General features: G+C 62.0%; 4 protein-coding genes across 8 annotated transcripts; 3 read left to right on the forward strand and 1 right to left on the reverse strand.

Moving 5' to 3' along the window:
* The first annotated feature begins 1,329 nt into the window (after positions 1 to 1,329).
* Positions 1,330 to 7,131, forward strand: LCN9 (lipocalin 9). The gene is given in 6 exon segments (XM_057549185.1): positions 1,330 to 1,432; positions 1,898 to 2,029; positions 2,274 to 2,347; positions 2,678 to 2,788; positions 3,045 to 3,242; positions 6,986 to 7,131. Coding segments are annotated over 6 exon segments (762 nt in total). The 5' UTR covers positions 1,330 to 1,331.
* Positions 7,132 to 24,749: 17,618 nt separating this feature from the next.
* LOC103001183 (protein FAM193B-like) lies at positions 24,750 to 28,367 on the forward strand. The gene is made up of 7 exons (XM_007194763.2): positions 24,750 to 24,872; positions 24,976 to 25,109; positions 25,368 to 25,879; positions 26,315 to 26,416; positions 27,013 to 27,321; positions 27,548 to 27,629; positions 27,806 to 28,367. The coding sequence occupies exons 1-7, from the start codon at positions 24,777 to 24,779 to the stop codon at positions 28,365 to 28,367; spliced, it is 1,797 nt and encodes a 598-aa protein (XP_007194825.2). The 5' UTR covers positions 24,750 to 24,776.
* Positions 28,368 to 33,642: 5,275 nt separating this feature from the next.
* On the reverse strand, positions 33,643 to 37,524 carry SOHLH1 (spermatogenesis and oogenesis specific basic helix-loop-helix 1). The gene is made up of 7 exons (XM_007194762.2): positions 37,187 to 37,524; positions 36,610 to 36,753; positions 36,017 to 36,142; positions 35,831 to 35,928; positions 35,031 to 35,217; positions 34,482 to 34,552; positions 33,643 to 33,860 (listed from the first exon to the last, which is right to left on the reverse strand). Exons 1-7 carry the CDS (start codon positions 37,522 to 37,524, stop codon positions 33,643 to 33,645), a joined length of 1,182 nt encoding a protein of 393 aa, XP_007194824.2.
* A 4,167-nt stretch (positions 37,525 to 41,691) lies between these two features.
* Positions 41,692 to 108,585, forward strand: KCNT1 (potassium sodium-activated channel subfamily T member 1). 5 transcript variants are annotated; one of them, XM_057548917.1, is made up of 32 exons: positions 41,692 to 41,801; positions 52,729 to 52,887; positions 82,302 to 82,381; positions 82,857 to 82,956; positions 85,388 to 85,444; positions 86,830 to 86,878; positions 86,958 to 87,017; positions 87,150 to 87,224; positions 87,293 to 87,376; positions 88,107 to 88,201; positions 89,139 to 89,319; positions 89,715 to 89,879; positions 90,143 to 90,279; positions 91,178 to 91,241; positions 91,365 to 91,473; positions 91,907 to 92,015; positions 92,810 to 92,959; positions 93,285 to 93,523; positions 93,815 to 94,040; positions 95,150 to 95,255; positions 96,812 to 96,984; positions 97,368 to 97,439; positions 97,544 to 97,678; positions 97,830 to 97,941; positions 101,453 to 101,554; positions 101,956 to 102,039; positions 102,142 to 102,267; positions 102,602 to 102,622; positions 103,391 to 103,718; positions 105,093 to 105,155; positions 107,711 to 107,795; positions 107,900 to 108,585. In XM_057548917.1, the coding sequence occupies exons 1-32, from the start codon at positions 41,692 to 41,694 to the stop codon at positions 108,018 to 108,020; spliced, it is 3,777 nt and encodes a 1,258-aa protein (XP_057404900.1). In that variant the 3' UTR covers positions 108,021 to 108,585. The 5 variants fall into 5 exon arrangements, with proteins under 5 accessions (XP_057404900.1, XP_057404897.1, XP_057404901.1 ...); XM_057548916.1 differs by lacking the exons at positions 41,692 to 41,801; positions 52,729 to 52,887 and adding exons at positions 70,808 to 70,966; positions 76,084 to 76,125; XM_057548914.1 differs by lacking the exon at positions 105,093 to 105,155.
* The last annotated feature ends 3,532 nt before the right edge of the window (positions 108,586 to 112,117 follow it).

Genomic DNA, 112,117 nt, shown 5'->3' on the forward strand with positions numbered 1-112,117 from the left:
AAAGGCACCAGCTCTGTCTTCATACCCTCCTTGTCCTCCCACTGTCCCCTGTCCTCACAGTGGCCGAGGACGGGGAGAAGCTGCCAGTGGCTGATGGTCAGGCCGGGGTGAGTGGTGTGACCAAAGAGAACGGGATGTACAGGGACCGAATGAGCTGAAGGTGGCTGATCTGGGAACCCCACTGAGCAGGAGGGAGGTTTTGGTCAGAGGAAGGTCGGCCCGTCCAAGGCACAGGGAAGGCCAGTGGTGGGGTCAGGAAGTGGGGGAGGAGGGGGCCGTTTGTCATTTTCTGTTTGTCTAATGCCTGAGTCCCCTTTGGAGCACAGCCCTCCTGAGACCAGGTTCTTCACTCTAATCCCAGTGCCTGGACATAGTAGGTGCCCAATAAAAAAATATTCAATCAATACATAAACTGTGTCTGTTATTTAAAATAGGATTTAGTGGGACTTCCCTGGTGGCGCAGTGGTTAAGAATCCGCCTGCCAGTGCAGGGGACATGGGTTTGATCCCTGGTCTGGGAGGATCCCACAGGCCGTGGAGCAGCTAAGCCCGTGCATCACAACTACTGAGCCTGCGTGCCACAACTACTGAGCCCACGTGCCTAAAGCCCGTGCTCCACAACAAGAGAAGCCACCGCAAAGAGAAGCCCGCGCACCGCAATGAAGAGGAGCCCCCGCTCGCCGCAACTAGAGAAAGCACGCGCGCAGCAACGAAGACCCAACGCAGCCAATGAATAAATAAATAAATAAAATTTAAAAAAATAAATTAAAAAGATAAAAAAGGATTTAGTGTCCGATGTCCTGGTTGGTCCAGCTCAGCCCCCACCCCGCACCCCACCCAGCAGCTCACCTTGTGCCCAGATGCAGAAGGGGAGCCGGGACTTGCCCACCTCTGCTCAGGACCCCGACCTGCACGCGTGGCTGCCCGGGCACATCAATGCTCTCAAATAGGAGCACCCAGGCCGGGCCGGGCTGGAAGGGGCAGGAGTGACCCCTCCAAGGGCAGCGTCCTCTGCTGCCCACGTCCTACAGCTCCGAGAGGCCCCAGCGTCACTCGCCTCTGCAGCCGGTGGGGCTTCAGGCCAAGACGCTTCCCTGTCCCCACTTCCCTTTGCAGCTTCAGACCCAGCCGGACTCCCATCCGGGCAGATTCCAGGGCCAGCTGTCGCTGAGGGAGGACACTGTGAGAAGCGGGGGTGGCTGCGGCGGCTTTTGGCCGTGTTCCCAGCAAGCAGCGGCCTGTGCGGAGGACACGGAAGACTGTGGCCAGAAACCACAGCGCAGGAAGGGGGATAGAGGGGGCAGGCCTCAGGGCGGGCACCCACCAGAGGGCATGGCACTGCTCCTGCTGAGCCTGGAGCTGAGCCTGGTCTCCGCCCAGGACTTCAACCTCCAGAGAATCGTGCGGAGAAACCATGACATCTCCAAGGTGGGGCTGAGGTCCTGGGCCTTCCCCGGGGGCTTGGCTGCAGGGCACCTGCCCTGCCTCCACCTGGGGTCTTTGACCTGTGACAGGTTGCTGTTCCTGAGGCTCTCACCCCCAGCTGCAACAGCAGCCTGGAGTGCAGAGGGGTCCCCAGGAGGGCAGAGGGGTCCTTGGGGGGCAGAGGGGTCCTTTGGGGGGCAGAGGGGTCACTGGGAGGGCAGAAGGGTCCATTGGGGGGCAGAGGGGTTCCTTAGGGGGCAGAGGGGTCCCTGGGAGGGCAGAGGGGTCCCTTGGGGGGCAGAGGGGTTCCTTGGGGGACAGAGGGGTTCCTTGGGGGGGCAGAGGGGTCCCTGGCAGGGCAGACGGGTCCCTGGTTGGGAGCCATACGCCCAGAGTCTGGCCCGAGGAGGGAGGCAGAAGTCCAGGATGCCCCATGGGCTCGCACACCCACCGCAGCCTCTGTCTCCAGGTTTGGGGACCTGGTGTTCTATCTCCATGGCCGCAGACGACATGAGGCAGATGGAAGAAGACGGGGATCTGAGGGTCTTCATGTAGAGTATCGAAAGCTTAGAAAATGGTGGCCTGAAGTTCAGCTTCCACTTCATGTGAGTGTGCCCACATTCTCTGGAACTGGGGGGGACGGATGCCCCCATCCACCCGTGTGGATCAGCTTCTGGCCATCTGGGGGTGCTGCATGCGGGGCTGGGGGCATTGGGTGGGGGGCAGCAGAGTGCTGAGGCCGGGGTAGGGGTGCAGAGGGCGTGGGGACGAGGCTGGAGGGATGGAAGGAGCCGGTCACACCACTTTCGGGTGGAGTCCCGCTGCGGGCATCACCCCGTTGGTTTCCAGGTTGCATACCGAGGGCGTGGATGTGGCCATGGTCTGTGATAAAATGGACAAGAGTGGAGAATACACCATCACCTGTACGTGAACGCGGGTTCTGCCTTGTCTGACGGCCCCACTCCTAGTGAGCTCTGATTTAGGGGATTTTGTGAGGCCTCTTGACTGCTGACCCCGTAGTGAGAGGAGTGGGCCTGGCCTGTAAGGGCACGGGCTCCACCCACCTCCCCGCCCAGGCCCCTGGGGAGGCGGGAGAGCCAGCCCAGGGTTCGGGGAGGCGAGCCTGGGTGGGCCCTTGGGGGCGGTGGGGGTCTCCACCCGCCCCTCCACCCACAAGGGTCCGTGCCCATGGCCTCCGGGGGATGCGGGCACTGGCGGGGGCCTGGGCAAGGCTGAGCAGAGCTTCCATGCAGACTTGGGGGAGAACTGGCTGCAGGTCTTGGAGGCCGACTACCTGTGGAACGTGACCTTCCTCCTGTGGAACTTCAGGAACGGGACGGAGACGCAAGTGCTGGCGCTCTACGGTACAGCCGCCGTCCGCGGGACAGGGCAGGGCCGGGCCCCGGGGCCCCTACTCTGAACACAGCCCCATCCCAGGGGGTCTCGACACGCCCCGAGGTCGCCACGGCCAGGCTGCCCACAGCCCATCGTGTCTCGGGGCGGGTGTGGACCGGGCCCAGGTGCCTCCGCCGCCCCACCGGGCACCCGCCACGCTGTCCACTCCCCACACGGTCCCAAATGGCCGGTGAGGGATCCTGACCCCTGCTGTTCTGTCCTCAGGACGGTTCCCAGAGCTGAAACCCAGCTTCCTGGACAGATTTGAAAAAATCTGCAAATCACACGGACTCGGCCCAGAAAATATCGTCAACCTCAGCAACAGCAGTAGGCCTCACTGCCTTCCAGCCAGCAGCCTGGGCAAGCGAGAAGCTCCAGGGGGCGTCCCCTCAGCCCGGCCTCCGCGGGAGCCCAGGACCTGGGGTGGGGCGGGGACCCCCGCGAGACCTCGTCTGAGAGGCCGGCTGTCTCCCCAGATCCTTGTAGAAAGCACAGGAGATAGAGGAGCCCACCCAGGCCTTCCGGAGCATGAGCTCGGCTGGGGGATGGTCGGGCGGCCAGGGTGGCAGAGGAAGCCCGATGGAGGGGGGAGGCCGCTTCTCCAAGCCTATCCCTCACCCTGCCCGCGGGGTTCTCCTGCCACATAACAGGGAGCCTCCTGGGGGGGTGGGGCCTCAGCAAACATGCCCCGTATCCCTGTCCTGAGGCGGCCGTAACACTGGACCCCAAACAGGGGCTCCAGACAACAGAAGTTTATTCTCTTGTTGCAGTTCTGGAGCCCAGAAGTCTGAAATCCAGGTGTGGGCAGGGCTGAGCTCCCTCTGGAGGCTCCGGGGAGGGTCCTTCCTGCTGCGTCCAGCTCCTCGGGCTCGTGGCCGCATCACCCCAGTCTCAGCTCCGTGGTCACACGGCTTCTGCTCTGTGGCCGTGTCTCTCGTCTTCTGTCTCTTGTGAGGACACCAGCCATTGGTGGAGGGCCCACCGGGTTTATCCAGGATGACCTCGTCTCAATAGCCTCACCCTAATCCCATCTGCAAAGGATCTTTTTCCAGATAAGGTCCTGTTCACCGGTTCCAGACGCTGAGATCTGAACGTGGACGTATTTAGGTGGGGGGGGGGGGTGGTGGGCGGGCACCATCCACCCCACACAGGCTCCTTCTCCAGCTGGCCTCCCTCCTCAGGAACCAGCCCCCCCCCAAATAAGACCACCTCTCCTTCCCCAGGGACTGCCCCTCTGGAGCACCTCATCTGAGAAGCGGGGGCCCTCGGGCACCTCTGATGAGCATCTGTGAGGTTTGGGGGGCGGGTCCTAAGGTAGCCAACCAGGTCCTGCCTCTCCCCGCTCCCCGCTCAGCTGTCCCTCGGAGACACGTGATCCCTGCCCTCACCCCACGTCTTGGTGAATACATGGGGGGTCCCAACAGCCCACGGTTATTTCGTGGGTTAAAAGTGATCGTCCACTGGGCATCCACCCACGAGACGTGAAAACGGGTCCACACAAAAGCCTCTGCACACCTGTGCGTCCTGCCCCAGCTGCGACAGCCCGTGCCCCCCAGCAGGCGAGCGGCTGAACAAAGTGTGGTCCAGCCACGCAGCGGACACAGCTCCACGGGAAAGGGGCAGGACGATGGGTTTCAAGGCTGCCCTGTGGGATTCCGTTCACACAACAATCTCCAGGTGGCAAAACTGCAGTGATTTCAGGGGCTAGGGGCGGGAGGGGCCAGAGGAGAAGGGTGTTCTCGTGGGGATGGAAGGTTCTGTATCTGGGCTGCGGCAGACGCGGGAGCCCGGCACGAAATACACACTCACACCCGCAGCGCCCGTGTCGAGGGATCTGCATGAGCGCGGGTGGTACCAACGCCAGCGTCCAGGTGGGGTGCTGCCCCACAGCCACGCAGGAGGTCAGCAGGGGGGAGAGTGGACAAAGGGACCCGGGAGCTGTCTGTATTCGTTCTCACACCTGCATGTGAGTCCTCAGTTCTCTCAAAAAAAAGGTTAAAAAGAGAGAGAATGAGGCTTCCCTGCTGGCGCAGTGGTTAGGAATCCGCCTGCTAATGCAGGGGACACGGGTTCGAGCCCTGGTTCAGGAAGATCCCACATGCTGCAGAGCAGCTAGGCCCGTGCGCCACAACTACTGAGCCTGCACTCTAGAGCCCATGCACCTAGAGCCGGTGCTCCAAGACGAGAGAGGCCGCCACAATGAGAAGCCCACGCACGGCAGTGAAGAGTAGCCCCTGCTCACTGCAACTAAAAAGAAAGCCCACGCACAGCAACGAAGACCCAACACAGCCAAAAATAAATAATAATAAAAAAAGAAATGTATTTCCAATAAAATATAAAAAAAATAATAATAAAGAGAGAGAGAGTTTGTCCTTCCTTCCGAGTCAACCGGGAAAATGTTACCAGGCTCCTCCCCTGACCCACTGGACGGGGCAGCTCCACCACCCCAGTGCCCCTGCCTCCCAGACCCTCTGCCCCCCTCCCAGGGTTACCCCGCCTCCCCCCTCCCCTCTGAACAGGAGCCAAACTACCCACACACGCTCCATAAACGCCTACCCGCCTGCAGTGCAGCTCGAGTGGGAGCCCCCGGGCCGGGCGAGGGGGCGCCCCAGGCTGAGGAGCGGCTGGTGCCCACCCCGCCCTCCGCAGGCGAGCACCGCCGGAGACCCTCCCCACGGCCGGCTGCGCCCGAAACCCCAGGATGGGGCAAAGGCTGACGGCCACGGCTGGGGGCAGCAGGAGAGGACCGAGGGCCGGCCCCAAACCCCAAGGGCTCTTCCCTCAGGGACCAGCCCCGCCCAGCACCGGTGTCTGCTCATGATCGCTGAGTCGGGCTGCACGAGGACCAGGGCTCCAGGCTGTGGGGACGGAGAGTTTTGTGTCCCTTCCAGAGGAACCAGATGCTGGGACAAAGAGGCTCCATCCGGATGGGCAGGGGGCCAGGGGCACCCCGCACGCTCATGGCCAGGCCGGCCTCCTGCTCCCTGTCCGGAAGCTCGGTCCAGCCTGCTGGGCCATGGCCGGGGCCCGCTGGTGCGGAAGGCTGGCGTCTGGGGAGAACAGGGCCGCCCACATTGATGCTTGGGAGGTGCTGACGACCCTGGGCCACAGGGAAGCACCACCCACCCCAGGGGGAGCCTCAGAGGCGAGCTGAGCCCAGAGCGGAGAGTCTCCAGGGCCCTGGCCGTCTGCGCCAGGCTCTGGAGCTCAGCGCGGGGCTGGGGCTGGGGCTGGCCGGCGGGCTACTGCCGACCCAAACCCAGAGACCCCCAGATGGACAAGGTAACAGGTGCAGCGGGCAGGGAAGCTGGGCCCCACCGTCCAGGGGTCAGAGCCCCTGGGCATGTATCCAGAGAAAACTCTAACTCGAAAAGATACATGCACCCCAATGCTCATTGCAGCACTATCTACAGTAGCCAAGACATGGAAGCAACCCAAGTGTCCATCGACAGATGAGTGGGTAAAGAAGATGTGGTAATTATATACAATGGAACACTATCCAGCCATAAAAGAATGAAATAACGCCATTTGCAGCAACATGGATGGACCTGGAAATTATCATACTAAGTGAAGTAAGTCAGACAGAGGAAGACAAAAATTATAAATGATATCACTTATATATGGAATCTAAAGAAATAATACAAATGAACTTATTTATAAAATAGAAATAGACTCACAGACATAGAAAACAAACTTATGGTTACCAAAGAGGATAGTGGGGGAGATAAATCGGCAATTTGGGATTCACAGATACACGCTACTATATATAAAGTAGATAAACAACAAGGACCTACTGTATAACACAGAGGACTATACTCAATACCTTGTAATAACCTATAATGGAAAAATAATCTGAAGAAGAATATATATATATATATATATATAACTGAATCACGTTGCCGTACACCTGAAACATTGTAAATCAACTATACTTCAACTTACAAAAAACTAAGTAAGCTGGCTCGAGGACAGTAGGTAGAAAAGACATGCAGTCGCCCCAGAATGCCAGCGGGTTCTTAAGCAGGAACATTCTCAGCGTCTATATTCATTCCACTTGCTATGATTACAAAAGATTTTGTTTTCAGGAGGAAAGAACATCGGTAACCCCGATAACTGCACACCCCGCCCCACGCGGCCCCTGTCACATCGGTGATCTTTACACCCAGACGCCCACCCGAAGGTGCCTACCGCCAAGGCGGCGGGGGCCCGAGCCACGCACCCAGGGCCATCGCTGGGGACTCCAGCGGCAGTTTTGCAGGCCGGGGCCAGCAGGGGCCGGGGCGTCGACGTCCTGAGTCTCCTGGACCTGTGAGCGGGGGTCCCCAGGACCCACCCCGCAGAGCAGTGTGACTCACCACTGGATGGGACTCTGCCTGTCCAGCGTGGGTGTGGGGAGCCCAGGGGCGGGGGCAGCTCTGGAGTCCAGCTAAGCGGGGAGGGTCAGAGCGCAGGGCCGGCCGGGGGAGGACCTGAAGGAAGGGCGGCCGCCCCCGCCGCACCCAGCCGGGCAAGAGGCGTCCATGCACGTGGCCGTCCTCTTTCACCCCGGATCCCCCGAGATTTCCTCTCCGGAAGGTAGCGTCCTTCTTTCTTGGCCTCAGCTGGCAGAGGGCAGGAGGAGGGATCCCCCTGTGGGTTTTGTCCAGACACGACCCGGGCCCAGCGGAGTCTCCGGGCAGAGCGGCAGCAGGACACAGAGGGCCGGGCCCCGCTTGGGTGGGACCGAGGGGAGAGGAGGTACCCTTGTGCCCTTCCCCTCCAGGCACAAAGCCCTGGGTGTGGAGGTAGAGAGACCAGAAAATAGAGGCCAGTGGTCCCAGTGCGCGCGGGCTGACCTCCTGCTACCACGTCCGAGCTTGGGACGCCTCCCGGCAGGGCCCGCTGCTAGAAAGGGGGCGGAGGAGAAGGGCCTGGCCGCCAACCCCACAGGCAAACATGCACGCAGCCAGGAGAGGCAGGTCCAGGAGCAAGGGGCACCGGGGAGGGGGACGAGACCCCAACCCCGCAGAGCTCGGCAAAGCAGCAGCCAGGTCCTGTCCAGCGATTCAGGTGGGCGGCGTGGGGAGCTCGTGCGGGGGGTGGGAGGGGACTGGGCAAGGTCAGCTCACCCAAAGGTCCCCATCCTGAATCAGCCAGTGTCACTCCCAGGCCTGGCACCGTCCCTGCATGAAGCCGGCAGACCCTCCGCTGGGAAAGGCCAGCTGCACCTCCACCCGGGCACGTTGGCACTGTGTGCCCACCTGGTGTCCGCTTTCAAAGCCCCCCTGAAGCTCAGATTTTTCAGTCATTCCCAAGAAACGTGCCTGGAATCACATCTTCACCCCCCCACCCCCCGCAGTGAGCCGGGGGCACAGAAAGGCCAGGGCCCCTCAGGGCATTTGGGGCTCCTGCAGCCACCAAACTTGGTGCGGCCGCGGGACCAGGGCAGCGTGGGCATGATGTGGTGCATGCGGAGGATGGGCCGAAGGGCCCAGCAGACCTGCTAAACTCATGGCCGGGTCGTCCCTGGAGGTCGGAGGAAACCCACTGACATGGCTGCAGCCAGAGACCATAGAGGACAGCAGGTCCCGCACGTCTGACCTGAAACTGCCCACAGAGGGGCTCTGGGGTGCCCGCCCACCCAGCTCCCCAACCCAAGGAGCTGTTCCCAGTCCCAGGAGCTCGAATCTCTGCCACCTCCCAGCTCTGCCCCTCACCGGGAGGACATAGAGGACCAGGTTGCCGGACACCAGTTAGAGCTGTAAGGAGGACCCAGGGGACTTCCCTGGTGGTCCAGTGGGTGAGACTCTGTGCTCCCAATGCAGGGGGCCTGGGTTCGATCCCTGGTCGGGGAACTAGATCCCACATGCATGCCGCAACTAAGAAGCCCACATGCCGCTACTAAAAAGATCCCGCATGCCACAACCAAGACCCGCACAGCCAAATCAATCAATCAATCAATAAATAGATGATTTGTTTTGTTTTGTTTTGTTTTTAAAAAAGGAGGGCCCAACTTAATTGTAGCTACAGTATAACTAGATCCCCCCTCGTCCCCTCCTCTCGCAGTTCTTGTTGGGGTGGTCTCTGTACTTCTGTGTGTGTCCATCCACGAGCACTGGCGCCTTTGGCCTACTTTTCCACTGGCCCGGAGGCTGGGTGTATGCATCTCACCCCAAGTGGCTCTGCCCTCCACGCCCCAGGTGCCACCTCCCCACAACCAGGTGTGTCTCAGACCTGATCTCCTGGGCGAGAAAATAGCTCATGTTTCGTCGGCCCTGACTCCCAGTAGGTGGAAACACGGAAACTTCAACCCCTTTACCTGCCCTCACCAGTGATGTTTGTGCGCTGGGGCTGCCTTTACCCTCCTGCCCTCTGGCACCTGCAGGATGCTGGAGCAGACTGCCACCTACCAGCTGTGTGATCTTGGCCATGGTTCTGGGCCTCTCTGTGCCTCAGTTTCCACACCCGCAATTGCGGATAATAAGAGCACCTACACCGAAAGGTTGTCATGGCAGGGATTAAGTCAGTGGATACGTGTGGAGCGCCTGGAACACCGCCGACAGACCACGTGACCCCAGCACTGCCTTGGCGTGATTCCTGCTGCTGAGACAGTTGAGCGGGAGCCGTGAGTTACAAGGGTGGGTCTGGGCCTGCTTGGCCATCACTGTATTCTCAGCACCCAGCAAAGAGTCTGACACGCAAATGCCCCAATTAAATAATCAATCTCGGTGTCTGTGCTCTGAGCCAGGAGCCAGGGCAATGGCCTTTCCTCCCTCGCGGTCAGTGGATGGTCAGGGGCTGGATGCTCTGAGGCCGCGTCCTGAGATCTGGCCCTCCGTGCTGCTCTTAAAGACGGGCATTTCAAAGCCAGTGTCCGGTCAGCACTAGGGCCGGGTTTGGCCCATGAGGTGGAGGGGACCTTGGCCATGCCCGGGAAAAAGGTCACCTTCTTGGAGGCAAGGAAGGCCCCGCCAGCCGACCTCATGGGACCCACAGCCCCGGAGCCCCAGGCCCACCCGTCGCCTCTGTGTTGCTTTCTCCCTGAGCTTGAGCTGCACCCCCCAAACTCAGCCTCATAAGAGGTGCCGGGCTCAGAGTTCCAGAATGAACGGGGCATGGAGGGAGCCGGGTATCTGGGGCTCCAGGCCGTGGCAAGGGCCCTGGAGTAGTGACCCTGCACAGTGGCATTGAGGGCGAGGACCGTGACACAGGGAGGCGTTAGCCCTGGCCTGTCCACCCCACCCACGGACCCAGTCCCCAGGGCCATGGACGGCCTCCTCACCGTTTCCCCAGCACCCAGCCCACCGGGGGCCCTGGAAGGTGATGCATGGGGGTTGGTGAATGGGGGTGGGTGGCCCATCTGGGTGCAGACGCCGGCTGAGGCAGGTGGCTCACGCACTACAGCACCGCCCCCTGGAGGGCTAGTGAGGTGGACAGGCCTCTGAGGGTCACCACGCAGCGTTACAGGGCCAGAGACAGGTGGGGGGTGCAGCTAGAGCTGGGACTGGAGGGAGAGACAGACAGACGTGGGGACATTGCAGGGAAGGTCCCCTAGGATGGGGAGCCCACCGACGGCATGTGGGGGGGAGGAGAGAATGGGGTTTAGAGCTCGGGCCCCTGGGATGGGATTGCCAGATTCAGCAAATAAAAATACAGATGCCCGCAATATAGGCCATGCTTGTACTAAAATATTATTCATCATCTGACAGTGGAGCTTAAGCGGGCGCCCGGCATGCTCTCTGGCAGCCCAACCTGCGGAGACCAGGGTAAGGGCGCTGGGGAGGGAGGGGGGCGGCCAGGCTGCTTTCTGTGCCCACCTCCCCATCGCCCTCCCACTGTCTGCCTGTCCGGATGCAGGCTCCGGCCAAGGACACACACGTGACCCGGGAGCTGCCGTGGGGGGACCGGCCAGGGACCCCTCACTCGGAGCCTTTCATTCCAACTGCGGAGGAGCAAACGGAGCTTGGCTCCTGTGAGTGGCCTCTGCAAACTGAATGCTCTGCAGGTGGGGGACTCAGGCCAAGCGCGACCCCACCCATGCCCTCTGTCCTCAGAGGGACTTCGGCCGCTTTCTGCCCCAGGCAGCCAGGCTCCCTGAGGTGCCGGCATTTTCCAAAGTCAGTGTTTTTGCAGCCTCTTTCTGCCCACGTCACCAAGCCTGCGATGGACGGACGCCACCTGGCCTTGCTGGGATAATGTCAGAAAAACACTTGGGGGAGGGGCCTCGGAGGACTGGTCCCCGGCCACACTGCTCGGACCCCCTTGGCCTGAAATGAGGCTGGGGGTCCCCCGAGTGTGCCTGGGTGGTGCAGGGAGCCCTGGCCGCTTCTAAGTGGCACAAGCAGCCCTCTCTGAGATGGGTCATACCAGGTGTTCCCCCACCCCCATGGCTATCCCCAAACAGCCTGAACTTAGGGGCACCAGACCTGGCAGGGGCAGGGCGGTGGGCAGGCTCGGGGGCTCACGGCCCAGCAGCAGATTCCCCGAGCTCCAGGAGTCCGAGGGTCGGGGGGACCCAGTGGGGGGAAAGGCTCGCCCAGGGGCTCACCTCGTGGCCGGAGGGCCAGGGCCAGGGCCTGGCTCTGGCTCAAGCCGCCTGGAAGTGACTTGTCCACTTACACGGTCCTCGGCTGTGCCCAGATCACTCTCACACGTACACTGCCCCATCCCGTTCTTCCTCTCGAAGGCCTTGTGAGACGATGTTTTACTCCAGTTCCTTCCCAGGGTGCCCTGACACTCCGCGCGGCTTGCCCGGGGCCTCCCCGCCAGGAAGTGGCAGCCCTGGACCCCTCACTCCACCCGAGTCTCAGGTGCTTCCGTGCAAAAAGCCCAGGAGTCGTCATGCATCACCTCCTCTCCACGCTCAGCCCCACAGGGACCCTGCACACCTCATGGCTTCAAGCACAGGGCCAGGCAGTGGCTCTGGAACCTACTCTGTGGTGCAGCCTTCCCGCCGTCCCCAGAGCGCCCAGCACCGCCAGCTCTGCACGTCCACTGACGTCCACTCCTGCGTCTAGAGCAGACCCGGCTTCACCCGCGCTCTTGCATCTTCCCAGTCACTCGGGCAGACTTTTTTTTTTTTTAATTATTGGCTGCGTTGGGTCTTCGTTGCTTCACGCGGGCTTTCTCTAGTTGGGTCAAGCTGGGGCTACTCTTCATTGCGGTGCACGGGCTTCTCATTGCGGTGGCTTCTCTTGTTGCAGAGCACGGGCTCTAGGCACACAGGCTTCAGTAGTTGTGGCATGCGGGCTCAATAGTTGTGGCGCGCGGGCTCAGTTGCTCTGCGGCATGTGGGGTCTTCCCGGACCAGGGCTTGAACCCGTGTCCCCTGCATTGGCAGGCGGATTCTTAACCACTGCGCCACCAGGGAAGCCCCCAGAGACATTTCCTAGCTTCCAAATGCGGGAGGAAAAGAGGGTGGAGGCCAGCGCCACACACACGCTTAAGTCCTCAGGCCCGTCTCTCCCATATCCTCATCCAACCCTCAGCACATCCTCGACTCTCTTTTCAAAACAGAATCCGACCCCCTTCACCCGCCCCACTGCTGCCCCCTGGTCCAAGCCGCCACCTCCTCCCACCTGGATTATCGCAGCAGCCTCGTACCGGGTCACGCTGCTCCTGCCCTGCCCGACGACCATCTGTGTCATCCTGACCCATCAGACACACGAGTCCAGGCCCTGCTGCCAGGAACACAGTCGCTGCCATCAGACCATCCCCACCACTCACACAGAGTAACTGAGAAGTCTGCAGAAAATATAAAAACAACTCTCCAAAGGTACTGGAGAGTGACCAACAGACAGCAGAAACTGGAGAGAAGTTGGCCTTGGGGGACGAAAATAGCGCTGGCTGACTTTCCACTTTTTGTTAAGCAGCTTTCTGTCTGAGCACGGGCCCTGTTCGGCTCAGGCTGGGTGGCTACACTCGACAGGAACTCTGGGGCTTCCTGGCCTAAAGAACCAGCTGGGGAGGAAAGGGGACCCTAGGAGGGAGAGTGCCATGGAGGGCAGGCCCTGAGTCCCTGCAGCTCCTGGTTCCCCGTGGGAGGATAGACCTGCAGCCCAGCCAGGCCCGAAAGGATGGACAGACACTTCTGACCCACCACACGGAGGGAACAGAGCCAGACAAGAAACTGACTGCCAAGGACTCTTGGGAGTAGCAAAACAGAATTGAGAATCTAAACCGCACCCTTCACGGTATCCAGATACAACACCAAACCAGCGAACACGTAATGAAAGGAAACACAACCCAGACGCAGGCTACTGCCCTGGTGAGCCAGAATTGGAGTCACCAGACAGATTCCTAAGTATGTATGTTCAGGAATAGGATGGAAAAGTATGCTCAAAGAGAACAAAAACATGGGACACCTCAGAGATATAAAAGCTATAAAAAGAAATGAAGAGAAATCCCAGAACTCAAATATATATATATATATATACATTTCTAATATAAAATATTATATATAAAATATTTTATAATATAAAATTTATATAATATCTAAAATTAAAAACTCACTGGATGGCTTAACAGCAGAGTGGAGATGACAGAAAAGTCAGCAAACTTGAAGATAGGTCTATAGAAATTATCCTATTTATAAAAACAAAGAGAAAAATATTTTTTACAGAAATGAATAGCACGTCAGCAATCTGTGGGACAGGATCCAAAGGCCTGATGTACATTGAATTGGAGTTTCAAGGGGAGAAGGGAGTGACACAAGCAAACACACACACACACACACACACACACACACACACACACATACCCCAAACAAACAACCAGAAAATTTACAGAAATAATGGACAACAGCAAAAAATAACCCCAAACTTGATGAAAGACAATTTTGGATTCTAGACATTTGACAAACCCCAGGCAGAATGAGTACAAAGCAAACCACTCTCAGGCCCATAGGAAAACTGCTGAAACTCAAAGGTAACATCACACACAGGAAACACCTGGCATTGCTTTTCCTCAGAAACAGTGGAGGACAGAGGACAAGAAACAGCCCCTGGAAAGTGCTGAAAGGAAAAATAGACCTCGAGCCAGGATTCTAATCTAGGAAGTGTCCCCCAAGAAAGAAGACCCCTCTTTGGAGGGAGTCAGCTCCGTGCCCCATCCCACCGGGGCCTGAAGCCAGAGTCCTGGAGGGGTCTTCCAGAGGCCTCTCTGAAGACCTTGCTGCCAAATCAATGCAATTAAAAATGAGCGGCAAATGAGAACAGACACTTTGCAAAAGAAGGCACACGAATGGCCGATGAGCCCATGAAAAGGTACTCACCATCATTAGTCATCAGAGAGGTTAATCCAAGCCAAGGTGTCCTGCTGTTTCACACCCATTGGAACAGCTAAAATTAAGGGCTGACTCACCCAACCTTGGCAAGGATGTGAAACGAGAATTCTCAAATGTTGTCGGTGGGAACGCAAAATGGTACAGCCACTTTGGAAACAGTTTTGGTAGTTTTTAATGACATCAGAAGCACATCTGTTCAGGATCCGGCAATTCTACTCCTAAATATTTAATTAAATATTTAGTTATTTCTTTAGTACTGAATATTTGTTTAGTATTAAGTAGTAAATATTTAGTTTTGGGCCCCTAAATAAATAGAATTATAAGTCACCAAAGGACTTCTACAGGCAAGACCCAAAAGCCAGAAGGAAGCCTAATGTCCACTGACAGAAGGATAACTCGAGGGACAGTCACACGAAAGAGTGCTACTCAGCAGTGAGAATGGGCCAACCACAACTCTGTGTGACAAACAGTAACGTGGATGTACCCATGAAAGCCATCCAAACTAGAAAGGAAGAAGTAAAATTATCTCTGTTTACAGATGGCATGATTTTACATGTAGAAAAACCTAAAGATCCCACCAAAAAAAAAAAAAAACCAAAAAACCCTGTTAGTACTAATAAATGAATTCAGCAAAGTTGCAGGACATGAAATCAGCACACAAAAATCTGTTGTGTTTCTGTACACTAACAATGAACAATTCGCAAAGGAAATTATGAAAACAATACCATTTACAATAGCATCAAAAAGAATGAAATACTTAGAAATAAACGTAACCAAGGAGACAAAGACTAGTATACTGAAAACTACAAATCATTGCTAAAAGAAGTTAAATAAGACACAAATAAATGGAGACACATTCCAGGTTTGTGGAATGGAAGAATTAACATTGCGAAAATGTCAATACCACCCAAGCCATCAACAGTTCATTGCAATCCCTATCAAAATCCTAAAGGTGGTTTTTTTTTTTTTTTTTTGCAGAAATAGAAAAACCCATCTTAAAATTCATACGGGTCCCAAGAAATAGAAAAGCCCATTTAAAAATTCTTATGGGATCTCCAGGGACCCCCAAAAAGCTAAAACGATCTTGGAAAAGAGGGGCAGAGGTAGATGACTCACATTTCCTGATTTCAAAACCTACTACAAAGTTACAGTAATCCAAACAGTGTGGTACTGGCATAAAAACAGATGTATAGAACAATGGAATAGAATAGAGGGACCAGAATTAAACCCTCACTTTTACAGTCAAATGATTTTTGACTAGGGTGCCAAGACCATTCAATGGGGGAAGAACAGTCATTTCAACAAACGGTGCACAGTGTTGGGAAAACTGGATCGCCACATGCAAAAGAACAAAGGTGGACCCTTACCTTACATACACACAAAAATTAACTCAAAATGGCACAAACATAAGAGCTAAAGCTATAAAATTCTTACCATCTTAACCATTTTTAACTGCACAGTTCAGGGGCATTAAGCACATTCACGTTGTTGTGCATTGTGTAGTAAAATGTAGGGGAAAGCTTCATAACTTTGGGTTTGGCCATGATTTCTTGCATATGACACCAAAAGCACAGGCAATAAAAGAAAAAATAAACTGGACTACCTTAAAATGAAAAACTTTTGCACATCAAAGGACATTATTAAGAGAATGAAAAGGCAACCCACAGAATGGGAGAAAATCTTTGCAAATTCTATATCTGATAAGGAATTAATATCCAGAATATATAAAGAACTTCTACAACTCAATGACAACAAGAACAAACAATTCAAAAATGGGCAAAGGACTTGAATAGACATTTTCCCAAAGAAGATATACAAATGGCCAATTAGTACTAAAAAAGAAGATCAACATCAATAATCGTTAGGGAAATGGAAATCAAAACCACAATGAGATATCACTACACACCCATTAGGATGGCTATTATAAAAACAAAATAAGTGTTGATGACAATGTGGAGAAAATTAGAACCCTAATTCATCAGTGGGAATGTAAAATAGTGCAGCCACTGTGGAAAACGGCAGTATGGCAGTTTCACAAAAAAATGAAACATAAAATTTTTATTTGATCCAGCTATTACATATCTGGGTATACACCCAAAATAACTGAAAGCAGGGACTCAAGTAGATATTTGTACACCCATGTTCACAGCAGCACTAGTTACAATAACCTAAAGGTTGAAACCACCCAAATGTCCATGGACAGGTAAATAGGTGAACCAAATGTGGCATATAATATTATTCATTCATAAAATATTCACAATGGAATATTATTCAGACATATAAAGGAAGAAAAATCTGACACAGTCTTCAACATGGATGAGCCTAAATACATTATGCTCAGTGAAACGAGCCAGTGACAAAAAGACAAATCCTGGGACGTCCCTGGTGGCGCAGTGGTTAAGAATCCGTCTGCCAATGCAGGGGACACGGGTTCGAGCCCTGGTCCGGGAAGATCCCACATGCCGCGGAGCAACTAAGCCCGTGCGACACAACTACTGAGCCCTGGCACCACAACTACTGAAGCCCGTGCACCTAGAGCCCGTGCTCCGCAACAAGAGAAGCCACTGCAATGAGAGGCCCACGCACTGCAACGAACAGTAGCCCCAGCTGGCCACAACTAGAGGAAGCCCGCGCACAGCAACAAAGACCCAAAGCAGCCAAAAATAAATAAGTAAATAAATAAATTTATTTTTTTAAAAAAGACAAATCCTGTAGGATCCACTTATATGAGGTCCCTAGAGGAGTCAAATCCATAGAGACAGAAATTAGATGCTGGGGTTCAGGGGCTGGGGGAGGAGGAGGGGAGTTAGTGTTTAGTGGGGACAGAGTTTGGGAAGATGAGAAAGTTCTGGAGACGGATGTGGTGATGGTTGCACAACAATGTGAATGTGCTTGATGCCCCTGAGCTGTGCACTTAAAAGTGGTCAAGATGGTAAATGTTATGTTAGGTATGTTGTAGCACAATAAAAAATTAATTAATTTAAAAATAATATGGATGAATCTCACAAACACAATATTTCCTGCATAATAAGCTAGACACAAAAGAATATGCCCTGTGATACTGTTTTTGTGAATTTCAAATACAGCTAAAATGAAAGTATGAGACCCCATCACATACGAGAGCCGTTTCAACGGCTGCACCCGAGGAACCCCAGGAGCCGTCTGCATCTTGGTGGCAGGCGTCCCTACGGAAAAGCCAGGTCTTCGTTTCCTGGTCTAACGTTCACCGCGTCAGTGACTTTGCCGCCTGCAGGCTGGCACACACACGCACACCATCAGAGGACAGAGCGACATCAGGGGTCAGTCAAAGACTTCTGGGAGGACAGCAGCAAGGGCAGGGTAGACCAGCCCCTCCTGAAACGACTCACTAGTGGGGAGAACTACCTGTACACACAGGACCAGCCTCACAGACGGGCGGGGGGTGACACCGGGCAGCCTGGTGTTGGCATGCGGGGCAGGATGCGGTGCAGGACAACTGAATCTCTGCATCCTGCCAACCTGGAAGGTGGAGGGTTGGGGGAGCCCCAGGGACAGATCTCAGGCCACTGGGCTGTGGGGTCTGCAGGGTCACTTTTTTTTTTAAGTAAAGGCAGGTTTATTTGGAGAGCTACACGCTCTATAGACAGAGTGTGGGCCGTCTCAGAAGGCGAGAGGCTTCAGGGTCACTTGAACAACCACCTGCGGAAGGCCCACTGCCAGCCCCAAGATAGGACCGCCTCCTTCTGACCACCTGCCCAGGTGCGGCCCCGCCTCTTTCTGACCACCTGCCCAGGTGCGGCCCCGCCTCCTTCTGACCCCCTGCCCAGGTGCAGCTCCCTTGCTGCTGCGGAGCTGGCCGCGGTGTTAAACAGCTACCAGCTCCTCCTTGTTCTCAGTGTCACCCTGGCATGAGGTCTCCGTGGAGGCTGGAAGGTGGAGGAGGCAAGCTGGTCACACTGACATGAGTGCCTGCAGGTGGCTGAGGTCACCTGGGCCCCAGGACAAGGATGAAGACTTTGGTCTCCACACCTGCCACGCGGGCGGGAACACAGGTGTGCAGCCGCTGGTCCCAGGCCAGAGGCCTCAGACAGGTCTGTTCCAGGAAGCGGCCTCCACAACAACAGCTTTTGTTCCTGAAAATTAGCATCTCAGGAAACTTTTGCGAAAGTGCCAGGGTGCCTGGCGCCCTGGGCCCTGGGTGACGTGATTGCTGCGAAGCTCCTGGCTGAGGAGGGACCCCTTCTGGGTGGAGGGCTCTCATCATGGGGCCCCTGTCGAGGAGGACACCGAGGACAGACTCGGGCGATCGGGCGTGAGGCCCCCGGGTCCGGAAGTCGGCCGTGCCTTCCTCTGAGAAGGGAGATGCCGTGACACAGAGCCATTAGGAACTGACGTTTTGGAAGCATGTTGGCCTTGTCAGGAGACCGGCCTGGAGTGAAGATGGGGACCCCTGGGCGGGGCGGAGGAGAGTTAGGCCAGTGCCGCAAGTAGGGACCATGGCCGGGACCTGACCGGCCACCCTCACTCCAGGCGTGACCTTGAGTGACCCGCCAAGCCTCACCCGACATCCTCCGTGAAAACAGGAAGGGATTCAGTGAGCCCAGCCCCGCACAGCCCCACCCCCCGTGGCCCCTCCACTGCCAGCCTGTTGGCTCCTGGGCCCCTCACACTGCACCACAAACCAGAGCTGCTCCCTGAGGAGACTGGAACGGGCTCATTCCCGACACCCCACGTGTGGACCGTTGACCCAGGTCCCGGGAAAGTCTTCAAACTTTTCCAGCTACCTCCATCAGGTGGCCTCTTTAAGCATCCCTCACTCACGCTGGTCCCCACGGGGACTTTGCAATTCACCCTAAAGGTAAGACAGCACCCCACGACACGGGGCGTGCTGGGCACCCCGCGTTCCCTGGGGCATGGGGTTGGGGGTCCCCTCCTCACGCCAGACGGCTAGTGAGCGGCCTGGCACTCCGAGGGCTCCAGGCCTGTGGCCAGCGGTGGCCGCTCTGTGCTTTGCAGGCTGGACCGTGGCCAGGAGCGTGGGGACCACACAGTCCCTCCTGCTGCCCATCGCCTCTCTGGGAAGGCCGGCCACCACCCCGACCCCAGCTTCAGGGTGCAGAGTGCATTCGACTCAATTCCACCAGTGTCTGTGCCGTCCTGAAGCCGCCGGGGATGCTCGCTGTCACGCCCTCTCCCCCCGCCCAGCACCCGTGCTGGTCCAGGTGGCTTACCTGGACCACCCGACCCTCCCGCCGCCGCACCCCAAGGCCTCTGCCCACAACCCTGGCTGCTCCCTCCAAGACCGAGGTCTCCTGAGCTGGGCCAGGCCGGGCTGGCCCTCTCCCTGCACACAGCCCCACTCAGCAGCCGCTTCCCAGGCGCCGTGAGACCAGCCCCTTCGGGAGGCCCCCAACCAGCCACTGCAGAAAGACGAATGACAAAATCCAGCAGCCCTGGGGACAAGAGCCCTGTCAAGCTGGAGTCGAGGGGCCCGGCAGAGGGCGCGCACCAACTCGAGCGGACGGCGCACCGACGTGGACACCGCTGAAACCCCCTGCAGCCGCGGAACCATGGCGCACGGACGAAATACCAAAGTCTCCGGACACCCACAGCTACTCTGTTCCCAAAGCGCTTCCACTGGCCTGGGGCTCCCAGCTCAGCAAAGCCCCTCCCATCTGGGCTGGTGGAGGGTGTCCCCAACTGTCCAGCCGCCCACGCTGCCAGACCCTCAGGCCCCCAGGTCACCCTCATCCTGGGGCGGGTGGAGACTTGGAGAAAACCTCTGGGGAAACAGTCATCAAATCAACATATTAGGGCTTCCCTGGTGGCGCAGTGGTTGAGAATCTGCCTGCCAATGCAGGGGACACGGGTTTGAGCCCTGGTCTGGGAAGATCCCACATGCCGCGGAGCGACTAGGCCCGTGAGCCACAACTACTGAGCCTGCGCGTCTGGAGCCTGTGCTCCGCAACAAGAGAGGCTGCAACAGTGAGAGGCCCGCGCACCATGATGAAGAGTGGCCCCCGCTCGCCGCAACTGGAGAAAGCCCTCGCACAGAAACAAAGACCCAACACAGCCAAAATAAATAAATTAATTAATTAATTAAAAAAAAATCAGCACATTAATAGCTCCACGGCCTTCTTTCTACTTATTTTGGTACAACGCACAAAAAAGTGCTAAACAGCCGTGTGCAGCTCCGAGAATCATCACCCGGCAAACCCCGTGTATCCACCGCCCAGGAGGCCCCACAGGCACAGCTGTGAGCCCCCATTCCCACGGCTCTAGAGCCACCGTGTGAAGAGCCTACAGCTCCGTCGCCTGGTCTTCTGTCGGTGACCCTGGGGCGGCCTCCAGGCCGGGCTCTGTGCACAGACCTGGGTGGGGAGGCACCCAGGAGAGCAGCAGACGCATCCAGGGGCCTTGACGGCCCGTGCACATGGCTCTGCCGTGTCTTTGAACTGACCAGCATCCCTTCCCCAGAGCAACAGCTCATGCTGCCCCACGTCCTTGTCATCACTGGTGCGATCATGTAACTGAAAGTGGGGTTGGGCTGCTCGCTGCTCTAAAGCCATTAAAGAGACAAGGTTGGTGGATAGGAAAGTTTGCTTTATTTCCAAGGCCAGCAACCGGGTGGGGGGTGGGGATCAGGGAGGGGGGAGGGCAGACTCGTGTCCAAAGGCCGACTGGCCCCCCACTGACAGTCAGGGGGCAAGAGCTTTTATAGACAGAGAGAGGGCTGCATGCAGAAACAGCACAGTCAGCTCTGACACTCATCTTGAAACTGGTCCTGCGGTGCTCTCATCAGCGTCATCTGGATTGTTTTAGGTACAGTTAGTCTTCAGTTCCAGGGTCAGTTTGTTCCCATTTCCTTGAGGCCAGTTCTCAGAATTGTGGCAGCTTATGTCATGGCTACAGCCTGGTCATCATGTAGTTCACTTCTTCCACCCGGTGGGGGTCTCAGTATCTATAAGACGGCTCACAGGATACGGCTCAGAATATTATCCATAGCCCTTGAGGAGGAACTAAAGGTCCTTGACTATGCTTAATGACTAAACTATGATTATTTGGTCTCCTTTGACTGTTTTCCTTTGCTTCTGCATTTTCTCACTTCTCTGATTAAACTTATTCTTTGGCTAAAGTTTTTCCACAGACAAAAGGCAGGCGGAGGACATGGCGGGGAAGGACCAAGGGGTCCTGCTCCATTTCAATCAGGCATTACTCTTAGTCATTTAGGGCATTGGGGGTGGGGGTGGGTGAAATCTCATTATAACGTTCATTTCTTGGATCACTAACGGGGCTAAAACACTCTCTCATGGTTTTGGTGTCTTTGTCAAATGATAACTGAGATCTGTTGCCCATTTTCTACAGTTGTGTCTTTTTCTTGTTGATTAGCAGCTGCTCTTTATATATCGTGGACAGGAGCCCTTGGCTACATGAGTAGTTTACCTCTGCCACCCTGGGGCTGAATTTTTCACCCACTTCATTGTGTCTTGCAGGGAATGGGGCTCTAGTCTCTGACAGTGCAGCAACTGGTGGCTTCCAGCTGGACTCGGCCAAAGGGGGGCCCCCCAGGGAGCAGGATCGAGAGTCTGGGGTACTCACCCCCCACTGCCCCTCCCTTGGGCTGCACCTCAGCCACACTGTGTCCTTCTTGGGGGCCCTGCCTACACCTGCAGCCCAGGGTCCACCACCTGCTCCCCAAGGCCCCTGAGCCCGGGGAGGTAACATCTCCCTTGTGGGTTTCTCCTAACCCTTCCCACCACGTCTTCGGGAGCCCTTTCCCCAAACACTCTTTCATTACCCCTCCGGATGTGCTCACTGCTCCTGCCGGGACCTTGACCACTGTCCTGCTGTAAGTGTGTCCTGCGGCTGCTGCACCAAAGGACCACAGACAGGGCTGAGACGGCAGCCTTATCCTCCTGGTGCCAGAATCCCAAGTCAAGGCGTCCGTGGGGCCGGGCTCCTTCCAAAGGCTCGAGGGGAGGATGGGTCGTAGCTACATCCATCCAACCTCCGCCTCTGTCAGCACATGGTCGTCTTCCGGTCATTCTCCCTCTGCACGACTGTGTCCACACTTGTCATCTTGACACGGACACGAGTCACATTGGGTGGGGCCTACCCTGTGACCTCGTGTTAACCGACTAAATCTGCAAAGACCCCGCCTCTAAGCAGGGTCCCATTCTGAGGTCCCAGGTTAGAACGTCAACCTACCCCCGGGGTGGGGCACACCCAACTCTTAACACTGCTGGAATTTATCTTTGGATTTGATGTAAGGTCAAGGTCAAGGTCCATTCTTGTCCTTATGAGCATCCAGACGACCCAGCACCATGTATGAAAAAGGCTGCCTTTCACCCCATTTCTCTGCAGAGCCATCTTCACCCTCAGAAGTGCCCGTACGTGGACTCGAGGGTCTGTTTCTTGCTCTTTCGGTTCATTTCTTCTTCAGCTTCACACAGATTACAGGCTGGCTTCATCACTAAAGCTTATAATGCGAACAGGAGTCTGGGAGAGCAAATCCTACCAAGTTGACCTTCAGGAGAGCCCCGGCTATTTTTAACTCTCGGCATTTTCATACATCTTGGAATCAGCTGGCGAAGCCCCATGAGACATATACCCTATTGCAATTTTGATTGGGAGCCTATTGTTCTTAGGAAAAGAATTGACTTTTTTTTTTTTTAATAAATTTATTTATTTATTTATTTATGGCTGTGTTGGGTCTTTGTTTCTGTGCGAGGGCTTTCTCTAGTTGTGGCAAGCGGGGGCCACTCTTCATCGCTGTGCGTGGGCCTCTCACTGTCACGGCCTCTCTTGTTGCGGAGCACAGGCTCCAGACACGCAGGCTCAGTAGTTGTGGCTCACGGGCCCAGTTGCTCCGTGGCATGTGCGATCTTCCCAGACCAGGGCTCGAACCCGTGTCCCCTGCATTGGCAGGCAGATTCTCAACCACTGCGCCACCAGGGAAGCCCCAAGAATTGACATTTTTATAGTATTGGGGCTTCTAATCCATGTACACGGTGTATGAACGTATCTAGTTTATCTTAATTTCTCAGTACTAGCTTATAGTTTACTGTGCAGAAGCCTTGCACCATTTTTTCATTGGATTTGTTCCTAGCTAATTGATTTTTTTCACTGAATTGTAAGTAAAGTCTCTCTAAATTTCATTTTCTAAGTATGCAGTGCTCACGTATAGAAACAGTTCATTTTCGTGTATAGATCCTGTGGCCAATCGCCTTTCTAAACTCACTAATGAATCTGAACAAGTTACCTGCAGGTTACCTGGACATCCTCCACACGGGGTCATGTCACCTAGGACCATCTCAGGTTCGTCACTTCCTTGCAAATCCTTCTGCCTTTCCCTTCCTAGAAGCTTCTGATGCTTCACCAAGAGAGAGGTCAGTTGCCCTAGTATTCTGTAAACCCCTTAATCAGATAAGGAAGCTCCCTTTAATTTCTAGAGCGGTATGAGTTTTTGCCACGAATAGTTGTTGACTTTCATCCAGTGCCTTTCCTGCAGCTAATACCATGATCAGAGGATTTTCCCTCCGCTCTATTATGTGATGGAATCCATGGATTGATTCACAATCCCTAAACCAACCTTGCAGTTCTGGAAGGAACCCTACAGGTTGTAACGTACCTTCCTTTCCACAGATGGCTGGATTCGCTGTATGATGTTTACCTGGGCTCCTGAACCTACACTCATGGGTGGGTGTGACGTTCAGTGTTTCCTTTCTCGTAATGTCCTTGCCCAGTATTGACACCAAGGTGTGGCACTGCGATATCAAAGGAGGGACTCTAACTGGGGCACAGTTGGCTGCACAAGGCCACTGCTTCAGTGGGGGACGAGGGAGGGAGATGGGAGACCCCACACGAGCATCTTCAAAGGGTCTTGCACCCAAGAAACGGGCTGGCAGTCAGCAGGCAGGCAGCGTCGTCACCGCCCCTTCAAAGGTGAGGAACCAAGGCTCGGAGAGCTAAGGACACAGCCCTGGGGGGTGGGGGGGGGCCAGTGTCTGCACTCACGCTGCTCTGCTCCGTGCCCCACGGCCCCGGGGGTCCCTGTGCGGCACGAGGGAGTCAAACTCAGTCAGGCTCCAGCAGGGGAGTCGAGATGGAGCACATCTTGGCTCCCGCTCGCAGCCCCCTCATTCCCGCTGTGCCTGGCTCTGCCCAGATGGCCCACTCCAGGGGGAGCGCCCGGCAGCACGGCCCAGGCCGTGTCACGGGGCCACCCCTGTCCCCCAAGCCAGGGTGGTCGGTCAGCCCCCCGGTGAGGCAGGGCATCCGGTGCTGCCACTCCCCCGGGGCCGCCCCCCGAGTCCCAGGGCCCCACGACCAAGCCACACAAACACTTGGGTGGCCGTCAGAAGGGAGACCTCAGGGCTGCCCAGGGCTGCCAGGTCAGCAAGCGGCTCTGTGACTTGATCATCGGTGGGAACACGAGGACCCTGGAAGCCTGCCCAGGCGGACACACCCGCTGTTCTTGGAAACAGCATGACTGCACCACGGACAGGCAGGGGGGCTGCGGACAAGGGCAAAGTGGCCATTGTTGGCTGCAGGCTCAACAAATAGAAGGTAATTGTGGTCAAAGGGAGGCGGCTGGTGACAGTCCGCCACGTGGCCAGGAACCTCTCCCGGCAGGGGACAAAAGGGCCACCACCACGGGCTCTGGACACCTGTCCGAGGTGCCGCCAGCCATCCCTCAGCCCCCCCGACTCGCCATGAACCTCCTGCTGCTGGCTGTGGGGCTGACCCTGCTCCGCTGCCCCCAGGCCCTGCACTGGGGGCCCCAGGACCCCAACTTCAACGAGACTCTGGTAGCCAGCCGCGGGCGTCGGGCGTGGGACGGAGAGGCGGCTGGGGGCAGCGGCCGCACGGACAGGGCCAGCCGGCACCAGCGCCCCCCCCTCTGCTCCCCAGGTCAGCGGCGAATGGTTCTTGGCAGGGCTGGCCTCCAACCAACCCAAACTCCTGAGGGAGGACGAGGACGCACGGCTGCTCATTCACCGCATCCAGGTGACCCCCAGGGCCCTGCAGCTCCACCTGCGCAGGAAGTAAGTCTGGGGCAGGTGCGGGCGGGGCGGAGCCCAGGTGAGTCGCACGACCCTGTCCCCCGCCCCCCTCACAGCCTGCTTCCCGGGCTCAGAGGTGATGTGGGGCGGGGCAAGGGGCTCGCTGCCTGGAGACGGACACGAGAGTCCAAGGTCCAGGGTGGCCAGGCTCCCCCCAGTCCCAGCGAGGGGCTGCACGGAGAAGGCCGAGCCCTGCCTTCCAGACCCCGGGTTCCCAGGCGACCTGTCACCCCCTCCCAGGGTAAATGGTGCATGTGTCCCGATTACGATGACGGCGAATAAAACGAAAAGGAAATTTCAGTACCTGCTGGAGAGTAAGTATAGACCCGCCATCCTCCAGCCCCATCCGCCCGGCCCCGCTCCCCCTCCAGTTCGGGGCCGAGCGTGGCCAGGAGCCCAGCTGCCAGGACGCCCACCTCGAGACGGCGTCCCTGGGCTGGGCGCGGCACCCCCCTGGCACCGGCAGCAGTGGCGGGCACGCGTGGGCGGAGGCTTCCGGGAAGGGCCCGAGGCCCACACCCGGTCCTGCCCAGCCCGGGGCCCGGCCAGTCCTCAGGAGCGAGTCATCAGGCCCTGTGACGGGACCAGAGGGATCCCAGGGTCTGGTTCTTGCCCGCCTCCCACCCTGACCCCCGGGGTCACAGATGCCGCCCAGAACAGGGTCTTCCTGGGAAAAGCGGACCCCAAGAGCTACATCATCCTCTGCAACCACCGCGAGAAACGTGAGGAGGTGGTGGCAGTGAGCCTCCTCAGTAAGTGCCCAGAGACCCCCGCCTGCCCGTGCCCACACATGGACCACCCGCCACCCGCAAGGGCAGAGCAAGCCCCTCCTCCCGCCCCCTCCGGAACACCCAGTGCCCTGCGGGTCCCAGTCCCCAGGGAGGACACTGGGCCACAGCCAGCAAGACACAGGTCGGACCCCGGCCACCTCGAGGCCGTTTGGAGGTGATGTGACACCCTCAGACGTTCCTGGGGCCCCAGCCCTTTAGCACAACGTGGAGTAAACGAAGGACAGGGGACAGAGATGACCAGGACCCAGAGAAGAGGCCTGCCCCCACCCGAACGCTGGTCCTGTCCCCATAGCCACGCCCACACCCCGAGAGGGCAGCCTCCCAGCCCCCAGAACCCCACCACCCGCTATCCCAAATGACCAGCAAGAGAGATGGCCCCTGTCACTCTGCCCCCAGGCCGGACACCTGAGGCAAGCCCGGACGCCCTGCTCATGTTTACCGACTACTGCAGAAACCACGGGATCCACACGACCAAAATCATCAACGTGACCAGAACTGGTGGGTGCCCACCCCTGCCCCAGCCTCGGGGGGCGGAGGGCACAGCCCGGACCTCCACTTAGCTCGCCACACATCGCTGCCTCCGCGCCTGACAACAGGGAGGCTGCTGGGCCCAGGTGGATGACCTCTGACCCTGTGGACACTGTAGCAGGGGGGCCCCTGGGGGTGGGGGTCGGCAGCAGGTGCTGCTCAGCACACGCGGGGCCTTGACGTCTCAGAGACTCAGGATGCAGTGCCGGGGGGCGTGGGAGGGACCCAAGGTGGGGACGCCCATCGGGCTGACCCAGGCTGACACGGGCAGGGCCAGCGGGGGGCAGAGGGGCCTGTGGACACACTCGGGGTGGGCCTGCAGGTGGAGGGCTGTGGGGGGCAGACCTTGGGGGTCCAGGGCCCGGCATGTGGCTGCCTGTGACAAAAGCCCCTCCCCATCGCCTCCTCTGTCCCTCAACAGACGCCCCCAGGCCGTGACCCGGGGGAGGGCCCGGGGCAGTGGGGAGCCAGCTGCCCTGGCTCTCAAAACAGTGCCCCGCCCCTCCCGCAGATCTGCCCCGGCCATCCCACACCCCTGAGCCTGCCGCACCACCTCTTGTTCACAGGGGTGTCTCCCAGGCACCGAAGGACCGGAAGATCTCGGTTAACCCAAGGAGCCCTTCAGCTGCCCCACCCGCTAGGAGCAGCCTCCGCCCTCCTGGAGGCCTGTCCTGCTGCGTCCAATAAACGATTGCCCCGGACCCAGTGTGCTCTGGGGGGCCTCAGCCCGAACACAAGCCTGGCCAGTGCCAGCATGGTGACCGGGAGCTGCCCAGTGACAACGGGGGATGGGGACCCTCCCGGCGACACCAAGCTGGCCTTGGAGAAGCTGCTAGGGGTTCACCGGGACGCCGTTCAGAGCGCAAAGCTGGGAGGTGGCGCAGGGAGGGGGCGAGGCCAGGCCCCACGGCCACCCTGGTCCCCTCAGGATCGGGGCTGCGGGCAGTGGCAGCCCCAGGGCTCACCCCGTGGTGGTGCGTGGGGTGAGACCCCGGCAGTGGGGTCTCCGGGCAGAGAGCACAGCTCCGGTGGGTCGGCCGGCAGAGCGCCTGCAGCTTAGGGGCCCCTTCAGACCACACCCTGGTCTCCCCTAAATGACAGTGGCTGAGGCCCTGGGGGCGGACACGGTGGCTGGGCAGGCAGCAGAGGACGTGTCTTACCCTCCTCGAGCCGCCACAGCCTGGTGGGTACCCCCTGAGGCCCCCTCCGATTCACACAGTGCCCAGCCAGGGCTCCCACCTGGGGCCAGGGCCCAGGAGGCCCACCTGAGTTCCCCATCAGCCAGGCCCCCCTCCACTGGACCCCAGCCTCAGGGAAGCTCCCTGCCCCACAGCCGGTGAGCCCCTTTGCTCCCCCAAGGGCTGTACCCCTGGCCACTGCCGCCCCAGGCCAGGGGGCTCTCTCCGGCGGCCAAGAGTTCCCCGAAGCCATGTCTTGGGCCAGGCTCGGCCGTGTAGCACCAAGGCTTGCATCGGCCCAGGACGAGGGGGAGGGGGCTGCAGGGTCCCTCAGTCAGAGAAAGGGACCGCCCACCTCCACAGCTGGGACCAGGCCACACCCCAGCACCCAGGCAGCGCTGCCCCCGCCCTCTCTGCCTGCCCTCGCCCTGGCTCCCCCAGGCGCCCCGCCCCCTCCACCCGAAGCCCGTGTCCCGACCCACGTCCGCTCCCCTTGCCTCCTGCACGCCCTCATCCTCGGGCAGCACCCACCCCCGGTCCACCCCACGGACGGCCTGGGTCCCAGTGGTCCGGGTCATGGTCTGCGGGTCTCCTCGCTCACTCCCACTTCCCTTCAGCACAAGCCACTCTCACCCCTGAGCCACCGGCCCCCGCCCCCCTACTCTGGGAAAGGCCTAGCACCCCTTGCCTCCAGCTCCGATTCCACCCCCAGCACACTGGGGTGTGGGGGGCATTTAGGATAAGGGAGGAGGGACCCCATCCCATCACCAGAGCTAAGCCGGCTCCGAAGGTGGTTTCAGAAATCCTGGATCCCAGACACAACTGCAGTGGCGGGGGGTTCTTGCTGAGCCCCGGGGTGTCCCGTCTACTCCCCACCCCCCGTCTCCTGCGAAGCAGCAGAAATTACAGGAGTGGCTGAAGCACACCACTCGGCAGCTTCTCATCCAACCCCTGGGGGCACGGCCCACCCGCTTCACGGATGGCCGGGCAGGGGGCTCGGGAGCACCCGCCTTCCCGCCCGGCCCAGCGCTGGAGGGGAGCCCCTCCTTCACTCCGCTGCCAGCGCCCACCACGGCCAGGCCCCCAGCACCCTGGGGCACACGTCACGGTGGGGGGGGGGTATCAGCCGGCCAACCCCCAGCCCCTGGCACAGCTGAGCCCGCCCACCAGGCTTGGGAAAGTCTGGGAAAGTCAAGTGCATTTGGAAAGAGCCCAAGGGGCCATTTGAGCGAAGCCAGGCCTGCCGGGATCCCAAGGGGCTCACCCCGCCATGTGCGCACAAAACACACACGGGCGCGCACACACACACACACACACACACACACACACACGCTCAGACGGGCCAGGCCAAAGGCATCTGGGGCAGAGGTCACAGCCCTGCTTTGGGCATCCCAATTATGAAAGGACATGCTGGTGGCAGGGGTGGGGGACAGCCTTCTAAGCCTGGTCTTTTTCCTTTGAGGCTCCGTGATACTCTGATGGGGACGGAGGGGTGAGTGCTGGGCCCTGACACCACGGAGGAAGAAGCACCCCTCCGGCACCCCCTCCGAGGACAGATCTCCCACACCCTCCCACTCAGGCCCTGAAACCGCACCAGAGACGTGCCTGGGGGCACTGTTAGCCCTGGAATCCCTCCCCCATTTGTAAAGCAAAAGCCGCTAAGGCGCCCGTGGGTTTAAAAGAGAGAAGAAGACTGGGGAATGGGAAGCCGCGTCCTCCAAAGGACCCTGGGGAGTCAGGTTGCGGCTGTGATGTTGCTGGACTCGTCCCCCGGAGCCGCCCTCCACGAGGGGCGGGGACGCTGCAGACCCCAACACTCCTCCCAAGTGTCCTGCGCTGCTTAGAACCCTTTCCACCACCGCACCCCGGGCACCGGGTACAGGAGCCGCCTGCCCCAGCAGAGGCCGTGTGCCCGGTAGGTATCCTGACCCCTGGCCCCTCACAGACTGAGGAGCTGCATTCTGAATAAGCTGCCCCCCGCCCCAATTTCCAAGCCCCCGTGCAGCACAGGCACTGCACCCCTGGGGTTACCGGGGGGCAGCCTGGACAGGGACTTCCCAGCCGCCTGGGATCTGGGCTGCGTGGACCCACCTGGCCGGCTTGGCTGCATGTGACCGCAGGAAGCGCCAGGACAGGACGGCGGCCCAGCTCGGCCCCGCAAAAAGCCCAAGGGCGTTCTCCAGGGTCCAACTCCTCCTTGCTGAAGGGTCTGCATCCTGAGGGCCACCGTGCCATCACCTGGCCTCCGACGTCCATCCCAAACCCAGGAACAGGGCACTTTCGGGACAGTCCCCGAGCCGGCCCAGAGCAGGCTGGGGGGCAAGGGCTCACTGAGGAATGATGCCCTGGGAGGGCCCACCCAGAGAAACCCCAGCACCGAGAAACAAACCCACCACTGGCTGCCCCAGGCAGCTTCGCGGCCACTGAGGTCAGCCTGGGACGAGCCCTGAAGCTTCTGAGCGAGGCGTCCCCTCCACCTGCCACCCCGCACTTCACCAACAGCTTTCCTTTTTGGGTTAGGATCCCAAGCGTTTCAAATGAACTTGAGTGCAACCAACCTCCACGCTTACGAGGATAAAATGCAATTTCTAAGGGGTGTAATGGGATTGTTTTCTGTGCCGAGAAGGCAGCAACAGCACCCATCCGTTCAGCGAAACCTCCTGGCCTGACTCTCCAGAAGGCAAAGGCAGGAACTGGGAACGTCAGCTCGACCCCATCAGCAGAGACGGGGGAAATTCACATTATCCAGAAGCTTCTCTCCCACCGTCCCTCAGAAGCAGAGACAGCCATGTCCCTGGGGCTCGGGGAGGACCCAGAACCCACGTTCCTTAGAACCGGCACCACCAAGGGCAGCCCCTGCAGGAAGGGCTGGCCGGGCCCTGGACAAACCAGACACCAACTCTGGCCTCGCTGGGTGCTCCCTCCCCTGGCACCCAGGCCCCATCCAATGGCAGGGGCTTTGGAGTGCACGGGAGCGCAGGCCCCCCTTGCCATGGCTCTGCACACCCCACCGCCTCCAGCCCCATAAGCAGCACATGGGGCACTGACCCGCTGGCCCATGAGTGGACACTGTGGGCGCCAGGGCCTCCCTGGGCAGCTGCCTCTGCAGGGTCAGCAGCTCCGAGGGCACCAGCTGCCTGCGTCGAGGGGCTGGGGGCCACCTGCAAGTCCCAGAGGGGCAGAGACGGCCGGACAGGGTGGGCGAGGGAAGGGGACCACCTCCGTCTGCACCCCTTCCGACCACCAGCCCCGAAGCCCATTTCTGCCGAGACCCCTTCGGAGGAGAATCAGGATTCACATCCCCGAGACCTCCCTGGACACCATGCCTCCTTCCTGTGGCTCAGCTTCTCTCGCCCTGTCCCCCAGCACTTGGCCAGAACAGTGTCCCCTTCTCCTCTGGAAGAGTCAAAAAGATTCCAGAAGATTCTGGAAAAAGGAGAAGGAGGGACTCATGGTGGGCCCTGGAAGGCGACCAGGTACAGCACCCACAGGTGACACTGGCTCCCGGCCACGGCGTGAGCTGCAGCTCTGACCCCTGCACAGGAGGGCCAGACCAAGGCCCCCGCCCTCCCCAGCGTCAGGTACAACCCTGAAGAAAATGATGAAGCCAGGTGGGCCTGGGCATGGCTGCCCTGGGGGACCTTGTCATGCCATGGGCACCCTGCTGTGCCCAGGTGGCAGGCTGTGGCACCCGCTGGGGGATGACGAGGTGTCCTGGGTTTCAAGAGACCAAAGGCGGGGCTGGAGGAAGACTGAGCCTGTTTCTGGCTCTTTCAGGCCTGTAGAGTCCAGCTTCCAGGGCAGGTGGGGCCTGTCCTTTGCCCAGGTGTCCCCGTGTGCGGGGGAGCACACACGGGGGGGCACAGTGAGGCCAGGCTGGTTGGGTGAGGGTCTCAGGAGGGCTGAGGCCTGAAGCGAGGGCACCATTTCTCTCACTCAGTGGGCACCTGGGTGGCAGACAGACAGGATGGGCCTGGCCTCGCCAAGAGGTGGTCACAGCCTGGCGGTAGGCAAGGCCCTGGGACCGTGCCCTCCAGACCCCTGAGGATGAGCGGTGGCCGGCCCCTCCCGGGTGGGCAGGGAGGCCCTTGGCTGTGCCAGGCTCCAGGTCAGGACCCGTGACCTGAGGCCGTGTGAGGCTCCTGGGCAGCACTGAGCACCTTGGCCACGACAGCGATGGGTAGTGACCCAAGGTGGCCTCGAAGTTCAAGGAGCAAGATGGGCAGCAGGGAGGGCAGGAGGCGGCAGGGTAAGCGGAAGAGAAAGGCAGGGCTCAGGGGTGGGTGGACGGCGGTGCTGGACAGAGCAGCTGGTCACCTCCCAGCTCAGCCGGGTGACAGTCACCAAGGCACAGCCACAGACACTGCCCAGCAACAATGTCCGGGCCTGAGGGGTTGGTGGACCTGGGAGAGGGTGCAGCCTGAGGGTCTGGGGTCCTGCCGAGCCCCATGTCCCCCTCTGTGCAAGCAGCACCCACTGTCCTACTTCCGGGAGCCCCTGGGGGTGGGGGCAGGAGAGCAGATCACCTCGAGAGCTGGGGGTGTTATGCTGAAAACCCCTCACTCCCCAAAACAAGCCTGTAGTCACCACCGTGCTGACTTTCTAGATCCACCCCTGAACACCCAACTGCAGCCAACAGGAGTAATTTGGTTCGAAAAGGGCCAAAGAAGGGGAGGGGTGGAAAGCAAGCTGTTTCCGGGACCCCCAGCTCCTCTTCACTCCAGCAGCCGCGACAGCCCAGCCCCCACCAGGCCCGGGCGGCAGCCCTTTCTTCTCCCCACCTCGGAGGGGGATCAGCTTTCCCTGCACTCCCCCAGGCAGCGAGGGAGGTCTGGCCCCAGACGGCCGTCCGTCCGTGTGGGCGTGTGGGCGTCTGGAGCGGTGCCATCTGATGCAGCTTCGTGTGCGTGGTCCCAGGGCCTGCGGGACCGGACCCAGGACCCTGGCACAGGTGCAGGGTTGAAGGCCTGCTCTCCTCCCATGACGGGGCAGGCGCTGCTCATCCACCCCTGCTCGGGCCCCGCCAGCCTGCCTGGGCCGCTGGACCCTTCTCAACACCAGCTCCAAGCACCCCCCCTTCACGGGCTGGAGGCAGCACAAGCGAGCCCTCCTGCCACCCGGGGTGGGGTCCTGCCCCTCGCCTTCTAAAGGTCTAAGTGGGGAGTTTAAGGGTCAGGGTGGGTCCATCCACCCGCTGGGGGTCTCGGTCAGGCTTCTGAACAAGCTGAGTCCCAGCTCCCAGGCCTCCCTCCCAGGGTGCTGGGGTGAAGACGCCCACGGCTCCAGAAAGGGACAAGCAGGGGTCAGGGTGGGCTGAGCCCCTGACCAGCTTGGGTCACAGACTGGCACTGCCCTCGTTGTGGCTGAAAGGTGATGGGATTCAGGCAGGGTCACTCCTCACAGGAAGCCAGCGCCTCCCCGATCCTTGGGGACGGGAGCAGCCGCGGGTCCAGACGCGAAAGCCAAGCGGCCTCTGCCCCACGCCCCCCAACGGGCCCTGCACGGGGAGCACAAAGACCACCACCTCGAAGGCACAGGTGGTTCCTTTCCCAGGCGCCCCGCCCTGGTCCGGAAAGAGGCCTCCCCAGTGGACCTCTGTGGGGCCCCTCAGACCAGCCTCACAGGCGCAGGGAGTTGGGTCCCACGCCCGCCTCTTGGGGAGCAGACCAAGGACACAATTCTCCGTCTGTGGACCCCTCTCCTCCCTGGCCCCAGGGCCGGGATATTTAGGGATCCCACAGGCCAGGAACAAATCCCCAGGCAGGGGTGCTGCACTTTGAACAGAAGCAGTGCCATCTGCCCAGTGAATCGCGTTAATTACACAAAAGCTGCACAAGTTTTGCTTCCTCCAGAAAAACTGCTTTTCCTCTTTAATATTCAGCCTCTGCTCCTCACAGCCCCACCAGCCTCACTGGAATTAGAGCACAGCTGCAGCCCAAACCCAAAATATAACGCCCAAGCGTGCGGCACGGGCTGCTGCAAAGGCCCCGTGCCCCGTGGCCTGGCACGACCCGGCCCTCAGTAAGCAAAAAAGTCGGGGAAGATGCTGTCTACCTCGTCCCGCAGGGCCGAGCTGGGGCAGCTCACATCTGAGCTCCATGGCTCCAGGGGCCCGTCTGGGGGATCCTGGGAGTCGGGCTCGTGGTCGCCCAGGAAGCTGGGCTCTGCCCTGTCCAGCGGGCTGCTCCTGGCGGGGACCCGAGAAGGGACACTACTGCCTCTGCCCTCCAGGGACCCTAGAAGCAGACGGGACACGTCAGCAGAGCAGGCAGGTACCCCAGGGCACGCAGAGTGGACACAGCGTGCGGAAGGGGCCCCCCCCGCCCATCTGTCCCACCCAACCAGGAAGCCCTCTGCTCATCCTTGAGGTGGGAGCAGAGGACCCCTGACCAGGTGGGTGGGCCCACTCTCGCTGGCCCTGCTCGAGACCCAGGAGCGCCAGAACCAGGAAGGGGCTCCCCCACCCCGTGACGCCAAATCCTGCAGAGACGGGACTCATCGCACATCCAGACGCCTCTGTGGGGACAAGGTCTCGGGAGAAGGCTCTGAAACTGACGCGCAGCCGTACACAAGCAACCCCGTGTTGCTGTGCACTCACGCTCACAGGTAACTCCCCCCCAACACGCACACACACCACTTGTCATTCCCACCGGTGGTCCCCAAAACCACCAGCAGAGAAGGAAATGGGAGCTCAGAGACAGACGCTGGGACCTTAGTGTCACACAGCAAGCTGGACCCCATCCCATCTCCCCAACAGTCCCAGTTGCCCGCCCAGCCCGCAGGAGGACCAACCCAGACCCCAAAGCCCGTCCCGGGTTAGGGGAGAAGGTGGCCCAGGCCGAGCGTCCCCCACTCACCCAGCCACCAGTCGGGACTCGCAGTCAACAGAAAGGACGACCCGTCTTCGGCGTCACATCCCGACACAGACCTGGATCCAACAAGCACACCCTCACCCTGAGTCACCCCACGTGGACCCCAGGCCTTGCACCTCGAGAGAAGAGCGTGGGCCCTGAAAGGCAGCTTTGGGTTCAGAGACAGACGGGGTGCTCCCCGCCCCGGCCGGACCCTGAGCCCACCCTCCTGCCTGCCTGGAGCCAGCCCAGGCCGCTGCTGCTTCCTCTCCAGCCCCAGCAGCTCCCGGCCCACGCCCCAGCTGGTAGAGCTCGCAAAACACAAACTCACTTACTGTCAACCAAAACAGACGACCGTTAAGGAGACAACAGCGTTTCCAGAAACACGTTAGAAAGCCCCATGGCAGCGTCTGGCTGCTCCAGGACTGGGCCATCCAGGCAGACAGCGAGGATGTGGGGGGCAGAAACTTCCCAGGCAGTGGGGTCCAGGCAGAGCTCGGGCAGGGCCGGGAGGAGGCGTGTAGCGGGTCATGCACACACCACTGGGACACCCACCTGGCATCCAGTGTTATGGCCTTGTCAGTCCCTTGAGCTGGGGGCCCAGCCTGGCCCAAGCAGCCCTGAGACTCTTCGCTCACCAGCGGCGAGGGTGGCTGCCGTGAGCGGGGAGACCACAGCGGGGGCGGCCTCAGCGCCTTGGAGGGACTCAGGCCTGGAGACCGGGGGACCAGGCTGGGCGGCTCTGTGAGGGAGGCGAGCCGTGGGTCAGCCTTCCCCACCTGGAGAGCAGCCCTCCCCTGAAGACCTGAGTCCCTGCCCACTCTGTCCTGCATCGGGAACACGTGAGTTTCAGGAGCAAAAAGCCAGCAAGTAATCAGGAGAAGATAGATGCCCGGAGGTGAGGCACCTGACACCTGGGGCCAGGGAGGCTTCCTGGTGGAGATGCCAACTCGGCCTCAGCTCAACCATGGGGAACTCAGACCTGGGGACCCTCGTGCTACTACCTCTCCCTCCATCTCCATGATTCCTGACCAAGGACTCCACCCTCAGACCACCGTGCTGTATGATCCCTGCACCCTCACACCCTGAGCTTGAGTCCCGACCTTCTTTGGGGGGCTCAGCTCTGCTGCCGGCCCTGGCGACAACAAGACCCCTCCCCGCCTTGATGGGCACACCAGGGGAGGGGGAAGGCACAGTCTCGCCTCCCGTGGCACTCGGGGACCGGCAGCCACGGTCCAAGCAGTGACCAACAGCCGTGGCAGGCATCCAGCATGAGAGGAGTGTAGTTGTCATGCTGCCTTGTGGGCCTCGTCGGGGGCGGCACGACGGGAGGACAAGGACCCGCTCACGCTCACCAGGCAGGGCCAACAGCCCACCCAGCACTGCGGCCGCCCCCACCGGGGCCTTACCGTCGTCCACACCCGCAGCGGCACAGCTCGGGGAGGCCCACTGCCTGAACCATGCAAAGACAGAAGGAGAGACCTGTGAACGGTCTGTACACACCATGCCCGGGAGTCCCCTGGCCCCCCAGGGACACTAACATGGTCACGCTGGACGTTCCCACGCCGGGGTCCGGGGCACCTGCTGGGGTCTGACTCGCCAGGGCCAGCTGCAACACGTCCTTCTGCCGCGTGTGCCACGTCTCCTTCGAAGAAGCAAGAATCAAAAAGGGAAATAAACACAAAAAACGCAACAGAGACCATCAACCGGAAAACCCACCAAAAAAAGCAGGCTGTGGTCCATCACTGACCACCCTGCCCAGGGTCCCAGAGGTCCTCCCTGAGTGCAGACCATGTCCTCAAGACTGGGGGGTGGGGCAGGGAGGGAGGCTGAAGGCCATGCCCGCCCGGGGACCTCACAGCAATGGGTCTTTTACCCATACCGGCCTTGGCACCACGGGCAAGAATACAAGGAACGTAAATGGAGACCACAGCTTGTCCCCGGGGCTCCCGGAGGAGGTGCGGTGCACAAATGGAGGTGCGTCTGCCAGAAATGCAGCAGCCCTGGCAGTGCAGGGCAGAGGGCAGAGGGAAGCCAGGCAGCCGGGTGGTCAGAGCTGCCCGGGGGGTGGGGGGGGATGCCCATGGCTCCTCCCCAGAGGGCTGACCGGGCTGCTGCAGGACAACTCACAGCCTGCTTCTCCCAGCCAGGCACCAGGGCGCTGGCGAGCTGGAGGAACTGCACCGACATCTCCAGGACCGAGGCCATGTCCTCCAGCCGGCCGTCGAACTGGGGCAGTAGGGCCCGCAGGCGCTCACAGCTCAAGGAGATCCGCTTCCTGCCTCCAGGAAAGTGACCACCGACCATGGGGCAGTCTGGCCTTGACCGAGAAAAAGCACTGCAGCCACCAGAACCCCCTGAGCCCTTCAGGGATCGTGTCAAGACACACACGGGCCCAGGGCCCTGGACCCCAAGCTGCAGGCTATCCAGGTGTTTGCCGTGGGCTACAGCCAAGCCTGCGCCGTCACTGCCCGGGGGTGTCGGCTGCACATGCACAACCTCGAGATGCCCAGGACTTCAGGTCAAAGAAAGGGCTGCAACGGTGGCCCCGGACCCCCACCCCCAAGAGCATATGTTATATTCACCTCGGGGATGTGTTAAACGTTCCCTTACCAGACAGACGGCACGAGCCTGTCCCAGCCACCTGAAACCAGCTCGCTGGCACAAACCTGACCTCCTCTGACCCCCGCCCCCACTGCGCGGCCCCCCACCTGCGCTCCCTCTCGCTGAGCACGTTCCGCCGGAGGCAGGAGACTGGACCCTTCGCCACCGCAGGGGCCTTGGCCTGGCCTGAACCCTGGCCGAGATCCTCGCAGCATGACTGGGTAGCAAACAGGAAAGGACCGCTGCCGAGAAAAGACAAGAGCGCCGGGCTCTGTGATCCCAAAAAACGCCCCCGGAGCCCCGAGGCGGTGATGGACATCTTGGGAGGCGGGCATAGGACAAGGCCTGGGTCGCCCAGGAACACGGCCCTGGGCCCTACCTCTTGGCACCCCTCCCTCTTTCCCCGCAAGGGCCGGGGGTCGGGGTTCTGCCCCAGGTGGGCCATGCAGGGTGGGGACGGGGACTCGGTGCATATGAATTGGATAGAAGCACCAGGTCTGGACACCCCGAGCACCCCCGGGCAGGGGCGTTCCAGCTGACCCCCTCCGGCGGCCCCCCCCCCAGTTCTCACCTGCACCCCTCGGAGCCGGAGACTCCGGGAAGCCCAGCGTCTGACGCAGGACGCCTGGACGCCATGGGCACGCCGCTCGAGCCGGGGGAGAGAGCAACAACACGCCCGGGCCCCCACGTGCGCCCCGCCCCGCGCATGCCGTCCTGCAGCCCCTCCCCCTCACGTGCACTCTGCCCACCCCCACGTGCTTCCCTCCCAGGCAGCACCTGGCCCGCCCCGCCCCCCCCCCCCCGCCCCGTGCGCGCCCCGCCTCCCGCACATGCGCTCTGCCCCGCCTTTTACCCACGTGCAGTGAAGCTCCTCTCGCCGAGAAGTTGCCAGAAAGCAGCCGCGCCTGGGGTAGGTCCTTAAAGTAGGTGGCCGTCTTCCACCCCTTCCGGGTGGTCGGCCCAGCTCCCGCTCAGTGGGGTCTCCCCTCACCTACCCACCGCGGGCGCCCCCGGGTGCCAGCCCCGAGCTGGGCGCTACCCTCAAGGGTCTCACGACTGGGGGGCCAAGTAGACGACAAATCTGTGGAGGGAGGGGCAGGAGGGTGTCCTCAGGGCGAGGTGGTTTTCAGGACCGAGCTGGGCTGCGTCCCAAGCAGGAAACAACACGAGCCCAGGCAGTTCCCTGGGCTGGCACGTGAGCGAGGTGGGCAGGTAGGATCCCCTCTGTGGCAGGAGGAATTGGTCTTACCTGAGAGCAGAGGGGCCAGGGAGCTACAGGTGTGGGAGGAGAAGGTTTCAGGATTAGTGTGGCCCGCGGGGGACATTGAGGCCCAGGTAGGGGAGCTAAGATGGGAGCGGGGAGGCCGGTCAGCCAAGATCTACGGGACTCCGGCTGGTTAAGGATGGGCAGAGGGGCCCCACCTGCCTCTGAGGGCCTGCAGATCCAAGGTTCACTTGTGCCCGTCCCCCAAATGGCATCCTCTTCCAGGGTATGCTCTGCCTAAGCCAGTGCCACTGCCCACTCAGGAGCCAGGAGGCATGCAGATGCCTCCCAGCCCTGTCTCCGATCCCACGCACCCTCTCTGTGCCTTCCCTAGCACCCGGGCTCACCTGAAGGCTGGCTGGCCTTCCTGCCTCTCCCAGCCCTGCCCTCTGCCTGCCCCCTGCCTGCCCCAGGCCCGGAGGACCTTCATTCTCGGGGCTGAGCCTTCGCTCCTCCTCTGCCTCCCCGCCCCCACTCCAGCTGCAGACTCACTCCGCGAAGCCCCCGTCTCCAGCAGGTTCTGGGCAGGGGGCTCCCAAAAAACCTCACTCTGCCCGCTTTTAGTGCTCAGTGTGAGTGGTTCCAGATCTGTGCTCACCTCGCCGGATTTCCAGGGGCCGTCCCAGTGCTGGACATGAAGCCCACCGGGGCTTTGTTGGAGGAGTGACGGAAGGAAGGGAGGGAGGAAGGGGAAAGTGGAGACTGGTCCTTTTTCAGGGAGGTGGACCTTTAAGGGGAGGGGAGGGTACTAAAGCTCTATTTCAGTCGGGAGAACTTAAGAGCAGTGCTGTGGGCTGCCGTGGGCATGGGGGGCAGTTGCTGGGGGAGTTCACGGGGAGGCGAGGCAAGAGGGAGCTGGGGCAGGTGTCACTGCGGTGGTCGAAGTGCGCCCCAGGTGCAGGGCCTGGGACGGAGCCAGGTGACAGAGCAGAGTCCCTGCCCCTGGGGAAGCAGGAAACCTGTCTCCAACCGAGGAGGGGCTCAGGGCTGTGGGTGGGCGTCCTGGGGTGGGGCTTTGGGCGGCGGGAGCACCCAGAGATGGGCGAAGTGCAGCCGTGGGAGGTCCTGCCATTTGAGGGCTTGGGCCCACATCTCCACTCTGCTCAGCCCCGAGTCCTGAAGGCGGCATGGGGGAGGGGCCGACCAGCCCAGGCTGGGGCCGCAGGTCAGATGCTGGGGGACTGGCGGGGGCCGTAACGTGGGGCACATGGAGTCAGGCCATGCAGGAGAGGCGGCAGGACCCCAGGAGGCCGGGCCTGGAATAAAGGGAGGGCTGGGCAGGGGACAGAAGTCGCGTCGCGAAGCGATCGAGGGTGACGCTGTGAGGATGGGTGGGCCTGAGGTCAGGTTGGGGAGCAGGGAGGCCAGGGCCCGTGTGCCAGGCCAGCACTCCCGACAGAAGGGGGCGCTGCGGGGCCCCTGCTGCCCAGTCCTGCTCAGCCCACAGCCTGGCTTCTGTGTTGAGTCCAAGAAAGGCTGGGGATGGCCGGTTCTGCCAGCACGTACGGCCCGGCATTTACGGGAGGTGTGAGAAGCCCGGCTCCTTGCTCTGGGAGGGTCCCCAGTGCCCAAGAGAGGGCAGTGCCAGAGCAGACCCCGCAGAGCATGTTGGCCCGGGTGTCCAGGGGCACAGTGGGGAGCTTTGGCGGAGCGATCCCATCTGCCGGCTGCCTTGCTGGGGCAGGTGGGCTGGAAGCCTGGGTCTGGGGCTCTCTCTCCTTCCTGCTCCTGGTTGGGGAGGGATGGACACGCCGTTGTTCTGGGCTTGGCTCCTCCGTGGTAGAGAGGGGCCAAGTTTTGGTTTCCCTGAAGCTCTCAGGAATGTTACCGGGCTTGCCAGAGTTTCCCGTCACTGACAGCATGCCAGTCATCTCGTTGACCAGCCAGAGGGCACCTCCAAGGGGTCCGCAAGGTGGACACACCCTGGCAGGAGCCCCGGGGGAGGGCAGAGACCTGCTGGGGGCCAGGGGTGGGTGGCACTCTTGCAGCAGCACCCTTCTCTCAGGAGGAAGTAGGCAAAGTCCCCAAGATGTAAGACTGCTGATGAGCCTGGGGACAAGCTGCACTCCTTCTGGGGACTTGGGGGCAAGCCATGCCTTTGCCAAGTTCCCCCCCACACACACACACACACAAAGTATCTGTGATCAGCTTGCTGTTTTCTGGACGTATACAGGGATGGGACTTGAGACTCGTTGCAGGTGTCAGGACCACGAAGTACATGCCATGCACCCTCCAAATCGGCTGGCCCAGCTCTGCCCTGACAGCCCCCGCACTGACCACCCCGCGGTGGGTGGCTGGATTGGTGCCCCAGGCCGTGAGATGAGCTTCGCGGGTGATGCTGGCTCAGCTCCCCCCCCCCCCCCCGCCCCGCCCCGCCTGATGCCGCAGTCCCTCGCCCTTCTTTGGGAGATGCCTCCCTTCTCTCTCTGTCTATTCCTCTGTGTTTCCGCCACGCTTATGGTTCACTGAGGGTCAGGCCAGCACTGGGGACAGAACAGAGGGTTCTGCCTGCGGGGGCAGGGGGCAGCTGAGCCAGGGTGGCAGTGTGAGCGTGTGGGGCCCTCCAGCGGATCCCCCTGCTTCCTGGATGCGTTCCTTTGGGTCGTGGGGTTGCAGCAGGCTGCGGGCCCTCCTCTGCCTGTTTGCCAGGTGCTCCGTGTGGGGCTGGGGTAAGAGCAGAGCAGGGCGGCCGCGCGCGGCAGAGGTGCCGGCGGCGGCAGGTGGCAGCGTGCAGTCACTCCCACCTCCAGGGGTCCGACCGCCCTTCCCTCTCCGGGCCCAGCGGCCTCCCAGGTGTGCCGCGAGGACGGACAGACGGGGTGTGGGTGCAGGTCTCTGCAGGAGTGACAGGTGCTGTGGGGGGATGGGGGCGGGGCAGGTGCTGATCGGCCGCCCATCCCAGCGGCTCAGAGCGAGGGCAGGATCGAGCAGCGCAGGCGCCATCGCCGATGCTCGCGCTTTAAACAGGAAGCGCCCAGAGGCCCCCAGCCCTCTCGGAGCCCCTCCCACCATGCACCCCTGCCCCCGGGGGCGCTCTTAGGGTTTTCTAGCCTTTAAAGAGCCTCTGTCCTGTTTCCCGGGATTACGGGGGCGCCGAGCGTCGCGATGGAGGCGGGTCCCCGGGGTGGGATGCGGGCGGACCCCCACCCCGTCCCCAGCCTGGTTCCCGACGCGGCCGGCAGGGGGCGCGCCCGCACAGGCGCCGGAACCGACTCTGGAACAGGCTCTTTTTTCCCACCCCCACCGTAGCCAGAGAAAAGTGTTTCAGGGCAAAGCGGGGGAAGAAGTCGCCAATCGCTCCCTGACTCGTTTGTTCCTCGGCTCCAAGTCGCAGCCGCCGCCAGCCCAATGCCGCTCCCGGACGGGGCGCGCAGCCCGGGGGGTGTTTACAGGGGGGCGCGCGGCGGGGGCCACACCAACCGGACCTTCGTGTTCGACGACGGCCGATGCGCAGCCAGGTACGGTCTGCAGTGCCCTCCCCCACGTAGAGGGACCCCGGACGGGGCTCGTGCCACCCCAGGGCCCCTCATCCTCAAATCCCCACTTCCCAGGACTACCTGCCCCCCAGGACCCCGGAGCGTGGGGAGCGTGGGGAACAGGGGTGCCCTTCAGAACCCGGTCGCAGTGAGGGGAGCACTTACTCAGATGACCAGCAGGTGGCCAGAGTGTGGCCATTCTTACATGCGGGGCTGCGAGCATCTCCCAGGCACCACGAGGCGCAGACCCTGCGGGCAGGAAGCTGGAGTGCCCTACGTGCCAGAGGGGCCAGGTGCTGTGCTGGCCTCCCAGCCCGCTCTCTGGTCAAGCCTGGGGGAGGAGCCCGTGGGGGTGGCAGCGCTGTACCCAGTGAGGCACAGGGGCCAGGGTTCCCCAGGTAGAAGTGGGTTTTCAAGGGCAGCTTCTCCTAAGAAGACCCTTGTTTGGGGTGTGGGGTGCAGGTGGGCTGTCAGATGAAGGGCAGGAGTCCTGGGTTCTAGACGCTTGGTGATTTTCGGCTGGTCACTTGTCTTTCAGGGTCCCTGTTTATTCATCTGTGTGAGGAGAGAATTAACTGACAGGGGCTTTCAGGTGGCCTGGGAGCCGACCTTCCCTGTGCCGTGTCCCATGATGCCACGAAGCTCCTGCCTGTCCAGGTGACTGGCACAGAGGGCACCGTGCCGGTGGGCGTCCCAGGAAGGGCAGAGCGGTGACAATCCCGATGGGGGTTTGCCCCAGGGCCCTGTCCTCGGGGCCCTCTCCCCACCCCATCAGCCCCAGAGGACAGGCACACACATCTGCCCCTCACCCTGCGCCAGGAGCCAGACTCCAGGTCACCCACAGCTGCTGCCCTGTGTGACCCTCCCTGGCTGGGCAGAACCTTGGACTCTGGGTCCCGCTCGGTCAGCTGTTCTAAGGCCAGAGAAGGGGTGGATGCTGGGGTTCAAGGCCAGGTGCTACGGCTGTTTCCTTGTGGGACTTGGCTTCCCAGCTTGTCAAGTGAGTGGCGGAGCGAATGGTCTTTAAGGGCCGTTTGTGGTGAGGGACCAGGATCAGGAGGGGGCGCTTCCAGCCACACGTCAAGGCTCAGGGTGGTCCCTCTGCAGGGACAACACCGGCCTGGCACCCGTGGGGTCCTGGGGGCACAGCTTGGGGTGAGAGGCAGGGACCCTGAGAGCAGGCTGTGCAGGTGGTGTCCTTGGGAAGTGGAGTTCACCCCGTGAGGTGGGCACAGCCTGGACCTCCCTCAGGCTGCCCTGAGGGATCAACCAGGTGGCATCTGTCAGGCACAGAATAAGTGACCAGAGAGGGGTCTTGTGACATGATCTGGCTGCCCCTCTGCCCATCTCCCTGCTCGGACAGGTGTCACCCATCTTTCTGGCGACCCATGTCCAGTTCCCCTGCCCCCCTTGACTGCCTGCTGCAGGCGAGGTAGGGGCTTGGTCCCCCAGACTCCTCCGCGTCCGCCGGGACAGTGTTCCTCTCCCCCCGGTCGGAGCTGACCTCTGTCCCTGCAGTGATTTGCTGTCATGCTTCAGACACATCTGGAGTGGCTGCCGGGGCCAAGGGTATGTCAGGCAGGCTGGGTAGAGACCCCCCGACCAGGAAGGTCAGGCAGGGTAGAGATCCACCCCCCCCACCCCCCCCAGAGCAGGGGAGACTGGCTGAGAGGGAAGCCTGGCTGGGGTGGGGTGGGGCAGCGGAGGCCAAGGCTGGCAGCTCAGGGAGGTGGGCTTTAGCTCGGAGAGGGAAGACCCCTTGTAGGCGGGTGAGGATCCGGGTTGGGGGAGCTCGAGGGGCGGGTTCCTGCACCAGGCTTCCCAGCAGGGTCAGCCCTGGAAACCAGAGTCCTAGCTTTGCGCCTTCCCACTGGAACCTCCTGGTCCCCCAACAGCCCTGCCTACCCAGGGCCAGCACGGGACCCTCTGGGCCCCAACGGTGGAAGGTGCAGATCCAGGGCTGGCATCCCGCCAGGGTGCATGTCTGGCTGGAGGTCACGGCCAGCCCTCCCGGCCCATATTAGGGAGCGGTGCCTGCAAGGCAGCAGGAAGTGGCCCAGGCTCCGTGGGAAAAGGTTCACAAGGCCCGAGGTACAGGCCAGTCCTGTCCGGCAGGAGGGACAGCTTCCTGGTCTGGAGGCTGGAGGGAACTTGGGGGTCTGCCTTCGGCCCGGGGTGGCCACGGCCACAGCTCGGGAGGACAGAGGTGAGTGAGCAGGGGACGGGGTGGGGGTACCTGCTCGGAGCTCGGCTTGTGTCCAGCGCGGGTCCGTGGGTATCGTCTGTGCGCTCATGCGGGTTCCGTCCACCGTTCACACAGGTGTCCCAGACTGTCCATGTGTCTGACCGACCCCGAGTTACCTGGCACGACCCTGCTTCGGCAGGGGTCGTGCTTTGTTAGAGGGTTTCGTGACTGAATCATGAACTCTCCCCTTAGGCGTCTCCTTCGGTCCCCGAGGATGTGGGGATTTGCAAGCTGCGCCCGGGTGTGTGGAGCCTCTGGGTGGAGCCCCGAGACGGGTGCTGGCCCAGGAGCAGCGCCTGATGACACGGGCGATTTTAAAGGAGTCGTGGGAACTCTGTGGGCTGTGTGTGCGGATGGGCCACCCACGTTCACCAAAACCTCTTCCTCCTACCGTGCTTGGGGATGGGGAGGCCTGGCCTGTAGCCGAGGCCCATGCTAGATGCTGGCAAGTTTAAACCATTTGCAGAGGACGAGGCAGGGTCAGTAGGCCAGCTCCGGGCTGGGGTTCCTGGAAAGGCCTTTCCCAAGAGGTCTGCTCTGCGGTTTAGACTTCCCACAGCGGATGTGTTCAGGGGTCCCTTGTGCAGTCTCTCTGGCTGTGGCCAGCTTGTCCTGCATGGGGCAGTGAGCCCTGGAGGCCACCCTGCAGTGCCAGCCTTGGGGGCCTGGGGTGCTGCCCTGCACGTTGACGATGACGTGACCAGAAACCCCCCTCCTGCCCATAGGACAGCCCCCCGCCCCTGGGGTGGGCCCCACGCGAGCCTTCAGCGAGCTTCACAGAGACCCTGGATGTCGGGCCAGAGGCCGCTGTTGGATATCTCTCGGCAGGTGTCTGATCTTGGGAAGAGCTCAGAGTCTTAAATCAGGGACAGAGGCCCCAGGTGCCAGGCGAGTGCGGAATTTCACCCCATCTGGCAGACATGGGGCCTCTAGGTTGTTGGGAGAGGTGAGCCTGGAGGTATTGGCAGATGTTACAGGACAGAGGACAGGGAAGCCAGCCAGGGAGTTGGATTCTCCAGGACATGAGGCTCTAAGGAGAGGGATCTGCCGGGTATGAGGCGTGGGCAGGATGTCCCCACCTGGGCCTCAGCTTCCAGACAAGGCCCAGAGCGCCCCTGCAGGCCGTGCCAGCCCTCGGAGCCTGGCAGCTGAGCAGGGACACGGTGGTACCCCAGTCCCACGGCCGTGGGAGTGGGGCGCACAGGGCAGCCTTCCGCCTCAGCCCCCCGCAGCTCGGCCCAGGCCTCCCCCGGCACCTCCCAGTGGTCACCACGCATCCAGCCAGGGGACGGGCACCCGGGGGTGAGTGCTGGGTCTGCGATCTGGACGTGGGCTCGCTGCCCGGCACTCAGGGCCCCAGGCACACTGCGTCCCCCGCGGGGGCATGCAGCAGCGGGCTCTCCCCAGAGGTAGATCCAAGCCCAGGTGGGCAGCCGGGTAGGGTGGGAACTGCAATCCCCGTGGCTTCTGCCTGCCCTGTGTCCGGGGGGTGGGCCCACAGGGCGCCATCACCACCCCTGGCCACGCCCAAGGCCCCGTGTCCACACGGCTACCAGGCCCCTCCTCCCTGTCCTCTGGGCTGGCTTTGCGCCAGGGGGTAGCTGCTATGAAGTGTCTGTTTCAGTAGCTCTCCAGCTTGAATTTGGCTCAACGACGTGTTCTGAGCTTTCCCTTTGGGATTTGATGCAGCTCGGAGACGGCGGTGAGCAGCCGTCCATGGCGTTGACTCAAAGGCTCCTCCCCTAGGGAGAGGGTCGTCCTTCCCCAGAGATGCACACCCACCAGCTCTAGGCAGCTTGAGCAGCTCTGGCTTTTTTATTATGGTGGGAAGGAAGCACTTAGCTTTCCTGTCGCGGTCAGCAGAGAGATTCGGCGGCTTTCTGCTTGCCCGGGCACCCGGCCCAGCGCTCGACTGACTGCTCCCCGACCCTGGTGATGCCGTGACGTCTGCAGGACTCTCCTGCGGGGCACTGGGCAGGGATGTGTGCGCATGTGCGGGCAAACACACGTGTGTGCGCGTGCGTGTGCATTGTGCATACATACATACACGCCTGTGTGCACACAGGCGCACACAGGTCCATGCGTACCCACACATGTGCACACTCGTGCACACATCCCCCATCCCTCTGTCAGTCATAGGTCTCCAGTGTCCTTGGAAATTTTGAACCGAGCGTGAGCTATTGGAGAATTGCATCTTAGGAGAGGGAGCATGTCTTTGAGCCAAAGGGGGTGTCCCTCAGTCCTCCTCCAGGTTGGCTTGAGCATTGCAAGCAATCTGGACTCCTTTATAAAGGAGCCTTGGGGGGAGAAGGGACATTTTCCCAGGATGTCATATGCCCTTCCTCCCCAGAGACCTGCCCGTGGCTGGGCCCAGGACAAGGGCTGGGGCTGCGGCTGCAGCCTGGTGATGCGTGGGGAGAGGCAGGTCGTCCCTGGCGCTTCTCACGTCCAGTAACTCAAGTCTTGCTCAGTACGTCTCCTGGTGTAGCACCAAGGATGAGTCACAGCCCTTAGCCCACCATTCCCCCCCCACCCCCCCACGCCGAACTGTCACCGTGCGGTGGGGACATCCTGCATACCTGGTATGAGCCGGGCAGCCAGAGAAAGCCCCGTCTCACTGGGGTCCTCTCCGAGCAGATTGTGTTTGGTTTCTAACCTAAATGGGATCCTTTGAAAGGGCTGTTCTTTTGTAGAGACGTGTCCACTCAGGTCACTGGGACCTGCATGTTCACAGCGCAGCATGTCCTGCGTAGCGGACGTCCGGGCCGTCTGCAGGGTCATCGTGAGGCTAGGGTCTGTGCCCAGCATCCTAGGCACAGATGAGGGTGTCCCAGCTGGAGGCTCGGGGTCAGAGAGTTCCCCCCACATCGTGGTACTTGCTGGGCTGTCTCCCTAATGGCCAGGGAGGCAGGAGGTCCTTCACGTGTGTGTCGGTTGAATTTTTTGTTTTGTTTTCTCTTCTTTGAGCTGCTGTTCGTCCTTTGCCTCCTTCTGCCTGTCTGTCTTTCCTGCGTGACTTGCAGGCATCCTTGCATTGACCTGATTTCTTTCACTGTTCTTCCCTTTCATCAGCGTGTCTTTAAACAAGAGTGTCTTGTTCCCACATGGAAGCATTTATACGTCTGTCCTGCTAAACAAGAGGCCTTCTCGACCCCAAGCATCTTTGCCCTGCGTTCTCTTCCAGGCTCCTCCTCATTTTGGGGTTGTGAGCTGGGGTCTTTCTTTAGCTGACGGAAGGCCCGCGGCCGGATGGCGTAGCCACTGAGAGTACATGAGCTCCGGCACTGGCCCTGCCCAGGTAGCTGAGTTACTTCAGTCTGTGGCATCCGTTTCCCCATCAGCAAACTGGGGGGACGCCATTCCCACCACACAGGATGTTGCAAGCATCCCGTGAGAGGCCCTGAGGATGGGTTGGGCTGCTCTCATTCCAACACCAACACTGAATTACTGATGTCCCTCCCGAGGCCTCCTTTCTCTCCTGAATTCCCCTGCTCTGTGTCCTCTCTCATACCAAGCCCTAGAGATCCCGTTGCTGGAGCTATAAATTAGCCCTGACAGCTGGCAAGACCCATCCCTTCTCTGTTTTTGTCTCACACCCGTCCTGGCTGGTCTTGCATATTTATCCTTCAGCGTGAATCTCGGAAACAGGTTCTGAGAAGATGAGCGTTTGCATTGACGGGAGCTGATCAGCTTTGCCCCTTCCTCTGGAGGAGGGTTGTTGAGCTCTGGGAGCACGACCCCCTCCTGCCGTCAGTGAGAGCGCCGGAGAGCGGCGGGCCGTTGCTCCGAGTGGTCCTGGAGGCCGGTGGCAAGTGGGGCCCCGGTTTCTGAGTTTGCACGGCTGCCGTGATGCCCTCCCTCCCGTGATGCCCTCCCTCCCACCGCCTTGTCGCTCCTGCCTTCGGTTTGTGCGACCCCGTTAGATGCTCTCATTTGTTCTAATAGGTTTCAACTGATTCTCTTGGGTTTTCTTGGCAAACAGTGATGCCTGCTGCAGACAACGAGAGCCCCATCTCTTCCTTCTCTTACTCTTTGCTTCGTCTCAGTGGGAGCCAAGGACGCCCATCGTGGTGGGCAGACTTGTGTTCCCAACTGGAGCGGGAATGCCTCCAGGATTCCACCATTGCCTGGATTTTTTTGGTTGTTGTTAATCAAATTAGGAACGTCTCCCCCTATATCTAATGTATTAATGGATTTGGGGGTCTTAACAAATGTTTTTTCTGTATCTACTCACAAGATCATATGGATTTTCTCCTTTAATTTCTTTCTTTTTTTTAAAAAATAAATTTATTTGTTTATTTATTTTTGGCTGCATTGGGTCTTCGTTGCTGTGTGCGGGCTTTCTCTAGTTGCAGCGAGCAGGGGCTACTCTTTGTTGCGGTGCGTGGGCTTCTCATTGTGGTGGCTTCTCTTGTTGCGGAACATGGGCTTTAGGCGCACAGGCTTCAGTAGTTGTGGCTCGTGAGCTCTAGAGCGCAGGCTCAGTAGTTGTGGCGCACGGGCTTAGTTGCGCTGCGGCACGTGGGATCTTCCCGGACCAGGGATCGAACCCGTGTCCCCTGCATTGGCAGGTGGATTCTTAACCACTGCGCCACCAGGAAAGCCCTCCTTTAGTTTCTTTGCATAGTGAAGTATATTGCATTCTTTTTTAGATAAATCCTATTTGGTATTGCTGGTACGGTGTTGTAATGCACTACTGCATTCCATTTAGTAACAGTTTACTTAGGATTTTTGCACTTAGAGTATTAAGGGAGATTGCCTCATATATACATTGGTGTTGTCTGCACCTGATTTTGGTGATGGGATTAGGTCAGCTTAGGAAAATAAGCAGAGTCGCTTCTGTTTCCTTCTGTACTTTGGAATGGTTTGACTGAGGTGGCATAACTTGTGCAACTACTGGGGCCTGGTGCCTTTGGCGGGAGAAGCAGGTTTTTGACCACTTTACCCTCCTCAGTTGTGCTTGACTCCTTGACCGCTAAGGGGGCGGATTTGGGAGGGAAGGGAAGCAGAAGTCCTGGCCCTCAGAGGGGTTCCCCTTGGCCGCCTGCAGGCAGTGCAGCTGCTGGTAAACAGGACGGCTCCGTATCAGGCGCACCTGGCTTCCCCACGCCCCGCCCTGTGGGCCTCTTCCTAGGCTGTGTGAGCCCAGAGGTCCTCACCTCCCATCGGAGGGGCGGGGAGTCCTGGCTGCACGCGGGGTTCTGAGGACTCGGTGCCACATGCCGCAGTCACAGTGCCTGGCATACGGCTGGCACTGGGTGCTGAGGCCCCGGCTCTCCCTCCCCTGGGCTCGGAGGGTCAGGGCGCACGAGCACACGTGCACCAAGCTGGGAGATGACTTCCCGCCGTGTGTGCCGGGTGCTGGCTTCCCTTCCCCTACTTAGCCTCCCTTGTTGGATCCCGTAGGTCGACATCCTGAGTCAAAGCCCCCCAAAGGGGCCTCCGGCCAAACTGGGGAGACCGTGATGGGGAGCTGGCCATCCCAGGAACCTGACGCTTGGGGTCAGAGCCTTTGTCCGCTGGAATTTGGCCAAACTGCTGGCTCACCAGCCCCAGATTAAAAACTGATGTGGATTACGCACCCATGTGCTAGATACCACACTGTACACCTCAACCTTGCTGTTTCCTTACATCTTTACAATCACCTGCTAAAGGTAGAAGGCATCAGGATATTCATTTACAGATGAGGAAACTGAGGCTCAGGGAGGTGAAGTGACTTTCACGGGGCCACCCAGCATGGACTAATGGGGCAGGACCGAGCCCGCTCAGTCATCAGGACCCTTGGCGGCTCCCTGGGCCTGCGGGTTTACGCCGACGGGCCCTGAGAGTCCCCAGGGCCTTGCGTGGGAGGGGGCTGCTCTGCCCTGGCTCGGCGGGGGGTTGGTGAGTCCCACAGACGAAGTTCCATGCCTTGTCCTGAGGGCAAGCAAGGGCCGGGAAGATGGACGCCTTCTTTATACCACCGAAGCACTGAGTTCTTATAGAAATCGGCCGTTCTTCCATGTGGCCATCACACAGAACAGAAAGGATAATGGGCGTGGTTTGGGGGTCCCAGACTTCCTCCCGGCCCCTCTGGGCACGCAGGGAGGAGGGAGTGGGAAGGGGAGACGAGGAGGCCGAGGTGGGGCCTTGCTTTCGCCCCACCTGGACCATCTCAGCTCCGAGGGGGATGGGACCCCCCCACACTCCCGCATGCCCAAGAGCTCTCAGTGACACAAGCCCTTGGGCTTGGAGAGAGGCCTCAACCAGCCCCTCGACACGGGGAGCAGCTGTCCAGCCACATCCCCCCTGCAAGGGGCACAATTCCAGGAGACCTGGGGCCCTGGTTCTCGGCCAGCACAACAAACACTCGGGTTCATGTGGGCTTTTGGCTCTGCCGGTGCCACGAGGCAGGATGCCAGGAGGCCTGTGGGCTACCTGCTCTCCGCCCTGTGCTCACGCCAGCGTCCGGTGTCCCAGCGGCACCGTCAGGGAAGAGGGGCGGCGTTCCCCGTCATCCTCCCCAGGCCACAGCGTGCGGGCAGGGGCCTGGCCTTCTGACTCCTGGTGCACTTCTTCCCCCCGCTGTGTCCCCCTGAAGCAAACAGAGGCCCTGGGTTCCGAGCGCTTCCACGGGCCCTGCCGTGTCCGGGCCTTGAGGCCGGGAGAGAAAACCCAGAGCAGGTCAGAGTGGGGAGGGGGTCAGAGGCAGCCGTGCCCGGGGAGCTGGCAGTCTCTTGGGGTTCTGCCATTGCAAGAGGCTTTTGGCAAGAAAGGGGCAAAAGCAAGAAGACGCAGCCCCCAGCCTCTGGCCAGGTGGTTCCCCCGCCTGCTTGCCCCTACCCACGGCCCCACCAGCTTGTGACTAAGGAAAAACATGCAGCCACGCTGATGCAATTAAGGAAATGTTATTTCTCAAATGCTGCCAGATCCTCGGGGTTGACCCCGAGACCCGGGAGAACAGCACGCAGGCGTGTTGGGCCCACGTGGTCGCTCGCAGCCTCGGCCTGGGACAGTCCTTGAGCAGCTCCCGATGGCCGTGGGCTGGGGGGCCGACACCTGCCTGCTGCTCGTCCAGGGGGTCGGGAGGCGTGGGCCAGGCCCTCGGTGGGGGCCCAGGGAATGTGCCTGCCCTTCCCAGGTTGGGGAGGGAGAGGAGGGGTCCATAGTGCCCACCCGCCCACGTGGACCTCGTGCTCCAGGTGAGTGGCCCTGGGCTCCCAGCCTCTCGTACGGCCTGCCCGTGGTTTTTCAGCGCGGGAGTGAGTGCGGTCAGCAGACCCCTGCACCTGCCCAGAGGCTGAGCTGGGCTCCTCTGTCCTCCTCCAACTCCTGTCCCTTGGGGGGATGGGCCTGACAGGGGGGAGAACCCACCTTCCCCCCCCCCCCAGCTCATCTGCCCTGCCTCCTGTGGTGACTGAGAAGGGGCCCAGGAGGCCATTCCCGGGTCCACCGCTAAAGGGTCACAGCTGATGTGCTGCTCCCCCGACCCCGGGGTCTTGGCTCTTAGAAGAGCGAGTGAGGGCTCAGCCCAGCGGGCAGAGGCTGCGGGGAGATATTATGATTCCTGCCTCCCCACCAGTGTCCTGCCGGGTGCTGAGGGGCAGCACCTAGGGGTGGCCTGGGGCTGGACTCAACCTGGAAGGTCAGGTGGTTGCCAGAGGGCCGGGAGTCCCCGGGGTCTGACCTGACTCCCACTTGCGCTGGTGGCCCGGGCCCCCGCCCTGCCCACGTGCACCATGGAAATGAGAACCCCCCACGGCTCTAGTTAACGATGTGCAGCTGCTCTGCCGCGTCCGGCAGCACTGTGTTATGGTGGGGCTCCAGGGGTAGCTAGCGAGCCTCTGACTTGGAGGGCAGAGAGGGCCTGTTGTGATGTCCAGAGGGCCCTGGGGGCTGCTGCCCTGGACGCTGGAAACTGGGAGCCTCGGTGCGTGAGGGTAACTGCAGCCAGAACTCACCTGGGTGTGGGAATGGGGGCAGGAAAGGGGAAGGAGCCCCGGAAGACAAATGTTGGTGCCCCAGAAGGCTGCAGACCGCCAGGGACCCTCCCGGTTTACCGGGTGTGACCCCTGCTCTACCACTGCCAGGCGTTTGGGACAGGGGTCTCTGTGGCCCCAGAATCCTGGTGACGCTGGGCAGAGGGCAGCTGGGGGCTCAGAGGGATCCTGCCCTCCCCTGCTGACACCCCCTCGCAGGCTCTGATCCGACCTGAGCTGCTTGGCCCCAGGGAGGCCACAGATGAGGGCCTCTTCTTAAGTCTCCTGGTCACTTCCCCCGAGCCCAGCAGCCTGAGGGTCTGGAAGGGGGTCTTTGAGGGGGAGCTAGGTGTTCTGGACCCAGAGGAAGGCTGAGCAGCCAGCTTTGGCAAAGTCTGTGTGGGGGGAGCTGGGAGGGCTTCCACGGCCCCCGTGGGATCGGGGGTGATGTGAGTGCCTGCCCCTGACATCGGCAGTGGTGAACCTCCCCAACGCCCTGGAGGTGCTTGCTTTGGAGTGGACCGCGCAGCCCAGCAGCAGCGGTGGGCGCAGCGGCGGGGCTGTACTGCGCGGCCAGGCGCGTGGGGGGCGGCGGGGCGGGCGGGGGGCCGGGGGCGGCGGGGTGGGCAGGGGCTGTGCTCGCCGGGGGCCGCTCTGCGCGGCGAGCGCGGGCGCAGGCTGAGCGGGCGCTGGCGTGTTCCCGCAGGCAGCCCGGCGCCGGGGACGGCGGCCGCGGGGACGGCGCGCTCCTGGACACCGCCAGCCTCAAGATGAGCGACCTGGACGCAGAGCTGGTGCCCCTGCCACCGCGGTACCGCTTCCGGGACCTGCTGCTGGGCGACCAGTCCTTCCAGAATGACGACAGGTAGGGCGGGGGTCGGCGCGCGGAGTTGTCCGCGGTGCTGAAGGCCGCCGCTGCGCCCGCGCTGCCCGGGGCCGGTGCCCTTCAACTTTCCCGGGTTTCCGGACCCGGAGAAGTTGGGGGGTGGGAAGCATTTTCCCGGGAGGAACCTGGGGGATGGGACGGGAGGCTCTGTGCTGGGGAGTCTCCGCAGAGACCAATCCCCGGGCCAGCCTCCCCGGCTCTGCCCACGGGCCCCCGGTCCCGCTGGCAGCTCTGCTGATTTTGGGCACGAGCCAGGGCCGGAAGCGCCACGTGGCAGAGCCCCGCAGGCTGGCTGAGGGCTGGCGTCCTCCAGACGCTGGCTATGGTCATTTATTATTAATTAAGGGATGGTGTCCTTCAAGCTCATGTTGTGGTCACTTACCAGGGATGACAACGTCCCCTCACCTCAGATTCTCCTGGGGGGCACAAAGCAAAATAAACTTGAGTCTTTCGGCAAAGGACCAGCAAAATGAGCCCTTGGTAATAATTCATGTGCTGAGGAGGCTGGCAGGAAGCTGGGAGAAATGTTGCTTTTCTCTGCCCTTTCCCCAAATAGCTGTCTCAGTAAACACCCAGCACTATAGCTCTGTCAGCCTCAGGAGAAGTGCTTTTATGCGTGCAGGGACTCACGCTGGAGCCTGTGGGACTTCGGACCCGAACCACTTCCCTTGCAGTGTGTTGGGGGAGGGGCCCTGGTATCTGCGGGTCTCCTTCCCCACCCAGCCCTGAACTGGGCTCGTGAATCTGCAGTTGTGCCAACAGTGCAATTATTCAAGTTAGCACATAAAGTCCATGAGGTTAAAATTCGTCAGGGCACGGATCAGGCTCTCGGAATAATCCACTGCTGAAGCTGCAGCTGGGAAAGAAATCGTGCTTGTGAATGAGGCCAGTATATAAGGACTGTGTGTGAGGCTTGTGGAAAGTGAGTTTAAAATCCATTCTGCGTGCCGGAAACAATATCCTTCCAGACCTCCCATAGCATTCAGTTGCATTCTCCAGGTAGAATCAGGAGGAGAGATGGAACCCAAGGTCTTCATCCACATAGAACCAAGGGTGCAAGCCCAGCAGAGGGGCACTTTACGGCCGTGTAGTTTTATCTTGTTGGACTGAGTACCGTGGTAATAGGTAAACCCACCCGAAAACACACACCCAGGTGAAGAGTTCATTTAGCTACCTGGGTGGGCAGAGGCAGAGGAGGGCAGGGCTGGGCGCTTCTCTAAGCCAAACGTGAGCTCAGCACCTTCCTAAGTCAGCACCAGCCCCTCACTGCCTGCTCCGCTGGGACTTGATTAATTCTCGATAACAGCAGCCCCAGAGGTTCTTTCAGAGGCGGCAGGAAGCGGCATCTATCTCCCCGAGTGGGCCTGGGGCCTCCAAATGCTCCAGAAATGCCAGTGACTGCAACTGATGTAATTGCAGTGACACATGCCTCAGATTTTAGGAGTGGATGGCAGGTCCTTGCCGTCAGCCAAGGGTGGCGTGTGTCTGCCTGGAGGGAACTGTCCCTGTCTCCTGGGAAATGGGAAGCTGGCACTGAATCCTCCACCGTGCTCTGGACCTTGTGGCTTGGGGTTTTTTTATTGTGGTGAAATATACAAAACCTAAAATATAAAGTGACATTTGGTACATACACATCATCACCACTATGTAGTTCCAGACCATTCCATCACCCCCGACGGAAACCTCGTACCCGTGAGCAGTCACTGCCCTGCAGCTCCTGGCAACCCCCTGGTCTCTGTTTTCCTCAGCCTTGTTTTCAGGGGGAAAGTCTCCTGTGTGCTGGGCGCAGGGACTTTGTGCTTGTGTGCTGTGGTGTTCAGAGACGGGCTGTGTGTGTGTGTGTGCCCTCCAGAGGACAGGCCCCCTGGTCCCCGGGCAGGCATGGAGACCCTGCGCTGCACGTGCGGAGAGGTGGTAAGGATGTGTGTGTACGTCGGGTGAGGGAAGGGAGCAGGCACTGGGGCTGAGAGGCTGTGGGGCGGCCGGAGGGCCCGGGAGGCTGGAGGCCAAGGCGGCCAGCCTGCCCCACCAGCAGGGCCATGTGCCCTCAGCCAGTGCTGTGTGCCCCAGGGACGGTCCCACAGAGCCCAGGGCCAGGCCGGGGCCGGGGTCCTGGGGCTGCAGCAGGAAGGGCCGGTGGCCTGGGCGAATCGGCACTGCCGAGCGGGCGTCGTGGGTCCGGGGAGAAGAGCTGTGCTTTGCCCTCCCGCCGCATGCTCCTGGGTCCCTGCTGCCTGGGCTCCTTTCCAGCCCCGCTCACGCGCCCCGGGGCAGCCTCTGTGGGGTGAGCGGGGGCGCTGCTGCCCGACTCCTGGCAGGCTGTGGGTAGGCGGCCAGGGCTGTGGGCTTCCTGTTCTCCAGGGGAATAAAGCCACAGCCATGAGTCACCACAGCTTCACACGCCGTGGCCTTGGGGGGTGGGGGCGGGGCTCAGCCCACGTGAGCGAAGGAGACTGCTGGCCAGCCTCTGGCAGGGGGGACAGCCAGGGTCCTAGGGGACCCTCATCACTGCCTGTGGCCGGGTCTCGGGGCTCCTGGGGAGCCAGGGCTCTAGCCCTAGGCCTGGACCCTGCAAGGCCCGGGGCGCGGGGCTCCCTGCCCTGTCCCGGGTCAGCTCACTGCCCCTTCGCCCCAGGAGCCAAGGGGCAGCTCCAGGAGGCCCCTCCCCGTCCGCAGTGGACCCTCCACTGCGCCTGGTTCACCTGGTCCTGGGGGCTGGACCTGGGGCTCTGAGGGCCCCCTGCGGGGCTCGCGGGCTGCAGGCCTGGCCGGGCGGTGAGTCCCCGCGCCCGCTCTTCCTCCTGCAGAGGGCCGATGGTAGCCCAGCCTGGAAGAGGCGGCTGTGAGGAGAGCGGGACAGGGCTTCGCAGACGGGGCTTTGGTCGTTCTAAGTGTTGCTCCCTTTCCTGGTCTGTAACGTGGACACGAGGCTTCAGCCAGCCACCCACCCCCCACCCTCTCTGCACCGCCGTGCGGGGGCCACGGGCTGTCACACCACACGCTCGTCTCCCATGAGGGGCAGATCCAGCCAGAGGCTGGGGTGGGCAGAGCCACAGGTGAAGAGAAGGCCCGGCCAGGTGTTCTCCTGGCCTGCGTGCCGGGGACCAGCTGCTTTCCCCAGCTGCCTGTCCGGCCAGGACCCAGCCCACAGTGGGAGGTGACGTCAGGGTCCGTGCCCCCCTCGCCCCCAGGCATCTAGTGGAGGACGGGGTGGGGGGTGGGGAGGTGTGTGCGCCCCCCTGGGGGCTCCGGGGCAGCGCCGGCTGCAGGGAGGTGAGGAGGCCAGGCCTCCAGGGGTTAGAGCACTGCCCAGAAGGGCCCTGTTCAGTGTTTCCCTAAGCTCTTCCAGCAACAGCGGATGGAACCTGACCGTTCCTGTGGGACTGAGCTGCACTCGGTGTTGTTTCACCCAGCAAGCCGAGAAGTGGGGAGGCAGGCCTGCACTGCGGGGGGCTCCCTGAGGACAGACCCCGGCCCCGCCCTGCAGGAGCCACTGTTGGCAGCCACGGCCCCCAGGGCTGGACTCTCCGACCCCTGGGCTGGGCTCCGGGTGGGGCAGGCAGGGCTCAGAGAGGTGCCTTTGGAGCAGGCCCAGCCCCCGGGGTCCCCTGGGTTCCTCCTGTGCGGGGGCTGCGTTCAAGCCCCTGGTGTTACGCTTAAACTCCCAGGGCCTGCCTTCTGCTAAGCCGCAGTCAGGATGGGGCAAGGTGGGATCCCGGCCCCATCCTGGCCTTCTTGCCCCACCCTGGCCAGGGGCCTGTGTCCATCACAGACCTGAAGGCCTTGGAGGACACGGCCCACCTGGGAAATGGCGGTGGCCCAGGCTGGTGGGGCCCAGGCAGGTTGGGGGTCCCCTGCCACCTTCAGCTCCATGCAGAATAGGACTGGATGGTGCTGGGGTGCGGGGGGCATGTCGTCCAGCACCCCGGAGTTCGGGTCTAAAGCCAGACGCCTCACCTCCCCCCACAGCCCCTCCCCAGCCCAGAGCAGCCACCTGGGTGTTCAGACCCAAGGCCCGGGGGTACCTCAGGACCCCCTCCCTGCGTAAGTTGGTCACCCCTGGGGCGGCTGCTTCTGCCCCCTGGACAGCTGCCCGCCCTCACACCAGCCTCTCCAGTGGGCCCCCAACACTCCCAGCTCCGTCCGTCGCCCAGGCCTGAAATTCTTGTGCTCACCTCAGCTCCATCCCACCTGAGCTCAGGGTCCTTCACCTCCTCCCAGGACCCGCCCACGTCCTCCGCAGCTGCATGCCTTCTCCGGTCTGCCTCTGTCTCTGCAGTTTCTGACTTTAAACCATCGACGGAACAGTGGCGAGTGCGCTGGGTGCATGGACAGCGGGAGCTGGCCCGGACGCCGCCAGGCGGCTCTCTCAGTGTCCCTGTGTCTCTTGGGGACTCACTTTCCTCTGTCTGCATGATTGGGCCAAGGAAAGGCTCAGGTCCTGGCCGATTCTGTGTGCTGTGTCCCAAGGGGTAAGATTTATATCCATCTTTCTAGCACTTTCCGGGCCTGGGGCTCATTTGCCTGCCTTTCTGCCACACCACCGTAGGACTGGGGCCAGGTCTAATTCTGCTCCCCATTGTCACCTGGGGGACCCCCGCAGAGAGCAGGGGCCTCGGAGGCGGTCAGGGAGGTGGCCGGGGCTCCCAGGGGCAGGCCGCGCCTTCCTCCTACCCTGTGTCCCTCCCTCTGGGTGGGCGTGTGGGGGCTTGGGTCGCCCCCGGTCCTGGGAGGCCAGGAGCAGGCAGGATCGACAGCAAGCAGATGGAGGATAAAGGAATAAGAACAAACGGGACAGGGAGGGCGTGGGTGATGGAGGGGCGCACACACGTGTGAGCAGCAGTGTGGACACCAAGGCGGGTCGGCGGGGCTCCTGGACCTGAGTCTGCACTTGGAAGACAGCCACGCTCTCAGTGATCCGGGATACACCAGTCAAGGTGTTAGCAGTTCTGTGATGAGAAGGGGCCCTGGCTCCCCTTGCCCACATCCCGAGGATACTGGGGGAGACCCTGAGATGGCGAATTGGGCGCCCCCGGTAGCCGGGTCCCCATCCCGGCCCCTGGTGTTGCACATCTCACTGCATCTCTTTGCCTCTAAGCCTGCATCCCGGGGACTTGTGTGCCCGAATCAAAATTAAATTCCTCCCAATTAGTGCAAAGCAGAACACAGACATCCAGCGAGAGCGTGGCCAGCATCCCCCAGTGTCACGGAAACCGTGCTCGGTTCTGTGTCACAGTGCGGTTCCCTTCACTCCTGACATGCTTCCCACGATGTGCCTTTGCCGTTGAAAATTCTGTGCGTGTGTCATTCGGCTTCATCCACTTGGAGTGAAAATGGGAGGTGAGAGTGTCCAGGCTGTGTCTCACGCAGCTCGAGCTGTGCGACAAACACCCCAGCCTAGGGGCTTCACCAGCAGACACTTAATTCTCACAGTTCTGAGGCTGGAAGTCTGAGATCAGATACCAGCCAGGGGTGAAGGGGGGGTGGTTCCTGGTGGGACCTCTTCCTGGTGTACAGACTCCTTCTCACCGTGTCCTCACAGGAGACACAGAGACACAGAGAGCACGTGCTCTCATAAGGGCACTAATCCCATCTTGGGGCCCCACTCTCGGGACCTCATCTAACTTTAATCACCTCCCAAGGCCCCACCTTCAAACACCATCACACTGGGGGTTGGGGCTTCAATGTGAGTTTGGGGAGACACACACGTTCCATCCACAGCAGGCTTGGGGAAACAAGGTGGACACTACAAAAGAGATGGCCGGGGCTTCCCTGGTGGCGCAGTGGTTAAGAATCCGCCTGCCAAGGCAGAGGACATGGGTTCGAGCCTTGGTCCAGGAAGATCCCACGTGCCGCGGAGCAACTAAGCCCGTGCGCCACAGCTACTTAGCCTGCGCTCTAGAGCCCGTGAGCCACAGCTACTGAGCCCGCGTTCCACAACTACTGAAGCCTTTGCACCTAGAGCCAGTGCTCCGCAACAAGAGAAGCCACAGCAATGAGAAGCCCACACTCGCCGCAATTAAAGCCTGTGCACAGCAAAGACCTAACGCAGCCAAAACTAAAATTAATTAATTAAAAAAAAAAAAAGATGGCCAGTAACCTTTCACGGGGTTAAGCCCTGCCTTGATTTCAAATTCCTTACGCCCCGAGAACATCCCAGGATTCCTGGAGGGAGAGCCTACCCCTCTCCCCTCACCCACGGGGTGCAGGCACCTGGTGAGTAGAGGCAGATCCCGCAGGAAAAGGACCTGTTCAAGGTTGCATAGCTGATTGGGGGAACTTCAGGAGAGGGGGTCTGCAGGAAAGAACTGCAGACCCACTGCAGTGCTTTGAATAGTGTCCCCCAAATTCATGTCCACCTGGCACCTGGGAACGTGACTTTTATTTGGCAATAGGGTCTTTGCAGGTGTAATTAAGGTAAAGATCTTGAGATGGGATGATTTTGGATTTAGGGTGGGCCCTACATCCGCTGACTGGTATCCTTGTAAGAAGAGAAACACACAGGAGAAGCCTTGTGGAGATGGAGCAGAGACTGGGGTGACGTGGCCACAAGCCAGGGCCGCCCGAAGCTGGAAGAAGCAGGAAGGACCCTCCCCTGGAGCCTGTGGGGGAGCACAGATTTCGTGTGGCATCTATGGGGCATCTCCTGAGACTCGTGTCTGCACTGGGGGGGCAGGAGGAGAGGAGCCGTCTCCCCTGAGAAGTCGGGGAGCCCTGGGTGGTGCCCATGAGGTGATCAGAGAGCCTGGGGGGAGTGGGTGCGGGCTCCTGGCTCCGGGTCTGCAGCCAGGGTGGAGTCCAGGGAGGGGGCAGCACATACCTGGCTTGGGGAAGACATTTCCCTGGTGGCCCCAACCTGTCCTTCTCGGCTGGTTTGTTTGGTCCAGGAATATTGTGTTGCATCTGGTTATTAGGGTTCACTAACTCCTTTTAATCCAGAGTGGCTCCTATCAGATGTGGCCTCCCCAGGTCCCCCACCCTAATCTCCAAGCTGGTAAAGATGGTGAGATGTCACCCCCAGGATCTCCTTATTTGAAAGTAGGATCTTTAGAGGTCATTACATGAGCATGAGGTCATTAGGGTGGGCCCTAATCCAACATGACTAGTGACCTTTTTTTTTTTTTTTAACATTTATTTATTATTATTATTATTTTGTTTGGCTGCACCGGCTCTTAGTTGCAGCACGTGGGATCTTCGTTGCTATGTGCAGGATCTTTTAGTTGCAGCATGTGGGATCTAGTTCCCTGACCAGGGATCAAACCCGGACCCCCTGCATTGGGAATGCGGAGTCTTAGCCACTGGACCACCAGGGAAGTCCCTACTGGTGACCTTTTGAAAAAGGGAAATCTGGAGACAGACCTGGAATGATCCTTCCTCACGGCCTCACAAGGAGCCAGCCTTGCTGACACCTTGATCTTGGACTTCTGGCCTCCAGAACTGGGAGAGAACGAATTTCTGTTGTTCAAGCCATCCAGACTGTGGTACTTTGTTACGTCAGCCATAGGAAGCTCATACCCATGGCAATTTTGCGTTATAAAAGGTTACTAATCAATTGGCTGAGTTAATCACCAGGAGGTTGGGCCCTTTCTGGTCACAGGGGCCCTTTGAAAGCAAGAGTGTTTTCCCTGGCTGGAAGTGGAAGAAAAGATTTGGGGCACAGGAGAATCTGACCCACGATTGCCACCTTAAAGGTGGAGGGGCCCAGGGATGAGGGCAGCCTTTAGGGGCTGAGCAGCCAACAGCCAGCAGGAAAGGGGAACCTCAGTCCTACAGCCGCCAGGAGCTGAATCCAGCCAACTGGATGAGCCTGGAGGCGGATTTTCTCCAGGGGTCCAGGTGGAAACCCAGCCCTGCTGATGCTGATTTCAGATGCATGGGACCCTAAGCAAGACACCAAGCTAAGCTTCACCCGGTCTTCTAACCTCGGCACTGCGAGTATATGTTGCTTTAAGCTGTGAAGTTGGTGGCAATTTGTCACACAGCATAGGTAGCTGATACGCCAGGCCTCTGGTCCTGCAGAATGTTCTGCCGTCTGTGTGTCTGGTTGCCTCTTGGTGGGTGGTTCAGCTTGTTGCTCTGCCTCCAATATTCCTGTAAACTGGATGTTGGGTCTGAAGGTCTCGTGGATGGAACTCGAATGTTTCAGGCAAGAGAAGGTTTTAAGTGCCACCACGGTCCCCATGTTGCCCCATGTCCTGGTTGTCCCTCCGTTAGAGATGGCCAGAGGGACACGATGGCTTAATGACGACAGCCCAGCCCGTGCACTGGGCAGTTATGCAAGGTGATCCGTCATCATACGACCATGCGTTCCCCCTCCTTGGTGCAGCTAAGGGTGGCAACCCCACCGGACGTCCTCCCTGAGCCCCACGTTCTGTGGCGGCTTGGGCAACCTCCTTTCCTGTTCTCCTCCACCCTCCTTGAGTATAAGCCACATTCTTCTTTAACTGATGGTTTTCCTACATCAATGGGAGCTAGTTGTACACCCCGAAACATAATTCCTGCTGAGAAAGCAGGAAAACACTCTCATTCCTTTCCATTTAATTACCAGTTTTCAAAGTGTATTATAGCAGCCTCAAAGGATGACAGCTGAAGGTGTTTTTTCTGGACTACTCTTTCTGGGTTTCATGTATTGACCAATGGCGTTACATAGGTTCACCATGTGTGATGGACTGAGCAGTGTGCCCCTCCCAAAGATGTACATGTCCTAATGCCTGTGACCTGCAAGTGTCTTAGGTGACGAGAGGGGCTTTGCAGATGTGTTGAAGTTAAGGATCTTGAGATGGGGAGACAGTCCTGGATCATCTGGGTGGACACCATGGGATCACAGGGCTTTTTGAAGAGGGAGGGGGGAGGGCCAGAGTCAGTTTCTGTTTCTGAGTCTTTCTGTTTTGTTATGTTCATTCATTTGTTTTATTTTTAGAGTCTACATATAAGTGATAACACAGTATTTGCCTTTCACTTTCTGAATTATTTCACTAAACATAATACCCTCCAGGTCCATCCACGTTGCTGCAAATGGCAAAATTTCATTCTCTTTTTTTTTAGGGCTGACTAGTATTCCATTGTATTTATACATACGTCTTCTTTGTCTATTCATTTGTTGATGGACACTTAGGTTGCTTCCATGTCGTGGCAATTGTAAGTAATGCTGCTATGAGCATTGGGGTGCATGTATCTTTTTGAATTAGTGTTTTCAAGGATTTGGGGGATATATACCCAGGAGAGTGGGATTGTTGGATCATATGGTAGTTCTATTTTCACCTTCTTGAGGAAGCTCCATACTGTTTTCCACAGTGGCTGCACCAATTTACATTCCCAACAACAGTGTTCTAGGGCTCCCTTTTATCCACATCCTCGCCAACATTTGTTATTTGTGGTCTTTTTGATGTTAGCCATTCTGATAGGTGTGAGATGATACCTCATTGTGGTTTTGACTTGCATTTCTCTGATGATTGGTGATGTTGAGCTTTTCATGTACCTGCTGGCCATCTGTATGCCTTCTTTGGAAAAATGTCTGTTCAGGTCTTCTGCCCATTTTTTAATCCAGTTGTTTGTTTTTTTGTTATTGAGTTGTATGAGCTCTTTATGTACTTTGAGTATTAACTCCTTGTTGGTCATATCATTTGCAAATATTTTCTCCCATTTGGTAGGTTGTCTTTTCGTTTTGTTGATGGTTTCCTTTGCTGTGCAAAAGCTTTTAGTTTAATTAGGTCTCATTTGTTTACTTTTGTTTCTGTTTACTTTGCCTTGGGAGACAAATCCAAAAATATATTGCTGCGATTTATGTCAGAGAGTGTTCTGCCTTTGTTTTCTTCTAGGTTTTATGTTTTCAGGGCTTACATTTAGGTCTTTAATCCATTTTGAGGTTTTTTTTTTTATGTGATGTTAGAGAGCATTCTAATTTCATTCTTTTACATGTAGCTGTCCAGTTTTCCCAGCACCACTGGGAAAGAGACTGTCTTTTCTGCATTGTATATTCTTGCCTCCTCTGTCACAGATTGACCGACCATAAGTGTGTGGGTTTATTTCTGGGCTCTCTATTCTGTTCTATTGATCTATATTTCTGTTTTTGTGCCAGTACCATACTGTTGTGATTACAATAGCTTTGTAGTATAGTCTGAAGTCAGGAAGCATGATACCTCCAGCTCTGTTCTTCTTTCTCAGATTGCTTTGGCCAGTCGGGAGCTTTTGAAAAATGCCATTGGTGAAAAATGCCATTGGTGAAAAATGCCATTGGTATTTTGACAGGGATTGCATTGAATCTGTAGATTGCTTTGAGTAGTATGGTCATTTAAACTATTAATTTTTCCAATCCATGAGCATGGTATATCTTTCCCTCTGTGTCATCTTCAGTTCCTTTCATCAGTGTCTTACAGTTTTCTTACAGATCTTTTATTTCCTTAGTTAGATTTATTCCTAGGTATTTTTTTTTGATGTGATGGTAAATAGGATTTTTTTAAACTTCTCTTTCTGATAGTTTGTTGTTAGTGTATAGAAGTACAACACATTTCTGTATATTAATTTTGTATCCTGCAATGTTACCAAATTCATTGGTGAGCTCTAGCAGTTTTCTGGTGGCATCTTTAGGATTTTCTTTGTATAGTATCATGTCATCTGCAAACAGTGACAGTTTTACTTCTTCCTTTCCAATTTGGATTTTTTTTTCTTGTCTGAGTGCTGTGGCTAGAACTCCCAATATTGTGTTTAATAGCAGTGGCAGGAATGGACATCCTTGGGGCTTCCCTGGTGGCGCAGTGGTTGAGAATCTGCCTGCCAATGCAGGGGACATGGGTTCGAGCCCTGGTCTGGGAAGATCCCACATGCCGCGGAGCGGCTGGGCCCGTGAGCCACAATTACTGAGCCTGCGCGTCTGGAGCCTGTGCTCCGCAACGAGAGAGGCCGCGATGGTGAGAGGCCCGCGCACCGCGATGAAGAGTGGTCCCCACTTGCCGCAACTAGAGAAAGCCCTCGCACAGAAACGAAGACTCAACACAGTCATAAATAAATAAATAAATAAATAAATAAATAAATAAATAAAAGACCGTGAATTTCTAAAAAAAAAAAAAGAATGGACATCCTTGTCTTTTTCCTGATCTTAGAGGAAATGCTTTCAGCTTTTCACCATTAACTATGTTGTTAATTGTGGACTTGTCATATGTGGCCTTTATTATGTTGAGGTTTGTTTCCTGTATACCCACTTTGTTGAGAGTTTTCAACATAAAAATATGTTGAATTTTGTCAAAAGCTTTTCTTGCATCTGTTGAGATGATCATATGATTAGTATTCTTCAATTTGTTAATGTGGTGTATCACATTGATTGATTTGTGGATATTGGACCACCCTTGCATCCCTGGGATGAATCCCACTTGATCATGGTGTATGATCTTTTTAATGTATTATTAAATTCAGTTTGGTAATATTTTGCTGAGTATTTTTGCATCTTTGTTCATCAGTGATATTAACCTGTAATTTTCTTTTTTTGTGATATCTTTGTCTTGTTTTGGTTTCAGGGTGATGCTGGCCTCATAGAATGAGTTTGGAAACATTCCTTCCTCTGCAATTTTCTAGAATAGTTTGAGAAGGGTAGGTGTTAACTCGTCTCTAGTGGTTTGGTAGAAGTCACCCGTGAAGCTATCTGGTCCTGGACTTTTGTTTGTGGGAGATTTTTACTACTGATTCAATTTCATTACTGGTAATTGGTCTGTTCCTATTTTCTATTTCTTCCTGGTTCAGTCTTGGGAGACTGTGCATTTCTAGGAATTTGTCCATTTCTTCTAGGTTGTCCATTTTATTGGCATATAATTGTTTGTAGTAATCACTTATGACCCTTTGTGTTTCTGTGGTATCAGCTGTAACTTCTTTTTCATTTCTAATTTTATTGATTTGGACCCTCTCTCTTTTTTTCTTGGTGAACCTGGCTAAAGGTTATCTATCTTCTTTACCTTTTCAAAGAACCAGCTCTCTGTTTCAGTGATCTTTTCTATTGATTTTTTTAGTCTCTACTTCATTTATTTCTGCTTTGATTTTTATGATTTCTTTCCTTCCGTTAGCTTTGGGTTTTCTTTGTTCTTCTTTTTCTGGTTCCTTTAGGTGTAAAGTTTGGTTGTTTATTTGAGATTTTTCTTATTTCCTGACATAGGCTTGTATCACTATCACTATAAACTTCCCTCTTAGAACTGCTTTTGTTGCATCCCACAGATTTTGGATCATTGTGTTTCCATTTTCATTTGTCTCCAGGTATGTTTTTATTTTCTTCTTTAATTTCTTCAATGATCCATTCGTTGTTCAGTAGCATATTGTTTAGCCTCCACGTGTTTGTGGTTTTTGCAGTTTTTTTCCTAGTTTCATAGTGTTGTGGTTGGAAAAGATGTTTGATATGATTTCAATTTTCTTAAATTCACTGAGACTTGTTCTGCGGCCTAGCATGTGATCTATCCTGGAGAATGTTCCATATGCACTTGAAAAGAATGTGTATTCTGCTGCTTTGGGATGAGACATTCTATATATATATATATATATATATATATATATATATATATATATATATATATTAAGTCCATCTGGTCTAATGTGTCATTTAAGACCAGTGTTTCCTTATTGATTTTCTGTCTGGATTGTCTGATCCATTGATGTCAGTGGGGTGTTAAAGTCCCCTATTGTTATTGTGTTACTGTCAATTTCTCCCTTTATGTCTATTAATATTTGTTTTATGTGTTTAGGGGCTCCTTTGTTGAGTGCACATGTATTTATAATTGTTATATATTCTTCTTGTATTGATCCCTTGATCATTATGTAATGTCCTTCTTTGCTTCTTGTTGCAGTCTTTGTCTTTAAGTACAGTACGCATATGCTTAATGTGCAACCATCACCACCATCCACCTCTTTCATCTTCCCAAACCAAAACTCTGTCCCCATTAAACATTCGCTCCCCATCGCCTCCCCCAGCCCCCGAAGCCAGCTTGCTCTACCCTCCACTTGATTTGCTTTGTCTGTCTTATCGCCTGAAGAACCCTTTCTCTATCCTTTAAGCCCAGCAGATTAATGGGATCAGTACCTGGGTGTGGCACACCCTGTACCTTATCTTCCTGGAACTCAGCGTGTAGTTCTTTCATCATTATATTTCTCAATACTTTCTGAATACGTTTTAAATACTTAAAACAGGTTGGGGCCTCTGTCCAGGGCACAAGCAATTCTTTGGGTGAGTGTTCCCACAGCTCTCAGCTCCTGGATACTCTGCTGTGCATCTGCTTCTGTGCCAACGGGGCCATCCCTCTGTCAGTAACTCCATTTTCAGTCATACCTTCTCTGGATTGGGTTCATTAGTGATCCCGTGTGATTTAGTCATTAGTGATCCCGTGTGATTTAGTATTTGGGCTCTCGGTTTGTCTCCAAAATTCTGTGATCTCCCTTTTTTCCCTCACTCTGTTGAGATACCGACGTAGCTCATTTTTGAGCTTGTCCCTGTCCAGTGGGTTTAGGGCTTGAAGCCTTTTTAGGGAATTCCTTCTGCTCCAGGTCATGTTTTATTGTTGGCTGGGTTCTTTGTCTTACGAAGTCCATCCTCTCTTTATCCCCCTTTTTTTCTTCTCTCTCTCCCTTCCTTCCTTCTTTTTAAAAAAATTGGTTATTTGAATTGTGGTAAAATATACCAAAAATGTACCATCTTAACCACTTTAAGCGCACAGCTCAGTGGCTTTAAGCACATTCACGCTGTTGTGTAACCATCACCACATCCATCTCCAGATCTTTCCCATCTTCCCAAACTGAAGCTCTGTCCCCATTAAGTGCTAACTCCGTCTCCCAGCTCCTGGCCCCCACCATCTCCTTTCTGTCTCTATGGATTTGACTATTCTAGGTCCCTCAGATAAATGGATCCTACAGGATTTGTCCTTTTGCGATGGGCTTATTTCTTTTATTTTTTTAATTTAATGTAATTTTTTAATTTATTTATTTGGTTGCACCAGGTCTTAGTGGTGGTAGGTGGGCTCCTTAGTTGTGGCTCACAGGCTCCTTAGTTGTGGCACATGGGCTCCTTAGTTGCAGCCAGTGGGCTCCTTAGCTGCAGCTCGTGGGCTCCTTAATTGCAGCACATGGACTCCTTAGTTGCGGCTCGTGGGCTCCTTAGTTGTAGCATGCAAACTCTTAGTTGTGGCATGCAAGTGGAATCTAGTTCCCTGACCAGGGATCGAACCTGGGCCCCCTGCATTGGGAGCGCGGAGTCTTAACCAATCTGCCACCAGGGAAGTCCCACAACTGGCTTATTTCACTCAGCACAATATCTTCAAAATTCATCCATGTTGTAGCCTGTGTCAGAATTACCTTCCTTTTTTTTTTTAAATTTATTTATTTTATTTTTAGCTGTGTTGGGTCTTCGTTTCTGTGCGAGGGCTATCTCTAGTTGCAGCGAGCGGGGGCCACTCTTCATCGCGGTGCGTGGGCTTCTCACTGTCATGGCCTCTCCCGTTGCAGAGCACAGGCTCCAAACACGCAGGCTCAGTAGTTGTGGCTCACGGGCTTAGTTGCTCCGTGGCATGTGGGATCTTCCCAGACCAGGGCTCGAACTTGTGTCCCCTGCATTGGCAGGCAGATTCTCAACCACTGCGGCACCAGGGAAGCCCAGGATTACCTTCCTTTTTAAGGCTGGATAATATTCCACTGCATGCACTATGGTTGTCTTGTGTACTTTGAGAACGTCCAACACAGGTCTGGGAAGACCCCGCCATCTGCTCCTCTGTCTGCCCCATCTCAGGTGACACCACCTACCCCTTTCCTCACCCCCGATTGAATCCCCCGCCATCCAGTCCTCCAGGAAGCCTGGCTAGTTCCACCCTCAAACACACCTTGGCTTCCACCTGGCTCCCCATCCTCCCACCTACCACCCCTGCCCCACCCCCACCCAGCCAGCAGTGCCCCCACACAGAATGACACAGGGCTGCCTTGTGGCAGGAATGAAGCCCTTTGGAAGAAGGTGCAAGTGCTTGAGCAAAAGGAGCAGTCAGCCTTTCTGCCTGTCCTACCCCACCACACGCAGCCATGGCGTCTGAGTCTGTCTGAGCCCCGTGAGAGCGAGCAGTGCTGGGACTCCTCAGGGCCTGGGGGCTGCTCTGCCTGCCTCGCCTCACGGGAGAGCATCCAGCCTGCCCGCTGGACACTCCCCACAGCGCCCTGGGGATGCAGAGCCGTGGGGCACTGGTCCACGCAGGAGGGGTGTCTCTCCTCCCCACACAGGAAAATACCACTAGACTTTGGATGATAAGAGTGGACCATTGTTTTCAAAATAAATGAAACCTTACCTAAATGATGCAGCAGCCGGTTGAAAGGCCTCCCCCAGCCCACTCCCAGACGTAACCACCACACATTAGCCTGTATTTGTCGTTAGATCCCGCCGCACAAAATGTTGGACATCCTGCCCTTGTCACCTGATCTGACCCTGGACCTCAGACACCATCGGGACCTGCCAACCCACTGCATTCTCAAAACCCAGAACGGGAAAGACACAGCACTCAGGGTGGATGGGCTAGACACGCTGAGCCTTCCCCGTGGGTGGACGTGAGGCGTTTGCCATGCTGTGCCCTTGCAGATGGCGCTCCCACGAGCATTCTGAGATGGGCTGCCACTCGCTGCCTTTGCTCAAGGAAATCAAGTGCTGGTCTCTTTGTGGACCCTAGAGTCCCAAGGAGCCCCTCTCACAGCTTCCTGGGGTGCACAGGTGAACGTCCCTGATGGTCTATTGTGTGTGTGTTACCGACCAGGGTTCTTGGCCTCCTTAATCAATAGAAATTGATCAGAGGCCACATCAGAAATTCAGGCAAGACTTTATTGGGGGCCCTGCTGCTGCAGTGGGGAGCATGAACAAGTAATAGGTTCCCTTGCTCACTCGCTGAGGGGTGGGGGCAGCTGGTTCCTTCTATGGGGTGAGGGTAGGGGTGTGTCCAGGGGTCGGGCCGGAGGGGTGGCTTAGAAGGTCTGCCCACCCCTTGGTGGTGTGTGCAAGGGTCTCACGCAGGACCCTGCTTTTGCTCCCGGCTCCTCAGAAGTGGCAGTTGGGTTGTTTTGGTCTCTTTGTATCTTGTTGTCCAGAATTTGCCCCAACTGCGCATGCTCGCAGTTATTTTTAGTCCCTTATAGTTTCTTTGTATTTCGTTGCTCGAAGAGATGTTTGTTTTGGTGCAAGCACTGCAGCAAAGGGTCCCAGGTCCCAGCCTGTCTCGCGTGGACACACATGCAGAGGGGCCTCAGCGTGGCCCCGCGGATGGCGCTGCCCGTGCCCGCGTGCCCGCGGTGCTGCTGGCTTTGTTTTACAGTCATCACCATGCGTCTCACTCACCAGCAGGCCCGAGGCACTTCCAGCCCTCACTCTTTTGCAGCCGCTCCATGCCTCTCCCTCCGCGGGAAGAGTAGGGAATGGCTGACAGAGGCTTGCCCCCCCCTCTGCCCAGGGCGGGCAGGGGCCTCCCAGTGCTTGGCCGGTACAAACACCTCGGCAGATACGGGATGGGACGTAGAAGGCGGTCGGGGGAAATGCTCGTATGAGTGTTTGCTGAGACCGCCGAATGGCTTTACACGGCTTTATCCTGACAAGGCAATGTCTGGAGAGGGCCCAGGCCAGGGGCTGGGTGTACTGAGGCCCACCTTCCTCTTGCAGACCTCTGTAAGCACCGGGCCCTGGTGGTTTGCTGGGTCACAGGTGTGGTGAGAAATAGAGGTAGGCAGGCTGGCCAAGCTGGAGGCTCCGGTCTGGCGTCAGGGTTTGGACGCGTCGGCAGGGCCTGGAGCCCCCCGGCAGCCTGGACAGGTGTCGTCTGAGCCCCCCTGCACCCAGCTGGGCTCCAGGGTTGCCAACCCACAGCCTTGGTCCTCCCAGTGCCAACACCTGACGGCCATTACCTAGGCGGGTCACCTGTCCTTCCCAGCCTCAGGCCTCCCTCGTCTGTGAAAATGGAAGGAATTGGGCAGAAAAGCCACACAACGTGGCAACAGGGAGCAGAGGCTCCATCAGCTGGTCCCGGGGTGGGGGGAGACCTCGCGCCACTGCTTCCTGTCTGGCCTCCTGGGGAAGCCACTTCCCCCGCTCAGCGCCTTGGTTTCCCCACTTTGCAAACGGACAGAAATCTGCACACTTCCTCAAGCTGTCTGTATTCAGTGAGAGGATCCGAGCTCGCCCAGCAGGGCGTCGGGCGCAGACTGGGCTCCAGGAAGTAGCTGCCTCATCCACGGCTGGGATCTCAGGCCTGGCATGGAGCTGAGCCTGGCATGCGGGCACCGGTAAATGAGTACCCCGTGGACTCCCCGAAAGCTTTGGGGGGAAGGAAGTGGGGGAAGGGGTGGCCCCTGAGTGCCTGCGGTTGGGAGGACAGACAGCGATGTCCCCACCTGACCGAGGGGCTGGACCCACCCAACCTGGGCAGCAGGGGTAGGGGCTGGCAGGTGCGCGTGGCTCTGGGCTGGCCAACTGGAGCCCCACCCGCGTCCCCAGAACCCACAGGCCGGCTGAGGCTCCCCTCGCCAGCAGCCCCCGCCTGCGGAGATGACCGGCCAAGAGCCACCGGCTGTCACCGCGCTACTATTCCTCCTCTCCTCCCAGCGCCGTGACCGGCAGCATGACTATTACTACTACTTCCGTTGTAAGGCAGCCCCTCGAAGCCTGGGGCGCCAAGACCCTCCTCCCACGTGGGGCGTCCTCTGCGCACCCGGCCTCCGGGGTGGGGAGGCGGCCGAGCCTGGGCGCCCCCGGGCCGCGGCGGGAGGGAGCCCGGCCGCCCCCAGTTTCCCAGCCCCCCTCGGCCGTTCCACTGCGGCGGCGGCGCGGGGAACGCGGGGCGGCGCGCGGAGATGGTAGCGCCCGCTCCTCTGCCGCCACCCGCCTACCGCCGCCCGCCGCCGCCGCCGTGCGCTCCGGCAGGATGGCGCGGGCCAAGCTGCCGCGCTCGCCGTCCGAGGGCAAGGCGGGCCCGGGGGGCGCCCCGGCCGGCGCCTCGGCACCCGAGGAGCCGCACGGGCTCAGCCCGCTGCTGCCGACCCGCGGCGGGGGCTCCGTAGGCAGCGACGTGGGCCAGAGGTAGGGGCGGGGGCGCGGGGCGCCGCCGGGAGGGGCTTTGCATCTCTGCGCTCGCATCCCGCACGGGCTCCGCTCGGCTCGGCTGCACCTGCCGCGCTGCCTGCAGCCCCGGGAAGGGAGGGACGGCCGAGGTCTCCCTCGGGACCCCCAGCCAAGCGCCCCAATCGCTCAGTGTGTCTCCAGCCCGCCTCGGGGAGCCTGTGGGACCCCTGCTCCCTCCTGCTCTGAGAGGCTGAGCACAGAGGGCCTGCAGATACGACCGGAGGGGAGAAAGGCAGTGGGGACCTGGGCGCTGTGCCAGGTGCCTTGGTGACCACTGCCCTAGCCCTGTCCCACTGGAGGCCACACTCCTGTTGGTTCCAGCAGCCACCTGGGGGGATGCAGGGCCAGCATCTGTGCCCCGCTTCAGAGGTGAGCAGCGTGAGGCCCAGGGAGGCTGCATAGCGGATGGGAGCTGGGTGTATCAGGGCTCAGGCTCCCTGGGGCTGGTGCCTGGAGCCAGTGGCAGCTGAGGTGCAGGAGGCTGGTTCCCCAGCCAGGCAGGGGCAGTGCCAACCCCTGTCCGGCCCCTCCTTGAGCACCGGCGCAGCACGACACCCTTATTTCACAGATGAGGACATTGAGGCTCAGTCTGCAGGGCTAATGCTTAGCCATCCCCTGCCCTGTGCCAGGAGCCCTTCTAGATGTTGCGGGGGAAACCGAGATGAATCAGACCCATTGGTGTGGGCACATGTGTGGGCATGGAAACCTGTGCCTGGTAGAGGGAGGTGCAGGCTGGGCCGGGGCAAGGAGAGCGGGGCTTCCTGGGGCACTGGCCCTTCGGGGGGGAGCACGGGGAGATGGGCAGGGGCTTCCAGGCAGAGGGAACAGCCAGGGCCAAAGCCTGGGGCGGTGGGGGCAGGCGCTGTGCTGTGTCAGGGTTGGGGCGAGGGGTTGGCAGAGACTCAGACTGGCAGATGGCAGACCAAGGGTGCCTGGGGAGCCTCCCCACCCCCTCCTGCTGGCCACATGCCCTCTGGGCCCCTCCCTACCCTCAAACCCCATTTCCTGCTCCTTGACACGCCCCTGGGGGCCGCTGCCCAGCGGTCACTCCCATTTGCCGGAGGAGACTGCTAAGGCTGGAGATTAAGTGCCTCTAACAGGCACGCCTGGTGGACTCAAGCAGCTGATGGGCAGCCCCTGGGCAGGAGGGAGGCAAGTGCCGGCCAAGGCCCTGGAGACCAGATTCCTCTCTTCTCCATCCTCTTCCTGGAGGCAGTGGGGGGCAGTAGATCCAGAGGCAGGCTGGCCCCTGCAAATGATTGGCTCCCCACTGTCCCTGTTCGTGCAGGGACAGAGGCATGGCAGGTCCTGTCCAGGCTGCATCTGAACCCACAGTGCAGCATGGGAGGTGCGGTGGCAGGGACACCTCCTCCAGGGAGCCTTCCTCCCATACCCACCCCTGCCGCCCCCAGTCCTGTGCTGATGACCCTTCACGTGAGCAGCCTCACTCAGTCCCCCTGCAGCCCCTGAGGTGCAGGGTCCTCATCAGCCTCCTTCTGCAGAGTAAAGGGCGTGTCTGCAGCTGCAGAGCCGGCCCAGCAGCACCAAGGGCTGGTGCCTGCAGCTTCCTCTCCCCAAGCGTTAGATGCACACTCTGGAGTTTGCTCTGGACGGGAGCAGTAGGGAGCCATGGCAGGTTTCAGAGCAGAGGAGGACTTGCAGGCTTTGTTCCTTAGGAACACGAGTCTGATAGAGATTCCAGTAAGACCAGAGCAGGCAGGTGGGTGCCCTCTGCCGGAGGGAGCCTGTGGCCGTAGCTCCTGCAGCTGCCCGCATCCTGCACGCACCTTCTGGAGCCAGCCGGGGGCAGGGCTCGCTGGGCCACGAGGCCTCGGCCCTGCCCAGGGCGCCCCCCCCCACCTGCCCCTGAAGCACTGCACCCCCATCTCCTGGACGCTGTGGGGGGATAGTTAGAAACGTGACCTGGGGGAGGGGGTGATGAGGACCATCGCTTGAGAGCTTTGGAGCTAAAGAGCCAGTGAGGGAGAGGCTGGCCATGTAATGAGCTCTCCCGGAGGGTCACGGCTGGGCTAGGGCCCCTTCATGCCCCCAGCAACCCTGGGGCTGAGCGGCCTTGCCCCCATGGGTGCTGCCGTGTAGCCTCACATCTGCTGGGGGCCCCAGCGCAACCCCCCACCTCCTGCTGAGTCTTCAGGAGCCCAGCCTCAGGTCAGGGCCAGGGAAGGCCAAGCTGGCCTGCATGGACTGGGGCCCGAGTTCAGGGGCCCCACTGGTGGCAGGGAGGATGCATTCAGCCCTGGATGTGTGCTGCCCCCTGGCCTTTGAGAGACGAGTCCTTGGGCCCCAACAGCTGTGTGTGGGAGGAGGGGCCCCAGGAGCCAGAATGGGGTGAGGGTGCCAAGGCCCAGAGCTGTCACCCAGGGGCCAGCAGGAGAGCAGGGCAGGGCAGGGCAGTGTGCTGGCTTTGGGGGACACCCCTGCAGAGCCCCAGGCTGGTGGGGACAGAACCACTGGAAGGTGTAGGCAGGAGGTTTCCAGGCACAGCTCAGGTCCCAGCTAGGTGCCAGGTGTGCTGACCTGGAAGGAAGAGGGATGCAGAGGGGTGGGACAGCTGGGGCAGGTGAGGCTGGAGAGGAAGGGCCTGCTTACTCAACAGCCCCCGCCCCCGTGGGTTTGGGTTGTGTCCCAAGCGAGGGGCTCACTGGTGGATTGCTGGAGGGGACATGGGGGTGGCCGGGAAGGCATGGCGGGGGCCCTGGTGAGAAGGAACGGGCTGCAGAAGGATCTAGGAGGTAGAATTCTGGGGTCAGAGTTGTGGGGAGTCATGGCAGGGAATGGGGAGTGCTCCGTGGACGGCTGAGTTTGGGGTACCTAGAGGCACGACCACCACGGGGAGAAGTCCGGGAGGCAGAGCCCAGGCCGGGGAGTGGGGACCCTTGTGTGGGTGTGGCTTTGGATGGGGCCACACGGGCAAGGGGAGGAGCGGGAGGCCAGAGGCCAGGACGAGCTCTGAGGTCCCGCTGGAGGCCGCTCGCAGAGGTCAAGGGAACTCCAGGGCAGGAAGAGGGTCCCCGGGGGAGGGGAGGCGCAGGAGGACCTGGATGGAGGAGTGGGAGGCCGCCAGGAGGTGAGGCCTATAAGCTGGGCCAGGAGGCTCTCTTCGCCCTCCCCAGGGGTAGTTTCGGGGGGGGGGCTCACCAACCCTGGACCCTCACCCGGAGGGGACATCCAAGGAGGGGATCGCTCAGAGCTGGGCTGACGGGAAGGTTTGGGGAGAGAGGGGGAAGCTCCAGCGGTGGGGTCTTCGTGCAAAGGCTCACAGGTGGGGTGGGGCCTTGGGGCACGGGGTGCAGTCAGGGGTGGGGCCTGGGCGGGGCCAGTGCAGGTGCTGCAGGGCCTGGGCGGGGGTTGAAAGCACCCGGAGACCCGGGTGGCAGCTGCAGAGAGTGGCCGCTGGGGGGCGCCCGTACACCCAGGGCCCTGACTCAGGGCGGCCCCTCTGAGCCTGGCTGCCCACCAAGGACAGGAGGTGGGGGGGCGGCGGTCAGGCCCCGCCTCTGCGTGCAGAGCCCTGGGGACTTCTGTGGACTGCGGGGGGCCGGGGAGGGCAGGGAAGCAAGGGCTGCAGGGAACACTGGCTTGGCCAGCCCAGGACCAACTGTGCACTTTGCTCTGGGGGCTCGAGCCCGCCCTCCCCGCGTGCTCTGAGCCCAACGCGTGGCCGCTTCGTCCGTCTCCCCCTCGGGCAGCTCCAGCGCGGCCCTGCTCTCCTGCTGTTCTCCCCAGGACCCTCGGGCCTCCCCCGCCCCCGCCCCTCCTCCCCTGTAGATCTGCACCTTCATGTGCCCGCCCCCTCCAGGAACACGGCCACTCTCCCTCTCCCGTCCCCGTCCTCTCCAGTCGGCGCCCCTCACCCGCTCTCAGCAAGTTTCTGGTCCGCTGTGACGCTGTGACCGGCTCTGGCCCTGCCAGGTTCCTGCCACCCTGGGTGCAGCTGTCGCCTGACTCAGCAATGGGGGCAGCGCCCAGGCCAAAGGGAACCTGAGCTGGATAAACACGCAGAATCTGCCAGAACCTCCCAGCAACCCCAGGCCAAGTTAAGCCCAGGCTTCTCCTGCTCTCTGAAGCGCCCAGCCCCACGACGCCCGCCCAAGACCTCACCCGCCCGGGCACCAGGAGCTGTAGGCCGGGGGTCCCACCCAGGGGGCCCTGCACAGGCAGGCAGGCAGGCTGCTCCCCGCCTGTGGCCTTAGGAAGGCAGTGGTCTTCTCTGAACCTTGGTTTCCCCTTCTGGAAGATGTTTGCTTTAAGGATTGAAAGAGAGGCCCCGTGAAGCCCTCTGAGGAGAAGCAGGCCCCGGGTGGGTGCGTCACCAGCAAAGAGCAGACCCTCTGTGCCCCCCTCCCTACCCTGCCCCGACACAGGCCTCTTCCTCCCCGTCTCCCTCCCAGGTCGGCACAGGCCACGCCCACCTTGGTGTCATCTGGCTGTGGCCAGTCTGGGAGAGCCCTAGGCCAGGCCGCCCAAAGGGCAGCAGGTGTGTGTTGCTGGCCCAGTAGAGGGGTTGCCCCTGGGGGTCCCTGAAAGCACTGGCCTGTCTTGTCACCAGGAAGCTGAGGGGCAGGGCAGGGGGTGCCCAGGAGAGGTCGTCCAGCCAGTGGCCCTGTGTGGGGCCCGCCTCTTGCTGCCGTCAGCTTCCTGGGTGTCAAGGGGGGGCTCACAGTGCTGCCTCCTGGACACTGGGGTCACGCAGGGCCTGGGGCAGGCTTAGTGCCGAGCAGGGCGGTGAGGACTCGCCAGGCCTGCTGTCCTGCCGCTCGCTTGGCCACAGGCGGGTGCCCGTCCTGCCTGCGGTCTCCCAGGTCTGGTGGTCACGCCATCCCGCCTGGGTCGGGGCGGGGCGCATGTGCCGGCACTGCCACGTGCACCGGGCTGCTGCTTGGGCGCCGGGGGCGCCCGGCCCCGTCGGGAGTGTGCGCACGGGCACACCCCTGCTTCCCTTGGACCCTGCCCGGGTCCTCCCTGTGTGTCCCTGCCCACGCCTGGTCCAGGAGTCCAGGCCCTCTGTCTGTCCATCCGTCCACGTTGATGTGTCCACTCCATTCCGTCCCCAGGCTTCACGTGGAAGATTTCAGCCTGGACTCTTCTCTGTCTCAGTAAGTGCTTGGCTCACAGGTGGCCTCCCAGCCCCTGGCAGGCCCAGGGGGAGGGCGCCTCGGGGCGTGCCAGCCCAGGGGGGAGGGTCCGCTCCGGCCGCACCATCTGCCCCGCAGCCGGGTGAGAGCAGGGACACGGCCGGTGCTGCTGGGCCTTGGGTGGGGCTTCCTGGGGAGGAGCTTGGGAGTAGGAAATGGGGTGTCCGGAGGCGAATACCCCACAGGTGGTGACCACAGCCCTCGGGAGGGAACAGGGACCCCTGCCGTGGTGCCTACGTGGCGACAGGCGTACAGGTGACCACTGGTGACCATTCGGATCCCCAGGCGCCTGGCTCGGCTGCCTCACCGTGAGCCCTGCCAGGCTTTTCCTGGCCTCAGCTAGGATCTAGGTCAAGCAGAGGGTGCTTTGAGGTCGGGGTACCCAAGTGCCCTCACAGCAGCCCCGTTGGGGGCATTCCTGGGAAAGAGCCCCCCACCTGCTCACACCCACGGCGTCCAGTGCGGCCACCGACTGGGGCCTGGTGTTTAGTCTCGTTAATTAGCACCGTCGGCGTCGGCCTCCACCGCGCGCTCTGGGCTTCTCCGCGCCGCCCCCTGCAGCCCGAGGCTTTGCGCTGTTACGCCGCAGGCAGGAGCCTGGGAGCTGCCCTGGGCCTCAGTCCCCCAGCGGTGGCGCGGTGGGTAACAGGAGGGGGAAGGCACCTCCACCACCGTAGGGCTCTCCCAGCCCCACCAGGAACGGGTCTGAGACCGTGGGAGGATGTGGACGATTGCAGCTGCCTGAGGGGCCGAGGCTGGGGTCCTGCTGCCCCAGGATTGCACTGTCACGGGCAGAGCAAACGTCCCTGGGCCCTGGGAGGAGGGACCCAAGGAGGCTCACCGGGGCCCCTGACCGAGCCAAGGCGCCAGTACAAGGACGCTCTCGGACTGGGGAGGCCCAGGACGGCGCCGTCTGCTGGTTTGAGAGGTCACCCGGAGCCCTTGCTTTCCTCGGTGTGCCAGGCACCGGGAGGGCTGACTGGCAGAGGGGAGGCGCATGGCCGCGGGCTGACGTGGGACGGCGGGCGGCCTGTGCCCCGGCCTGTACCGTGGGAGGAGCTGCAGGAGAGCCTGTGCCCCCGATGCCCCCACAGGCGAGGCTGCAGCTGGGGCAGAGCAGCCCGTCTGCCTGAGGGCCCCACCTCCAAACCCAGAGCAGCCCGGCTCCTTGCCCGCCCACCCTGGGACCTACCACTGCCCGGGGAGCAGGGCGGGCCAGGTGTCTCTCCTTGTCCAGGCCCCTGGGCGGGTCACAGGCTCTGCCCATTCTCAGAATAGCCGGCCTCAGGGTTGGCAGTTGGGCCCGGGCCCTGCTCTTCCATCTTGCCCGGGGCTCCGTGGCCTCCTCCGTGGAGCTCCCGGGTACCGGCTGGAGAGCCACCGGCACGCAGCGGCAGAACAGGGAGAAGGCCGCCAGACCCCGGCCCCATGTGAGTGCAAGGCTGTCACAGCCGGGTGGGGGGGCCTCCCCACAGCCGTGCGCCTGGTGTCTCGTCACCCTCCCCCCGGGACCGGCCGCCTGGCCCTGCGTTTGCCGCTTCCCGGCACAGGCCATCTGTGCCAGAGCCGCCTGCCAGGAATCCCTGGAAGGCCACTCCCCCAGGCTGCCGGTCATCAGGGAGAGCTGTAGCCCCCTTCTTCTACCTGCCCTCACCTGGCAGGTCCGGTCCTGGTGTGGGGTGGGTAGAGTTCAAGCTGCTCTGCTGGCACGAGGGGGCCTCCTCTGGTCCACCCCAGCGTGGGCAAGACCCTGCACACCGGCAGCGGGCCTGGGCCCACTCGAACGCAAGCCGAGTGGGGATGGGGCAGAGCCGCCTGCTGGGACCTGACTCCTACGCCCCTGAAGCTCGGGAGACCCAGGCCCCATCGGGAGTCCAGAGGCCTGTCTCCTCTGACCACTCGGTGACCTGAGCCAGCGTCCAGCCCGGGTGGGCCTCAGTTTCCATGTGTGTAGGGACGGGGCTGGCGGGACCCTTCCGAGAGGCCCTGTGGCCGGGCTCGGGGAGATGGCTCTCGAGCTGCCCGGCCTGGATCCCTATCCTCGCCAGCCTGAGAGAGCTGCTCACTCTGTGAAGGACAGAAGGGAGCAGGGCTCAGGACTGTCCCGGGACAGGGTGTGGGCTTGGCCTGTCCAGTCCTTGGGGCTCGCGGCCTAGCCCCAGGGGGTACCCCAGGGACCGTCTGAGGCCGGGGCTCTCAGAAGCCTCGGGGCCCCGTGACCAGGCCTGCCCAGTGCTGTAGACCTTCCTGCGCACCGGGCGTCGTGCCAAAGGAGCGGGTGGGTGGATGTGAGCGGGTGCAGGCGAAGTGCACCCCTCGCCTGCCCTCGCCCAGGCTCTCGAGCTGTGTTTGCCGGGCCGTCGCCCTGTGAGCCCTTGGCCGGCTCCTGGCTCCTGGGCCCCCACCCAGCCCTCCCCTGCTCCCCAGAGCAGCTTCCTTGGGCCTGGTCACCGGCTCCACCATGGGGCCACCACAGGGCCTCAAGCCACAGCTGGTGGCCGGCAGCCACGTGCCACCGGCAGCCGTACACGTGGGTTTATGGCATGGGGCCGTCTCTTCTGGGTGATGGGAGTGATAGGTGTGGGCCAGAGTCAGACACAGGGCAAGTCCAGCCCCGATCGCGGGCACCGCCGAGCTGGTGGGTGCCAGGGCCCGAGCCACGGGCGTGGGCCGTCTCTCACTTCACCCTCTCTCTGAAAACCAACACTTACCTGGACTTTACGAGGGAGGACCTGAGGCCCAGAGAGGACCGTGTTAACTCGTGCACGGTCGCGGCAGCCCTGCCAGGCTCCCTCAGGATGCCCGCGGCAGGCGCCTCCTGTCACCGCGCGGGCCCCAGGTGAGGCGGCCGAGGCTCAGGCAGGCGGGGCTCTGCCAGGCCAGGCGGCCCGTGACCCCGGCGTGGCCGCGTCCCCCAGGAACTTGCGGAGCCAACAGCACGTCCTGCCGCTGCATTACACCCGTTGCACCCGCACTTCAGAGTAAATGGAAAGCTTGTAACTTACTTTCTCTGGTGGGAGAGGCGGGCAGACACAGCTCGTGAAAAATGAAAAGTGGAGGCGGCTCCGTGGATTTCCCCGGCACCCAGGCTCGACCTCCCGGGGCCGAGTCTCCGCCGGGCTCTGCCGTCCCCCACCCCTTCCTCTCCTCCCGCGTCGAGAGCGCCCGGGGCCCGGGGCGCCTGTCCAGATGGGTGTCCACAGCCGCCCGGGCAGGGGGCTGACGGGTTCCATGTCTGAGGCGTGACCAGTCCCGGTTGGCAGTCCTGACCCCTGGGCCTGGGCGGGGACTTCCGGGGGCAGCAGGCAGCAGCCGTGAGAGGCATGCGGGCCGGGGGTGCGGTGCACGGGGGGCAGGTCCCCGGGAGGCTGAGGAGGAAGGAGGGAGACTCGGCCACCAGCCACGCGCACCAGCCACGTGGGCCGAGCTGGGCCTTGCTGGCCAGATGAGGGCCAGGAGGGGGTAACCGAGTGGAGGGGCACAAGGGGTGGGGACCCCTCCTTGAGGCTTTGCTGTGCAGTGCAGGACGGTGGGGGAGTGGTCCCTCGGGACACGTGGGCATCGCCGAGGGGTGTCTGCCCCCTGACGTGGCCCAGGCCCAGCCCGGCTTGTCTGAGCCCCTCCTTCAGAATGAAGGCGTTTGACCAACTCCCCAAAGGGACCCTCGGGGATTCCCGCGACCCGACTCCAGGCAGCACCTGCAGAGGAGGCTGGGGTTCAGGTCCAGTGGGGTGTGCTGGGGTACAGTGTACAGTGGATGCGTTGGGGTACAGAAGGGTATACTGTTGTGTAGTGTACAGTGGGGTACACAGAGATATACTGGAGTACAGTGGGTGTACCGGGGTACAGCGTACACCGGGTGCGCTGGGGTACAGTGGTGTGCACAGGGATACACTGGGACACGACGGGGAGTGTGCTGGGCTGCTGTGTACAGTGGGTGTGCTGGCGTGCAGTGGGGTATGCAGAGATGTGCTGGAGTACAGGGGGCATGCTGGGGTGCAGTGGGGTATGCAGAGATGTGCTGTGCACAGTGGGTGTGCTGGCGCGCAGTGGGGTACGCAGAGATGTGCTGGAGTACAGCGGGCGTGCTGGGGTGCAGTGGGGTACGCAGAGATGTGCTGGAGTACAGCGGGCGTGCTGGGGTGCAGTGGGGTACGCAGAGAGGTGCTGGAGTACAGCGGGCGTGCTGGGGTGCAGTGGGGTACGCAGAGATGTGCTGGAGTACGGTGGGTGTGCTAGGGTGCCGTAGAGCGTGCTGGGGTGCAGTGGGTATATTGGGATGCTGTGTGCAGTGGGGTGTGTTGGGTACAGTGTGCAGCGGGGTGTCCTGGGGTGCAGTGGGGTGCACTGACCACTGGCTCTGGGCTTGGACCCCGCCGGTCTGCGGGAGGCCTGTCCTGCCGCCCCGGCTGACCGCCCTGCACCAGGACCTGAGAGTGGGGAAGGGCCCACACCACCAGCTCCTCCCCCTGGGCCCTTCTTGAGCCCTGTGACCAGTGGGGGCCGCTGTGGTCAGGCCAGGGCCCCCGACCTGGCGAAGGTCAGGGAGGTGCTGGGGCTCTGCCCAAGTCCCCTCCCGCGGGCCCATCGCCAGGGCAGGTCCAGACGGCTGCTGCCCACACATCAAGCCTGTGTCGCACACCATGCCCGGAACAGCCTTGGGGAGTGATGAATAGTTTCAACACTTCTTGGCGATGTTGGGGCAGCCAGCCGCGGGCAGAGCAGTGCCATTCAACTTTCAAGGTGACAGCGGCGTGAATTTCTGCATCGATAGGAGCTGGAGCCTGGTCAGAGGGGGAGGCGTTCACAGCCCTCCACCCTGGTGGACGACGACAGGGAGGTAGGGGTGGGGAGCAGGGACCTGGGCCAGCGTGCGCCTCACCTCTGCCTGTGGACCACTGTCCTGCATCCCATCTGCTCAACCGCCACCTCCTACATGCAGCCCTCCGAGATTCCTCTGGGTAGCACTACTCTGCCTTCAGGGTGCTCAGTCCCTCTGCCTCCTGTGTCACGGTCTTCACACAGAGCGTGGCTGAGCAGCTGCCTCACCTGGACAGTCTTAACGCACCCACAGGACATCCCTGAGGGTGGCGGGGCCGCCTCCACCTGACATCTGGGTGAGGTGAGGCACAGGGCATGGCATCTGGACCAGGCCTTTCCGGTCAAAAGCCCCGCCCCAAATCCCGGGCTCCTGGTGCCTCTGTCTGGTCAGGGGGTGAGGACTGGCCACAGTGATGCCCACAGGCTGCTTGTGGGGTCCTAAGACCTACCTGCCAATGGGGCAGATGCAGCCTGGAACGGAGGCCGTGTGGGAGATGCCAGGTGCCAACCCAGAGCAAGGCAGCCCAGCCCCGGGGCCCCCACCCCGCGAGGGAAGCAGTGCTAGACCTTTCCTGCCGCGGGAACCTGGCTACAGGGTCACTGTCGTCCTGCCTGCTGTCAACACTGGAGTTTCCATTATGGTGGAACATTGAGCCCTCGCCTGGCCAGCATGCCGGCCACAGCGGGCTCGCGGCCGAGGCGGGGGCAGCGGCCCATGGCCTCCAGGTCCCATGTTACCATAGTGACCAGATGGTCCATCCCCACCCCGCCTCCTCATTCGACAGGAAACTCCTGCCAGTACGTGTGGTCTGTTCCCAGGATGCTGGGAGCCCGGGCAAGGGCTCAGGGCATCTGGGGATTGTCCAGGGAATGGCCTCGGCAGGAGGGGCCCCACTGCCGGCCTGTCTGCCTCGACCATCCCGCGGGCTGCAGCGAGTCTCCGGGCACAACCACCAGGGGCCTCCAGACAAAGCAGCTGACCATTGGCTTCTGGAACATTCTATACTAATGATATGGCATGTTTTGAGCCAAGGGCCACACAGGCCACATGTAATCCTGGTGGCTGCCGTGACAGCCCAGGCTGGGGGCCTGTGAGCATTCACCTCTGCGGGGCCTGGAGGGCCCTGGGCACTGAGAAGGCGGCAGCCGGTGGGCAGGTCCGCTGGGGGCACGTGGGAATGTGGCACCCAGGACCTTCTGCCCAAGGTGGCAGCGCTGACCCTGGCTCTGGCAGCAGGGAGGGGCCCGCCGTGTGGGGGGCTTTGGTCTGGAGCCCCCGCTGGCCCCGGGCCCACTCCTTCCTGCCCGCCCCCCAGGGTCCAGGTGGAGTTCTACGTCAACGAGAACACCTTCAAGGAGAGGCTTAAGCTGTTCTTCATCAAAAACCAAAGATCCAGTGAGTGGGGCCTTCAGGGTGGGGGCAGGGGCGGCGGGAGCGCCCCTCACCTCCGGCCCGCACCGCGTTCCACCCTGTGGGGACCCGCCGCCCCTGGCAGCCGGGTGGCACCGCCTCAGCCCCTTCACCCCGAGGGGCTCCCTGGCCCCTCCGTGTGGCCCCACCCTCCCGCCGCGGGTACCCTCCACCTGCATCCCAGCAGGAGCTTGGCCCCCTGGGATGCAAGATGGGGTGCAGAGGTGCCCGTGGGTCCTGGTCCGTCAGTCTGTCGGTTGCTCCCCCCACCCCCGCCACTGGTGCCGGCGGCTCGGGGAGCCCTCTGTACCACGTGAGGCGGGACGGGGTGCAGCCTGTCAGAGGCCAGCCCAGCAGAGCCACGCTGTCAGTGCTGGCGGGGCAACCGGTGCGGAGGGAGGAGTGCGGGCTGGGACCCCGGCCGGTCCGGGAGCCGTGGCCAGCGTCCCGCCCCCCACAGGCCTGAGGATCCGGCTGTTCAACTTCTCCCTGAAGCTGCTGACCTGCCTGCTCTACATCGTCCGCGTCCTGCTGGACGACCCGGCCCTGGGGATCGGATGGTGGGTGACCCGCGGGCCCGGGGCTGGGCCTTCTTGTGGGCCCTCTGCCGTTACAGAGGCCCATGGGGTCCGCACAGGGGTCCGTGCCCGGCGCCCTGTGCCCAGGGCCTTGGGGAGTCAGTCCTTCCTTCCCCCATGGGACCCCACCCAGCATCCCTCCCCAACAGAGCCGTGGCCAGGACGCCACCCCCAGGCTCCTGCTGACCAGCCGGCTCAGCATGGGCAGAAGGGTGTCCTTGTCGTGGACGGCGGCTGCGTTTGCAGCCACACCCGGACCTGGACAGAGCTCTCCTTGGGGGTCTGGGATGCCCCCTCCCTGCTCGCCCAGGGGTGGGTGGGGGGGGGGGGTCTCAGCGAGGGGCTCTGGCTCCCTCAGCTCCTGCTGGGCAGGCAGGGGTGCCAGGCCTCGTGGTGCAGGGAGGGTGTGTGCCTCTTTCTTGGGGCTCCACCCGGTTCCCCTTGCCCCTCCCGGCCCACCTCCCCCTCTGCTCCGGGAGCCTCTCTGGACTCCCTCATACCCGGATGTGGGATTCTGGAAGGTTCTGGAACGGTCCTCTCTCTCCTGCTTCCCTCTTTTGCTCTTTCTGGGGGGTTTCCCCAGCTTTCTCTCCAGCCCTCTAGTTGAGATTTTCACTTCTGCTCTTGTGTTTTCTGATTTCCGAGAACGCTTCATCTCCAAGTGTCGCTCCCCCTGCAGGCGCCCTGCCACCAGCACCTCGGGTTTGTCTGAAACGCTTTCCTTTCTTACAGTTCCCCCTTCTGCTCGGTCTCTGCTCCCCCCAGCTCATGTTGAAGGGACTTCCTCAAGCGTCTGGCCACTCACACTGAGGTTGGGCTCTCAGAGGCCGAGGGCCCTGCGGTCAGGGTGTGTGGCCGGTTGGTCACCACCGTCCCCTGGGTCTGCCCGGCTCCTCAGAGCAGATCCTTCCCCTCCTCCCTGCAGGGTAAGGCCCGGCCCCTGGGCTCCTGCCAGCTGAGCTGGGAAGGAGGCCGGGGTCAAAGTTCGTAGTGCAGGCTTGTAGTTACCTCCCCGCCACGTGCAGCGGGGCGGGTTCCCCAGACCAGACCCTCACCCACTCCTGAGAACGGACCTCCTGTCTTCATCGGGGGTGCGGGAGGACAGATCCCACCATGGTGGTTTGAGAAGGAAACCGGGGTTCTGACTCTCAAAGCACTTTCCTGGGTTCATCCCACCTTCTCCCACTCCCAGAGGCGTCTGGGACATCTGGCTTTACATCCCCACAGGGACCGGCTCTGTTGTATTCATTGCACAGTGCCTGGCACATGACGGGTGGGTGGAAGAGCGAATGGATGGGTGAGGGGGCTGGTAGATGTATGGGTGGATGGATGGAGGGATGAATAGATGGATGGATAATGGATGGATGGGTGGATGGATGAGTGGATAGATGGAGGACGGATGGGTGGGTGGATAAATGAGTGGAAAGAGGGGTGGATGGTGGATGAGCGGGTGGATGGATGGATGATGTAAGGACAGTGGATGGATGGATGGATGGATGGATGGGTGGATGGATGGAGGGATGAATAGATGGATGGACAATGGATGGATGGGTGGATGGATGAGTGGATAGATGGCGGGTGGATGGGTGGGTGGATAAATGAGTGGATAGAAAGGTGGATGGTGGATGAGAGGGTGTATGGGTGGGTGATGTAAGGATAGTGGGTGGGTGGATGGATGGATGGATGGATGGGTGGATGGATGGGAGGGTGGCCGGCAACTTCTATGGGCATTGAGTTTGCAACAACAGGCTCAGGCTTAGGAGGAAGTGGGTCAGTTGAGAAAAAAGGAGGAGGGAGCTGCCCGTCACCATGGGGCTCTGTGAGAGTGAGGTCCTGTTAGCCAGTGACCCTGGCTTTGGTTGTAATCTGGGGCAGAACTAGCATGTCTGCCGGGCCCCTGCCACCTTCCCAGTGATGGGCATCCAGGTGGCTTGGGGAGGCTTGTCCTCGGGAGTGACTTAGGGACATGCGTCTTGGAGTCGGCACCACGGGGCAGGAGCTCGGCTTTCTCTCCGTGTCTCACGCACATCGTCCAGCCTTGTTTCGGCAGCTCTGGCCTCCAGGAGGCCATGGTCCATCTCTGGCCACGCACAGCCCTTTCTCTGCCGGCAGCCCAGGTGGGATCCCCACTCCCTCCTGGGCTGCCCTCTTGTGTTCTCCTCACCCGGCCTGCCCCTCCTCCTGCCCCTCATCCGTTAGAGACCCTCCGCGAGCGTCTGCAGGGTGGCAGCAGGCTGCCTCGTCCCCCAGGTGTTAGAATACAGACGCCCGTCTGAGATGTGGGGGCCTGGCCCTGGTTGGGGAGAGCGTGCCCCCCATACGCCCTAAGCCCGTGGCAACCCTGGGAAGGGTCTGGTCCCTTCGGGGGCGGTGCTGGGAGGGGCCGTGGCCGGCCAGCTCCGTCTCTCCACAGCTGGGGCTGCCCGAAGCAGAATTACACCTTCAATGAGTCGTCCTCCGAGATCAATTGGTGAGTTTGCCACCCAGCTCCCACTCAGAGGCCCAGGGCCGGGGGGGGGTGGACAGAGGGTGACACTGCCCAGCCCCCCAGGATAGATGCCCAGCCGCAGCCCGTGACCCTCCTGGGATCCCCAGGCCCTGGCCAAGCAGCGGGCAGTGGCGGTGGGGCCCCTCAGAGTACAGCCCCTGAGGCCCAGGAGCAGTCTAAGAGTGACAGCAGGGGTCACCACCAGCCGGCTTGGCCCAGCCCTCATGAACCGTGGGTGGGAGGAGAGATGCCCCGAGGACCTGCCAGGGGGTCGATCGCTGCCTCTGCAACTCACGACCCTTTAGCCAAAGAGAGCAGGCGCCCAGTCAGGCAGTGGGAAGTGACGCCAGAGCGGTGGGGGAGCCTGGTCCACGGGTTAGGGCGTGTCCCGGGGCCTTGGCCGCCTTCTTGAGGGAGGCTTCTCCCTTCCAGCCTCCCCAAACCCAGAGCCCCCCTTTGGCCTTAGCCTGCACCTGCGCCCCTCCCCTGGCACCCCCGGCCCAGCCTTGCAGAGCAGCGCTGGTCCTTCGCAGCAGCAGGACCCAGTGCGGCAACCCCGCAGCACTCTGTCCCGGGCTCCTCCGCTTCTCCCACTCCGGCCCGGCGCCCGGCCCCCGGAAGGCACGCACAGGTGGGGTGGAAGGGACACGCCAGCCCCTCCCTTCGCACCCGGCCCTGGAGGCCTCTCCTTTCCGGGCCTGTGACTCGGAGTGGCGGCCAGCGCAGCTCCTGAGCCCGGGCCCAACTCTCATCCAAGCAGCCCGGAAGGCCTGGGGATTTCAGGGTCTGTGTCCCTCGGCCGAGGAAATAACTGCCCAACGCCCCCGCTGCGGCGGGGGCCCTCCCACCCCACAGGGGCCCACGGGGGGCAGGGCCTTGGCCGTCTGGGGTCTGGCTCTGCCTGGGGAGGGTGGGCAGGGTCGGCGGTGAGCTCGGCCACCCGACCCCTCCTGCTGGTCTCACCCCAACCTTTGTCCCGAGGCTGCGTCTGGGCAGGGACCCCCCCCCCCAAGTCACTCCCCTCCCCTGCTGGGTCACGGACGAGGAACTGAGGTCGGAAACCGGGGACCGTGATGGCCAGCGCCCCGCCCCTGCAGGGACCCGCGCAGGAACCTGTGCCGGGGAGCCCGGACAAGAAGGGGAGGCCGCCTGGGCCAGCTGCGGACTCTGAGCCCACGGCCCGTCCCCGGGGCAGCCCGCTTAGGCCCTGGCCTTATGGGCCCCGCCCTGGGGCCTCCTTTCCCCGGGGAGCCTCCCCTTCCCTCCTGCTCTCGGCCCCTCCAAGGGCAAGGCTGCTGCCGTCTGTCCAGCTCAAGCAGCAGCCTGCGGTCAGCAGAGGCCCAGGGCTTACCTCCCTCTCTCCCCAGGGCCCCCATCCTGTGGGTGGAGAGGAAGATGGCTCTGTGGGCCATTCAGGTGAGTGGAGGGGGCACGGCTCTGGGGGGCCCCTGCCTGCCCTGGCCCCGCTCAGAGGCTCTGCCCCTCCCTGCCCCAGGTCATCGTGGCCATTATCAGCTTCCTGGAGACCATGCTCCTCATTTACCTCAGCTACAAAGTGAGTGCCCCGCAGGCCTGGCCCTGCCCTCCCCCCGCACCCCTCCCCCAGCCCAACTCCCTGCCCTCCCTGCCCCACCCTGGGCCCCCTCCCCGCCCACCTGCTCTGAAGCCCACCCCCTTGGCTCCCCAGGGCAACATCTGGGAGCAGACCTTCCGCGTGGCCTTCATCCTGGAGATGATCAACACGCTGCCCTTCATCATCACGGTGGGTGAACCGCCGGCCGAGGAAGGGGGCCGCCGAGCGCCCCGCCCCCTGACCCGTCTCCTCTGCAGATATTCTGGCCGCCGCTGCGGAACCTGTTCATCCCGGTGTTTCTGAACTGCTGGCTGGCCAAGCACGCCCTGGAGAACATGATCGTGAGCCGTGGGCCGGGCAGCTCTGGACAGAGTGGGCTCCCCCCTGCCCCGCCCCTCCCCTCCCCTCCCGCTTCACCTCTGCGAGGCCCCCAGGACCCCAGGGCACAGCTCGCCGTGCCCTGGCCCTGCGGAGAGCTGGCCCGCTTCCTTCGGTGCCCAGGAGGCCGGGTTGACCGGTGGACATATGTGTCTCTGTCACCACAAGATGCCCTCACACCTCCTTCCTGACCAGCCGCAGCCCCAGCCCTGATGCCCAGGGGGGAGAGTCACCCAGGCCTGTCCCTGACCCTGGAATCATGGCTGGAGGAGGGAGAGGGTGAAAGTGCAAGTGAGCGCAGGCGGGGCCCCGAGACCCAGGGCCACGGGCAGACCCCGTGCTGAGGTCTGAGCAAGGCCCCTGTCGGCAGGCAGCGCAATGACTCTTTTCTCCCAGGGCACCCTCTCCAGCCCAGGCTCCCTTGGTTCACCCCGTCCCAACTGCAAAGTGAGGCGAGGGTGCTGAGGTCACGGCCTCTGGCCTGTGCCCGGGGTCCTCCCCTGGCATGGCGGAGGCCAGACGGGGAGAGCGAGAGCTGAGGTCGGGTGGAGCCGCGGCCACGCCCTCCCCCCCCTCCCGCCCCCGTTCACCACTCATTCTCGTGCATCTGGGACGTGCGGGGAGGGGGGGGGGGGAAGGGCCCTGGGCTCCGTCCAGTCCCTGCTCTGCCCCTGATGACGCCACTTCCCGCAGAACGACTTCCACCGTGCCATCCTGCGCACCCAGTCGGCCATGTTCAACCAGGTCCTCATCCTCTTCTGCACCCTGCTCTGCCTGGTCTTCACGGGGTGAGTCCCTGCCCGCGGCCGCATAGCCCGGCTCCGGGCAGAGCCAGGCCCTCGCGTCCAAGAAGCCGGGATGGAGGACCGGGAGGCAGCTCAGAGCCCCTGCTCCTAGGCCAGGGTTGCCGAGTCCGGCTCCTCTGGGCCCCGGGGAGACGTCGTGGAGGAGGGCACTGGCTCCTGGCTGCGGGGGCGGGGGGGGCACCCTCGGCTCGAGGTCCAGCTGAGAATAAGGTCTGGGAGCAGCCCGGGGGGCTGGAGCGGAGAGCCCACCACCCCCACGTGTGCCTGTGCCCCGAGCGAGGACGCGGGCAGGTCCCAAGGCCGTGTGCCTCCCACCTCCCCTCCCCCACGCCCCCCCGACACACGCACACTTCAGCGGAGCGGGGCGGGGTGTCCGCGGGGCAGGAAACGCCAGGGTGGTCCAGCCGGCCCCCTGCCCGCAGCCAGCGCGTCCACCCTGGGGAGGGCCCCAGCACCGCTGTGTGCTGCCACGGTGTACGTGGGGTCGGGACGCAGGGCCACGGCGGGGGAAGGACTGTCCAGCTCTAGCTGGGCGGGGGGCTGAGTGTGCCCCGCGCCGTCTGACCTCCTGGGGGAGGACGAGCTCTGAGGTGGGTGGCAGGTAGGGGCTCGCAGCCTGGGTGGCCTCGCCCACCCGCTCTGACCCCAGGCCCACGCTGCACCCACGCAGCGCCGTGTCCGCGCTCCCGGCCAATTTTCCAGGGGCCTCAAAAGCGCCTCGGGGCAGGAAAGGAAGGTCCAGGGGACGTGCTGGGTGTGCCGGCTCCGCAGGCTGGGGTCGGAAAGCGCAGAGCTGGACCCAGGCCCAGGCTGGGGGGCCGTGTCGGCGACAGCTGACGTGCTGTCGCGGGCAGGCCCAGCCTCGCCCCAGGAGCCAGGGCGGCCAAGGCCCCGCCACCACCCCCATCCCCGGTTCTAGGACCTGCGGCATCCAGCACCTGGAGCGCGCGGGCGACAACCTGTCCCTCCTGACGTCCTTCTACTTCTGCATCGTCACCTTCTCCACCGTGGGCTACGGAGACGTGACGCCCAAGATCTGGCCGTCCCAGCTGCTGGTGGTCATCATGATCTGCGTGGCCCTCGTGGTGCTCCCGCTACAGGTGGGCCCTGCCCGGCAGGAGGCGAGAGGGTAGAGGAGGGGCGCCACTCCTGGGAGGGGCCGCAAGGCCGAGACCCCGACGGGGGCACAGGGGGGTGTGGACGCCGCTTCACGGGGGGCCTGCCAGGGCCTCCTGGGGGTCCCGTGCGGAGTGTGGAGTCCCACGGCTGCGGAGCTTCTGCCCCTGGGGTGCTCTGGCCCCCACGCTCCTGGCGGGTGCAGGGGCCGCTCAGAGCGGGCGCTCACATCCCAGCACCCAGGCCAGGCTGGCGCCCAAGCCCCAAGGAGAGGGAGGCCGCAGGGCCCGGCAAGTGCTGCCAGCCGCCCGCCCTGCCCTGTGCTGTTGCAGCTCCCGGAGCCCCGGGCTGCCTGGAGCTCACACGCTCTTCCCTGCAGTTTGAGGAGCTCGTCTACCTGTGGATGGAGCGGCAGAAGTCGGGGGGCAACTACAGCCGCCACCGGGCCCAGACGGAGAAGCACGTGATCCTGTGCGTCAGCTCCCTCAAGATCGACCTGCTCATGGACTTTCTGAACGAGTTCTACGCCCACCCCCGGCTGCAGGTGAGGCCCCGCCCACGGCCCCGCCCCACCCCCGGGCCCCCTGAGCTCCCTGGGCCTGGGTTTCCCTGCTGTGCGGTGGCGCCCCGGTGGTCTCCCGCACTGTGGGGGTGGGTCTGTGGGGTCCTGCCTTTCCCTCCTGCCAGGTACCCCGTCACAGAGAAGGCTGGGGCTCCTGAGAGGCGACGGGTGTGGAAACACCAGGAAGGAGGGTGGGCCGGAGCCGAGCGAGCCTGCCAGCGGGGCTGACCCCATCCTACCTGCAGGACTACTACGTCGTCATCCTGTGCCCCACCGAGATGGACATCCAGGTTCGCAGGGTCCTGCAGATCCCCCTGTGGTCCCAGCGGGTCATCTACCTCCAGGGCTCCGCGCTCAAGGACCAGGACCTCATGCGGGCCAAGTGAGCGCCAGCCGGGGGTGAGGGTGCGGTACTGCGCCACGGGCAGGCCAGGGAGGGGCCCTCAGGCGGGCAGCAGCTCCCTCTCTGTGCCTGTCACCCAGCCGGGCGAGCCGGGCCCCCCGCTGACCCCTGCAGAGCCGCCAGGGCAAGCCCACCAGCCTCCTCTCCCACCTGCCTAGCTGTTCATCTGGGGGCTGGGGGGCAGCTGCTGCTCTGAGTCAGGTGGGAAGCCGAGGCTGTGGGCAGGTTTTCTTCTAAAGACAAGGTGACAGGGTGACTTGAGGTAAGGAGGCTGAGTTGTGAACGGAACTTTCCAGAATCTGCTGCAGCACACTGAGACACCCCGGAGGCTCCCCCATCACCCGTCAGGATTTTATTCCAGAGCCTGATGTAACCTTCGAGGTGAAATGTGGGTTGTGTGGAGGCCAAGGGAACAGGAGACCCGGCAGCCGGGTCCCCCCGACGCCCACCTCCCGAGCCTTGGGCCCCACAGGCTCGCCCAGGAACCAAGGCCCCCGACAGGGACAAGTTGGGCTGCCGGGTGACGGGGTGGGAGCCGCCAGGCCCCGCAGCCCTGGGGCGTGGAGTTTCTCAGCCACCCTTTGTGCAGTCAGGGGCTCTGGGGGGCATGAGGGGAGCAGAACGGGTCATCCCCAGGCCTCGGGCAGCCTGTTCCGAGAGAGGACAGGGCAGCGGGCAGGGTCCAGCATCTCTGCCACCAAGTGGGCCCTTCATTCCGTGCCCCAGCCCCACCCCGGGTTAGCGGGGGCCCATCCTCAGCCCATCCAGGGCTGGTCAGAGCGAGTTGGGGTCTCGACAAGGCCCAACTCTTCCCCCGACGGCCGAGACGGGAGCACCACGGACGGCCCTGGTGGTGCTCAGGCCCGGTGTTTTGCAGGATGGACAACGGGGAGGCCTGCTTTATCCTCAGCAGCCGGAACGAGGTGGACCGCACCGCAGCGGTGAGTGCCCCCCACTGCCGCCCACCACCTGCCCACAGGCCGGGGGGGTGGGCGCCTGGGGGCAGAGCCCCTCCCCCAGCCTGCTGCTGCCCGTCAGCACCGACCGTGGCCTCCCCGCCCTAGGACCACCAGACCATTCTGCGCGCCTGGGCCGTGAAGGACTTTGCCCCCAACTGCCCTCTCTACGTCCAGATCCTCAAGCCTGAGAACAAGTTTCACGTCAAGTTTGCAGGTATGTTTGGCCCGGAGGGGGGCGCCTGTGTGCTCATGGGTGAGCGTGCCGGGGGAGGGGGATAGAGGCAGAGCCCGTGCCGGCCCTGCACCTGGGCCTGGGGGTCAGGGAGGGCAGGGGCACTGTCTGACGAGCACCTCTGTGGGCACACCCGAGCTGGGCACCCGTGCCGACCCCTGGAGGGGACAGGCGAGCAGGCCTGTGCTGGACACCTGGGGGGCCAATGAGCAGCCCCCCGGCCCCCAGCCCTGGAGCTCTCGGTCAAGCCCGGAGACAAGCACAGAAGGGCCGAGAGAATGAACAGGCTCCCGGGGGCGGGGCACTGGATGGGGCTGAGCAGAGGAGGGAGGGGTTCTGGGGGGGTGCCGGGCAAGGGGGCGTCTGCCGTGGGGCAGCAAGAGCCGTGCGGTGGCCCTGGCGCTCCTGCCCACAGAGCACGTGGTGTGTGAGGAGGAGTGCAAGTACGCCATGCTGGCCCTGAGCTGCATCTGCCCGGCCACGCCCACCCTCATCACCCTGCTGGTGCACACGTCCCGCGGCCAGTGAGTGCTGCCCCCAGGGCCGCGCAGCCGGGGAGACGAGGGGGCTGCTGGGGGAGCGGGGGGCGTTCAGGAGGCCTGTGATGGGAGCGGGGCGAGGCCCGGGGGAAGGGCAAGGATGCCACGGCGGGCGACCACCATGCACCCAGCTGAGGAAGCAGTCGGTGCCTCGCCAGGCGAGGGGTCGGAGCTGGGGGGCGGCCTGGGGGCTGCTGGGAATGGCAGGCGGGGCCCACCGTGGAGGAGAGGGCCGTAGCGGGGGCAGCAGGAGAGCCCTGGGATTGAGGCACAGTGACGGGGTCCGGCGGGGCTTGGTCTGTAAGAGAAGGCGCGTTTGGTGTCTGGCACCTGGGCTGGGGTCCCAGGCAGAGCCTGAGGCGAGGGGCTGCCCTGGGACAGAGGAGGGGCGCTATCTTCTCTCTGGGAAGACCAGGCTGGGGTGGGGGGGCCCGACGGGTGGCCTCGGCGCCTTGTGGGGCCTGGGCGGCCCTAGGGGAGGGACCAGGCAGGGGAAGAGGACGTGGCCCGGGGCTCCTGGGAGGACCCACAGGCCACAGAGGCCAGTCTTGACTCGGAAACATTTTGACACCCCTAAAAATCAGACCATTGTGTTTACAGCTTTGTAAAACTAGCCAAGGACCCATCAGGCCACCCAGGTCTAGTCTCAGCCAGACGGGGAGGGGCTGGGGTCAGGGGTCACGCTGGCTTCCACCCACACCGGCAGAAGCCACACTGGGGGGGCACCATAGCCCCGCTGGGCGGGGGCACCGTGGGGTGACATCCTCCCCGCGCCCCAGGGAAGGCCAGGACTCACCAGAGCAGTGGCAGCGCATGTACGGACGCTGCTCGGGCAACGAGGTCTACCACATCCGCATGGGCGACAGCAAGTTCTTCCGCGAGTACGAGGGCAAGAGCTTCACCTACGCTGCCTTCCACGCGCACAAGAAGTACGGCCCCCCCGGCCCGGTCCAGGCCAGGGTGGGAGGAGTGCAGGGCGGGGTCCGGAGGCTGAAATGGGCGTGGCCCGTGCCCACTGCGGGGTGGACCAGCGGGGCCTCAGGGTCAGACATCACGCCCTCTCAGCCGTGAGACCCGCACGGGGCCCCTCTCTCTCTCTCTCTCTGAGGCTCCCTCGAGGCTGCCCTCGGTGGGTCTTTGGGTCGAGTGGGAAGGGATCCCGACACCCACGAGGGGAGGGCTGCACCGTCAGCCCCCGAGGAGCCCAGGAGGGGCAGCTTTGGGCCCCATCGAGCCCCCGCCCTGCCCGCTCAGGTACGGCGTGTGTCTCATTGGCCTGAAGCGGGAGGAGAGCAAGAGCATCCTGCTGAACCCGGGGCCCCGGCACACCCTGGCCGCCTCCGACACCTGCTTCTACATCAACATCACCAAGGAGGAGAACTCGGCCTTCATCTTCAAGCAGGAGGAGAAGCAGAAGAAGAAGGGCTCCGCGGGGCAGGGGCTGTACGAGGGCTCGTCCCGCCTGCCCGTGCACAGTATCATCGCCTCCATGGGTGAGGCCGGGCCCAGCTCCCGGCGGGGCGGGCGGGGCGGGCGGGGGACCCTCCCAGAAGACCCAGGTGCTCAGGCCTGCAGCGCAACCCTGGGCAAGTCCCGTCTCTCTGGCCTCAGTTTGCACGTCTGTCCCGTGGGGGCGTCCTGCCTTCCTGTGGGGACCTTTGTCGGCATCAACGTCCAAGTGCCTGCCCGGGGGAGACCGCCCTGCGTCAAGGGTCACTGGGAACCCCTGCCCCCAGGACAGACAGGGGAGGGGCTTCCAGCCAAGTTCAGCCGCTCTGTTCCAGGGACAGTGGCCATGGACCTCCAGAACACGGAGTGCCGGCCAGCACAGAGCGGCGGAGGCAGCAAGCTGGCGCTCCCCACGGAGAACGGCTCGGGCAGCCGGCGGCCCAGCATCGCGCCCGTGCTGGAGGTGGCCGACAGCTCGACCCTGCTGCCCTGCGACCTGCTGAGTGACCAGTCGGAGGACGAGATGACGCCGTCGGACGAGGAGGGGCTGTCTGTGGCAGAGTGAGTGCCGCCGGGGCTGGGGTGGGGACAGAAGCCTTCCACGGGAGAGGTGAGGTGCAGCACGTGAGTGCCCGGCGCCCAGGAAGAGGCAGGCCGGCGGCGCTGGTCCTGGGTCTGCCCCATGCTCTGAACAAGGCTTCCAAACAGTTTCCCTGGAGACCTTGTTTGGCAAGTGGAATCTTCTGGGGACCCAGCTCGTGGACGGGAAGGCCAGGCGGTGCCCGCCCTTACCCCTCGTCCTCCCCTATCACGCCCTGGGCGGCCAGGCCTCAGTGCCACGGCCCGCTTGGCAGGGTGGCCGCCCTCTGAGCATGGTCTGCAGAGGTCAGCGACAGGGGAGCCCTGGGTGAGGTGCCGTCTGGGCCTGGAGGCCACTGGCCCATCCTGAGCCGTCATGCTGCCCTGGGTTTGGGCCCAGGTCTTCCTCTGAGATTACGAGACAGAAGCGACCCCAGTGTGTCCCCAGGTCTTGGCCACTTGGCCTCGTCCGGGACAGACAGGCGGCGCCTGACCCCAGGGCCACGGCCAGCCGCCGGCCTGCACGGCCGACGCTTCCCAGCTGGGCTGTCACTGCGGCCGCTCTCTGCTCCTGCCTGTGCCCCGTGGTGGAGTAAACGTGCTTTAAACACAGGCTGCCGGGGACCGGCTCTGAGATCGAGGGGCCTGGCAGGGCTCCTGCACACCTGGGGCAGGTGGCGGGCGGGCCTCGGACGCCACGTCGCTAAAGCCAACCGGAGGTGCGGCAGGAGGCCAGCCCCTCTCCAGGCGGCCTGGGGGGACAACCACGGCAGGGCGACAACCCCGTGTGTGTGCGCGGGACGGCCGGGGGAGTACAGCCTGTGCGGCGACCAGCCTGGCCCAGGGAAACCAGTGGAGTGGGGACCACGGGCCAGCGTCTGCCCCGGCGATGGGGTGCTGGGGGCTCCAGGGGGTGACGGGCCATCAGAGCCCCTTAAGGTTCTTTCGTGGCCTGTGTAAGCTCGTGTGTGTGTGCGCGCGCGTGTTGCATGCAATCTCACCCGGCCCAGTCAGGTCTGCGGGCATCTGGCACCCCCGTGTGGCAGCCTAGGGCCCGAGGGCCGGGCTAAGGCTCCTGCCTGTCCCCCCAGGTACGTGAAGGGCTACCCCCCCAACTCGCCCTACATTGGCAGCTCCCCTACCCTGTGCCACCTCCTGCCCGTGAAAGCCCCCTTCTGCTGCCTGCGGCTGGACAAGGTAGGTCACGGCAAAGTTGGGGAAGTGACAAGGACGCGCCGAGGACGTCCTGGACCCTGTCTGCCCTCCCGGACGTCTGTGTCTGTTGTAGGGGCGTGTTTTCTCCCTCCTGTATCCACGCGCGCTTGCTGAAGCGAGGGTGCCCCTCTCGTAACCACTGTCCACTCACCACAACCGGCCTGGCCCGCAGCCCACACTCCACTCGCCCTGGTTGTCCCAGGGGCCCTCGCTGCCCTTCCCGGCCAGAGCCACAGCTTGTCTCCCTCCATCTGGACACTCCCTGCCCCCACCCCTCCCCAGGGTCTCTGGGCCTCTGTGTTTTGGGCTTGGTGGAGCGTCCCTGGCAGGGGGCGTGGGGGGGGGGGTGACTCGGCCCATGCGCTGGGGGCTGGACCCCCCAGAGGTGCCACGTCCTCCTGGAGGCCTCCCCGTGATGCTGCCTTAGAGCGCGTGGTACGGGTGCCTCGCCCACCCAGTCTCTCTGCTGGAGGAGCTGCTGTTCTGCCTTTGCAGTTAGGACATCATTTGTGGGGAGACGCATGGGGACCAGGTACATAAGCCGGTCTTGACCGAGCTCCCCTGATGCATTTCCGCCACGGCCGATGGTTTGCTGATTCCACTTCCTTCTGTGTTTATGTCAGCTTTTCACTGGGAGAAAGTGCTTCCCCTTTCTTAGCCATTTGTGTACGTCAGCGTAGTCTCACTTTTTCACTCAGAGGGTAAACCAGTTGGTCATTACTGCTACATCGGCATTCCATATGGATCATGCTGGTTTTGACACGCGGAGTTTTGCTGGTGGGCCCTCAGGCTGGCCTCCTGGTCCTTCCAACGTGTCCCCTCATCTTTGAACACGTCCATGCCTTTGAACCCACGGTGCCCCCCCCACACCTTGTTCCTGCCTTGCTGCAGTCCTGGAACCAACTGTTCCTCCAAGAAACCTGATTCCTTTTAGTGGAAACCACGTTTAGAAATAAGGTCTGGGCACCTGGCGTGCTCACTGCTGCTTTGTGTCTGAGCCTCTCCACGCAGAGAGCTAGAAAGTGTGTGTACACACAAGCACACACCAAATGTGTACACACGTGCATGCATGACCAAATGTGTATGCACACCAAATGTGTGCACACACGCACACACGACCGAATGTATATGCACACGACCAAATGTGTACACACATGCACACACGACAGAACGTGTGCACACATGACCAAATTTCTACGTGCACAACCAAATGTGTGCACACATGCACACATGGCAGTGTGTACACACATGACCAAATGTGTGCACACGTGCACGCACGACAGTGTGTACGCATACGACCAAATGTGTGCACACACACAACTCGTCTGTCCGTATCTGCATCTGCTAAGACCATGTGCTCGCACAGATACCTCCCTTCCCTCCCGGACATGACCTCTCCGGCACTGGCCCCAGCTCACGCTCGCTCTGTGCGGCGGGCTGGTGGCCTGTAGCCCCGTGAGGCCAGGTGGCTGGCCGAGGACTCCACCACAGCACCCTCTCTCCCTCCCTGGTGGTGGATTCTGGCGTCTCCCCCGCAGGGCTGCAAGCACAACAGCTATGAAGACGCCAAGGCCTACGGCTTCAAGAATAAGCTGATCATCGTGTCGGCGGAGACGGCGGGCAACGGGCTGTACAACTTCATCGTGCCGCTCCGGGCCTACTACCGGCCCCGCAGAGAGCTCAACCCCATCGTGCTGCTGCTGGACAACAAGTGAGGGGCAGAGGGCGCCCCAGACCTTCGGGAGGGAGGGGAGCAGCCCCCGGCCCTCGGCAGTGCTCCATCGTCCTCCCGCAGGGCTTCTCCTGGCCCTACTGGGTCCCCACGACCGTGAGCCCCCAGGGGCCAACCTCCAGCACTGCTGCCCCCAGAGGCCTGGCAGCCCAGAGGCCGGGGTCCAGCCTCGGCTGTCCTGACCCCTGGGGCCTCGGTTTCCCCGCGGGTACATAAAGAGCAGCCCCATGGGCCTCTGAAGGCCCCACTGGTCCCACGCGCTGCGGTCCTGGGGCCCCTGCTCGCCCAGGTCAGGGCTGGGCTGGCCGTGGGGGCTGGCGGCAGAGCAGCGTGGGCGCCTCCAGGACCTGCTGTGCCCACAGGCCTGACCACCACTTCCTGGAGGCCATCTGCTGCTTCCCCATGGTCTACTACATGGAGGGCTCCGTGGACAAGTAAGGCGCTGCTCCGCGGGAGGAGCCCTGCCCACGCCCCTCCTCCCCGGGCGGCCAGGGCGGAGCGGGAGGGACAGGACGCACCCAAGGGCGCCTCCCCGCAGCCTGGACAGCCTGCTGCAGTGCGGCATCATCTACGCCGACAACCTGGTGGTGGTGGACAAGGAGAGCACCATGAGCGCCGAGGAGGACTACATGGCCGACGCGAAGACCATCGTCAGCGTACAGACCATGTTCCGGTGAGACGCCTGGCCGCCCGGAGCCACACCCGCGCCCGTGACCAGGACCCGCCCGAAGCCCCCGCCCGCGCCCGTGACCGGGGCCCGACCCCCGACCCCCGCCCGCACCCGTGACCGGGGCCCGCCCTGAGCCCCCCCGCCCCCCGCCCAGGCTCTTCCCCAGCCTCAGCATCACCACGGAGCTCACCCACCCATCGAACATGCGGTTCATGCAGTTCCGTGCCAAGGACAGCTATTCGCTGGCTCTTTCCAGGCTGGAGAAGGTGAGCAGCCCCGCCCGACCCGACTGGGGCCACGGGAGGCCGGGGTGCCTGCCCTCCTCCGGCCAGGGGTCTCAGAGACCTGGGCTCAGCCCCAGCGTGAGGCTCTTGAGAGTGTAGCCCAGAGACCTCAGGGTCATCGGCCAGGAGCGGACATCGTCCCCCTAAGGCAGGGCCTGGCCTGGCCTTGTGTGGGGCAGAGTTTGCCCGTCACGCCAGAAATTACTAGCCCAGGTGACACCGGCCCCGACACAGCACCCAAACCTGAACCGTGCCTGTTCTGTCAACTGCCCGGCAGGGACATGTTTGTCCTGGTACCGACGGGGCGGGGGGTAAGGGGGCGCAACTTGCCTCAGGTCGCACAGCAGTGCGGTGGGACGGCTGAAGTCAGCTGTCTGCTTCTCGGGCTCCAGGAAGGGCATCAGCTGGGCTCAGGTGTGGAGCCCAGGGACACGGGCGGCGCGGGCCTGGTGGTGCCGCCCTGGCACGTCTGTGGGCCCCAGACCCCTGCCCGGGTCAGTGCAGCACTACCCACCACCCAAGGGGCAGGGCCGTGCTTAGGCTGCCTTGGGTGAAACCAGGAGGAAGGTGGGCTGCCACGGAGGAGACCCTGGGCGCTGTGGTCGGAAGCAGTGACCATTCCCCGTGAGCCTGGGCTGAGGTCCTTGTCAGGGCACGGCTTGCACTTGCGTGGCTACCCTGTGCCACACCGGGGAGGACCCCCAAACGGCCGCTCACCCAGGCCTGGCCTGGCCACCGACAGCAGACAGAGGGACAGCATGGGAGCTCTGAACCCGGACAGACAACAGAAGTGAGTTCCCCCAGGAGGCCCGTGGTGGCCCTGGAGCTCCTTGGATGGCAGCTGGGGGCCTCAGTCAGTGGCCCGGGAGCTCGGGCTGTCCTGCTCTTGGAGGAGGCTTGGCCTGCACCCCACGCGACGGCCCACTGGCCCCCCCTCAACGCCCCCTTGCAGTGACCCATGAGCTGAGCCTCCCTCCGCTCAAGGCTGGGGCCGTGGGCTTTGGCAGTCGGCCTCAGCAGCCCCAGCCGGACCGTATCCAGGCGCTCGGGCCAGTCTGATCCAAGCCAGGGCGGGGATGACCGGCACAGAATTGGGGTCAAGGCTGACATCCTGGTGCTGGTCCTCACTTTCCGCCTTCCCTCGAGCAAACCCAATTCCCCGCAGGCCTTGCACCCTGACCTGTTCCGGAAGTGGGTGTGAAGTAGGTCCGTCAGCAAACACGCAGCGAACGTCCTCCCTCGCCCCTTTCCTTGCACGGCAGACGTTGCAAATCCCCCTCCCAGCCCCTCCCTCTGTGGCAGGAACCGCCACTCGATCGCCTTCCCCTGCAGTGTCGCCTCCAGGGGCGGGGCTGGGCAGCCCCTCCCCACCTCGCAGGGTCACGGTGGGGAGCGCAGTCCTGGGGTTTGTGATCTGGAGAGAAGTCAGGAAGTGAGCACGTGGGGCCGTGGGCAGCTGCAGCCCTGGGCGCTTGCTGGCTGAGGTCCACGTGGGGCAGGGCCAAGGATGGGGCGGGGGGGGGGGGCGGGCAGAGCCACGTGATGCCACCCAGTCTCGGGAGATGGAGCTGGCACGCCCACCCCGCGCAGAGAGGATTCCGCGGAGGATGGGGAGGGAAGATGGGATCGCGCTGTGCATACAACCTGCATAAAACAAGTCCTGTTTAATGAGTAGAAACTGAAGGAACACTGGAAATATTTCCGGCGTTCAGGTCAACGTGCTTCCAAGAGGTCGCACTGGCACTGGGGGCTGATTCAGGCGCAGAGGGTGGCGTCCGTGTCTCCCTGGAGGTTGTCCTCAGGAAGATCTCCCAGAGTCGGGGCTCCCCACCGCATCCCAGGACGCAGGCTCCCAGTGGCGGCATCGTTCTGACAGTCTCCGCGCCTGTGACGGTGACCTCGGCCGGGGGCCCGTTCAGACCGGCTCCTCCTCGGCAGGGCCCCGGATGCCCATCCACTCCTGCGCCTGCTTCCCTCCAGCCGCGTGGTTCTCAGGAGGGCTCGTCCTCGTGTGTCCCCACGTTTCGCTGTCGCCTGCGACCTCGGAGCTCGGGCTAAAGCCTCTGGACCCTCCGCGGCCGCTACAGAGCGGACAGCGTGAAACCAGGGCCCTCGTTCAGAAAGCAGGAAAGTCCTGTGAAGCCACTAAAACGTCAGGCCTCTTCCTTCCTCCTCCATCTCCCGACCCGTCCTCGTTCTTTTCTTCTCAAACCATTCATTGTTCTGAGTGAAGGGAAACTGACAACTTTAACGATTTCGGGAATCTCTCCGTTTGTCCTCATGACGTGCGACCTGGGCTCTGAATGCCGCCGTGGGAAGACGCAGCCTGGAGTCACCACGCCACACGGCTCTGGTTCTGCGGCTCTTATGTGATAACGCACTGTTTCCCTCCTGGATGCCCGCGTGCCGTCCAGCGCGCCCTTGGGCTCCGTGCTGGTGGGGAGGGACAGAGGCGAGGCCTCCTGCCCGGGCGTCTGTCTGTCCCGCCGTGCAACTTTGCAGCAAGGAGCCTGCCGAGGCAAGGAGCAGCCCCAGTGAGAAGGGCCACGAGAGGGCTCTTGTGGTCTACGCGGCCCACCTTCTGTCTGTCTGAAGCATGTCTGGTCCAGCAGGAAGGACAGTCTCTCGGGCTCAGAGGCACCTCTCAGCCATAGGCCGACCTGGTGCGGCGGGGACAACGCCCCCAGAAGCCCCCGCCCTAGCCCCGGAACCAGCACAGGGTGGGGAACACGATTCCATGAAGCATCCTGAGATGGAGGGGGCCCTGGTTCACCCAGGGGCCACACGCCATCACCAGGGGCCTCGCGAGAGGGAGGCCAGTGGTCAGCGTGGAGGGGGAGGAAGGGCCAGAGGCCGGGAGGCCGGGGACGTGGTCAGCCTCTGGAAACGGGGACGAGGGAGGAAAGGGTCGTCCTCTGGGGCTGCCGGCCGGAGCACGGCACTGTGATGCCTGATTCCAGCCCCTGAAATCCGTTCGGACTTGCAACGTCCAGAATCAACAGAGAGTAAACGGGTGTGGTTTTGAGCTTCGGGGTTTGTGGTCGTCTGTTCCGCGGCCACGGGAGACGCACACAGCGGGTCTAAGGGACCCGCGTGGAGCCTCGCGATGCCACGCACGCAGCAGAGGCACACACGTCTGTCTCTGCTCACGCGCACGCCCTGCCGTCCCCTCCATTTCGCTCATGGACTCGTGCTCCGGGGTGAAATTACCGCAAGGGTTAGGGTTCCGCGATGGCAACGGCAGGGCATTAAACCAAGCACAGGCCCCCGTTTCTTCCCAGCAGAGCCCCGAATCCTTACCCCTGCCTCTGGCCCCCAGTGTGTCTGGGGGGATGCGTAGCTGGGTGCTCGGCCGTCTGCTGTGTGTGTTCACACACTCGCCCTGCACACGCGTGCACACACCCCACACACGCAGAGGCCCCTGGGCTGCCTGCCCCGCGCGGCCGTGGCCGTGGCAGTGGGCACCAGCCAGTCTGAGCCCCTTGTCCTGCAGAGGGAGCGGGAGAACGGCTCCAACCTGGCCTTCATGTTCCGCCTGCCCTTCGCCGCCGGCCGCGTCTTCAGCATCAGCATGCTGGACACGCTGCTGTATCAGGTCAGCAGGGGCGGGGGCCGGTGCCCGGCATCCGGTCCCAGTTCTGAGCCACGTGCCCCTCTCTGAGCACCCACCCCTGGGTGCCCAGGAGGCCGGCCAGGACTGGGAGGCTCTGGGCCCCATCCCTGCCGGGGAGCAGCAGGGGTTCACCCGAGTGTCCCCTGTCCTTTCCTCCCAGGAGAGCGCTGCCCTGGGGTCGGCTCCCGGCAGCCTCTGGGTTTCTGATCCCTTTTGACCTAGTGCACTCGGCCTAGTGAGCGACCACGGCCAGGAAAGGCCGCCCAGCTCTGTCTGCTGGGCGCACCGCATGGGAGGCTGTGGGTGCCCGGCGGGTGTGTCCAGGGGATGTGGAGGCAGATCTGCCCGCACCGCCCGGCCTCACTGCGGCCCCTCCTCTCCAGTCCTTCGTGAAGGACTACATGATCCCCATCACCAGGCTGCTCCTGGGGCTGGACACCACGCCGGGCTCGGGCTACCTCTGTGCCGTAAGTGCCTGGGCCAGGCGGGCGGGGCGGGCGGGCGGGCGGGCCCTGCTGGGGAGGGTCCTCCCGCCCGAGGCCGGCCCAGCCCAGGCTCCCTTGTTCCAGATGAAGGTCACAGAGGACGACCTGTGGATCCGCACCTACGGCCGCCTCTTCCAGAAGCTGTGCTCCTCCAGCGCCGAGATCCCCATCGGCATCTACAGGACCGAGTGCCACGTCTTCTCCTCGGAGGTGCGGGGAAGGGGAGGAGCAGGGCTCCCCGAGGCGGCCCCGTTTCTCTGTGACTCGGGCCACCCCGTTTCTAGTTGGGGGATCTGGGCCTTTGCTGTCAGGCCCTTTTGGGGTCAGGCCCTCATACCTCCGTACGTGGGCATCCCCTGGGTGGCTGTGACCCCGCCCCCGTGGGGGAGGGGAGGCTCGAGAGCACTGTGGGGCCCCTGTGCCGCCCGCTGGAACTGCAGAGGGTGGCCTGCCCACGGGTCCCGAGTCCACGAGGGCTCAGGCAGCCTTGGGGGTCAGGGCAGGAGCCCCACAGGTACCCAGGCTGCCCTGGTTTCCTTTGCAGCCTCACAACCTCAGGGCCCAGGTGAGTGGTCCCTTCAGGCCCACAGGGGTGCACTTAACACGCACGCGTCCCGCCTGGCAGGGGCGCAGGGCCCTGGGCTCTGGGTGAGAGGTCAGGGAGCAAGGCCCCAGGACGCGCCAGCCAAGGTGCAGCTCAGAGAGGGCTCCGGGCATCACCCCAGCCCCCATACAGGCGGGGAAACTGAGGCCCAGGACGGGAAGCCCGGGCTCCCCCAGCCCCCATGACATCTGCTTTTCGCGCCACGGCCCCTGTCCTGGCGGGTACCCCTTCCTCCCCGCTGTCCATCCCAACCTCCACACCCCCAGAGCCCCACACCCCGACTGAGCCACGCAAGGCCCTGGCACTTCCCAGCCCACCATGCGCCCCGCCCCCGCTCTCTCCTGCCCCCCAAGATGAGGAAACCGAGTAGCACAAAGGAGGTGCCCCCGCCCCCATGGCAAAGTCAGGACATGCAGGGCCCGGAGAGGTGAGGGAGGTGCCCCCTCTCCCCAGCAAGTCAGAGACAGACCTAGAGCCAGCAGCTTGGACGGCTGAGCGGTTTGGGGCTCTGGCCCGGCACCCCCTCCCCAGCTGCAGAGGCTGAGGTGCCCCCAGGGGCTGTGACCACCCTCCTCCCTGTCACCCCAGCTGCTCCGTGGGTCACCCCATCCTCTGCCCGGCACCCCTCCCGACCCGTCCCGTCCCCTCCCCTCCCCCGTCCCCTATTCCCCGCCCCCAGTCCCCGGGTCCCCCTCCTCTCCTGGGCCCTCACCCCTCCTCCCCGGCCAGTCCCAGGTCTCGGTGAGCATGGGGGACCGCGAGGACGCCCGGGAGCCGAAGGGGCCCTGGGGCTCACGGGCAGGCACGGGCGGCGGCGGCGGCGCCCATGGCCGGCACGCGGTGGGCGGCGACTCGGCGGAGCCCCCGCTCCTGCGGCGCAAGAGCCTGCCGTGGGCGCGGAGGCTGAGCCGCAAGGGCGCCGGGCACACGGGGAAGGCGGCGGCCGAGTGGATCAGCCAGCAGCGGCTCAGCCTGTACCAGCGATCCGAGCGGCAGGAGCTCTCCGAGCTGGTCAAGAACCGCATGAAGCACCTGGGGCTGCCCACCACCGGCTACGGTAAGGCCGGCAGGGCCGTCTGTCTGTCCGCCTTCCTGGCTGCGCTCTGCCCGCCAGGGCACCTGCCCCGCGGCCCGTCGGAGCTCCCCGTGTGGAGCTTCCCCATGAGGAAGGGCTCACTCCTCCGCTCTGGGGCCTCAGTTTCCCCATCTGTAAAATAAAGGCCCAGGCCGGCTGAGCCTAGCAGGCAGCTCTCCTGCAGGAGGCAGCTTGGGGTGGGGAGGGCTGGGTTGGGCTCCCCGAAAGCCAAGGGCACAGGCCTCGGTCGGGGACAGACTGGCCACCTGCAGCCGGTCCTGCTGGGGTCAGAAACACAGGGGCCCGCTGCGTACCGTGAGAACAAGAACAGGGTGTGGCAGGGAGACCCCAGAGCCCCCGGCCACCCCTCCCCTTGCCCTCCCAGCATCTGGAGCTCGGGGTTACGGGGGCAGATCTGGGGGCCGCCGGTCGAATGGCCGAGCACCAAAACACTCCTCCCGGGCCACGGGGGCCCCACCGTTGCTCCTGGCGCACGGCCACCCCATCCCTGCGACTTCAGGGCGACACCGCCAGGGCGTTTGTCTTCATCGGTAGATTTTCTCCATAGCTTGTTTTGGGGAGAAGTTTGTGACATGACCATGAACAGGCCGGGGGTACCCTGGCTGGACCAGAGGAGAGAAGCCCGTCCCCTCCCCTCACTTCAGAGTTGCTGCCTCCGTTGATGGGGCCGAAAGGGGCCCAAGCCCCCCACCGCCGCCCGGCCTGGTGAAGGCTCTGGCCTCCGCTGGGTTCCGTCTCGGGGACTCTGCCCACTTCCCAGGCCTGGCTCTGTCCCCGGGCGCCCACCTCCTGGGTCAGGGGCCCCTGAGTCCCCTCCAAGTGGGATGAGGCAGCTCGGGCTTCACCCAGGAGCTGCCCAAGGGTCACCTGGGCCTGGCCGTCTGCTGGGTCCGAGGTGGACGGCCGCCCAAGAGAGCTGCCCAGCCCCTCCGGCCACACCCCAGCCGCACGATTTACCTTTGTCCCCTCTCGGTGTCCCTTCCCCAGGAGGGTGCTGTCACCCCCCTTCCGGGTGGCACACTGACTGCCGAGGCTCCGAGCGGGGTGTCCCGTGTTCACGGCCCCTTGTTGCGCACTGGCAGGGACTCCAGCCCGGCTGAGCCCCAGAGCGGGCGCCCCTGGGTGGGCACTCGGCGCTCCCCTGGGCCTCCTCGCCCCCCGCCCCCCCACCAGAGCCTGGCAGATGAGGGGCCGACTTCTGTTCAGGGACAGACGGGCCTCCTGCCTTGCAGCCGCCCCCTGCCCCCCTCCCTGCTGTGCGGCCACCTCCTCTGCGCTGCTTGCTGACCTGTCTCTCTCTGTTTCTGTCTGTCCCTCTTCCTGTGTGTTCCGTAGAGGATGTAGCAAATTTAACAGCCAGTGATGTCATGAATCGGGTAAACCTGGGATATTTGCAAGGTAATTCTGCTCCGGTGGCCGGAGTCTGGCAGAGGGGCAGTCCAACCCTTCGCCGACGGTCCACCTGGTGGCTGCCCGCCCCGGCCAGGCAGGCAGACAGGACAAGACACGAGAGAGGGTCCCTGCAGGCAGGGGCCCACGAGCTCCCAGGCCGCCCCACCGCAGGGACCTTAACCTTCCTCCTTCATTTGCTGACTTCGGTACTGACCCTAGTACCCCAGTCCTTCTGCCCCGTCTGTTGTCTGAGATAAGCCCAGCCCTGAGCATGCAGGTGGCCGTTGGCCTGCAGCCAGCCCCTGGGAGCCCACCCAGCTCTCGGGAAGCACCCAGATGGAGGGTCCCAGGCCAGGGTGCCCGTGCCCCTGCGTGGTGGAGCACGGTGAGGCCTGGGCTGGCGCCTGGGGCCCTGGGGTCTGCTGCGCCCTGAGCCTTTGGAGGGCCACCCAAGCCCGGTGGATGGTTGACCTCCACGCCCCCGCTGGGGCTTCGAGAGGGGGTTCCCTCTCCAGTTGAGGCAAAGCCCGTTTGTACCCCATTCTCATCCGGAGGCTCAGGTGCTGCGTGGGCCCCCTGTGTCTTCCAAGAAGACACCCCACGGCCCCCAGACCCCAGCAGAGGTCAGAGCAGAGTCCAGGCCCCGGGCCTCACTGCCGAGGCCCCTTCGCTCCCTGGGGGTTCCTCCCGAGCCAGGGAAGCTCAGAGCCCGCACGCCCCGGCCCCCTGGGGTTAGGGGTGACCCCAGTGCACGGAGGAGAGTGAGGCTGTGGTCAGGGTGGGGCTCCAGAGGAGCGCGTGGACGCCCAGGGCCGGGCCGGGCGTCTGGTCTGCGGGCTGAAGGAGGTGGGCCCGCACGGAGGCTTGCGGTGCCAGGTAGGGGGTGCGAGGGGGAGCGCAGCAGCACTGCCCTTGGTCACTGGCCAGGAGTGCCATCGCCAGCCCCCGGCCGCACGCCGGGCCCTCACCAGAGCACAGCAGGCACGGCGAGGCCGCCCCGTCCCAGGGAAGTCGGGGTCTGGGCCTCGCGACCGAGCACACCCAGCCCCGGGCGCCACAGCCGGGCCCCCGTAAGCACGGAGCTGGGCCTGCCTCGGGCCGGGAACGCCCGTGATCTGCGCCCCCCGGGGGAGAAGCAGGGTCCAGGCCGGAGGGGAGGGCCCAGCGAGGCAGGCGCGGCTCCCCCTCTCCCCGGCCGCACAGAGGGGACCGGCCCGGCACCGGCCTCTCCGTTTCCTTGTTCTGACCGTGCGCCTGTCCCCGTGGAGCCGCCCTGGCTGTGGTCAGGGGTGCGGGGTCCCTGAGAGCCTTCGGGAGCCTCCCCGCTCCCACCTGCGCCACTCGCTGCCCCCACCGCCCGGCTCCGTGCTGCCCACCCTGGAGGCACGCGGCCTCCAGCGTGAGCCAACTTGGCTCGTGACCCCGCGCGGGGGGGCGGGCGAGGGGGTCAGGCTGTCCCCTTCCCGGGTGTGGACGCGAGGTTGGCACCAGCTGATGCCCGTCAAGGGTCTGCGCAAGCCCGTCAGCTCCCGGGTCCCAGCCTGTGCCCCGACCTGTCCCCAGGAAGCACGCCGCGCTCCGCCTGCCGCCGTGCGGGTCCCGAATGCACCGCCAGATGTGGCCCTGAACTCATCAGTTCAGAGGAGCGAGCTGTAGCCCCCTGCCCAGCTAGTCAGCGGGCAGCTGCCCCAGCTTCGCAGAGAATCCCGCCCCTCAGTGGACCGAACGGGAGGGACGGTGCCGAGAGAAGGGAACGGGAGGGGCTGGGGGCAGAGGCCACCCAGGGCCCGATCCCTCTGGAGGGCCGTCCCCTTGATGCCCGGTCCTGGGTCAGGAGGCACCTTTAGGCATCACCAGATGGGTAAACTGAGGCCGCCATTCGTTTCCTGCCAGTGAGCTTGGGGTCACTGCCAGACAGTGGCCAGCCCTGTCCCTGTATCTGGCCGGAGAGGCACCTGTGAGGTGAGCAGGGTTCCTCCAGAATCCACAGCCACCCTGTGCGCGGGATACCAGGCTGTCTCTATGACGGGCAGCTCGGACCCCGTGTGTGCCCAAGGGCCCCTCTGGAAGACTGAGCTGGGCGGACCCTGGGCTGGTGCCCCGGGAGCAGGTCTTGGGAAAGAGAGGCCAAGTTCAAAGTGGAGGGTTGAGGAGGGGGTCAGGGGTGGCCTGTATGGGGCGGGGATGCAGGGCGCTGGGGGGCGGGGGAGGGAGTGAGTCTGAGGGCTGCACTAGGTGTGAGTGCAGGTGTGTGGGTGTGTGCACACGTGTCGGTGTGCGTAGGTGTGCTCCGTGTTCAGGGTCAGCGCATCCTAAGATGCTGATGAGTCAGCGCCCGCTGCCCTCGTGGCCGCCCCCATGCCCGTGCGCGCGGGGGCCGAGGCCAGCGTTGGTCAGGGAGGACCGGCCCCGCTGGGCTCGCCAGGACGAGGGCTCAGGCAGGACGGCTGAAGGGCCGGGAGGGTTCTGCAGCTGGACCAGAGCCGCCAGCTCCTCGGGGCCCCCCAGAGCGGAGGTGGGGGGGGGCTGAGAGGTGACCGCACTGGGCCCTGTCTCCGCAGATGAGATGAACGACCACCAGAACACCCTGTCCTATGTGCTCATCAACCCCCCACCGGACACGCGGCTGGAGCCCAACGACATCGTGTGAGTACCGGGTCCCCGGGCAAGTGCACACACCTGCCCATCTGACGCGTGGGCGTCCAGCCCAGGCGCAGGGCGACATCAGGGACCTCCCACCCTCCCCGCAGGTATCTCATCCGCTCCGACCCCCTGGCCCACGTGGCCAGCAGCTCCCGGAGCCGGAAGAGCAGCTGCGGCAACAAGCTGGCTTCCTGCAGCCCCGAGACGCGGGACGAGACGCAGTTCTGAGCACTGTGTGGAGCCCTCCGGGCTGACCTCGTCCTGCCAGGGTCCGTGAGCCGCGTGATGCATGAGCGCAGGGCCCCGACACCCGCCTGCCGCCCAGCCCAGAGCTGCTCCCGGGACTGGACCCGGTGAGGGCCGAGGCTGCCCCGAGCACTGCCAGACGCTGGTGGGAAGCCTTTTTAACCTGTTTTTACAAATCTATACAATCCCTGGCTCTTTGCACAAACGCACCGCAACTCGTGACCGGGTCTGGCCGCAGTGCAGCGACAGGAGCTGGGCCGGACCGCAGAGGCCCGGGCCGGGGGCTCACACCGGAGCAGGAGAGCACACTGCAGCCCCTGAACTGCCCGTTTCCACGGCCACGGCTGGTATTGATTCCTGGGCCTTGCCCAGCGCTCTCAGCCAAGCCACGGGGCTGTGGGCCACCCTTGTCTGCCCTGTGGGTCCCCTGTGGTCTCACTTGTGAGGGTCTGGCCCAGAGTCGGGCCGCTGAGGCAGGCAAGCGAAGGGAGCCTTTTCAAGAAGGAAATGGAAAGCAAGAGGGCCTGCAGCGCAGCCGAGCCCCTGGCAGGGGCAGGGCGGGCTCTGGAGAGGTGCTGGCAGCCTGGGCTCGTTAGGAGGGAGGCGGGGCTGCTGTGAGACCCCACAGCGGCCCTGCGAGTCACCAGGGCTCCCGCGGCCCTTGACTTTGTGGAAGAGAAATCAGATGACGGCCTTTTCCCCTGTTTTTACGCTGAACTTTCGCAGCCGCGCCATCTGACCTCCTTTTAACACCAGACCTGAAGCACAATTCAGCTGCTGGGCTACTGGCCCAGGCCTCGGCGAGGGAGATTTCTCCTTATGAGGGAGGCACTCGGGGCACCACCGCGGTTCCTGTGTGACTGTTTCTGACAGGTTTTGCACGCTCAGTGCTGGAAACTTCTATTAAATGGATGCATCCTGCAGACAAGAGGATTGCTCGTGAGGCCTCCCCTCTGTGGCTTCAAGCTCTGGGCCTGGGTCTGCCCCGGCCACCCAGTTTCAAGGGTTAGAAACACTTGCTCTGGTCCCCAGCCCACCGGACCCCACAGGGAAGCCCCTACCCCAAGGAGATGCTGCTGGCCCGAGCCTTCTCTAAAAGCAGGAAGCAACTCAGGTGGCGGCGGGGACGGGGTCCCGGAGCGCTCCCTGGCGAGCTGCCCGGCCCTGGAGCCCGGCCGTGCCCAGGAGGGGTGTGTGCCCCTCGCCAGCACAAGGCAGCCGGGTCTGTCTTGGGGTGGGGCTCCGCTCCCACAGAGCACTCCCAGAGGCTGGCGGAGGAGGAGCCATCGCAGCCCCCCGGGGCGGGGGCGGGACCACACAGCTGCTGGAGGGGCCTGCCCTGAGGGAGGGACACGCGTGCGGCTCCTCTCCCCCACGCTGGCCGCCCGGGACGCTCCCTCCCGCCCAGAGAGCGTCTACGTGCCCGGGGGATGGTGCGGGCTGTGGGTGGTCAGGAAGGGCACTGACCGGGCTTGGGAGACCCCAGGGCCCTTGATTGAGCGACAGGCCGCCAACGTGGGCGAGGGTGGCCTCTGGGGCCAGGGCCCGTCCCAGCGGGGTCCGTGGCTCCCGGGGTCCTGCCAGCGAGCATCCTCTCCTGCACCCGCCACCTCTCCTGGCACCCATGCTCCAACTCCCCGAGGGGAGGGGACCCTGCTTGGCCGCTGGACCGGGGGCTCCAACCAGGTGGGGCTGCAGCCCCTGGAACCCCACACGGGGAAGATGGCATCCGACACGGATCCTCGGGGGTTGCCTGACTTGAGTGTGGGGTGCACAGGACAGGCGGTGAGAAGTGGGGTTCATCTCCAGACCGGGATGCACACTCACACCCACCGCCAAGTGCAGACAGAGGGCCCCGCGGAGGCTGGAGACCTGCATCCAGGCGCCCTGACCGGGCGAGTGGAGAACATTTCTCAATGTTTTGCCAAGTTTTTCAAACATAACACAATCAGAGAAAAACCTCTGGTTTTTTAATTCCCATAGAAAGCTGGTCAAAACAGTAACGCCAGCAGCGTGCTGGCCATTCCGGCTGGTCAGGGGCGCAGGGCCTGGGAACACCGGCTTAAGGTGCCCCCTCGCCCCACCCCGGAACCGAGCGTTCACAGGCAGACGGGCAGCAGGTGCGAGTGGGCGCCCGACTCGGGGCAGCCACCCAGAGTCTCACAAAGCGCGACTGGCATCTGGGGGACGGAAGGAGGTGGGAGCACAGCAGATGCTTACTGAAGCCAGAGGAGGCAGGACAAGGGAGGGAGGGACAAAGGACAGGGCGTGCACGGCACAGCCCTCCGCCCACGTCCACCCGTCAAGAGAGGAAGGGGGCCCCGCCTCGGGACGGCGCCGCCCCACCCCGTGCCCCGCGGAGGCGTGTTCAGCCTCCGCGGGACCACAAGGCGGGCACCCCACGACGCTCTCGGACCTCATCTCGACCCCGGTCCACACCCAGTGGTCTCAGAGGTGCCTCTTCCTTTTGGGGGCAGCTGTGCGCCCTGATGGGTGGGTCTCAGAAGAGTCGCAGCATTTTCCTGTGAGACTGGCAAGCTACGGCTTCCTGCGTCCCGGGCAGGGCCGCGTCCCGGGGTCCCCCGACAGGCGTGCAGGCTGGGGTCTGCCCTCCAGGATGGGGTCTGCTGTCCAGGACCTTAGTCCGCCCGCCCTGAAGGCAGCCCCGCCCACCTGGGGCTTGGGGGGCTCGGATGGGGCCTCCAGGGGCAGGGGCTGGGGGAGCACCCCTGGCATTCCAGGCCCCCAGGGGCAGCCAGACGGCCAGAGCCACCTTCGTCCTCAGTGATATCAGCAGGAGCTTGGGGGCCTAGCAGGGTGGTCTCGGGGAACTCAGGGATGCCCAGAGCAGGCCCTCCAGGCGGGACTGTCCAAGACAGTCTGCAGCACGTCCCATGGCCCTGGTCACAGAGCGCAGAGCTGGGAATGACCATTAGCTCCTCCATGCCCCGGGCACCCTGCATGGGCACCTCCAGGTACCCTCAAGGGCCTGCCTGGGGGGGCGGGGGGGCACATGGCACTGACCCACACCCTCTGCAGCAGGGGGACCTCCTGGCCCCCAGCCTGGCATGTCACTGCAGGCTCCACGAGGCCCGCTGGACCTGGAAGTGTGGGCCAGGCTTGGCTGCACCTTCCTCTCTCCAGGGAGACACCCTTCCTGGCGGCCCGGCCTCCATCAGGGACCTGACTGTGGCTGTGAGTTCCCAGCAGGCCCGAGGCCCCGCCTGTCAAGGCCAGACAGCTTCTCCCCCAGGTCCTGAACTCAGGCCGCTGCCTGGGAGATGGAGAAGCAGCGGACCATCCGTCCTTCAGGGAGGGGCCTCAGCCAGGACTCTGCCTCGCCCTCCTCGTGGGCAGCTGGGCAGCCTCGGGGCCGGGCAGCCAGGAGGTGGAGGTTCAGGGGCACGAGGTTTGCACTGGGGACGCGGTGTGAGCATGTGGAATGGGGGGGCAGTGCAGGGAGCCCGTGTCCACCCCTGAGGGTCTCGTCATGGCACTCCAAGACCCCTGCCTGGGCTGGCTGTGGGGTCCCTGTCACCCCAGGGCCTGTCCCCTCTCACGGGGACTTGGGCAGCAGGTGCAGCATCACGCCGTGGGCTGAGACCTGCCTCCCCGCCATCCCCAGGCAGGCTTGGGGCTCTGAGGCCGCAGACCGTACCCGGTCCCACTGTGGGCCCCACCAGGGAGGGGACCCTCAGGCTTGAGTCTCATCCTTTAGGAGATTGTGGTACGGGGGGCGAGGGGTGCGAGATGAGTCTTGGATAGAAAAAGCACCTCTACCCAGGGCTACTCCACACCAGCCTCCCCCAAGTTCCGCGTGACTGAGGCCCAAGTTAACAACGCGGGCTCACAGCGGACCTCCACCCTGGCCCTCGTCACCTGCAGGGAGACCCCCCCGGCCCCTGCAGGTCCCTTCTCTGGCTGGGACCCCTGTCACCTCAGAGCGGCTCCTCGTCAGGGGGGAGGGTCCTGGAAGGTGTTCAGGGAACCTGGCCCCGAGGCGGGAGTCCTCGAAGCCAAGCACCACACCTCCAGGGTCCCTCTGGGGTCGTGCCGGGGAGGACAGCTCAGCCAGGCCG

Source organism: Balaenoptera acutorostrata, chromosome 6 (assembly GCF_949987535.1).
Source record: "Balaenoptera acutorostrata chromosome 6, mBalAcu1.1, whole genome shotgun sequence".
Lineage (NCBI taxonomy): Eukaryota > Metazoa > Chordata > Mammalia > Artiodactyla > Balaenopteridae > Balaenoptera > Balaenoptera acutorostrata.

Bases quoted from the DNA above. Each gene is read 5' to 3' on its own strand.
- LOC103001183 (XM_007194763.2), top strand. From the start codon at position 24,777: ATGAACCTCCTGCTGCTGGCTGTGGGGCTGACCCTGCTCCGCTGCCCC. The intron at 25,110-25,367 runs GTAAGTCTGGGG...ACCCCCTCCCAG, and splicing joins CAGCTCCACCTGCGCAGGAA to GGTAAATGGTGCATGTGTCC. The intron at 25,880-26,314 runs GTAAGTGCCCAG...CTCTGCCCCCAG, and splicing joins GGTGGCAGTGAGCCTCCTCA to GCCGGACACCTGAGGCAAGC.
- SOHLH1 (XM_007194762.2), bottom strand. From the start codon at position 37,524: ATGGCCCACCTGGGGCAGAACCCCGACCCCCGGCCCTTGCGGGGAAAG. The intron at 36,754-37,186 runs GTGGGGGGCCGC...TCCTGGAGGCAG, and splicing joins CTCAGCGAGAGGGAGCGCAG to GAAGCGGATCTCCTTGAGCT. The intron at 36,143-36,609 runs GGCTGTGAGTTG...TTTATTTCCCTT, and splicing joins GTGCCTGGCTGGGAGAAGCA to TTTGATTCTTGCTTCTTCGA.
- KCNT1 (XM_057548917.1), top strand. From the start codon at position 41,692: ATGCCGCTCCCGGACGGGGCGCGCAGCCCGGGGGGTGTTTACAGGGGG. The intron at 92,960-93,284 runs GTACGGCCCCCC...CTGCCCGCTCAG, and splicing joins GCCTTCCACGCGCACAAGAA to GTACGGCGTGTGTCTCATTG. The intron at 102,623-103,390 runs GTGAGTGGTCCC...CTCCCCGGCCAG, and splicing joins CTCACAACCTCAGGGCCCAG to TCCCAGGTCTCGGTGAGCAT.